Source organism: Homarus americanus, unplaced genomic scaffold (genome assembly GCF_018991925.1).
Source record: "Homarus americanus isolate GMGI-L3 unplaced genomic scaffold, GMGI_Hamer_2.0 scaffold22250, whole genome shotgun sequence".
NCBI classification, from domain to species: Eukaryota; Metazoa; Arthropoda; class Malacostraca; order Decapoda; family Nephropidae; genus Homarus; species Homarus americanus.
The window spans coordinates 11030361-11174539 of NW_024741189.1; the positions used below are offsets into that span (position 1 = coordinate 11030361).

The window sequence follows — 144179 nt, forward strand, 5'->3', positions numbered from 1 at the left end:
AGGTAGGGACAAGGAGGAGGTGAGAGGGGAGCCAGGGAGGTGAGGTGAGGTGAGGGGAGCCGGGCGAGGTGGGAGGAGGTGGAGGTAGGAGCCGGGGAGGTGGGAGAGAGGGAGCCAGGAGGGAGGTGGAGGTAGGAGCCGGGCGAGGGAGGTGGAGGTAGGGAGCCGGGCGAGGTGAGGTGAGGTAGGGAGCCGGGCGAGGCGAGGCTGATTCCTAAAATAAATGTCAAGATGTATATAAAGACCGTTAAAATGTATTGGTAAATACGGCAGCAACCATCTAATTAACCTCTGGAAAATGTTATATCTTTGGCTCGCCTGAAGATTCATCCGCCAGCTCATTTCAGCTGAAGACCAATTTAACCTTAGCCAATGTGCTGGTGAATCTTTTTTCTTTTTCAGATCAAGGAATGATTACAGATCCAACTACAGCACAAAACCCTCTGTTATTGGTGTAGTGCAGTATGTGGTCAGTGTGGTGCAGTATTTGGGGACAACAGACCACGAGTGAGAAGTGAAGCTTCTCACACTACACAACAGTATTCCTTGAGGTAAATTTTAACGTTTTGTGTGAATGTGTGGGTGGGTGTAGCCTGCTATGGTGTCGTTTAATGTTTTGTAAGGGGGGTGTGGCTTGTTGTGGGGTCATATAACGTTTTGAGAGAGGGTGGGGTGTTTATGCTGGTTGGGGGGGCTGGGGTGGTGTATGGGAGAGGGTTGCGTGTTCCCATACGAAGGAATTGTACACGATGTGGGCAGGTGGTTGTGGTGAAGTTTGTCGTTCAAACCAAGTGTCACCAAGCTGTCGAAGGGGCATGAGGAAGGGGAGGTCGAGTAAGTAAGCTGTAGTAAACCTTGTGTATAGTGCATGAAGCAGTGTAGAGATGTGTAGTACAGTATAGTGTAGAAACAGGTAGGTATCTCTGTATAATTAAAAGGCGAGATATGATGCAGTTACCTGATAATGGAGGATTAAGACACTTTAATGGCTTAGAGAAAAATATAAAAGACAATCTAATTGGCAAACTATATATATTAGAAATTTATGCTTCTTTTCTGAGGAAGAAATTTGCCAATCGTTTGTACAGTGCATTATTGTCTTCTTCATTCAGTTAATGACTACGTAGATGGGTATGGTGTTAAGGTAAAGAAGGGTGATGGTAAAATGTTGGGAAGAAACAAAGGGAAGATGTTTGTGTTAAAAAGAGTCTTTCTAGATTTTGGATTGTGTGCCGAGGAGGAATATAGAACTGTATAAGGATGGGTTATTTAGGAATGTTTTAGTGTTTAGGATGGGTACAATGACTGCATTCCCCTATTTTGTTGGTGTTTGGTTCAATCATTGAAGATATTAGTGCTGTACTGTACAGGTATTTAAGGCCGATGGTCCCAGATGTTAGGTGGGTCCTTCACAACATGAACTATTGTTCTCAGACTTGGGCATTCCACAGTCCTGATTTAGAAAGTGTCATAGGCCCCATGGATCTCTTCGCACTATCCATACCTCAGTAGGGCTTTCAGGTGCCTCATAAAACTTACTATTTTTGTCATTGGTCAACTCATAGCACTGCCCCAGGGGTAAAGTTCTCCCGCAGGTCTCATGACATATGTTTACCCAAGTGTCTACCCCATGATGACCGAATTGCTTCTGGGCATCCAGCAGAAACACTGAAACCAGAGAATATGGCCCATTTATCTGAGAGGGAACTGTTGGCCATCTTATATATGTGGTACATACACGGCTATTCTTATATTGTACAGTACAGTACTTGTAAATACTGTATACGGTAGTGGTAGCCAGGTTCTCACTTCGTTGTCGTCTAAGGATTAACATGTAAAGCCCACATTCGAAGATTTGAAAAACAGATCTATGAAACTTTTTATTTTGTTGTAGGTATATATGGCTGCCATAATTTCAAGTCAACTGGTGTTGGTTACATACCTGGAAAACCTGAACTTATGCAGGAAATTATAAGTGTTTCAGAATGATGATCAAAACAAATAGATTACAATATAAAGAACAGTGTGTGTTTTAATCACCTTTGATGATGATGTGATGTAATGTTATTTCACAGATGTTTTAAGGACTTCTCAACAGGACCTCTTCTCTTCCAACTCCATGGTGACGACTACAGCACTGGAGCCACTGACAACTCTAGCACTAACTCTTTGACGTCCCACAGCTATAGTGCTGCCCTGTTGACATAATATGACTTCCTCATCCCTCCTCCCAATACACCAAGGATTCCAGCACTGCCTTATTGAGTGTCTCATGACTCAAACAGTCCCATCAATGTCCCACAGTTCTGGGCTGCCCTGCAGATGTTCCAACTCCAGTGCTACCTTTCTGATGTGCTACTACTGGTGTAACACTACTTCAGTAACTCCAATTAAATTCTGATTGTATATACAGTACATGCATTATAACATAATTCATTATTACAATGTTATGTTTAGTTTTCGTCCTATTATTCTTGCTCAATCTTACAAGAGAGAGAGAGAGAGAGAGAGACTGGGTTATTCGTCGGTACTATAAATCCCTATAGGAGTATCCAGCTACATAAGCTCTGCTTAACACAAACCATCACTTGATTACAACTGATCCTGCCAGAACAGACCAAAGTTTGGTTATGGTTAATCTGCTAAAATTAGCATTAGTGATAGTTTAAAAACTGTTTGTTGTCATTCACCAGAACATATGGAACTAGTGGCCAACTTGCAGTTCACAAGTAGTTTCCTCTGAATTTCAAGCTTTCATAGTAATGGTACTATCTGACAAAATGTGACAATATTTTTGTTCTTTATGTGAAAAACATAATTAAAGTAACAAAATGTGACAAAAACAGCATTCAAGTTATATGGCAAATAAAAAAGTAAATAACAATTTGTAATAAATTCTGATTATTTGGTAAAATCAAATGGAGAAAATAATATACAAGGCAATTCCTGAGTTACAAACAGGTTATGTTCCTGGACCATGTTCGTATGTCAGAATAGTGTTAATTCCATAAGTTAGGTTAGGTTAAAACATACCCCTGCCCATACAAAACAATATTATCCCATACATAACAAATAATGTAAACACTGTAAATAAAGTGATGTTAAATAACCTAAAACTAATGAAAAAAATTACATTTTGATTAGGGTACAGATTTTTGTGATAAATATGAGATCCCGTGCATAAGTATGGGCGTTTGTAGTTCAGAGACTACCTGTAAATTTATTACAGTACAGTATTGCATTCTGATAAGCGAGTGAGGTGAAGCCTTCAAAGATTGTTGAAATAATCAGCCGCAACCCCCATGAAGTTCACAAGGCTTTCTCATTTGCTGACAGATCATTTGGAAATTATATTGTAAAACTTAAAAAAAAATTTAAGTTCAGGACAAGTTTAATATGAAAGAGCAGGTTTTCCTTTGACATGGACAGAATTGATGACTTGGTCTTGAAGATGTCACAGAACGTCTTATGGAACAATATCCTACAATATAGCTTTATGTTCTGCACAGATTTTTCAGATGGTAAGAGGCAGAGAAAAGGAGAAGCTCAAGAGACAAGTGTGCATCACTTCTGCCCACTTTTACAAAGCTGTCAAGGTTTTTTTTAATCTGAAGCTTCTCACTCGCATTTTGTATGATGAGGTGTCAATGCTGGTCATCACACTACTACATTGTTCTGTGAAGCATGATGTTGTGGGAGACCGTATGGGACTCAGCTTTACATGGCTGACTTTTTGGCAGCTGAGAACCATATAAATGTTAATGACATTGACCATAAAGCCAGTAAGACACAAAAGCTCTTCTCTTAAACAACAAGATCGCACAGCATTTCCATTTTTTTTACCAGAGCTGAGCTAAGACTTCAGAAATGTATCGATTTTCCTTAGTCTTTTAAAAACACCCATCTTGAGAGCTTCAGGTTTTGCACCATATATTGATTACTTGACACCATTCTTAGATTAGCTGTTGTCATTATATTGTTTCTTTGAGACAAAGTTAATTGTGCAGTTGATGAATGGAAGGCATTCAGAGTTGAGCAGTTACCAATTGAATAGAACCTGCTGACTTCTCAAGTTAAAGATAATGGCAAAGGAAGTGAATCAGATGATGACCATGAAGATCCAATCTTGCCAAACTGGAGTCAAATATACAGGTATGGATGAGCTTTGGCCTTAAAGTGTTTTCTATCAAACTGGTGAATGGTTTGCCAAAATTTGCAAGTCTCACCATCTTCAGAGAGATTTGTCTCACTTTCACACATGGACATAAAGATGTTGAGAGCTCTTTTAGTGAGAATAAGGTGAACCTAACCTCTGGAAGAACTAATATGCCTGATGAAGCTTTGAATGGTTACAGCGCCATCTTATCATTCATGTGTAAATACAACAGCAAGCATGAAAAACTTCCTATAAATGCACCAAACTTGCAAGCTGTTCAAAATGCCAGAGCCAATTACCTACAGTACTTTGAAGCAAAGAAACAAGTTGACAAAATTCATCCACTTCTGCTCAGGAAGCTGGTCCTACTTCTGATGATGAAGAGTCAAAGAGATGACAGGAACTACAGGGAGCAGAGCAAAAACTTGTTAAACCGGATGCTTAAAGAAAGGAAGTAATGCAAATGCTAAATGATGTTGAGCACCCATGTAGTGGGACATTGGTCTGGCAGGCATGGGGGGGGCAGCACCTGGAGGGGAGAAGGGTGAGATATCTCTCTCACACCAGAACATCTTGAAATGCTACAAAACATTTTTAATGACATTTTGTGAAGTACACAATTATTATAAGCCAATAATAACTGGAGGTTGTATGGGGTTACTGGGAGGTAGGTGATGGGACAGAAGAAACTTCTGCTTCGCCATCATCTTGGGTAAAGATAGAAGAGTCCACACACACTAAACTATTCGGCCATATAATCCAGGCCAGAATTTTTTAACTACGGTATCCAGCAAATTTGGTATCTTGCCAGATATTAAAATTCACTATCCAGTACATCCTTAGTATTAAGACTATTAGGGCAAAGTAAATCCTGCATTCATGTGCTCCTTCAGTCTGTGAGCAACTTCTCTATTTAATACAAAAATGCATTTTTGTAAAAAATATTTTGTCATCAATATTTAGAATAAAATTTTCATTTTTATGGATCCACAAACACTATGAAAAAAAAAACTATCCACTGCAAAATACAATGACTTATTCAGAGATTACTGACCCACCCTAAACATTCAATGCCAACCAGTGTTGTCGAGTCAGTACGTGAGTGCTAAATCCACTCATGTCACATCCAACTCACACAATACCGTACATTTGAGGAAAATAACAAGAAAAGCTCTTTTAACCTTTACTGTCTGATAAAACCAGTAGGTTACATGATAATATGTATAATTCTCTAACAATTAAATGTATTTTTAAGAGTAAAATTATAACAATGTTGAACCTAAATAAGAATATAAAATACTGTACTGTAAATACACTACAGTAAACTCCTCATAACCTGGACTCAATTAATCTGGATCCTCTTGCAAACCAGACTGGAGTCCAGCATCAGACACATGTATCCCCCAACCTGGGAGAAAACAACCAAAATCCAGATAGCATGGGGGTTAGTTCATGTAAGTGGGGGCTACCACTGTGGTCGCACAGGAGGGTAACTCAACTGCTGCCTCTTATGAGGCAGTTGAAGTGTCTAAGAAATATGATTAGTGTACAGTACATAGTCAATGAAATTAGCACTGAAAACATAACCTTCGGTGGTGTACATGAGTCGTACAATCACCTCCTGCTTCAATTACCTTATCACCTGAAGACTCGACCGACTCATGATAATTTAATCATTAAGAAGTACAATACTGTACTTTATTAATAATATGTACTATGTGCTTCTATTTTTCATCCACAAATATATTAGTGTGCAGTAGGAATGTATACCATAAGAAACCCTCTTCTACTTTGTATGATTCTCTTATCACTCCAATTATATCAGGCTGTGGCAATGAGCGAAAATATTTACAGCTAGTGAAAGTGTATAAACTTTTATCCACAGCATCTATTCTAATTGTGTTAGAAAGATGAATTTGATACCACAATGATTGACTAAATTCTCTACAAGACGTGATTTAAGAAAGACCCACAAACAAAACATTTCTACATGATATAATGATGGGTACTCAACTCTTATGAAAACGAGGCTTGACTAGAGCCGAGTGTGACAGATGCCTGAGAGCGCCAGGCAACATTAGCTGAAGGGCGACTCGCCGAGTACAACTGTATCGAGAACCACCACCAAGCTGCCAAGAGTGTATGAGTGACCAAGGAAAAATTAACTTTTTTCCACAAATGGTAAAGCCCTAAAAAACAAAAAATGTCCTCATGGTTTATAAAAACCCTGAGTGTTAAGTATAGGCAAAAAAATTACAGTAGGTTTGGTGTTCTTAGGTAGCCCGTTGGAAATCCACCATCCTCTTAAATTTTCCACCTTACAATTTAGACAATCCTGTACAGACCCTGCCCAACTCAGACAGGCTTTCCCCTCAATTTGTCCAGATTAGAGGAAGTTTACTATATTAAAAAATGCTCTAAATATAGGGACATTAATGGTTACTCTTAAGTATAGCTACATAAAATTTCTCTCCTTCAATTTGAGTTTTGAACTTTTTGCAAATTCTAGAGAAGGAAGGGTAGGATTGCTTTCCTGCGGGGGTAATTCTTGAAGTCTTTTTTATAGTTGCGGTGCTTACCCAAAGCCCACATGGTCATCTGGTAGAATCCACACAGAGCAAACATTCCAGCTGAAAGATGATACAATAGAACATTATTAGAGTTTGAAAGAGAATGGGAGAAGGAAGCAACCATCAAAATGAAGAATGGGAAAGCACCTGAAAGTTCTGGAATAGTTGTAGAAAAGATAAGAGTATGCTGATGATGGCCAAAATGACATGCAATTTTGATGATGTATACTGTGCCAGATGATGGGAAGAATGTGATTGTGAATGCATACATAGGTAAAGGTAATGCACTTGAATGCAGGAGCTACAGTGGCCTGAAATTGTTTTATAAGGTTATGAAAATTGTAGAAAGAGTGATTGAGAAATTGATAAGGGAGAGAGTAGATATAAACAAAATATAGTTTTGGTTTATGCCAGGTAGGAGGAGTACAGCGGCAATATTTGTTACCAGGCAGCTACAAGGGATATATTCAGGGAGAGAGAAAGTTGTACCACATTTTGTAAGCTTAAAGAAGGCAATCGACAAGAGACCACACAAAGTTGTAAATTAGCCATGAGAAAGCGTAGAGTTGAAGAATGTCTTGTTTGAGTGGTCATGGCAGTGTACGTGGAAAATGGCCATAAAATGATGATGATATTGATACACTGTAGTATAGTATAAAGGGGGGTCAGAAATTTTATATATAAATTTTAAAAACTTCTTTGGATAAATTGTTACTGCTGGTGAAATATGGCAACAAGGAGATTTGAAATGGGATGGAAAACATCAGCAGTATCTTATACCCATGTAGGACTCTGGCCCTAGGTATATGAGTCTATGTGTAGAGGATTGAAAGGGTTACAACTAATTTAGACATCTAAGATCTAAGATAAAATACTATAAAATATTAACTTTATTTATATCTCACCTGGCAGGCATTGTGTCATCACAGTAAAAGCCAACCATGAGCCAACCTCATAAGTATAATTTGGGCATGAGACAGCACTGAAGAGCTGTGTCAGAGGATTACTATCAGGATAAGGGATCTTGCGTTCTTTGCTTCCTGGTGGTCGTAAATTACGAAGGGCTATATGAATGCTGAAGTTTCCAAGTTCACACACCTTTTGGGGATGCAAAGTTATTAGTACTGTATAAATTTGTGATTTCAATTCAAAGTGGTAAGAAAAGATTGATATGATTGATTTAAATACCTGAAACAATAAATTTAATACAAAAGCATTAATTACTTTTTTACTAAATCAAATTCACTGTGATAGCTACAGCAATAGACTTTAAGGCCTTTGTTGTCTTTGGCAATACTACTATCTAACCATCTTCTTAAGATGGTCAGCAACACCCCCACACTTTCCTTCAAAGAAAGTCTGCAACATATTCCCATACTTCACAGTCCTATAAGGGTCTGCTACACATTCTCACACTGTATACAGTTCTTTAAAGGTCTACCATACATTTTCACCCTGCACAAGATCTTCAAGAAAGTGTGACACCTTCTCACATCCACACAACCTTTGAATGAGTCTGCCACACATTCTCACAGGCTATTAAAGGAGATCTGCAGTATTTTCTCAAACTGAACAGGATCATTCAAATGTTGCTTCTCTTCTCATTCTCTACATTTTATAAATTTCTTTTATTCCAACATCAATTTTATCCCAATATCTACATTCCTCTTAAATTAACTTGCTGAGGTAATTGTCAGACATTTTCAGCACATGCTTTGATTAATTATAGGCTATCCAAAAATCAGCAAATCTTTATAATGTGGCATGCCGGCAGGCTATCAACATTGAAAAAGTGGAAATAATGCAGTGACAAAAATTCTGCTGTAAATATGTGATACAGGCATACATGATACAGTACACAGATGATACTAACATGTTTAATTTCTAGTATATATCCATATTCTGCTTACTAAACATTAATAGAAAATGTCACCTAGCTATCTACCTAATCTGCTCTTCCAGGAAGACTCTTCCTTACTGTTTCAAAACTGTACTGTATGTACAGTATTATAAATATGAAACATCACAGTATGTATTTCAAACTGGCAATAAATGCCCAGGTATTCAATCCAAGTGTAATCACACACTATATAAGTGGCAGAGGATAAAAGTAACACTGGTGCAGGTTCAGATATTCAGGAGGCAATACTTGCCAACATTGTGTAACAGAGACATGACTCAAGGGTCTAACGAGCCGATCAGTGGCGAAAAGGATAAAAGTAAATGTAATTGCTCATATGCTTACAACAAGAAACCACATTTAAAAAATTCTGTACTGTACTTACCAAAAATATAGCAAGAGCTGAATATACTTGAAAATCAGATGGGGCTGTGAATAGGGGATGGTTGACGTGATAAGCAACATATGCAGTGAAGCCCCAATAATAAGTACAATTCTTGAACAAATTGAACACGGGCATGGTTCCATGTGAAAACCGGTGGACAAATTGAGTTTCAAGAAGTCGTTTTACATAGTGAAAAGTCCAGCAACCTGCAGCAATGCTGGAAAAAACAATGAGACTTTAATAATAAAAAGAATAAGAAAGAAATCCAAAAATAAGATTTGAAACTAGTACTGTATAGAAAAGTACTTCCGCTTGAATCAAGAATATCACTGCTCAATAAAGTAAGCTATTCATACCACAATAATTATATAAATTATCATTCAATACTGTATTCAAATAAATATTCATCTTATTTAAAGATTTTCTAAGTAAAATGTGATACAGTATTTTAAAAACACCATGCATACCAAGTATCATCAGTTTGTTTATTAGTTTTGATAATTATTGTAAAAAAACCTACTGAGTGCACAAAGACACTGGGGCTGAATCTCCTTTGTCTCCATAGAAAAGCCATGGACGCTGGTAGATCCACAGGTACAAGAGCATAGGGCCAGCATACTCAGCAAAAAACACGGTTTTCCAGCCAATTTGGGGACCAAGATCCTTTACATACAATTTATCTTCCGATTTGATGCCAAGTTTTTCCAAGGTCTCCTCCTCCTTCAACCCTGTATGGGTACACAGAATAAACTTTGATGAAACACCAGCCATGTACATTCATATAGTAGTACTGTACTGTACTTATTTACTACCAATTTATCTTTAGAGTTAGCTGAGCCTAAAGCCTTGCAGCTTGTGTGGCAAGTCATAAGACATATATACAGTACACTTACACCATATCAAATGAAGGATAAGCATTAACCAATTTATGTATACCCCAGCACAGCATATAATTCTAGTGTAAAGGAGCTCTAGGCTCTCCAAATATTGAAAGAAAAAAGGAGAATGAAAGATGTACAGTATAGCAAGATGACTAATGGCAAATAAACTGCTCATAGAGATTTGCCATTTCTGTACTTTGAAAACTTTAATTAATACACAATCAATAATACTATTTATAGTACAGTACTGTATTACTCATAAAACATTTGGTGTATGGTTAAAAGAAATCATGATAGCCTAAATGTGACATTAATCCTGATAGAACTAAATGTGACATTAATCCATCTGTTATAACTGTAAACAATATTATGAACATTACCATACAGCATTAGTAAAGCGGAATTCAAAGAAATAAAACATGCACACTTGCCAATGCAAATATTAATAAAATCAGCAAACAAACAGTTACTGTCAAATATTCAACTAAATTAATGCACTTACTGGAATTCTTTTGTAAGTGCATCAAAAGATAACTAACCTTTGCCTTTCTGCTCCAGCCTGACTTCCTGTCTCTCTGGGTGCAGCACACTCTTTTGCAGTTGAACATACTTTTTAACATCCAAAATGGTGCTTGTTGTTTTCAGCTGCATTGTCACATCAAAGAAACAATAATAATACAGTCACATAATGTACCTAAACACATACTGTACAGTCTACTGTATATGGAATTAGATACACATACATTTGCTTGTTTATGTGTAGAGTCACATGCTAGGCACTTCCCTAATACTATGCACATACTGTACATTAATGTAAGCATACTTGTCTACATGTAGAAGTTTATATAAGGAGATGTAAATGTGTTCATGAGCTCTTCAGTTTAAATGAAGAGGGAGATAAGAGAAAGATACCCATGACATTGGAAATGTACTTGAACTAAATTGTAGCCATGTTGAGTTCTTATAAAATAAAATGAAGGTCATAAAATGTGATTAACTCCATTACAGTACAATAATATTAGTACCAAGTACCACTGATTGCTTATCATTGGTCATTTTCCTTACTGTTTACTACCGTTGTATACTAGTGCCGTTTAAGTACTGTATACGGTACTACCTTCATGGTACTACTGTATATGTACACAGCATACAGTACCTGCAGTGTCTATACCCATGCTGAACTGTATGCCTGCATAGTCTACTGTATATCCTTGCCAATCCAATTGTAAACCTCTATAATGATTTTACTGAAGAAATATTAATATTAAGTGCACATTATTATTATTATTACCTACGACTTTAAAGGGGATGGCCCTGGTTCAGATAAAGAAATAAACTAATAAAGAACTTCAGTAATCTCTATGGCCTTGATACTTTATCATTTCTTCAGGTGTTTCAAGATAATGTACAGGGAGCTAAAACCAGGTTACTACTACTTTTGTCAGTTCAAAAACTACCAAATGTACAGTACAGTACTGTATATACCATTAAGTACAGTACTCCATAAAATATATTAGCATGATTACCTATGTATATATCAAAACAAATAAAATGAAGTATAAGATTAAAAAGTTGCTTCTTTAACTAAGAACAGGAAATACTGTATCCCACCCAGTGACAACACAGGTACTTTCACTTACCCCATACAATGTGGTGACAAACTTGCCACTCTTGGCATTGTAAATGTCCACCTTTTCAATCTGTGTAAAGAATAACAAACAATAGGCATTAAACACAATTACAGTACAGAATCTGCATTATTTTCTCCACATAAATAGCAAAATATTGTGATATATAATAAATACACTGTAGCAAGGGCTAAGTAGGCTACATATGAGAGAAATATGAGATTAACCTTCACATAAAAATTTTTGCATGCATTAGCTATACAGTCTTTCCTTGACTTACGACGGGGTTCCGTTCCGACGACCAGGTCATAAGTCGAAAAGGTGAAAATAATACATAGAAATCCTAAAATGGGGGTCTCTTTTTCTTCTCAGCACCACGAGAACTCTAACTTTTACGCTTGCCAGCCATTTTAAAGGGAATTACAAACGAAAAATTTGTCAGTACACAGAGTGATCACTAACGTCGGTACTAGAAAATACGTAATTTGAAAAATATTTTATACGACCACGGCAGTCATATGTCCGGGTTGTCGTAAGTCGAGTATGTCGCAAGTCGAGGAGTACCTATATTCTTAATCGTAAATGTAAAATCAATAAAATTTTCATTGCTATTTATTAGTCACTTGTTAATTTAAACTCTAGCTGACAATGAATTATACTTACAGACAACATAAGTACAGTACTGTACTATGGACTACCCAGGTTTCAACGTTGGGCCCTAATTAGTTATTTCTATTAGCGGTGTGCAGCAAACACACAAATATAACTAAAAAGGCATAATGCTGAATATATATTCAATTACTTACAGATGACGTTCTGGAAAGAGGCTGTTATGCCTGTGTATCCAGCTCTAAACTTTCAGTTGAATAAGTGGTGGTGGCGGTCGAGATAATTTTGTCGAACTGAATTTTAGCTTTGTAATCACATAGCAAATCATGATTTCTCCAAGCTTTGTCTAAATTTCTTTCAAAAGATAAGACTGACTTAGATCCAATTACATACTGGGGTAACACATTCCAATTATTCATTACTCTATTACAAAACGAGTTCTTTCTCTTGTTTAGTTTTGATCTACCCTTCAATATTTCCTTATGTCCTCTAGTTACCTGGTCCTCTCACCATATAAAAATATCCGGACACACTTCCGGGTCATGCACACCACACAGAATCTTTTATGTTTCTATCATGTCTCCTCTTGATCTTCTGTAGGTTAGCACGGGTAATCTCAGCTTCCTTAATCTTTCTTCATACTGTAGATCAGGTTCTTCAACATTGGTACCAGTTTATTTGCTTTTCGCTGCACATTTTCTATTGCTTCTATGTCCTTAATTAAATATGAACAACAGACTTAATTAGCATATTCTAGATGGGGTCTAACGAGTGCAACATATAATGATTTGAAAATTTCCTCATCTAGGGATACAAATGTATGTCTTATGAAGCCAACTATACAATTCGCTTTGTTTATTTTCTCTGCTAGATGTCTTTAGAAATTCAGCTTGTTATCAATTACTACCCCTCTGTCATTTCCTCACACATACTGTATTCGTTACTAGTTACATTAGACGTCCCAACTCTCATGTACAGTACTTACATTTCTGCTACCTTGCTTTATAGTAGTGCGATAAAACTTGCAGGAGTGAAAAGATATAGCTATGCAATGTACCATTATTAATTCAGATTTAGGCTTAATTTTTATTTATTTTTTATTAAATGATTTTAATTAGGAATGAATCCAAAATATCCGAGCGGTTCCAAAAAGTCACCCAGCAGCGGGCTTTGTATGAAATAATTTCTGATGGGGGATAGGATAGACTGATTTTAGTTAGTAAGATACTGCAGTCATAATACAGTAGTCATTCCACTTTATAGCTCAGGCTCCTGTACTGTATGTAATAGTTGATATTAGCGTCATAGAAATTGTGCAGTACCTGTACTTTATTCACCTTAGTAAAGAAAGTGGGAGACCATAGAAGACTGAGCAAGTTTTTGTATGTGGGTTTGACCAAGTTTTTATTTGCGGATAGGAGTAAGTTTTTATGGAGTTTTTTATTGGGTGTATCACATCACTGCTGTACTTCCTGCCAGCCAGTTTCCCATTTTCATTCTTACATATACTGGGTTTAAATTATAAAGTTACCAGGCTCCCACTAGAATGTATCATTAAAAATCAAACCCTCTCCTTTTGGGCGGGCAGGCCATAACACAACTTTTAGGGTCAGACTAATTACCCAAATGTACCCAAATGTAGCCGCAATGAAGTCAAATAATGGTCCTACATGAATAAATCGGACTGCCAATCACTTCTCGACTGGTATTTGGTGTCATAAAGTCACAAAAAATTGGTAAACTTAATTTAATCTGAGTTAATAGATCAAGTGCATGTACCTAACCTAACCTAACACAACACAACTCAGATTAAATTAAGTTTACCAATTTTTTGTGACTTTATGACACCAAATACCAGTCGAGAAGTGATTGGCAGTCCGATTTATTCATCTAGGACCATTATTTGACTTCATTCCGGCTATATTTGGCTACATTTGGGTAATTAGTCGGACCCCAACTTTTTATACTTAAACAAGTCCTCTGTAACTTAGGTGTTACAAATTAGTCAACGAAATATTCAAGGTGAATTACCTCTGGCCCAGAAAACATTCATTTGGATCGACTTTCGCGGCTTAATCTTATCAAACTTATTACTAATCTTCGAATTTCGAGTTTGAACCATGTAAAAAAAAAATCAGGCCAGCCACATACCTAGAAACTCTGAATTAACCTTACCTATATATAGACTCACCCCTCTTATCATATATTAATTATAACTAAATTATATCATGAAACCTTCGAGTAAAATTCAAAAGAGGAATAATTCAACACCACCTACCTCCATGTCTAGTCACTGCAACACCTGACACTGACCGAAGATGCAGACGACGAGACCACTTTCCTAGTTAAGAATATTGACAGTAATGTTACAATAAGTTCTTCCTTATTTTATTTTTATTGCTCAACCATATTTTGAAATTAATCTGGTAATTTTAATATGTATATAGATTATCACCACTAAATGTGACATGTTTTTCTTGAGAATTTTAGTTAGTTATCAACTCACCATATAAGTCACACAGGTACACAACCAAGGAAGCTGGACTAGAGACGGTCAAGATGGCTCACTCATTGCTTAATTTTCGTTCCCTGTGATGGTAACGCCACTAGCGGTCGAGAAGTATAAACTCAGTCGAGCCCCTTTCACCTTACCCGATTATATGTGATAACACCAGATTTTTCAGTGATAACAATTTATATGAAGATTATGTAACTATTGTAACTTGCCTTGTAGATATCAACTTGTAAGTTAAAGAAGTCAAATGTGTAATATCCGATTGTTCTTGGTTCAGACTATGTAATGTTCACACAAACATTATTTCCTTTTTTTTAGTTTATTATGAAAATAACACTGCACAGTATGTTGTTGTAATGGCAATTAATCAACGCTGGGCAACTGTCTTTCTATGAGAGAATATAGGAGGTTATTGTCTGAGCTCCTTTGAATGACACACTGGAGTGTCACTTACTTTTTGCTTTTATCCTCTTCACCATGATCGACTTGTTAGCCGTTTCAGCGATCGGTCACGTCTCTGTCACGCACTGGTGGCAAGTACTGGGCATGCACCGGCTCCTGAATGTACCTGAACCTGCTCCAGTGTTGGTCAAGTCTTGTCTTGAAAGAGCTCACACTCGGTGCCGTCACAACACTTTCTGGTAGATTGTTCCAAGAATTCACAACTCTCACTCCGAAAAAGTTTGCCCTCACAGTTTTCTGGACTTGCGGCTTCTTCAATCTTGAGCTGTGACCCCTTGTGGGGCGAGCGTCCGCCAGCTCCAAGTAAGGACACTCGACTGAGTATTGCCCCTTTAGATGCTTATACACCTCTATTAGGTCACCCCTTGCCCGTCTGTAGTATAAGCTAGGCAAGTTCAGGTGCTTTAATCTCTCAGGGTAGCTGAGGTGCCGAAGGGCAGGCACCAGTCTGGTGGCCCTCCTTTGAACATTTTTGTATTGTGACTGGATGCAATATGTTTTATAAGAAATAAATTAGTTAAGTCATACTTGATGTTTCACCCTTCTTCCCACTCTCGATTTGGTCAATGAAAAACCCAACCCAATGCCTAGCTTACTCTATCCGCTACCTAATGAGCTACATACTGTCCAGGGGGGTCTGGTGGAAGCGACCTTAAAATTAAGAGTAGAGTTAAGTTATCCCTTAGAATTAGTGACCCCAGAATCGGGCAGTACCCCACGAAAGGCTGAAAATCAAACTGGAAGGGTACGGAATTCGGGGAAATGTCCTAGCGTGGATAGAAGACTTTCTACATGACCTCAAGCAGTGTGTGGTGATCAATGGCACGAAATCATCATCCGTACCTGTCACAAGCGGGGTACCACAGGGCAGTGTATTGGGCCCGTTGTTGTTTGTTTGTTTCATAAATGACATGCCTGACGTTGTACACTCCTCCATACAAATGTTTGCCAATGACGCCAAGTTATTTCTGGAAATCAAGACCCAAGCGGACTGTGAAGAGCTACAGAAGGACCTCTGTGGGCTCCAAGAATGGTCGAAGAAATGGCTGCTGAGATTCAATGTCACGAAGTGTAGTGTAAGAGGATGCACCTGGGGCATACTAACGGTAAGGAGGCGTATCATATGTCCCAACGGGATGAAGAAACTGCACTATTTGAGACTGAATGTGAGAAGGACCTAGGTGTGTATGTTGACAATAAGCTGAAGTTCTTGGGCCATTGCGAGAAGAAGGTAAATCAGGCAAATAAATTATTGGGTCTTATAAAGGTCGTTTAGATATCTAGACGGTCCGTCCCTCGCAACGATCTTCAGGAGTGAAGTGCTTCCCCATCTGAAGTACTGTCACCCCGTCTGGTCCCCGAGATATGCTAGGGACTGTCAGTTGGTTGAAAATGTTCAAAGGAGGGCCACCAGACTGGTGCCTGCCCTTCGGCACCTCAGCTACCCTGAGAGATTGGAGCGCCTGAACATGTTTGTCGTTAGGCTGATTGTATCATCACCTGTAGATATATATTAAGTGATGATAATAGTAATCTACCGTTCAGAGGGAGGCATTGTCCTATGAACGTAAAATCTTGTCAGAATAAAACATGACCGGGAGTATAATATATTAATTACGATACTTTTAATTACATAGTAACTCAATTGGTGATTATCCAAAAAGTTTACAAAATACCAAATTATTTATCTCATACTAGTGGCTGCAGAGCCGATTTGAGAGAGCAGCCTCCAAACATTTCAGTCAAATGGATCAACCAAAGTTGCCTAACAACTATTGTTTATACTTACCGGCCGCGTGGGGACGCCACATGTGTGAGTGAGACCTCCTCCTATGGTAGTGCTCCTTGGACTCCTTGATACAACAACACCGTCCACACACGGCAGCATGTGAAGTGATGTTTACCTTCATGTAAACGATATACAGTACTTCTAAAAGAAGAGGATATTAACGGTGTGAGAACTTAGATGAAAATGGAGGATATTTACGACAAGTTTAAATTTCTAATAAAGAAACCCGAGGACTTTTTAAGGTGAGATGCTACACTTTGAAGTAGTTTGGTTCAAGTGATGTTAATGTTTTCGCTAATCATATCATCACAAATATATCCTTGCAATTTTGCAGGGATAGTAATATTGGTAATTATACAGGACTAACCTACGGCCGAAATTGATTGAAAACAATTATAAAAATGCCGGATTTTCACTTATATTAAAGTGGACACGGTTGTAGTTTGTGAAAATATGTTAAAAAATTGATATATTAAAAATAAACGTTATTTAACATTCGTGGGTATGAAAAACAGGGATAGGGTCATCTCGTACCCAAAAAAGTTAACTCGTACCCACGCCAACTCGTACCCAGATAACTCGTACCCAACTCATAAGTCATACTCAAGATTACTTGCACCCAATTCAAGAGATAATCCAAACCTATAAGTATATACCATGTATTTTAGCTTTATCTATGATTAAAAAGAAATATTGTAGGAAAGTGCAGTGAAATAGTGAAATGTAATGCAGCACTTTAAAATGGTTGCATTTCATTACATAACTATGTTATTCTGTCACAAACATTGCACTACAAGTATACTGAACTTGACGAGGGCTGAAACGGTACTGGAGCTATGAAACGAAGTCCGAGCTTATATTCAAAACTAAACTAACTCACATAGGATTATTGGACCTCCAAAAACGAGAGATTAGCACGGACAGTGACCCGACATCACGTCCTTCGATAGTCACAAAGCCGCCGAATAACCTGATAGTGATACATAACCATCAAAGGATGTGATGTCAGTTGTCTGCTGCATTTTGAACACTTTCACATCCTGCCAACTAGTCCATGTTGACAGATGAACTCATGGAGATTTCATCCTCCACAAACACAGATTAACTTGTGATACGTTACTGAATATGACATGATAATGACGCCTCCTCGAGGAAGAACAATAATTATATGAACATACAGTGCACATATTACCCAATGAATCAAAACCCATAGAGTACTGTAATATGGGTTTTGATTCCAACAATATTATCCTTGTCATTTATAAGTAAGGCCCATACAGTACTTACCTTCTTTCTGAAAACATCCATTGCTTAGCATGGTACATACACTCACAGTACACTTTTTTACATACCATATAAAAATAAGAATTCTTTAAAGAGAGGGTTAAATCATCTCAAGCTGCTTCTCGGCAGAACTTTGCCAATACATGTACTCTCAATACCCAGCTTAAGTATGAACTGGGTTTCCTGTTTTTCAGTGTCACATTGCACTTCCACTTCACCATTCTTATTTCATCTCACTTAGCCTTGCATATGACATCTTTAATTTACCAGGTTTCACTGCCATGCAACATCACACTTTTCATGCCAGCCACATACACCTTTCCTTTCACTCAGAGGGAAGGTCATGACCTTCAGCCACTATTTACTCTTGTAATTAAGCAGGCTCAGCATCCCGTCAGCACTGTTCATGTCACACAGGTAACGACTCCTTAGACACTGTTCAGGGACAAATCCCCAATGGACACCTGTGCATACAGAACGCTTAAACTCAGCAACATACCACAGTCTGCCGTTTACTCCACTGCACCTCTTGTGTACCCACCTTCCGCATTTGTTGGTTAATTATTATTGAATTGCTGTCAACACCTTTCTTCTTAGCAGCACATTTTTCACCTCTGTTTGTCCTCCCCTCCACATTCTGACTCATGCATTTTTTATTTTATTTTTTACCTACAGTACTTGGTCTCCTTCATTCTCTCTACATGCCTGAACTATTTCATACTATTGTACAGGTACCTCGACACAAAACCTCATCAATACTCTCGATGCCCAGCTGTTCTCTTAGGTCTGAACAGGGTTTCCTATCTCAGGCACTGATCATGTCACCCAGGTAGCAGAATTCACTGACAGTCCAGGTATACAGGATACATTAGTACTGTATATCCAAAATATTCAAACCTTTTCTAGTCAGATTTTTTTTTATCTGCTGCTAACAACCTATGTAATTTCTATACACTTTAAATATATATTTGTCTTAAATATTGTACAATGTTATATAAATTTTGTTATAGATACTGTACTGTATTTTAACCCATTTCAGGCCTAATAGTAAACTTCAGGAAGCATGGGTGGAACAGACAAAGAGAATATACAATTTTTTGAAAGCAGAAGAGAGGAAATATAATCTTCCCATCCCAGAAAATGCACTTCCTCAACTTTTCACAGATGGACTTGATGCTGAACAGGTGAGTCATGCACAAGGACTTTATGCAACATGTATCGCGTTCCTTTCATCGTATCTGGCTTTAGTACAGTGGGGTATGCTATAACGAACGGATCCTACTACGAATATTCCTATAACGAACGGTTTTGCCTATAAAATTGAGAATGCTATAACGAACGAAACTCCTACAACGAACATTATTTAATTTTTTTTTTTCTAATTTATTGTTTTTTATTACAAATATTAATGATATTCTTTATTTCAGGGGTTTAGATGCATATTTATGCACTTTTTTACAATTTTTACAATTTTATATTATATTTTTCAGTGTTAAGTGGTTGTATTTGGGGGCCTGGAACGGATTAATCCTATAACGAACAAGGTTCTAGAACCAATTAGATTCGTTATAGCATACCCCACTGTATTTAGGTGTCTTTGTTCTAGACAGACAGAAATGATTAATGTGAGAATGATTCTGAAATCCTGATGTGTAACTGAGCCTAAGGAGAATGAACTTGATAATCCTCCTCCCTCAGATATTTTGCTAGGAGTGGGAAGTAGGGTTGGCCAGGTCATAGCGTGTAGCTGAAATGAATACGAATGGATCATATACATTTTGTGGTATCTTACATACAGTATTTGCTCCCTGAAATATAACTTCTTTCTCACCACTTCTTAAGGGCTAGAGTTGCTTGTAGGTAAGAGGGCTAATCTTCGAGTTATTGCCTCAGCCATCGTTAAGTTAAACTCCAGGCACCTGGCTATGGTAGGTCTACGTACTCCTCTTAAGTGGATATATTGGGGGAGGGGGGGGGGATCTAATCTTGTAAACTGGTCATGCATGAAATAAACAGTAAAGAAATACATGTCCTTACCACAGAATGGCATCATAAGGGTAAGAAGAGTAGAGAATTCATGTGATGGTGTGTGTGTGAGTGACACAATGGGGTGAGATTGGCAGTACAAGGTGCACGGCAATGATTGTTAGGTAGTGTGAGATACAGGACACTTTGTTTTATTATCTTATAACTATTTACATTAAAGTATTTACAATTACTATTGCTGCCTCCATTAAATGATCATGAATCTGCTGAATGGCAAGTCCCCAACTACACTTTAGCTTGAGGGCTGGGGTGAGGTGCATGAAGTCGAGATTCCTACATCACAAAAGCTGAGAAGCTACTGAGAAGGGAGACTGGAAGACTCGAATGTATGAGTGAGTCTAGGGTAAATGCCTACTTGCCACATATTTAGCCAGGTTCATGTGGCAATTCAAACAGTATCATGTAATTACAGGGTGTCATATGGCGTGAACCGAAGCCCTGTAAGCTCACGTCATATGACGTAAACCAAGACTGAGGATTAAGGATTCCCTGGGTCCTAAGCTTCATGCTTTTGATAGGTATACTCACGAGTCATTGTATCCAAGCCTAGTTTTAAAGTAGGATTTCAGGATGAATCTCACCTTTGTGAAATAGTTTTAGTTATGTATACAAGATTCAATTCTCGACAGGATTTACCTGAAACTTTGTTATTGTGACATTTTAGTGCTAAGGTTGTGAAGGGTATCTCATACAGACAGATAAAAGCCTAATTTCTCATGTTTGTGTTTTATTTGTGCTACAGTATTAATACGGTAAGACTGGACCATTTTGGGGTCAAGAGTTCAAAGTTTAATATCTTGTTCTCAATCTTTGATTTGAAGACAATAGAATATTATACTACCTGAAATTTAGGGAGCAGTGGCATTGCTTAGTCCATTTATTCATCCTTCTCTTCTTTATTAATACAATGATATGTCTGTTAGCCGGTACAATTGACGCAGAGCACTTCCAGGAATGAGAGATCTCCGGTAACGGGACGACTCTCTCAAAGCCGGAAAAAAATCCCTCATCGCCAGAGTTTTCCGGGTAACGGAAAAATGTTCTCGAAAGTTCCAGAAATTGCCCACTACACCATCTCTTGAACCAGGAAAAATATCACCCATCCCCTGAATTTTCCAGGTATCGGGAAAAATTTCTCAGAATTTTCTGGAAAATGTGCCCCTCAAAAAATCGGAGAGTTCCAGGAATGAGAGATTCCGGCTAAAGGAGATATTACTGTATTTCTTTCATAATATTTTAACCATTGAAAGAATTCAAATGAAGTTTAGCTGATAATGTATTTTGTACATAATCAGTATGATAGGCAAAAAGTTAAGGGTATTTATAAGTCATTTGTTATTCACTAATTCAGTAAGAAAAGTCAGAATTGAAAGTCACAAACAAGGTTCGGTGCTCAACTGGTTCTTATTCTGGGAAGCATCATTCAGATTCACGGACGTCTTGTGAATCTGTTGTTGCTCACAATGTCTCTATTTTCAGATTTGGCAGCTGGTGGAACTACAGAACAAACCTCTTTTGGCTGTTCCAGGTGACTTTGAAGAACTTGATGACATGAACCTTTGTTTTATGGTGGCTAAACTTAGTAGTTTAGCCAAGTATAACAAACTGTCACTAGAAGAAAGTGAGAGAAGTGAAAAATATAATGGAGAACTGGATGAGGGGATTGGAGGGAGCAGTGATGAGGAAGATGATGTTAGCATGGAGGAGGAAGATGAGGAAGATTTACAGCTAGACAGGTCAAAAAACAATGAGAAATTAAAAGGTAATGATATCAGTGATAGTGACAATGAAGAGCTTTTTGAAAAGCCAGAGGATATCAATGATATAGGATTAAATTGTGAATTTGGTGATGATAGTGAGGATGAGGAGGACAATTTTGATGAGTTGATTGCACCAGAAGGACAAGATTCTGATGAAAATGAAGAGGTTGATAATGTAAAAAATGATGATAAGGGTGATGACATAGATTATGAAGATATGAAAGAAAAAAGAAGAGAAAGAGATAAGGCACCAAAATTTGGCACTACATCGGTTGACACAAAATTTTTCAAACTCCGAGAAAGTGAATGGGTAGCTGACAATGATGCCATTGGTGATAACTATGACGTAGACTCAGAAGATATAGACTTCATGGCAGACATTTCTGAAGGAAGTGATGAGGAGGTAAGCATCATTGTCATTTATATTTTATCTTGCATTCATTATTATATTGGTATCTATAAATTCTTCTCGGGACATTTCTCCACACATTACTTTTGCCATATGGTTTTACAGTCAAGGTTGTTTATTATTTTTATATTGCTTTAGAAGAATGAGAAAAACCCTCTGTAGTGTTATGATAAAGTTAGACATGAAGGTTTATAGACAGCATTATTTATTTGTTTCAACTGAACTTATGATTTTCATCTCAGATTTGAGGTGTTTTCACAAAGAGGCATTTGTCTTAAAAATTTGTACAAAGATTAATTTGTCTTGATCTCAAGGTCCTTGATCAAGATTTTCCTGTCCTTGCTTTTAGCTTTGACTTTCCATTCTTGTTCAGTTAATAAACTTTTCTCTTATGTTAAGGCTGTAAATATTTGTATTTTTTACCTTTCTGAAGGGTCATAGATTGCAATTTTTAAAAAATGTTCCACATTTATTGTTGTCTGATTACAGGATTCAACCTGGAACTTAGAGATGAAATGTTGTTACACCTAACATATAGGATAATTTTTTTTATATTCTTGTATATCTTTTTTGAACAGTGTTTGTAACTATATGATGTCATATTTTCTCAAACAGGAAGGTGCCATGTATGATAATTTTTTTGATGGTGTATCAGAAGATAGAGTTAAAACAAATAAAGCAAAGAAGCTGTCAGAACTTTTATGTGGGGATGAAATGGAAGATAATGAAGAAGATGAAGAGGACAATGATGATGATGATGGTGATAATGGAGAACATTTTGATAATGATAGAGTTGAGAAAGAAGATAGTTTAAGTGATGAAGAAGAAGGACCTCATAAGCTTTTGGGTATCCCCAAAAAAGAGGTATGGAGTACTGTACTTAACTGTTAGATATAACTACAGATATTGATTATTAAATATACAGTAATTGCCTGTATTGGGATTCAGATCTTCCAGCTTACTCGTATAGTTTTAAAGAAGATTTAAAATGAGTATCGGTATTAGAAGGTAGGGAGGGTCTGGGTATGTTCCCAAGAATGGTTGAAGGAAGCACAGTGACTTAAATATTATGAATCTGGGAAATTGCCATTCTTTCTATAAATGGAAATTATCAGTGTGTGTGTGTGTACTAGGCAGTGATAAACAATGTATACGCTGTAAATTTTGAACATATTTGCAGATGATTTGAAAAGTTGGCAGCAATTTCATAATGATACTATGAAGATAAATCGTATGTACACACAATTAAAAGTATCTTTATGGATGAGTCCGATGAGTTTCAAAATGAACACTACAATTCTTGTTTTTTTGGTAGGATTCTCAAAATTCTGTCTGTTGTGTCATATTGTCTAACACAAATTTGTAAAGATACTTTTTGTTTTTGTGATGGATTAGGGAAGGTACATTTAAGGATATTCCTTGAGAATATTACATGTTCAAGCTAGGTTTGCTTAGTACACCATGTACAGTAATTTACAAGTCAGACTTGTGGGCCTAGTAGAATGGATATATGGTTTGGATATCTGCAGGGTTGGCCGATTGAAACTAATGGTTTAAACCAAATGGTGTGAACCGTGGTTTAAACCAATTTTTTTTTTTAATAGATCTATGCCTTTTTTCTTGGTTTTAATGAGTCTTTTAAGCATGTAGGATGAGTCTGGGTGACTGATCAAAGCTTGTGTTTTTCAAATTTGGCCTTTGCACAGTGGGAGATGGTTGTATTAATGTTGCTGACTCACATCAGATAATAGCCATAGTACATGCCTCTTCAATGGCGATTTGAAATCAGGGGCAGTGGGCTGCTCTCCCAGTATAATTACTGCTTTACCACAGTAGTGTCCCTATACAGTATTGTACTGCTGAGACTTTCTAACAATACTAATGGTTATTTCTAATGTTAATTTGGAATTTTTCTTTAAGAAAACACTTAATAGAATGTGGTGTGGATGAACAAAGCCAGACGTAGGTAGTGTAAATAGGAATAGGAAAAATATAGCATCTTTTTTGCAGGTAAAGTCCACATTTGAGAAAGAGCGAGAAAAAGAACTAAAGGTTATAGAAACCCTAGAAGAAGCTAATACAAGTGAAAAGCCCTGGTACTTACGTGGAGAAGCTGTGGGTATTGACCGTCCAGAAAATTCTGCATTAGAAGAGCATATGGAGTATGACATCGTTGCTAGACAGAGTAAGTTAACTCATAAGTATATATAGCATGTAGCTATATTTTCACCTGTGGTATAACATTTCCACCAGAAAGCTTCAAATACCCATCTGATTTATCTGTGTCATTTCACATAAACTATCAAAAGTTTGTTCATTTCCATAAATCACTTGACACTTTTTACTCTGGGCATTCAGTCATATCACCGTTGTATAGATGTCCATTCCTCTCACTTATAGTGGCTTTTATTTCAACCTTCCATTGCCTTCATAATCTTCTTCCCCACTTGCATTCCACCTCTGACTTATAAATTTATTTTACCTATCTCTTTTTTTCCTGTTCTCTCCTGATATCCATTCCACATGTGCATCTCTAGATATGTTCTCTACATGACTCTTCTACCACTTCTTCATCCTATTGCTTCTGCATTTCTTCCTCTCTTCATCCTTTCCACCCAACATATTGCCCTCAAGCATGTTATTTATGTCATTTCTAGTTTGTTCCATCCTCTTGCATCTCGAGTTCATGTCTTACATCCAGAAAATAATTTTGGCTTATAATTCCCTTACTTATACATCTTTTTCCCATTTGATATGGTACTGCTCTCTCCTTACATTTCTCAGTGCAGGTAAAAATATATTTCCCTCAGCCACTCTGTAATTCATTTCATCTCTCATTATTCTAATTGCTGCTGGTAGTTCTGGAATAATTGCAGAAGTGTTGAAAGTTTCAATCAATGCTGGCATGACAATGATTGATTTGACTAATGCAATTATAATGGAATGTAATATTTTGGCTTACTGACTGAAAAGCATGATAGTGAATATTTAACTGTACCGTACTTGCCTGAGAGCTCAACACAGCAAGATTTAAACTTAAAGTGTAAATGACTTTTGATTGATATAACGATCATTGTAAGGTACACTAGGGTCGGGATATATAGCGACTTTATAAATTATTTTTTTATATCACGGCTTCCAAATTATCGACATTTTCCTATATACAGTACTGTATAGCGATAAGTTTTTTATTTCGTGAGGGAAATCAGGCAGGAAATATTTCAAATTTATCACGACTACCAAAATTATAGACATTTTCCAATATATAGCGATAAATTTATTTACAGTAGACTCAAAATCATATACAGTACAGTATTACCACGCTTTATGCGTTTTTTTTAAGCGTTTCCACGTTTACGCGGTACCCTGCCAGACCCGGAATGCTCACTTTACGCAGTGCATGTACTCTTTTACGCGGAGAGCGGTGCGGGCAGGGTGCACACAAGGTCGCCCAGTCATCAAAACATTACCGAGTTTTTCACCCGCCACCCACCACAGCCGACCCAAGTCAGTGATAGTGATTGTGAGGATATGGACTTATATGGACTTTGAGGGGTTTGACAAAGAGGCCCTGCAAACCTCTGTGGTGGATAGTGATACAATTGATCCAAGTGATACAGGTGAGGGCCAATAATCTGCCCTCTGCCTCGGAACCAACCCCCCATCCCCATGTGCCCAGCCATCTTTTCTACTAATGTAAGTGTTAAAAAACCTAATATTATTGATATTTCTCTTAATTATTAATTGTGTGTGCATACCATCATAAAATTAAGAAGTTATTTTTACTACAACGTAGGTATTGTGTCTGAAAAAGTGGAGTTTGATGGTTGGCCCGGTCTCTATTTCAATTAATCCCATATGTTATGTTGTTCACTTTACGTGGGCCTCCGTGGGTTCAATTGACTGCATAAAGCGAGGGTTCACTGTAAAGTCAGAAACACTCTTAAAAATCCCCTAAATCACCAAAAAAAATAAATAAATAAAAATACGAATTGAAAAACTGAACAGTACTTAAATGTACAGTACTGAACTCTAAGACTAAAAATTTTATCTCTTGTGCAATATATATGATGTCAATTCAAATTATTCGCTGCCTTGCAAGGATTCCAGCAATGCAATTTATATTCTGCTAACTTTAGTTTATGACATTTTATAAGATAAAAACTTTGAGCCTAAAACCACTTTCAATCTTGCCGGAATTGGAGGGGGAGTTGATGTATTATGACAGCTGGCCCAGCCGCCGGCCAAAGATACCTAATGGTATTTATTTATCTGTCATATAGGGGGAGTTTAAGTTTTTCTCTTGTAACATGTTAATGAATTGACTGAAGAGAATACAATTAACATTGCTGGAATTCTTGTAAGATTGTGATTAATTTGAATATATACTGTACATGCTATAGTTTTCACTTGACAAAAATTTTATCAATTATTTGTACAATTTAGTATAAAGGACTAAAAATTTTATCTCTTGTGCAAAATATATAATGTCTGTATTCAAATCATTCGCTGTCTTGCAAGGATTCCAGCAATGCAGTTTATATTTGCTAACTTTAGACTGTGCCATTTTATGTCAAGTTTAGTCACCTTTATTGACCTCCAGAACCAAACCCTATTTTCCCCATTGATTACATGTAATTATATATCGGGATTTAGTATATAGCAAACATCCTTGGATCCTATCTCGTGATATATCCCGACCCTACTGTACTGTATAGAGAAGTGAAAATTTAAATATCTCCCTCAGGACCAGTGATCACTGAAGATACAACATCACTAGTTGAAAAGATGATAATGAATCGCATCCGCATAAAGGCTTGGGATGATGTTGAGCGGAAAGTGAAGCCGACTCAGGATCCTTATGAATACAAAAAGAAACTTCTCCTTGATCAAGAGAAAAGCAAGAAGAGTCTGGCTGAAATTTATGAGGAGGTTGGAATTTACTTAAGAGTGAAAGAAGAATTACTGTAGTGTTTTGGATATGTGAAGAGTTGGAAGGAGGCAAAAACTTAAATTAAATTATGAGTTAGTGTGTAGTGAATGAGAATAGATACACTGTATTACCACTTATAAAATTAAAAGAGAGTGAGGAACTATATGAAAGGATGGAGTGACAGGGTTTAGTTGGAGATGAGTAGATAAGTGTACTAAGGTGAGATTCTGTATGGCTGTCTGCTGTATAGTGGAAGAAAACATAAAGACTGATATGAAATGATTGAAGGATAGTGATTTTCAAGGCATCAGGGATAGATAAATGAGCTAGTATTATTTTAATGTGAGAAGAGGTATGTTGTAGGCAAGGACTTTCATAATACAGCCCTGTATGTATGAAAGCATAAACGAAATATATTATGTGATTGGACTGGATGAATGTATAATTGCTTACAAGACAGGTGAGTATTACAATTAATTAGAATTTACTGCCTAGACCCTAGATTATGATTATAATTAATTGAAGTAAGACGAGGGTACTTGTGTTGCTGTGATTGGTTGAGATTGTGCTGTATGAATTATTGACTACTATTATAGAGAAAAAATGTATTTGTGATTGAAAAGGGGGATTAAAAATATTGGGTAGAGTACAATAAAATTCTGAATATATGCAGGCTGAGATAGTTTGGGCATGGTGAGAGAATGGAAGAGACCATTTGGGTTAAGAGGTGTATGAGCCTAAATGTGGAGGGGATGAGAACCAGGAGTAGGCCAAGAATGACATGGAAAGAGGGTGCAAGAAATGACATTAGAGTAAGGAACATGACAAGAGACCATGCAGCATGGAGAACTGCCATCAGATAATCCTGGCTAACCCTCACAAGTGTGGAAAATGGCCATAAAATTGATGTTGATGGTGGAGGGGGTGAAACTAAAATGTAGAGTAAAAATTTTAAAGAAACCTTAGAATGCGGCACTTTAGGAAAATTGCTTGGATATTATAAAATTTGTTATAAGAGGCAGCTAGTTGTGTCATACAGTACATTGTATGCAAGTAAAGTTTGGACCTTCTAATTTAAAGCATAGAAAAGTGGAAATGTTTTCATTGAATACTCTCTGGAAATAAATGTGGATAAGAAACAATTTAAGTATAAAAGGAAATCATTGGGTAATTAAGTATTTTTAGGGTGATTGATATAGAATTGGGATACTGAGAATTCACGTTACACACATAGTGTGAGGGCAAATAAAGAGTTCTCGTGAGACGATTGAGTGATAATAATAGAGGTAGACAAGAGATCACCCTGGACAGACAGATGAAAGGCAGCTGTTTATGCTGTTTTCAGATGAATCAAAGGATATCTACATTGTTGTAAGCAAATTTTGCCTGCATTTCCTGAACAATGTTCCATTGCAACCTTACAGGAGTACCAGAAACAACACAAGAAGGGTACTGAGGATGGGGAAGAGGAGCCCAAGGAACATAAGGAGATAAGTGAGAGAATGGAAAAGCTTTTCATTAAACTTGATGGCCTCTCCAACTACCACTACACACCCAGACAGGTAATCTTTAGACTTATACAGTATATGCAATATTTATACAGTTCTGTACTGTACTGTATATAGGTAGTCCCCACTTAACATGACAGATACATTTCTAAAAACTCTCTTTGCAAATTCTTGCTAAACGAATGCCCCCCCCTAAAAAAAAAATTGTATACTGTACCATGTAAAAGATGAGAGATGTGTGTTGGGGGAAAGAAAGAGCATTTAAGAATAGTATAGGACTGCAGCCCCCAAAAGATACTGTACACCAACGAATTCTGTAAAACACCATTTATTTATATTTCATAATTAATTCCCTTTTTTCATTACATTTAAATAAATTATTCCTCATCTTGAGTCTGAACAATTGCTTCTTGAACTGCAGAGTAATATGCATTTCAGACATGTGCAGAAGTGAAGATCCAGACTAACTTGCCAGCCATTAATATGGAAGAAGCCACACCTGTAACAGCAAGTGATGCTACACTTCTGGCTCCTCAAGAGATATTGGGTAAGTCGTAGCATCTTTTGTTGTGTCAAAATACTTATAACAGGAAAAGATATACACTTGAGATAAAAATTGGTTGACTAATTCATTGTCATTTGTATCATTGCTTGCTCTTCTTTACTGTCTTTACTAGCAACTTTACACATCTCTTGACACAGTCCTAGTTTCATTGGGAATCACATTTTCCACTTCCTGACAAACTCTTACACGTATTTCACTTTCCCTTTAGAAACTTTTAGACAAAATTCAACGTCTTGCTGTACATCCCATATATTTTGAATGCTTCCCACACATTATTATTTTTTGCACATTTACATATTGTTATATGATGGCAGAACCTGTACGAGGTGAACTACGGGGGAAAACAGAACGCACAAGCACAGATAAAATGCGTGAGCGAAGGACAAAGAAGGCTCACCAGAAGAAGAGAGCCAAGATGCAGGAGGCTAAGTTGAAAGCAAAGATGAAGAAGGCAGGACCAGATGGAAAGCTTGATGTTAAATCCACAATGAAGGTTATTGAAAAGGCTGTCAAGTCAGGACAAGTGAAAGTGGTAAGTGTGATGGATCTAAATATTATACTTTTGTGAAAGTAAATAGAAGATGATAGAAAGTATTCAAAAGGTTGTAGAGAAATACCTCTAATAGCAGTCTATATACTTTCCTGGAATATGGAATGCTATAAGAAATAGCTCCATAGTTTCAGTGGAGACATGTTTATGATGGCACTATTTATGACATAAGAGTGATGTATAAGGGCTTTACTGGGTGTCATGAATAGCACTAATAATAATACTCAGGAACAGATCCGGGGGGGTCCTGGAGGTCCAGACCTCCCTTTTCATCAGAAAATTCCAATACTTTTACTTTAATGCAGTAATATCCTCAGGTGTTTTGTATAGTAAAAACTAATTACTGCTGACCTTAGAATATTTACTAATATCAAGTGCTCATAGCTTCAAAATGGCCTCAAAATGCAAATGATATTGGTCAGATTTCACAAAATTCTCGGGGGGCAACAGCACCCCCTAAACCCCCCATCTGGGTGAGCTTGCTGTGCTCACAATGTTTCCCCACCCACAACTTCTTGGATCCCCCCTTTTGATAATCCTGGATCTGCCCCTGATACTGTACACTTAAACTTGGGACTACTTCTTACATGGTTCATGTAAAGAACTACTGCTCTGCTTGAACCATTTCTTATGTGAAATTCGTCGAAAAGATTCACAAAAATTAAGTTATAAATTTCGTTGATCTTTACACTTTTCGTGTCTTAATTACATGTCACCATATGTTATGAGATGCTCAGTGGATGTGGTGAGTGCAAGTTTTTTTTATTTATAACGATGTTTTACCTTTGTATTTTTCTGTGGGTTTAAATCATTATCTTTTATCTTATTTTGTGGGCTTTCATATTTTTTCTGAAGTGAACTTTTTTCCCTCAGTTTCCAGTCACTGGAAATTAAACACTGTGTTCTAGCCCCCCTAGAATTGTAGACCCTCAAAACTGGATCTCAGAAAACCAAATATATTTTTCCCTGGGTTAGATTAAATTTTCTTCCCTGACTGTCAAGTTTTGCTTCCACACACTCACAAACTCAGTTGAACATTTGTTTTACATCATAAATAACAAAATAAAGGAAACATTGTTGTATGCAGACCTTAAATGTAAATATCGTAAAATATAGTCGTTTATAAGTTAAGAGCAGAATTTTATTTATTTTTTTGCATCTTGACTCCCGAGATATTAGCAAGAAGAAGAGAGCTCATAAATAATTATTGTCAGATCGAATAATATCATTAATACCTCAACTTATAAAAGGACCATATTTATTTATTTAATTTTTTTAAGTATGCATACAACAGTTTGTATTTTGTTATGATTTTGCTAATGTCATTAATTTTGATTGCCTTTACAGTTGGAGGGGAAGCAAAACAAGGTAGTACGTTCCTCACAGACCTTCTTTAAGCAACTGCAAGAGGATGCTACTAAAAAGATGAAAGAGAAGAGGAATGAAGGTCACAGTAAGAAAAATAAAAGAACAGAAAACAAGTCTGCATCCAAATATTTACTATAGAATAGCTGCAAATTCTTTGGTATGATTTTTTTGTAATTTATTTCTATATGCTAATAAAGTGGATACTTCAAGATGCAATAAATTTTGTAAAGTAAATCTTAAACACTTTCTTTCATCGCAATGTATTGGAATGACCTTGTTCGTGTGACTGTGTTTCTGCACCATCGCCAAGAAGGAAATGAAGCACATTTAAGCCTTACCCGTGCCAAATCTACTCTATTGGCATGGTTAAACTCTGGATGGTAGACATTCTGAACTGAACTCTTTTAAAGTCAGTGAGGGCATTGTCATAAAAACTTAGAAAATTTAATTTTTCATGGTAACACAGGACGTCACAAAATATGTTTACATGAATCACAGATTAAATATGCTAAGGGAAGTAACTGTTGAGATCCTTTGGGGGTTCCACGTAATTTTTTTTTACTTTGATAGATTAAAGGTCAAGGTCACAATGGCCAAGCCAGTAAATAAAAGCCAAAGGAAAGTCTTAACACAGTCACCATCTTCATATACTCCCTGGTTCACCATAGTAATGAAGACCAGCTGGGACACCGATTCCCTAGCAATGCTCCCCACCCACTACACTCTGTGCTATCCTCCCATTACGTGCTTGCCTTTAGGACAATTACTTCTTTTACTTTTTTTTCACAATATGTATTTAGGATGGTGTGTGCATGTAACTGAGTAAAAGTAAATGAAGAAAGTTGTGTATATCTACCCGAAATTACGAGTTGAAAAACAACCAAAACACAACACAGCTTTGCCCAGAGTGAGGAGTCTAACCTGGCTACAATGCCATGATTAATCACTAATAAGCACTATTATACAGTAAGTCCCCATTGAACGAAAGGGTTAGGTTCCAATAAAATGCCTTCGTTAGGTGGATTATGTTCATTGAAACCATTTTTCCCATATAAATTAATGCAGTAAGGAGGATGTGTTCCTATACTAAGCTGTGTCAAAATAATTGCAACACATCAAAATACTGAAGATAAAAACAATAAAACATAAAGGTAACATAAACAGAGTTGACAATTGTTGTTTGTGGGAATATTAATTCATTCACTCTCGTAATATTTCTCATTATATCGTAGGAAAATGCCTGGTTTATATAATTTGTTTATCACTGAGCCCGTCACCATTTTCAAATTAGACTATATACAAGATATGTATTTCTCCCATACGTAGGCCTGGTAAGGGGAGCGAGTGACTGCTAGTTAGCGCGTCATCTGCAGCTGTAACTCTCCTCGCTCTCTGCCACATTTCACTGGATTTACTTTATTATTAGTATTTACTGATAGAATAGTGCGCAATAGTGATTAACGATGGCATTTTAGCTAATGGGCCAAGCTGTGAGGTACCTCCCAATTTGTTTCTGTTACTATGGGGAAGCAGGGAGTGTACGTAAATGGCGACATATTAAACTTTCATTTGGCTTTTATTTACTGGTTTAGCAATACAGTATTTTTTTGTACAATATTGTATCATGAATTATAGTCATAGTAGAATAAGAGAGGCAAAGTGCCGGTGAGATGCTGGGGTGGGTGAGAGGGAGGGAGGAGGTGGTGGTGGTGAGTAGATGATGTGTCAGTTGGTTTCTTTGGTAACACTGGCTGCAGCACTGCCTGACACTTGAACAGCTGATGTCTACCCACAAAATTGAGTGTTAGTACAAATGAACCTCATATTCCTTCTAAATTATGTTACATAAATTTTAAATTATGGAATGAGAATAACAAATAAACAATGTACAGTAATATCATGAATGACAGTCATAGAATGAGCGAGAGAGGCACTGTCAGTGAGAGCAGAGGGAGGGAGGTGAAATTATGATTTAGGTGGTGGTAATAGAGGTAGTGGTGGTGATGGTGGTGATCATTGAGCTGGTGGTGAGAAAGCAGAATGGTGGGGGTGACTTGCCTTTCATAATAGTAGAACATTCTTTCGTTAATTGGGAAATGGGTAGTAAAAACTTTCTTTTGTTATAGTGAGGATTCGTCCAAAGGATTAATGTTCACTGGGGACTTAATATATTTGTAAACACTAACAATAACAGTAAATCCAGTGAAATATGTTAGGGAGGGAGGAGAGTTACAAGAACAGAAGACGCTCAACTAGTTGTCATTTGACCCACTCACTCCCCTTACTTGCATCTGTTGCCAGGCGTATGATCGAAATACATATAGGAGAAATTGGAGCCACTTGTCCGCTAAATAAAAAATTTCCGCTAAATCGACCTTTCCGTTATGTTCACACAATTTACGGAACAGTATTTCACTAAATTGAGAGTGATTCCGTTAAATCCATGGGGTTTGTTTAAATCCCCTCATTCTGTGTCCTGCTGCCACTGCATGTGTTGTTCACTGCTCTTGTAACTCTCCTCCCTCCCTGCCATATTTCACTGGATTTACTGTTATTATTAGTGTTTTCTGGTACAGTATTATAGTTGATCATGTCGATCAGGAATGCACGTAGGGTGTTTAATTATTTGTTCCAGATCATTATGTAAGGAAAAAGAGATTGCCTCAGTTCCACCTGGATCATCCCTTGCAGAGCCAAGCTACTCTCTGTGATGTACATTGAAATCCCCTAGGTAAAGGATCTCCGTGTTGGGGGTGTGTGGATAGCAACGACTCATGGCAAGAAGTGAGATACTCAGAGTTCTAAATAGTTGGTAGAGTTGGGAGAACAGTATAGGAAACAAAGGAAAACAGTCATAGTTGTTAGAGATATTTTGAGCCAGATGACATCATAAAGGGAAGATTCAAGATCCGTGAGTTGAGCTATAGGTGTACGTGTGTTGCAGTCGGTGCATACAACTCCCTTAAAACGGAAAGAGGTAGAAAGGTTGTAGTTGGAGACTTGAAAAGGTTTGGGTGAAGCTGCTTTGATCAGTTGAAGTTCAGATAGTAGTAAGAGGTTAATACTGTAGGTGGTGCTCCACAGAAGGAAAATTGGATCTCAGGCCGCGAATGTTGGAAAAATGAAGTGTATAAAAAGCCGATCCTCCAGCAACTGCGGTGACATCAGTTGAGGCCCCAGTAATTTGATGATGATCAGGTCGGCCCTGGGATCCACAACCTTCCCGACGAGTGGGACCTATCCGAGAAGGACCCACTTCAATATTATTGTCGACTGACATCATAGGAGAATAGAAAGAATAGAACAGATCAAGAGTGAGTATGGTTATATATGTTGTGTTGTCAATAGTAAGAGAGACAATTGAGACCCTGCAATTGTGTGTAAATGAGGCAGAGAGACAGATCAGCAACCTGAGACTTGGTCACAATTTTTGTGATGCCATATGGCAGCAGGGTCTACCATTAGACAATACATTATGCTTCCAATATCTTCCCAGGCGGTAGTACCTCTCTGTTTGAGAATGCATAATCCAAGGGTAAATGTAAAAAGTATGTGCAGTACAAGTAACTGGTAACAGTTAGGCATGTAAAAGTGCAAATAAATACAGTACAGTGGTCCCTCGGTTAACGAACACAATTCGTTCCAGAAGATCGTTCGTTAACCGAAAATTTTGTTAACCGAATGCATTGTTTCAATGGGATATTGGGTAATTGGTTCCAGCTCACCGAAAAGTACATACAAAGTAAAAAAAAATGCATTAAAGTACACTTACTTTGAGGTGTGTATGTAGAGGGCTCCTGGTTGATGATGATGATGGGAATTAGCAGTGGGGGTGGAGGAAAATGGAGAAGAGAAGGAAGTGGGGATGGAGGAGAAATCACCTTTCAGGGGGACTCATGCTTGACCCCACATTTCACCAATAAAATTTTAAGTTCACTGGGTGTCATTCAAGAATATTTTCTTTAAATCAACACTGCACTATATATTATCAATATGTTAACTAAAGTTCAGAATGACCATTAATTTCAATGAAAAATGCAAAAATATTCAAGACACCAACAAAATAGATGCTCTCTTGACAGTAAACAAAGCCAGACTGAACCTGTACTGCATGTATTATCAATATGTTAAATTAATGTTAAAATGACTAATAATTTTAATATAAAACATTAAAAAATATTAAATATCACAACTTTATTGATATTTACTCCATTGGAAACGAATGTAAACATAGAACAGAATACTGAATTGGCTGAGTACTATACTGTACCCCCTCAGCTAATGCTCAAAACAACAACACATGATGTTAGTTCCCTGTACTGCATGTATTTTCAATATGTTAAATAAATTTTAAAATGACTAATAATTTTAATATAAAGCATTAAAAAATATTAAATAGCTTAACTTTCTTGATATTTACTCCATTGGAAACGAATGTAAACATAGAACAGATTATTGAATTGGTAGACTGGGCCATCAGCTGATGCTCACAACAAAACGTGATTTTTGTAAGGATTTCGTTAATCAATTTTTTTTTCGTTAACTGAATTGAAGATTCTTATGGAAGGTAATTCGTTAACCGAAATTTCGTTAGCCGAGGGACCACTGTACTTGTATACAGTATGTTATTTCCTTGAATGTAGATCCAAAGTTTTGGTGCCCTCCACTATATTTACAAGGATAAATGTGGCCCAGAGCCTACAAAAGGTTGGGGACCACTGGTGTAAGGAGGGCTGGGAGTGTTGCTAGGGTATTAGCGTCACAGCTGGTCTTCGTTACTATAGTGAAACAGGGAGTGTATACAATGGCGACTGTGTTAAATTTTCATTTGGGTTTTATTTACTGATTTGGCAAAACTGTACTGTATAGTATTTTTTGTTGATATTATTTGTATTTATTCCTCACATTTCCTGGTACAGTGCTGTATATATTCCCACAAACAACAATTGACAACTGGTTATGTTTCTACTTCCTTGGGCAGCTGTGTCCAGCACAACTGACTGGTTAATCAGCACCCACGAGCCTAATATGTACTTTGCTCTGTTTTGGGAATGCATCCTAGGGAGGCTTCTTAGCCCAGAAAATCCAAATTTTTGGTCTGAATCTTCCAAAATCTGGATTTACCGGGTCCGGATCTTTGAGAGTTGTTAAAGGTGCATTGAAAGAAACTTTTACAGTAAACTGTACATTTTCCTTTATTTTTGTACAGTATTTATGCCTCTGAAATTTCCTAAAATAGGATTGTCATTTCCCTATTAAAAAAAAAATAACAATGAATTTGGTCCACACCTCCTTTATTAGAATGGGATTTTACTGTACCATACATACTGTATTTCCTTTATTTTCCTTCAAGAGTTGGGTCATAATGAAAGAGCAATGGAAGGCCAAATAATTTCATTGTTTCTTCCTTTTCCATGTTGATACATTGAAAATACATCTCTTGACATAGATACAAGCTCAGCTGTTCCTATTCTTTAGCTATACCATGGTCAAAATAAACTTTGTGTACTATTACTTTCTTTATCACTCAGTCTCTGGCTGGTTTGGAAATAAAAAAGTAATTGCAGTACGTACATTACACATTGGGAGATAAATGTAGAGGATTAACAGCTAATCGTTTGGACTGAATCTTAATTTTCGTTTTTACTAATACAGGTATATAGGATTTTTAATTCGTATTTAGAATATTGTTTCTTATTTGCAAACAAGGAAAATGGCTGTATTGAATCTTGCTCAGAAGAGTTAGATTGTATATCACAGCCACTGAAAATTATGCAAAGATTTATAGGTAGACATATATCATTAACATCAATGGGTAGCTTCAAATATTTCTATTAGTTCTGCAAAACAAACTATAATCTCGTGCAAGTACTTCATATGATATAGCAAACTTATTTAAGGATACACTAGGTACAGAGACCACATGATGAAGCTTGTATCAATTATAATGTAATTCATGGCATGCTTACAACTTAACATTTTCATTATAAAAGAGGGCTGTATTTGGGTAGGACTGAAGTTAAGAGATGCTATGTGATGATGTCAGGTCATACTCAGTAATAATACTTAGGGTTGTGCTTCTGGCTTTGTACATCTGAAGTGTCTGTGTCCTACAACAGATTGCAGTACACACTCATTTGTAACTACTGCCTGGTACCTCATCCCTGCTGATGGCAAAAGCACACTTCTTGTCCTTGTGTCATTTTTGGAGATTGGTTATACTCGGACTTACATTTGTATGCAGTTACCATTCTTGTAGCATTCAGTATGGTATTATTATTATTTTATCAGCAGTAATGATCATCAGGTCTGATTGAATTCACTTCTGATTCAGATGACAATAAAGGTCCTAAAACATCTTGTAACTACCCCTATACTACAAGGAGGTGCTGAGGTCCAGTCTGAGATGCTCTAGCCAAACACAGCCCACTGTTATGCATGAAGGAGTGTGCATCCTTTCTTAGAACTCTGAGAAGCCTCCCTGATTGGCATTAGATCTGAAAAAATATATGTAAAAAGCCCTAGATATATTCTTATTTCAAAAATTCCCTTTTCTTGTGAATGTAGAAATGAAGGATAATATCGGACAAGTATTGTGAAAATACTGATATAAGAGGGTGACTAGAGGTAGCACTGAATGGGCTTTACTAGGGCCAACGAGTGAGGTTCCTCAGAGTGATACATCCACTCTTCACAGACTCTCAAATATTGTTCCTTCTTCAGTAATGGATTTAAACAACTTATCAAGTTCAGCTCTTATATATTTTATTTTCTTTACAGACTGCCTTAGCCAATTTCTAAATTTTCCTCTCAACTGGTGTTGCATGTGGACTTGTATTCCTAAAACTTATATGCAAGTACATACCTGTACTGCTTTTTTATTATAGGCCATCTTTCAAAATGAAATAATTGTAGTTAATTATTTCTTGCATTGCCATGGTGATTCACTTATATTTTGAAACATTATAGCCAGGATTAACTTTTCTTTTCTAAACTATTAACCTTTTCTGCTTTCCTTCATGTGTATGTACAGGGTATTTAGAGTTGTATTCTTAGTCTTCTCTTATTCATCTATTATTATAGTTACTTGGCATGAACACAGATGCTGCTGATTAAATGAAGAAAGAAAATTAAAATTTCATGGAGAATAGAGAAATAATTTTCCTGTATAAGATAATTTAAGAAAATCAATAGAATTATGCCAAGATTGAATTACAAGGAGGACAATGTGCATGAACCATAATACAGTACAGTATATGTGGTCTTAAGGAAATATATATAGTAACCTATCTTCCATCTTTGAACATAATTTCTGTGTATATACTGCACCTGCAAAATAATTGGATCAATTTATCTGGTTGAACAATACTAAGAGCCTGAGAAGAGTGTTAGGAGTAAAATTGTTCATGCACATAACAAAGAGGTTGTTCCTCCAAATATATACTGTATAGGTCTTGCATGTTTTTTATTTTTTATACTGTACTAACTATTTCACCACCAGACTGAGAGGGATAGATGTGGGCCTTGATTATACAGGAGGATGCAGTAGACTACAGGAGAAAAAGAGTACGTGTGAGGCAATCAACCAGTTTGAGACATAGAGAATTTAATCTTTTTTAACATAATTCTTACTGAGAATATTAATATGAAAGGTGTCAGTAGGTCATCTATGGCTCACAAAGGTAAATGAGGTCACATGAATAGATATTACTAGGTTCAAGGGACTACGGGATGGCAGCAAGATATATTATAACATAAACACCATTGGAGACATTGACAAGAAAATTTCATGGGACCACAGAGACTAGCCTAATATGTCAACATTAGCGCAGTCACAGCTACACACTCTTGTCACCCTCATTCGTTTCGTCTGAAGAGCTACCCAAGTTATTGTTTCATATTCATTACAATGGTTGTTTTGAAGTATTGCAATAATTAAGCTTGTGGATGGTAATTATTTCATAGTTAACCATTACTTTGTGATTTGCATTGAAGAAATTTTATAATCATGAGTTATAAAAAATTTCTTATAATATGCAAGTGCTGAATGTTCATGCAACTTAGTGGTAGAAGGACTTGAGTATAAAACTTGAGTGTTAATTTATTTGCTGGGAGAAAATCACAAGCATATGTCTGAACTTAAAAAATGCTCTAAAAACAAATCTTACACACACTGATGCTAGTTACAGAACCTGGTTATACTCTGAAAGTAAATATACAGTGATTTCAGAAAGAGAGCCTGTTAAACACTCCTACACTGGGAAAACAGTTGAAGATTCCTATATTTTATAATTCTAACCATTAACTTTTCTATACTATATGGGTCATTCCCTATCTGATTACCACACTAAACTGCAGTATTTGACATTAAAAATCTTAAAATTTCTTTAAACTTGGTAGATTTGTTCACTTTAATGAACAGGCCCAACAGCCCAAATTTTAGCTTCTATGAAGCTTATAAGTAGGAAGGTGAACTCTCTTGGTAGGCAAGAAAACTACCAAATTTCAAGAAAAACGGAGACTGTCATGACGGATGGGTGTGATGATTTGACAAGGAATGTCCTATATGAGAGTATGTAATTATAGGTTTTTAAAATATTACAGAATTTCAACCTCTGTTTCTATGATAGTACAATATCCTAACACTTGTTGATATATATATATATATATATAGGATCCAGAAATCTGATCCTAGGGTTTGACAGGATTAGGGTGTCTGATACACGACTTTTGAAAGAATAAAAGAAAAAAAATAGTTGGTACAGATGGCACAAATAACAATTCCCAGGCTAGTGGGGGCTCCACTGGAGTAGGGCTGGGATCTAATTCAGTGGGGCCAGACACAACTAGGGTTGCGGGGAGTTGTTACTTTCCCATTAGGAAACTCAAATCTGCTCCAACACATTTCATACCGCATGGAAATCACTGTGGTTGCATTTATTATTCATCAGGGCTGTTTTAACTGCAAGGTTTTAGATGTAATTGTACTTGCAGTTATATATATTACTTCTATCCATGTTAGAACTAGATATTGTACTACAGTGTTTTTTAATAACCAAATTTTTTTTCAACATGTTAATTGGTTCTCATTTTTAGTTTAAGTGAACCTTTGTTACCTACATCTTCTTCTTATCTTCATGAGCCTTCTTGACTATAGCCAATTTTGAGTGAGGGTCCTTGACTGGAAGATGGTCGTATGGTGCCTCTCGAGTTCCATGAAGCATGAGTGTCCACTCCTTGATCCATCCTTCATCGGGTCCCACACTGTTGATGCGAGCCTGCATATACAGAAAAGGTCAGTCATTATGATTGAACACAGTGAACAGACAATTTAGTGTTTCTGGAATTCAAGGTGACTAAATTGTTAGCGGTATGTGCATGTTCTGCCAATGCTGTCTATATTGGCTTAAAAAATTTAACATCTGCTTTAAATGATAAGGTATGACAGGTACTTATTACAGTATATTACTTAGCAATTAATTTGTCTTCTTAAGATTTTACTTAATTATTAAAACTTGTGAAAGATGTCTATAATTTTGTATGCAATTGTATTATTAAATAACCTCTTTGGTTGATGGTTGTGCTATCTAGCCATTATACAGTACTTCTAATCTCCTAGATGCATCTCAAACCCTCAGGCATTTTCATATCAGGCTTTGACACCTGTACACCCTAGCACCACTTTCCATTTATACACTCATTGTTTCTGAACCCTGAATATTTTTCCCTTATTTCTGCAACTGAAGGTTGAGTATCCTTTATCTGAAATGCTTGGGGCCTTAAGGGTCTCAAATTTGGGATATTTTCGGATTTTGGAATACCTGTATCTTGTGTACAGAACCTGTATAATAGGGTAGCTCACCCAGCAGGGATGGGGCCCAAGTCCATGTACAAAATTCATTTATATTTAATTTACAGCATATGTATACATAATATTGTACAGGTAGTTTTATGAAATATAATTTAATAATTTGGCATTGCTATAATGCCTGACTCTGAGGCACTAAGCAGCCTGTGTCTTACCTTTATTCATTACACATACATACTTACCCTTGTAAAAATTATGATATATGTCATATTCAGTGTACAATATAATTATCTATCATAAGTATAGTGAAATAGACTTTCGGATTTCAGAGCATTTCAGATTTGGGAATTTTTTTTAAGGGATACCCAACTTGTATTCCATACAGAATACAATTTTCCACATGCTTCAGTGCTCTTACTCAAAGTAAAACTACTAAAATTTCAATTCAATAAGATCTTGCATGAATTTGAAGGTACCAAATTGATATTTATTCCCCCTCAACTACTTACTTCCAACCTCCAAGTACCCCTGGGGTTTTCAGCCCAGGTATGAGTTGTCATGAATGGCCATTTTGTGAAACCATCTCGGCCATCATCATCATTTGGGCGCTTACTTAGGATCATTGATCTGAAAGAACCAAATATGAAATCAAAGTGCTGGTCATAGAGAAAATCAGTTCCTTGTATATTTACATGCACAAAAGTTGGGTTATGCTGTCTTAAATTTTGATCACATCAAGGTGCCACCAAACACCACCTCCCTCAAGCAGCCAATGAACCAGGGAGTCCTTACCACTTTTCAGGTCTATTACAGGCAGTAAGGGTACTGAAGGTGATAATAGTGTAATACTCAAACAGTTTAGAAAGGAATACAACATTTACTAAGCCATCAAGAACATTGATGCTTCCTAGTGAGGAGTCAAATCCACCACCATGAATGGCATATGGAAACCATGCTGCTCAAATTTCACCAACAACTTCAAGGGTTTTGAAGAAACTGTGGAGAATGTGGCTGACAAGTTGGTACAGACAGGTAGGCAGCTGGAGTTGGAAGCCGAGAAAAAGGATGCCCGAGAACAGTTGGAGTGCCACTTGCAGGAACTAACCGATGGGGACTTGATGGAGCTTGAATCCCACAGTGTAGGATGAGCCTGAAGAAGCAGCGGTCACTGAGGTTCTCCTGCAAGGATCTGGCTACTACTTTAGCCTTAAATGAGAGCAGTCAGGCTCCAAGGTTCACAAAAATGGTAGCAGCTGTGCAGGATGCCCTTGCCTGCTACAAGGTAATACAGTATTTGAAGAAAAGAAGACGGCCACAATTCAGATTTCTCTTGACGAATTCTTCAAAAAGTAGAAAGACCAACAGAGCCAGATCATCCAGTGCCATCATCAGCATCAAACCCAGATGATCCTCCTCCATCACCACTGCCCACTCCATCCTTCAACTAACTCCATCATTCCTGCAAGCATTACCCATCCCAGCTAACACAGTACTGTATGTATCGTTAAAAGTCTTTATGTATTACTACAATAATGTATACTGTATTCTTTAATAATTCATATTTTGCAATACAGAAAAATATGTCTGGGGTTTACAAGAGTAAACTGGGCCTACAAACAAATGGGCTTATGAACATGGTCCAGGAACATAAGTCTTTCGTAAGTAGAGGACTGACTGTAGTGTGTTTAACTTACATAAATTCATTGTAGTGTACAGTGCATATAGTACCTGTACATGTCTAGGGCAAACAATACAGGTGTCCCTCGCTATGCGAACGTTCAAAATATGAAAATTAGCTTAAAGGAATTTCCTAAATTAACACCTCTTTTTCATTTAATGAAAGCTTCCCCCATTTTTACAAATTTTTGTCCAGGCAAAAATTTAAATCGCGCATCCCCAGGAGTCGGCTGGGACAGCTACATTCCCTTAGCTCTTTCACTACCTGGCTGAGGTGTGAGCTATGTTATGGTTATTTTTCCACTCATAATTTCAGGTAAATATTCAAAATTTTCTTCATATTTTTTTATTCAGTTACATGCATGCACAATCTTATGCAGGCAGTCCCCGAGTCACGACCGTCCGACTTACGATCATCCGCACTTACGAGTGGAATCCCAAAACATTCATTGCAAAATTTGTAATTAAAATTCAATTTTTTTACATTTTCATTATTCTATATTGTTTAACATCACTTTATTTACAGTATTGTATTTACATTATTTGTTATGTATTGGATACTATTTTTGTGTTGTTGTGTATGGGCTTTAACCGAACCTAACCTAACCAATGGAATTAAAACCGTTCTGATTTACGAACAACTCGACTTATCAGGGTCCAGGAACATATCCCTGCCGTACGTCAGGGACTGCCTGTATACAAAATGTGTAAAAAGAAAATTATCGACACTGGCAGATTGTTCCACGAGTTCACAACTCTCACTCCAAAAAAGTTTGCCCTCACAGTTTTCTGGGCTTGTGGCTTCTTCAACCTTGACCTGTGACCCCTTGTGGGGCGAGCATCTGCCAGCTCCAGGTAAGGACACTTGACTGAGCAGTGCCCTTTGAGATGCTTGTACAACTCAATTAGATCCCCCCTTGCCCGTCTGTAGCATTAGCTAGGCAATTTCAGGCGCTCTAATCTCTCCGGGTAGTTGAGGTGCTGCAGTGCAGGAACCAGTCTGGTGGCCCTCCTTTGGACATTTTCAATCAACTGACAGTCCCTAGCATATCTTGGGGACCAGACAGGGTGACAGTACTCCAGACGGGGAAGCACATCACTCTTGAAGATCGTTACGAGGGACGGACTGTCTAGAAATCTGACCGACCTTCTTATAAGACCTAATAATTTAGTTGTCTGGTTTACCTTATTCTTGCAATGGCCCGAGAACTTCAGCTCATTGTCAACGTACACACCTAGGTCCTTCTCACATTCAGTCTCATTTAATGCAGTTTCTTTGTCCTGTTGGGACATATGATATGCCTCCTTACCATTGGTATGTCCCAGGTGCAGCCTCTTACACTTCATGACATTGAATCTTAGCAGCCATTTCTTCGACCATACTTGATGCTCACAGAGATCCTTTTGCAGCTCTTCACAGTCTGCTTGGTTCTTAATTTCCCGAAATAACTTGGTGTCATCCGCAGACATTTGTATGGAGGAATGTACAGCTTCAGGCATGTCATTTATAAAGCAAACAAACAACAGCAAGCCCAATACACTGCCCTGTGGTACCCCTCTTGTGACGGGTACACATGATGATTTCGTGCCATTAATTACCACTCACTGCTTGCGGTCATGGAGAAAGTCTCCAATCCACACTAGGATATTTCCTCGAATCCCTTACCCTTCCAGTTTAATTTTCAGTCTTTCATGGGGTATACTCTTGAAAGCCTTGCTAAATCTAGGTAAATATTGTCGATATTACCACCCTGTTCCAGAATTTGGGTCCAAATATCCAGTACCTTGAGTTAAGCTGGAGTGCCCCGGCATAAAACCGTGTTAGCAATCATTTATAAGGTTGTTTTGTAGTAGATGTTCCATCATGGCATCTCTTATAATGCTCTCAAGTACTTTACATACTATGCTGGTTAGGTTCACCAGTCTATAGTTATTCGTGGAGTGATGATTGCCCTTCTTGAAGATAGGACTCACATAAACCATTTTCCAATCACTGGGGACCTTTTGCTCATCCAGGCATTTACTGAACAGGATCTTCAGGGGCTCAGCTAGCTCGTTGCACAGCTCCCTTAGCACTGTGGGATGCACCATGTCTGGAACGGGACTCTTATGAACCTTTGGCTTTGATAGTTTAGTTCTTATAACCTCTTCTGTGAACACAATGTGGGTCAGTTCTGTGTCATACCGTCTGTCCTCAAACACAGGATGATTGTTCGCATCCTCTCTTGTGAACACCGAGGAGAAGAAGCTGTTCAATGCCTCAGCTTTGTCCTGGTCAGTATCTGCATAGCTACCATCTTCAAGCCTCAGGTCAAAAAAACATAAAAGGGAATAAACTTTTCTTCAAACTCCACCGAGAGTTAGCAGGCTGGGCTGGGGAGGTATACTGTATTGTGGTTATTTTTCAACTTGTAATTTTAGGTAATTAAACTTAACTTTCTTCACTTTTTTTATTCAGTTGCATACATAATTTGCAAAAATAGTAAAAGATGTAACTATCACAAGGTCAAATACATTAAGGAAATAAAAAAATTTTTGCATGTGAGAGTGGGAGGAAGGAACAGAGTGTGGGTCAGTTGAGGCATCATCCCAGCTGGGCTGCTTTGTTATGCCGAGGCTAAAGGCCACGCAGCCCATGGATGCAGGGAGGGGTGCTGTGGTTGCCGCAGCACCCCAATATTTTTGGTATAAGGTGCTATGCATTGCACCATAGACTATCTAGTAGACCAGAATTAATATTCAGCACCCCTGGTAAAATTTGGTTCCCACAGTACTGATACAGCCAGCATCCAAGCTTTTCCTTAATGGTTTTAGCTGCATATTTTCATCTTGATAGTATATTATTAATGTTTTTAATGTGTTAGGTCATAAATTATGGTAGTTGAGAACTATTTATAATATTAGTTGGGTTGGTTTTTGTTTGAGTGAGCCAATTTCATGTTCTTGGGGGTATGATATTGGGGTTTCTAGTCGTTGGGAAACCGAACCCTTTTTTTTCCCCATATGTTTTGTTATTTGAGATATGACAATTCATTGCCTTTGCTCTGTTTTTGTGACTGTGAAGTGAGCATCCATGTCTCCGAGGTGAAGCAGCACGAGACTCCCCAGAGGCTGTATGGGAGTGACATCACTCCACCTACATCACTCCACCCATGACCATAAGAATATCTTAATATTACCATTTCACAAAAATTTCTCACACATTCCTGCACAGCTAAAAACCTGGAACGTCAATGTGGCATTTAAAAACTCATGCACTGTTAAACAAATGTTAATCAAGAACTCCCCCAACAACACAATTGGTTGCATTTATAAAGTTCCTTGCAAGGAATGTAATATGTTTTACTTAGGCCAGACAGGTAAAGATCTTGCAACTAGAATTAAACAACACAAATACAGTGTTAGGACAGGCCAGGAATCCAATGCTCTGTTTGTTCATTTGAGGGATAACAAGCATTGCATTGACTGGGATAATGCCTCCTCAATATTACCATGTAATTCAATTGATAGTAGGAACATCATAGAATCTAGTCTTATTAAACATACCGAAGCATTCAACATGAATTTGAGTAACGGCATGTACAAGCTGGACAATTTTGTAATTAAGAAGATTTGTGATCAGGTGAGAAGGCCGGGTCACTTGATCATCTGACCTGACCACCAACCGTTGTGTGCTATTTAAAGATTAGTAGGGTCATTACCTAATACCTGACCATTGTGGACCTGGTCTCACCCTCCTCTGTATATATACACCTTGATTTATTACTCTCTCTAGTCTGTACTCACCCTGAAGATGTGAATTACACGCGCTTGGGAACTGTGTTTTCTTCTTTCCTTGTGGTTATCAGCATATACCTAGATCACGCACAGTGATTTACTTGCATATATATATATATATATATATATATATATATATATATATATATATATATATATATATATATATATATATATATATATATATATATATATATATATATATATATATATGTATATATATATATATATATATATATATATATATATATATATGTATATATATATATATATATATATATATATATATATATATATATATATGTATATATATATATATATATATGTATATATATATATATATATATATATATATATATATATATATATATATATATATATATATATATATATATATATATATATATATATATATATATATATATATAGACAGATTTTTGAGACTGGGAATCTTCCTAGTTGAGGACAGGTCCAATCTAGGGAGGGTGCAGTATATTTACTTGGTGAAATAATATGATTAAAATGAAACTGAATACCATTAAAGACTCACTTTGTTCCCATTGGAGACATGAGGAAGAGCTCAACATCTCCACGCCTGGTTGCATTAAGGGTGATGACTGCCTGGACATGCTCAAGGTAATTGACTTCAGTGTCTGTACCAGTACATGCATCTGTCTCTATCTCCAACACCACTGATTTGTTGACCGATATCATTCTGTTAGGATAAAATACTGTTAAGTACTGTAATTTTCTTTGAGTGACAGAATTTATATAAAAGTTACTAATACATGAGGAAGTGATGTAACAGTGAGGGAGGTCATTCTGTGGAGGTGGAAACCAAAGTGAGACGAGGTTATCCAGGAGAGAATGATAGAGAGATGTAATAATGGCATCTTGGGGAAGAAGGTTGTGTTATATAGGAGACCTTTATATATCATGGAGTTTAGTTTCAGAGAAGTTCATGAAAGCTAAAATTGCAATGCTTAAAACTTTATCTGAACAATGGAGCTAGGTTTCTGGACTCTGTATCTTGTGGATCATCATTTGATTAAGCCTGATAGCAGTGGTGGTGCTACTGTCAAGCCTTTTATAAAGCTTAAAATGGCTGCTTGCTTTGCTTTATTTAGTGCGTCCCTGTAGATCTTTTTATAGGGCACCATACTGGACTCCAACACCCTTTTAAATTTAATGCTTCACTCCATGAAAGGGTCACATTGTCAAATACTTTGTCCATATGCAGCCCCTCTGCCAGTATTTTGGATGTTTGTGCTTTTGGCACCATCACCTGTTCCAGATCTTCCTGTTAAATTCTCTTGGTAGTATAGAAAAAGTTATTCTATCTCATGCACCTGCATATCCTTAAATTCTTTCACAAATTGTTTGACTTCACCTTCCATCAAAGTGAATCCCTGAAAGTCAATCATTGTTTCACTCTATAATTTCCTCTAACACAGTTTCTAATAATATTATTAATACATTCAACAATTGCATAATCTCTCCAGCCATAAATGACTGCCAAAGAAGGTTTGCTTTCCATCAGGTCAAGAATCAACTTGCATGTGCAGATGGTGTACTGTAGATTGACTTGAACATCATATGAGACCTTGGCCCATTGGCTGGAGGAGAGGTGTGGTAAAAACATAACCTCCAAGGTTGGTTGAGTGAACAAACTGAAGGCTTTTGAAGTGGCCAGGTGCATTATCCCAAGTCATTAGAACCTAGAATGCACGAGTGTTGAGGGCTCGATAAAAATGCACTGGCTTCGTGGCAGTGAATGGGGATCGAGGACTCGGTAGAAAAACAATGACTCTATGATACAGGTTCATGTAGCACTGCCACATAGCAGAAAGGGTTTTAGTCACCTTGACTCCTAGAGCAATATTTTCTTACTTGGAAGGAATTATTTTCCAAATAAACCCAAATTAAGAGAAGGATTCACTTGGTCAAATGGTTTGGTTGTAGCAAAGAAAACACAAGGTCAGAGACAACTTTCTTCCTGACATTTTGTCACAAAGGACTTTCATGATGAAACATCAGGAATAAAGTTGTCTCTCTGATTCTGTTTTTCCTTTTCTATTACATAACCATTAGTCCTGTTTCATGGGTGTTGAAGCCTTGTTCTTGTTTATATCCTTTCTTCTTGATAGGTTTATTCAACTGTGATGGGTAATTTTCTGTGGCACAATAGACTGCCTGATAACTTTTTATTATGGAGGCTGTATCTATTCTTATTATTCTCAAACCAGGCAGGGTAGGCAGATAATCCCAGATTACCTCAGTGAGTTGCAGCCCTGCCTAGCCAGCTGTTCCCACTCTATGGGTTGGCAATAGGAAGGGCACCAGCCATAAAACTTTGTTTCAACAAACCTGATGGCAACTGGGTCACCAAAGTTATGCCCATCCCTAGGTTTCTGCTACCTTTTCTGGACTAGTGCCCTGGGTTTACAGTGGTAAGCAGATGAGGGGTGGAGGGGTCATCTTGTTTTAGTTTTACCCAACAACTGCCTTCAGGTAATCATGGCTAACCCACACAGGCATGGAAAATTACTGTAAAACAGTGATGGTGTTAAGCTTTTACTGCCTTGACATATGTCGCTAGTCATAACTTTTTCTCTTAGTACTAGTCCATTCAGTGGCACATTTTTGTGTATTGTCCTCAATCCAAACAGAGAGGGCCTTTTCATTCTTTACAATAATAGGATCATAAGACTGCAGTGTCACTTAAGGACTCTGCATAGAACTTGCAGCAACACTTGTAGATATTTATCTCACTATTATGGATGTACTGCACAGTAATGTGTTTATCCCATAATGGTGTCCCACAGAGGCCATAGTTACTCCATGAGCTGACTGGTGCAACAGCTCAATATTCTCATTCAATCTCATTACATTTCGTTGCTTTTTTGTACCAGTATCACTTTTATCTACTATCTTACATTTACTCATATTGGAGTTACAATGAAGGTATACAACACAAGTTCAGCAAGTTCCTTTCACAGTAAAGGATAGCAAGCAACTGAGCACTGTGTGGTGTCACCATTGCCTCTCGTGCACATAAGAACCTACAAGATGTTCTGGAATGAGATTAATAACATGGTGAATGGTTCAAAATTATCCCCTGCAATATCTAAAATGGTGTACAGTACAGAAAAGTTACAGGTACCGACATGTAGTCAAAACTGTGAAATATAAAACTGGGATATTTAGGGGTCTCCTGTACTGAGCTTCAGATTGTGAAAGTGTATAGCATCAGCCTTCACAAATTTTCAATTTAAATAAAGCAACAGCCAAATTACACTTGGGATCTTGTAGAAGGGGAAAATCATGACTGAATGAAAGGGAATGTGTAAGTGTATTTGGTCTTGATTCCAAATGGCCTGCATTAAGTGGGAATTAGCTTAAAGCAAAAAATTAAAAATATAATATGGACAATACAGCTAATGACTAAACTTTTTAACATGTGTAAATAATAAAAAAAATATTAAATAATGAAACAAAAGATTAATGTTTTACAAGTGTTGAAGACTAACAAGTGCGGAAAGAAATAAAAAAATATGCTGTCACATGACAGTAATCATTTCCAATGTTCACACAGTATTAGTAAAAAGAATGGTGTGTTTTTGTGTGTGGAATTCTCATCTTGAAAGAAAAATATAACACAAGATAAAGAAAAAAAACTCACTTGGATGTGTGATAGACACCGGCCTGGCAGTGGTAGCGAGGAGGGACAGTTACCCAGTCTCGGGCCAGAGCGACCATGGCACCTGCATCCAATACTCCAAACCCAAACAGATGATTATACTCCAACCCAACTCCATTCATATGCCACGAGAACCTACGCTTGGCATCGTACAGTGAGTTACGCTTACTAGTGAGGACTGTCAGGTGTTGTATGTCTCGCCAGGTTAAGCTGGGGCTTTAGGGAAGAAAAGAAAAGAGAATATATATATATATATCAGCATATACCTGGATCATGCGCAACTACAGTAATTTACTTACATATATATATATATATATATATATATATATATATATATATATATATATATATATATATATATATATATATATATATATATATATATATATATATATATATATATATATATATATATATATATTATTTATATATATATATATATATATGACATCTGAAAACTATATGGTTTTCTAATATTTATTTCATCTTGAAGGAATATATATATATATATATATATATATATATATATATATATATATATATATATATATATATATATATATATATATATATATATATATATATATATATATATATTCCTTCAAGGTGAAAATAAATATTAAAAAACCATATAGTTTTCAGATATGTCTCAAAATACTTCTCCTGATTTGTATATTGTTGTACATTATTATAAGATCTAATTTTGATTACATTGTTAATAAGTTCAACATACAGTACAAGCATCCATGTAATGTTAAATGCAGTACATATTGAGATGTAAGTTTTATAGTTCATGTACTGATTATACCCACTGAGTCCATTTTCAAATATACAAGTGGATCCTATATCCCCAAAGGTAAACTAGCAAAATAATGAAATTTTATGGGGGATAAATATGGGGTATAACTAAACACCTTAGTGTAAAACATTTATGAAACATAACACCTGAGCTAGCACCAGACAACCTAAAGGGTTCATGCAAAATACTATTGTGAAAGTCAAATGTAAACATACCAAATCCCTTATGAAAAGGATTGAGATATTTAACATGATGACCTTCTTAAGTCTAGTTCTTCAATGGACCAAACTAGCAGCACAGATTCTGGTTATGGTTGACTATCATTATGGGTGAGGTCTGCTAATGCTGTCTCAGACCAAAAAAACCAATGTCAACATACTTTACTTAATGATATACATTATTTAAGCTATTAACAGTCTTACATTAATGAAAAATCAAGCACTGTGGTACTTCCTGTCTAAAGTCCCTGATAGTGTATAAAAATTAATCTGTGGATATCTAATATTGATGATATTTGGCTAGCAAACAAAAGATTGTGTATTAGTCCTTCGGTTGACAGAGCCATATATTTTAGTCCAAGGTGTGATAACTCGGACAGATAATATATGGCTTCTTGGCCTCTTTATCTTTCAAGGATAACTCTTGCGACTGATCTTCCCCATTTGGGCCATTAGCTGTGATAAGGAAATGCCTAAGTGGGGATGATTTATTTATCCAATTGAGTTATAATATCACCCTCTGAGCTCAATACAGTAATTGGGGCCTCGGGATCATCTAAGAACAGTGAATGCAGCCTGTGTTGTGAAAAGTTGCCTAGCAGAGGTAAAAATACAGAAGGCGATATATTTTCTAAGAATCTTTAGTTTTCCAATACTGTAATTAAGAAAGACTTACTTAGCCTCCAGGGCAAGAGCAAAGACTCCTGCAGCTTCTGGTGCAGCAGCAGAGGTGCCAGAGTGAGTCTTGGTGCACTTGCCATACAGATCTGTAGTAGCCTAGGGAGAGAGTATTATATGTTTCTGATTACTACTATTCTAAGTCACACCAGACCAAATATAAAGCATCATGAAACCCTCTAATGATACATACTACTGTTGTGAAATAAAGTGAAACCATGAAAAACCAAAATATAAAGTCCTCCACTTACACTTACTCTATTTCTGTTGAAAATTTGACAAATTACAAATAGATATAGAACAATGCCCAAATTATAAATTATTAAACTACAAATTCAGGTCATTTGTAATTGTGTTTAATATGTAGGGTATAAAATCATAAAGAACAATCATATCATTAATTAGTGTTCCAATTACAGTGAGGATGAAGGATAAAGATCACTTCAAAAATAATTACATGAGTTATCTCATTCCTTATATGTATTTTACATACAGTATATGTACAGTGCATAAACCCTGAGAGAGAACACACACTCACACACACACAATGCACACATGCAAACACACACACATGCATGCACGCACGCACTTATAATAAGTTGTGAATAACTAAAATATACCTGGGAAAAGTTAGTGGGAGTTTAGAGTGGAAGACCCAAAATTGTGAAAAATTACAATTTGGGATTACAGGATTATGTAAGTAAGGTGAACCAGTGGAAAATCTGAGGCAGTGTGACAGGCAGTTTTATGAGGTGGAGGTCCTTGATGAGCCATTCTACTTTAGTACATGAAAAAATGACTGATGACAGCCCGATTGACTTTTTTTTCTTTTATTTGTAGTCTGAATAGGTTATATAGTGTACAGTACAGTATTGCCTGTACTGTAATTCATGATTCTGTTATACAGTTCCATGTGAAAAACTTCCTTTAAATTAGGGCCAGTACAGTATTGTGATGCTGTAATTCACCAACTACATTCATTTTCATCTGTTCAATCTAATGCTAACAACTGCTGGTTGACTCACCACACCAGTGCTTGGGTCTTTGGCTCCGTTACTGAAGGTGGAGGCAAGTGTAGATGAGCAGGACTCGTCATAGTGAGCATTAGAGCCGTCATTGATGGCCGAGTTGATGGAGATGGTCCACATGGAGGCTGCATATCCGTCACAGTTACAATCGTCATCCTCACCGCCATCCCCGCTGGCCCACACATAGATGTTGCCCAATCCATTGCGACCCTGTTCCGGCACAGTCATGAAAAGCATTAATACTGGAGCAACTTATGGTAGTCATGGTGAATGTGATATTTCAGGCAAATGAACATAAAAGCAAGATGTGGATGGTAGTGGCAACAGTGTCTGGAAAAGGAATAAGATAACAGGAACTAATATTTGTGGTAACTTTAATGGCAGTCACAATTGTTATAACCAGAATATGATGCTAAATATTGATGGTAATGACAACCACAGCATTACTGTATGATTACATGAACTGTATGATGTGTTGATTATATATAGATTTTTTTATTATATACTGTACAGTACTTTGATGGAAAGACCAAAACTTTTCAAGTGGGGAAATACTTTGCTTGCCTTTAGAGAAGTAAGTATTTTTTCTGTCACAGCTACGGACCAATAGAATAAAACTGAAAAGTAGGAGTCACAACTTATACTTCCCTAAAAAAAATTCTTACATAAACATATCTATAACAAATTAGCTAAAATTTACTGACAAAGGAATTTAGGGCCTGAAATGGTTTATGGTGAGTTCAAGTTGGTTGGTTCTTTGGTTTTTATTTTATTTTCAATTTGCCACTTTGATGGGAAAAGGAAGCCTGTAGTTTATTTAATATCACCTTTGTTCCTGATTGTCCTTCAAGTGTCCAGTGTTTGTATATGAGAAAACTGGAGTACCTAAAGAAAACCTGTGTTTTGTAGGGTCAAACCCTTCTCACATCTGACCCAGACCAGAAATCAAGCCCAGGACACAAACATTACCACTTTCCGTTTAACTATTCAGGTCAGTTACAGTAAATAAACTCTTCAAACATTTAAGTGAGTTTAACAATGATGCTGATGCAGCAGAAAAAACTCTGGGAAGGGAAGGTAGAATAAATACTGTATGTGAGGATGGCAATCTGTGTATTTATGACTAATTACTGTAGCTGTATATTAATTTACTTATTTAGGAAAGTGTTGAGTTCACCATTTTTCTTCACAGGAGATATAAAAGCACTGAAGATTGATAATCACCTCATGCACATATCTGTGTATACTGTACTTGTACTGTATTATGAAGAATGAATATACAATTTGAATCTAAGCTTACTGGTGCTGTATATGATTGTATATCCCCTGTACTGTACTGTACTAGTGCAGTTCCCCCCCAAAAGTATCATTATCTATGGGGCTGATGTAGTTTATGGTTTTGTGAGCAGTATACTGGTATTAGTCCACTAGTTTCAGAATGGTTGGTACAGCCAGTCATAGGTATTATCTACTACGTGGATTAAATTACATATCTGGTATTATTTTCATTGCAGATATCTGCCAGAATGAAAAAAAACTAATTAAATACAGGTATTTATTCCTGCAGATATTTTATAAATACACATGTTGTGTATATTGAACACGCATACATACCAACATATGTGGATGCACTGGAGAATACTGTACTATCAAAGCATTTTGTCCAGTGTTCTAAATTGTAAAGATGGAACAAGTAACAATACTTTTCTGGGGGGGTTACACCTTTGTATATATCCGTACGTCTATGTATCTACAAGGATTTGTATACACGGTATGCATGACTGACTTTGCATGTGCATGAATAAATGCATTTTAACAATTACAAAATTCCTATATAATCTGAACAGACAAAACCTAACCTTACGTAACTAAACCTGAAAATTTTTCACCTAATCTAATCTACAAAGACCTGATCCAGCTTAAACCCACACACCTCATTGACGCCTCTGACAATGGCCTTCATAGTGGCGTTCCTGGGCCCATCTACCGTCTTGCCGTCATCAGTGGGTCCCCATGAAGCTGAGTAGATGTGAATCAGGTTGGGTTCCCGCCCCATACTGTTGGCTTCAATTAGATCTGTCATGTAGGGCTGATCAAGCATTCGGATACCTGGGGAAATGGATGAGGATCATTAGATGTCTAACCTTCACATATGAGTCTACAATCATTGCATTTACTTAATTATACTGCTAGGAAAGAGAAGAGCCTTGAGGAGGATAGCAAATAGTGTATATATCTGACCGGTGGAAGCAAGGTTGATGTAAACATATTATGGTACTCTACATTCCTATTAAATTATGAAGAGAATCAAGTTTGTATTCAAAATAACAGCCATCATCAACAAAGAATGACATCAAATTAGACTTCGCTGAAGACTAACCTGCAACCAAGGAGTTATAGGCAACGCCAACCCCACACACACCGTTGTCCCGTGCGGCTGAGACTTCCCCAGCACACCGCGTCCCATGGCTGGTGGTCATGACCAATTTTATGTTAAAATTTAAATTTCAGGCATATATGTTACAGGGAATCTCCATAAATATGGATTTCACATAAAGTAGTCCCAAACATTTTCAGGAATTTCTAATCACTCTGACTGTTAGCTAAGTTAATCTAACCATTAACCATGTTAGGTTAGCTGGAATTTTCAGTGATACTATATACAGTATATATATAATTCTGTATGGTATTTCAATTGATTTGAACTTTGCAAAAATCTACACTAATTCATACAAAGCAAACTATTTGCGGTTAAGCATATCATGCAGGACAACTTAAAAATTAATATGTTGTCGTAAAGGAAGACAGACTGTAAGGCTCCAATTTTTCATCTTGGACTAACCGGACCATTAACAGACTGTGAAGAGCTACAGAAAGATCTCTGTCAGCTTCAAGAGTGGTCAAAGAAATGGCTTCTAAGATTCAGTGTTACCAAGTGTAAGAGGATGCACTTGAGGCATACCAACAGTAAGGAGGCATATCACATGTCCAAATGGGACAAAGAAACTGCATTAATAGAGACTGAATGTGAAAAGGACCTGAGTGTGGATGTTGACAATGAACTGAAGTTCTCAAGCCATTGTGAGAAGGTGAACCAGGAGACTAAGGTCTTATAAGGTCATTCATAGATCCATACGGTCTGTACCTCGTAATGATCTTCAAGAGTGAGGTGCATCCCTGTTTGGAGTATTGTCACCCCGTCTGGTCCCGAGATATGCTGGACACGTCAGTCGATTGAAAATGTCCAAAGGAGGGCCACCAGACTGGTGCCTGCACTATGCCAACTCAGTTACCCAAAGAAATTAGAATGCCTGCAACTACCTAGCTTATGCTACAGACGGGCAAGGGGTGACCTAATTGAAGTTTAGAAACATCTCGGAGGGCACTACTCAGTCGAGTGTCCATACCTGGAGCTGGTGGATGCTCGCCCCACAAGGGGTCACAGTTCAAGGTTGAAGAAGCCACAAGTCCAGAAAACTGTGAGAACAACTTGCCAGAGAGTTTTGTGATGGCACCGAGTGTGAGCTCTCTCAAGACCATACTTGACCAACACTGGAGCATGTTCATGTACATTCAGGAGCCAATGCATATCCAGTACTTACCAACAGTGCATAACAGAGACGTGACCGACTGCCCAAGTGGTTAACAAGTCGATTAGTGGTGAAGAGGATAAAAGTAAAAGTGTTAACAACCCTTCTCATAATCAAATTTTATAGTTGTGCATTGTAGATACTGCTTGATAATTTTTTGGAGTACACTGTCCCACTTCTGGGCAGGCCATCACCAAACCTCCTTACTGTAAACCTGCAAAACTTCGCTCACTGTTGTGTTCGAGGTTTAAAACCATAACTGTAGAGTCAATTTCAATTGCTTTTACAATAAGTTATTTAAACAAATAATTATTCTACCTTACATGTAGATAAACAAGTAATGGCCATTTATTGCATAAAATAGTGAATGGATTATACAGTACTGTATGTGATGGACAAGCAGTTTATGTCTTCTCAACTTACTTATGCCCATATCGTGGAACTTGCATATATATTATAGATGTTTCCTCACAGACTGTCGATAAATAGCATATCTACTAAACTCCTCGTGAAAGAAGCTTCTTCATTCTTCCACCAAAGGTTAAAGGGAATATAAATTTTAAACTCGTCCACGTGTGTGCATCTGTCGACCAGTCCGTAATGCATGATATTAATTTTTTTGAGTGTGGGGGCATCACAGTTCTTAACAATGAAAGCAAGCCTCTAATGACAGTCTTACCAATCTTAGGTTTGAATCGACATGATATTTGCCACTGTTTATATATCAATACAGTACTATTTGCATGTATACTAAGCCAAAGTTCATATGTATAATAATTTTTAAATGAAAAAACATAAATCAATCAATGAGAGCGAGTTGTAAGGTTATGGAGCACGACAGTGGTGTCGTTCTCCACCTCACCCCACACTCCAGGTTACCCTCATTTATCTTATCGAAATTAATTCTGATCACCAATTTCACAAAAGTAAACATTGTCTGCCAGTGATTAGTTTAAATTTTTGACTGACAACAACCAAAATATTTATTTTGAGCTACAGCAGATGAAATTTGTAAGTATATTATTATATAATCGTAATTACTGATATATATATATATATATATATATATATATATATATATATATATATATATATATATATATATATATATATACAGTACAGTACAATATATAATTTTAGAAATCCTTTTGATCAGAGAAACTATATCATTAACAGGATAATAAGATCTGTAAAGGAAGTTTTCTTGAATTATGGCTGAAACTCTTGATTTCATGAGTTTTTCTAGTCAGGGTTGTCGCTTTTAGTTATTGTACAGATCACAACACAGAAGCACATCCAAGACAATATTTGTGACATTAAATGTTCACAAATAACAGGACTGAATGCAGCCAGTCCTTTGTCACAAAGGTGAAAAATTTGCCAGGGGTTGAATGGAGGGAGGAAGGAAGTGGAGCATTTGTGAAGTGACTGTGAGGATACCTCACTTGGATGAGAGAGAGGGATGAGTGTGTGTAGGTGGGCTATGAGGGTCAACAACACAGGTGCCAAAAGTCAGTAACTTTGTAACAGGACAATTGCACCCAGTCTCAGCATGCATGTAACCAGTGGCACAGAGAAAACAGTATAACCACATAACCCAGAAACTGTATCTTGCCTGCAAGTCCAGTTACCTTTCAGAAAGTTGTAGGTAAATGACCTTATGTGAAGTAATCCTCTTATGATTAAACCCATTGATCCTAACGAGGCAAAATAACCACCAATCAGAAAATTAATTTTCCCTTCAGTGCGGCAGGAACAGTCTTTGAACAACCCTGGTACAAATACCTCACAAGTTTTAATTACCTGGATATTGTTTTCAGTAAAGATGAAAGACTGAAAACTAATGATTAAAATAAGATTTGGTAGTGAAGTGTGGAGAAGGGGGAGGGAAGGGGGCACAGGGGTAGAAGTGTTGGGTGGCAAGGAAAGGTACGAGGTTAACGCCCTTCGATAATTAGGCAGGGATAATGGGCCGATACACATAGAACAGGCAGATTAAGAAGATACGAGTATGGACAAAGCAGGAGGATGGGCAGTGGAGGACAGATTCCATGGGTGGGGCACAGAGAACAGAAGGACAGTCAACATAGTGGGGCAGGTAGTGTAGATGGCACTTAAGATGAAACAGAATACGTTCAGGCGTGGATACATGTGTCCACCACTTCCATCTCACCATCAGCTCTCCCTCTTCAATATTCTACTCATGAATTTTCACCTGCATTTTCTTTCATCTATTTTCCTTAAATATTTATTCACCCATACCTGTATATTGCACACTGCTATTACTCCACATCTTTGTTATTTCTAATTTATTTTAGTATACTTCAGTGTTTTTTGTTTTGTCATTCATCTGTTTCATTCCAATCCATCATTCTGCCTCTTGCCATCTCATTTCCCCCTTAACCTGTGTACTGGACTTGCTACCACTACCCCCTCTTCCTCCCTACCCCCTCACTTCCTATCCCCCACCCTACCCCTCACTTCCCTTCCTCCACCTTACTGCTTCATCACCTATCCTCTACCCTACCCCTCACCTCCACCCTACACCTCACCTCCCCTCTTCCACCCTACCCCCCACCTCCCATCATCCGCCTCTCGTACTTGTTAATAGTAAATTGAAAGAGAAATCCGTCAAGTGTGAGGACCCGTCCACAAGTTAAGCGGGAGAGACGTGGCCCTTTTCTTAAAGTTTGGCAAAGTTTGGAGTTGCTGTGTCGGCCGTTTTCGATAGGTTATTGCTTTTGCCAGACTCTTGTCGACTTAGGCGCGGACTGAGATGATGCCGATGACATATGCAAATCGTATAACTTTTTTATTTATTTATTTTATTTGTATATCATTGTTGGTGCAAGAATAACTACATAAAACTTTTGTATTCACGAAAGAAATTTAGTTATAGAACTATATACCGGTAGGTGAATGCATCACACACACAAAACAAAACGGCAATCTTTACTATATTTCCTTTAGACTGGTGACTAATGATGGCCTGACAAAGGAACTCCGTGATTAGAGTAAGGGAGGTATGGGACTAACCTGTTGAACCAATCATCAGTGTAGCGAGGAAATGGGAAAGGATCGTTGCTGCTGAAATCCCAACTGGCTCGAGCGTTCTGTAGGGGAGAAAAACAGTAATTCTTAGCTCAATAAAAAATATTAACTATTGTTTATAGGATAATATACACTTTTGTACATTGTTGGTAAGAGCATAACTTTCAGGCCTTTTAATAACAATAAATATTGGTGTTTTATTCACTCTAATTGCTAGAACAAAGCTAATTACAGTATTGGAAAGTTTACAATGTGTGTCAGCCCCAAAATATCAACGAACACATTTGGATGTGTATATATGGCGGACATACGGTACTATTGCCATAGGAACTTTATCACGGTATTCGTAACATATCTGATACTGTACTTTCAAATTTAAAGGATGACTCAGTTTTGTTTCATTCTTCTAAGCCTTTTCCTGTAATACTGCTGGGTGGGCAGACTCAAAGACAAACAGACTCTCCCCTCATTCGCTGTCATTCAATCAATCTCACTATACAGTACTGTCACAGATTTATTGTGTTATGGTATTCCCCCTTTCACAATAAAGTTTCAAGATATCTGGCTTATGTGTCACCTCACAAAACCCAGCATCTTTCATCAGCGTGTGGCACGTCCATTCTTCCACCTCCTTCTTGGCTTCACCTCCCTCCAACCACCCACCTCAGAGTTATACACTCTTGTTTACCAATGTTTTAATTCCCATTCTTTCAATATTTTGATACAGTATCACTTTGGTAAATCCTAGTCAGCTTTCTGTTCGACATCACTTCCTTATTTAGGTAATGTATTTCTCATTCTCGGTTTCTCATTCATCCCACACATTGATTTTTAACATGTCATGTTTCACACTTTTAATTTGCTTTTTCCTCTTTCATCCTAGTCCAAACTTCAAATACATATTATCATGTCTGTTTAATCATTTCTCCGTACATACATCCTTTGATACTATTCTCTTTATCCCTTCACTTTTGAATACTGTACATCCCTTAATATCTTTCACTCCACAACCCAGTAACTCAATTCATCACTCTTTGTTCTCTTTGCTAACACATTTTCACGAATAGATATTTGAAACACTTTACTTCCTTCTTTCTATTTCTCCTTGTGTCCCTTAGCACATTTTACTTTTGTCACATTCTCCAATAATTTTTCTTCCTACACACACACACACACACACACACACACACACACACACACACACACACACACACACACACACACACACACACACACACACACACACACACACACACACACACACACACACACACACACACACACACACACACACACACACACACACACACACACACACACACACACACACACACACACACACACACACACACACACACACACACACACACACACACACACACACACACACACACACACACACACACACACACACACACACACACACACACACACACACACACACACACACACACACACACACACACACACACACACACACACACACACACACACACACACACACACACACACACACACACACACACACACACACACACACACACACACACACACATCTAAACTTATTCACTTAATATTTTTTTTTCTTCCCAGCAGAGCATTGTCACCTGCAAACACAAGCTGACTCACCTTACAAGTGTGCCCCATTTCACTATGTACTAAACTGTGCATACTTCTCCATATTCTTGCATTCACCTATCTCACTACCCCATCCATAAAACTAGTGTAATATCCATGGAAAACCTATACTACCATCTTTGATATAATTATATTTTGGGTAAGACATTTTTTCTTATCACAACGTAACAAATAATTTATAAAAACTACACCTTAAAATAAAGACTTGATCCACATGCCCAGTTCCATTCTGAACCCACTGTACTCTTCTCCTAACACACTCTATTTTGTCACAATCTCTCAACAATGACTACCACACACTTTTCCTGGTACAGTATAATTATTCTTCTTTACTGTATCAAAAAGGTTCATTCACATCATCTTTTCCTCTCTACTTTTCATTGCTATGCATATACAGTACTGTATGCTCTTGTCATCCATTCTACCACTTCTCAGCCTTTTGCCCTCAAGGTTCAATGTGGTATTCAAGATGAAAGGAGTACTCACATAGTTATTGCGGAGGTCTGGGTGCATGTAGTCGATGCCTGCAAACAGAGAGAGAACATGAGGATGTGCAATGTGTGAGGAGAGACAGAGTTATCAGTATTATGCTGTGACTGCCACCACTCCAGCCTTTGCCCTCAAAACTCCCAATGACACAAATACTGTTATAGGGATTTAACTTATGATAATTAAACAGCTTCGAGGCCCTGTCGCTTCACACTTCTCTTGAAAAATAAAAGATGTGGAAACAAAATGTACTGAGTTCAAAAAGAGTTCCCTATAATGGTTTCTATTTATTCATATAATGTTACTGCAGTATATATTATGTGACAGACAAGGGATGTAGGTGTGTGTGTGTGTGTTCAGCCACACCTCCACCATCCATCCAGGTTAATGGTACTACCCTCTCTAATGTTAACCACTTTCAGCATCCTGGCTCCCACCTGTCCACTACTGCGGACATTGTTGAAGAGATTCAACATCGGATCAGATGTGCATCTCAAGCCTTTGGCAGACTCCATAAACATGTGTTCAGCTGTAGGGAGCTGAAATTATCTGCAAAGTTCCACGTACAGGTATATCGAGCAGTGATCCGTCCCACCTTGCTGTAAGGCAGTGAGACATAGGTCACATATAGGAGGCACCTCAAGGCACTCGAAAACTTTCATTAACGTAGTTTACGTTCCATCTTCTAAGTTCGCTGGGAAGACAAGAGAACAAATGCCAGTATTCTTGCTGACACTAACTGTAAGAGCATCGAGGCTACCATTATCCATGAACAACTATTGTATGTGTACAAGTATGGAGAAAGCAGGAGGAAGGGCAGTGGAGGACAGATTCCATGGGTGGGGCAGAGAGAACAGGGGGACAGTCAACTTAGTGGGGCTGGTAGTGTAGGTGGCACTTACGATGAAACAGAATAAGTTCAGGCCGTGTTTCCTGCATGGACAACAGAAGCCTGCCAAAGCAGCTACTTTCCATCACCTAACAAATGGTAAACGTAACGCTGATGGGCAACGGAAAAGGTATACATATAGTCTTAAGACAGACCTGAAAAGGTGTCAAATCGACCCCCTCACCTGGGAGACGATCACTCCACGCCATAACGCTTGGAGGAGCACCACATGAAAAGGTGTCAATACTTTCAAGTTAACCTGACTGTATACTGAGGCATACAAATGCGAGCACTGGAAAGATGCTGTCGCCGCCCCTCCCACACTAGATGTAGCCCTCTACACGTGCAACATCTGTGGATGGCTCTGCCGATCCCATATCGGACTCTCGAGTCACTCCAGAGCTCACTAACGAAGGTGACATCTTTAATAAATCATATCATTGTATCATAGTTGGATGATAGTCATACTCTATTCCGAGTGACAGCAAAATAGTTGAGGCAACAGTCACTGAATGCCTCATAGATCTGCAGCTCAACTAACTCAACACAGCCAGAGTAGCTACTTATGTATTAGGATAGTTAATTTTAAGGTAATAAAATGGCAGCGATGGTGTGGCTATTGAGGGAGGCTGGAGGCCATTTTTAATTGTAGTAGTAGAAGAGAGAGTGTGTGTGTAGGAGCTGGGCTGGAAGCTAAGTGGACTGGAAGGTTGGTACATCTCACAGTCATGACAGTGGCATAATATGATGCAAAAGAGAAACTTTGGTGCTCAAGAATTGACCACTGACTGTATTAACCAGCACGTGAAAGAAACATGCCTCACGCTCGAGAAAATATGAATCAGGTGAGGAATGGCGGCATCCGTGCTGACAAAAAAAAATCAATACCTGTAATAATTTGGCCAATTTAAACCGTCCCGAGACATTACGGCCAAACAGAAGCGGAGTTAAGTCAGTTATCTTGGTCACAGTGATGGTAAACCTCATTCATCGTCTCTTTGTAAGGTTATTATGGCCATGAAGAAGATAAAACACACTTCATGGAATATAAGAATCAAAGCTAACAAGAACAGCGGTGGTAGTGTTCCCTGTGAATGGTAGTGATCCCTGTTCACACGCAGAGGTCCAGGGTTTGATTTCCGACTTGTAAGGTATTGTTTATATATATATATATATATATATATATATATATATATATATATATATATATATATATATATATATAACATAGTCTAGATTGCTTTTAGTGTCCTTGTGGTTTGGGCGGTAACATTCCCTGGTCACACACAGTAGGTCAAGGGTTCGAGTCCTGGCTGGTGAGGTTGTTGATTTTATGTTCAAGTCCGTGTTATATGGACTATATATATATATATATATATATATATATATATATATATATATATATATATATATATATATATATATATATATAATATATATATATATATATAAAACTACACCAAGAAAGTCAATTTGACATATTGTTATAAAAGTAGTAGAGAGGCACACTGTACACTATCAACATCGCCACAAGATGGTGTGTAGTTACCATCGTCCATGATGGCGGTGGTGACGTTGCGGCCGGTGAAGCCCTGAGCCCAGGCAGCCTCCACATTGAGGTCCAGGCGAGGTTTCCCGCCATTCTGACCAGTGTTTTTCTGCGGGGACAAAATATCAGAGATTAGTGTTAGTGTTAACGTTGGTAATTATATAAGTAATAAGTATTGTTTGTTCTCGCCACTGGTCCTTACGTTCGTCTTATTGTTAGCTGCTAGCTATCGGCCTTGTGTCTGTGTGATAGTTGTTCAGAGCTGTGAGGCGTGAGTGAGTGTCAAGCAAGAGTCGACAGCTTAACAGCATAAGTCAGTCAGTGATATACTGTATGTGTAAGTAATCCCCCACTAGTAAAACATTTCTTATTATTATTTTTTTTAAATATTTTCTTTGACAGCTTCCATACACACCCTCAGCTGTGACCACATTACTCAACACCCGACACGGCCTAACTAGATAACACGACACCAACACCAAATAGCTTTAGCAGCAGGAAAACAAATTTAGCGTAATTTGATAGAGCCTCAGGTGGCGTCACATATACAGAATCTGTTAAGGTTGTCAAAACCATATTTATCTCTCGAGCTTCGTGGTGTTTTTCTTTTGAGTAGTGGAAGTGAGCGTGGCTCCCTTATGGCCAGTGTGGGTACAGTACACCCTTTTCGTTATATAAGAAAGATTCCCTTCACTTCATCTGTAAAGTTAAGATAGCTGTTTACAGATGTGCTGACTGTAGGTCCCGCGAATGCAAACCAGGGACTCTTAGAACAAGGGACGAGTCGTTGTATCCACTGGGTCACCACACCCCAGCTCTTAGAATAAATCAGAAGCAAATTGAGAGAAGCTGTGAATTAATAAGAGGTGGAGGGAAGAGAAAAAATGGAGGATATGCTGCCGTGTCATCACGCAAGAACATTGTGGCGAAGCCTTCTTGATTAGGTTCTTATCTTCCCTCCACCGCCATGACCCCTCCTGCACCTGTTCATGGATCTCAAACCTTCTACACGAGCTTCTCCCGCAGCTTCCCTCCCTCTTCTCAGTCCTTCCTGACCACACACTTCTCCCCTCGCTACTACTCCCTTCCTCAACACACGTTAACTCCCACACCCCGCACTTAATCCCTCTCAGTTCACCTTCCTCTTCCTCCCACACAACACACTCACTCCCTCTCGCACCACCGTCCTCCCACTCTCATACAACACACTCACTCATTCACTCTGTCCCACACCACATACCTTTTCCTTCCCAGAACACACACCCTTCCCCACCTATATCACACACCACACGACTCACCTTCTCCCATCCACACTCACTCCCTCCAACAACACACACTCACTCCCTCCAACACACACTCACTCCCTCCAACAACACACACTCACTCCCTCCAACAACACACACCCACTCCCTCCAACAACACACACTCACTCCCTCCAACAACATACACTCACTCCCTCCAACAACACACACCCACTCCCTCCAACAACACACACCCACTCCCTCCAACAACACACACCCACTCCCTCAGGTTCGCTTCGTTGGTTTCAGACTCAATTTTGAAACCAATGCCCCAATTTTCCACTATAACTAAATAACATTATAGCCCCCCCCCCCAATACTCTTAAATCCTTTGGCAATTTTCTACCATTCTCAATTTAATCTGTGGTAGCCCTGTCCACCAATTTAAATATTTAACTTAATACCAATATTTCCACCAAACTCGAATCCTGTTATAGCCTTTCAGTCGAAGCTTGTGATAAAATTGTCTAAACAAAGTATAGAGTTAAGGGGTGTAGGTCTGTAGTGGTGTGGAGTATTGTACAGATAGAAGAAACGAAGAAGTATATAGCTAAGGTTCCTAAGCCAAAAGGCAGACAAGTGGAAAAAGAGCAACACGTATGTACATTACTATGAGTTCGGCTGATGTGGCGGGGGAGAGGGGTGGTGGTAGACACTAAGCGGAGAGGAATAAGAGTGGAGAAGGTGAATGAGACAGGAAGAGGGACAGCTAACGGCGGTGTGAAAGAGGTGGGCATTGGAGTGGAGAGAGTGCATGTGGTGTAGGTGAAGAGTGGAGGAGAAAGGTGATGCCAGCTGTGACGTGAAAGAGGTGGACGCTGTAGTGGAGAGAGTGCGTGTGGTGGAGGTGAAGGAGGCAGTGAGAGGGGTGCAGCTGGAGGCGCCTGATAAGACCAGGGCGTCGTTCTCAGAATAACTCACCAACCCTGGGTAAAATTTCCCGCAGACTCTGCGCGCTTGTAAGGCCGTCAGCCGAGATATACCGCTAATATGAGCCAGCAGGGAATTGGTCTCACGTTATGAGACAGTCACCAGTCGGGTAGTAGCCCAGTGTATGTACAGTATACCAGTCATGTGATACACAGTGTGGAGTGTGAGGCCCGGAGCTCGATATACTATAAGACTCACTGGTCGACGATCTATACAGTTTTGAGGGCACAAAAATTAAAGGTGAGTTTGACAAAATTCCGTTGGAGTCCTACAATGGAGGAACACTCCCCCTAGACACACAAAACACAAAGACATTATCACAGGGAAAACTTCATCCCCTGAGAAGAATTCATATCAAACTTTACAGAATAACGTCTACTTGTTGGTGATATGCTAATAACTGAGATACGTGAGTAGACAAGATCAACAGACAGACATCGAGATTACCAATGATCCATAATGAGAATACCTGCTAAATATATCCGTTAGTTCAATAAATATATGTCTGGCTAGTTTGAAATGAATGTCTGGCTAGTTGAAGATGTATGTATGCCTGACTAGTTGAAAAGATGCTGGTCGGAAGAAACTATGAACACCCAAACGACGAAAAATCGACTGATCTCGTGGTTGGACAAAGCGGGGCACCTCATTAACCGCAGAAATACGCAGTTCATGCCGTATGGGAATGATAAACGTCACCACCACTCCAAAGAATCCCCCCCCCCCTCAAAAGCAACAACAACAACAGTGACAAAATCTAGCGCCGACACTCACAATATGGACAAATCGCAACGTGTCAATAGATACAACTGGATATGTTTTGTTTTATCGGTGACGTTTCAACATTCAGCGATATATGAATATGTATATATGCACATTCATATACTGTATATTAATAAAAAAAATGGTGTATAAAGACTCACAGACAGCCGGAACATCACAGTTCAGAGTCCTATAATGAAATACGATGAATTTGTCAGGATAATGAGCAGTACCACGAACCAATTACTTCCAGTCAACAAAGGGGGTAATATTGACGCTACGAGTGAATGATCGTCCCTTACTACCCTTCTCCCTCCCTTCTTCACTCCCGACCCTTCCCTTCCCTCCCTCCCTCATTTTCCCCCTCTTTCACTCCGTTCCTCCCCGCCCCGCCCCTCCCCCTCTCTCTCCCTCCCTATTCCTCCTCCTTTACTCCCCCCTCCCTTACTCCCAGCCCCGCCCCGCTCCTCCCCCTCCCCTCCCGTTCCCCCCTTCCCTCCCTCCCCTGATCAAATAACCAGCACCTGACCAGTTCTTGTGATGGACAGGGTGAAAGACAGGAGGTGGGGGTAGGGAGGGGCGGGGTGGCGGGCAGACAGGAAACAGACAAACAGTAGGACAGAGGCAGATTGAGTGAAACTGGGACAGATAGAAACAGCTTTATGGTGAACGGCGACACGGATCAGAGACGGTGATATGAAGACAACACTGATAGATAAATAGGCGAACATGTAGTTTTAGACAGGCAAGGGTAAACAGAAGACAGAAAAGGACGCAAAGAGACGGGGATTGAGTCGTTAACAAGGAAATAGACAAACAAACAGACTCAACACTGATGGACAGACAGAAGACACACAAGGAGAGAAAGATAATGAGATAATCTCATGGCCGAAGGACTGACGGAGAGACGGAAATTGGAGGCAAATAGTGCGTACGGTCGAGGTACTTTCTTCATATTGTCTACATGGTCGAGGTACAATAACAATAACAATAATAATAATAATTAAAATAACAATAATAATAATAATAATAATAATAATAATAATAATAATAATAATATTACCAACAACAATACTGATAAAAAATACTAGAATTTTCCTCAAGGCTATGTGGGAAAAAAACACGGTAAAAATAAGTATTGTTGTGTAAGACAAAGTGATATGCAAAACAGGTCTTTCGGGATAAATGATATCGTTTGATGGGGAGGGAGGCTCTAGGTGTGTTAACCCCGTGAGTACGATGACTTAACCCTCTGAGTACTATGTCTGGAACTTAAGGGAATAGATTACCTTACTAAAAGTGTTAAGATATCGTACTCAAGGGGTTGAAACGTTGTACTCAAGGGATTGAGAGGAAGTTAGGAATGGAGAGGAGGAAGGAAGGGGCGAAGAGGAGGAAGGAAGCGGCGAAGAGAAGGAAGGAGGGAGGGAGAGGAAGGAGGAAGGCATGGAGAAAAGGCAGGAAAGAAGGGATGCTGGAAGAGGAGGAATGGAAGGAAGGAGGGAAATAAGGAAGGAAGGAGAAAGGGGAAGAGGAAGGGAAGGGAAGGAAGTAGGGAGCGAGAGGGGGAAGGGAAGGAAGGAGTGAGGAAGAGGAGGGAGGAAAAAGAGGAAGGAAGAAGGGAGAGGAGGAAGGGAAGGAGAGAGAGAGGAGGGAGGAAAGGGAAGAATGGAAGGAAGGGAGAACGGGAAGAAGGGAAGGGGAGAGGAGGAAAGGAATGAGGGAGGAGGAGGAGGTAAGGAAAGAAGATAAAGAAGGGAGAGGAAGAGGCCTGGAGATAAGGACTCCTGCTGGTGAAACAATATATACGTCAGCAACAGAAGCGTCAATACCCGCCCTGCTGGTATAACTGTCAGCCACACACCACCTCAGTGACTTGCTTCTCTCTTCCCCTGTACTAACCTTTCCTCCTCTTCCTCCTCCTCCTCTTCCTCCCCCCGCCTCCTACACCCCCTCTTCAGTAAAATTGCCATACAAGTTTACAATTGGTACGTATATAAACTCTGCAGCATGAATATAGACAATGTATATATACAGTGCTCTATAACTATTTCTACGCTAACCTGGCCCGTAAGCCTGGTTAGGTCAGGTCAAGTCAGGTCAGGTCAGGTCAGGTCACTCTTACTGTTGTTATTTATTTTATTTTTATCGCAAGTCTGAGTTCAGGGACGTAGTACGAGACTAATTGACGCTATAAATATCTTTCTCACACACACACACACACATCAAAAGAGTGTAATAATGCCAACTTGGAAACTCTGATAAGATCCTTGATTACAGAATGAATTTAATTAGTTCAGTTGTACACCTTTCAATGGGCTAATCATACACAAATGCGGCCCTGTGGTCTATACTGTACATGCATTGACAACCATACACAGAAAATATTAAATTCAATAACTAACAATAATAATAACGAGAGAGAGAGAGAGAGAGAGAGAGAGAGAGAGAGAGAGAGAGAGAGAGAGTTGGACCTTTAGGGGAATATTTATAAAGGCCATCTCAGGTCCCCAGCACACAGGGAAGAGGGAGTGGAATGGCTCGCTTACTGGAGAGTTCTGTGAGTCTACCTACAGTAACCCTTCCTTCACCTGACTCACTGATGGTGTAGAGGCTGTAGGGTGTAAGGGGTGTAGGGTGTAGAGGCTATAGGGTGTAGAGGGTGTAGAGGGTGTAGGGTGTAGAGGGTGTAGGGTGTAGAGACTGTAGGGTTTAGAGGGTGCAGGGTATAGAGGGTGTAGGGTGTAGAGCGTGTTGGGTGTAGAGCGAGTTGGGTGTAGAGGCTCTGGGACGTGGGAGTCTTTCGTCACAGATAAGTGTTGTTGTTGGCACGAAAATTTTTGCCCTTTGGTCAAGGACTCAAGATGATGGCTTGTCGACTCACCGCATACAAGCCTCACTGATTGGTCGTTAGCCAGCCATTCAGCGCGTCGATTCACTGGGGCTATATATGGTAAGATAATTAATGGTATGGCATTTGCGTCAACGTAGAGTGAGGCACTTTCAGCTAAGCGTTATACAAGCGTCTTTGTATGGATAGCTGAATGTGCAGACAGCCTGGACGAGTGAATGTGCAGTCTTTTTCAGGTGCTTTTAGAACGATATTAAAGCCCTATAAGCCATAAGGCTGTAAAACTCGTCTCTGCACCAAGACATCGAAACGATTTTAGGTGTTTTGCTAGAAATATTGTAAAAGGTTTTTAGAAACTGTTAAACGCACACGCGGGGACACACACATACCCCCGCTCCCCAACCACCATTATGTCTTAGATCAATAATTTTCTTTTAGATTCATGTCATAACGCTGGTTACTCTACTCTAAGCAGCATCAGTTAAAAAAAATATGAAAACCACAGCCATCTACCTCTTACGTCACCACCCAGTAGGACCTTCACTCACTTGCAGAATCTAGTGACGGGCCAGCGCATAGCAGCACCGTTCTGGGTGTAGTGTACCTTGTAGGACCTTCACTCATTGTTCACTCAGTTGCACAGGATGGTGAAGAGATGAGGGCTGAGCCGGCACTGATCCAGACATTTCCCGTTACCCGGTAGGAGGGAAGCCCTACCGTTTCCCTTCTCGTCTATATTTGGTTATCTCGTAAACAAAGTTAAGGCAAATTTATTTACATTGAATAATTCTGAGCCATAGCAAAGCCTTTGTAATAAAAATAATAACTACTAAACACGGTACACTGGATCGCTTCTAACGGATGATAAACAATGGTGACACAGTTGCTCCATTCCTCGCCACACACAGATAATGAACGACCATTGCCCCACAACCTACAATAGACGTGAAACGTCTTTTTACCTATTTATTTATTCACATAATATGTGTTATATTGTAGCAGGGAAAATATATTTTCAGTGCCAGTAAGGACATGTCAGTTCGTAAGAGCATAATATTGCGAACCTTTGACCTGGTGTCGAGTACGCTTGGAGTCGTTAGTGAGGTTGAGCTGTGGAGAAACACCATAATTCGAGAAACCTTCACAGTGTTGAAATTAATGCTTCACTGAAAGTTGGTTAACCATTACGGTTTGTCAATGTTGACTCCAGGCAGTAATCTTGATGTGTAATCCTTGTGTGTTATTCTTGTTGGTGGCGCCTTGTTTTAGGAGGCTGTAATCCCTGCATCAAGCTGAGTGGTTACATGCGCTTAGCTTAACAACCGTTCACGAATAGAACAAAGCTGGAGGGTGTGTAGGTGGGTAAGAATGAAAACATACCGCTAGGGATTATCCCAGACATTTTCCCAGACAGAAGCATGACGTTACATGTACGAGGAGTTGTCAGGCCACACACACACACACACACACACACACACACACACACACACACACACACACACACGAGCTAAAATTAAAACACTAGGTGCATCCTCATCAGCAAATCTCCCCTCACCGTGCAGGCTCCAACAGTAAGGGCGGTCACCCCAAGCCAACACCAACACCAGAAATTAAAAAATAAGTGTCTACTGCACCGTAACAGAGCGCCACTACTGGCAGAAAGCAAGTGAAACTTGAGACTCCGGTGAATGCTCGTGTTGGCAATGTTTGTATGTAATGGGCCGAAAACTTGGCTACCCGTTGACTGTCAAAGACTGGTCTACCAGTTGACTGCCAAAGACTGGTCTACCAGTTGACTGCCAAAGACTGGTCTACTAGTTGACTGCCAAAGGCCGATCTACCAGCTGACTGTCAAATACTGAGCAACCAGCTGAAAAAAGGTATTTATCTTTAAATTTTAGTGGCGGATGACCAGTGTATTTACAAACGTAGACTACACGCCTAAAGACCGTAGATGTTGAGGCGCAGTAATACATTGTAACATTACCAGTTATGTGCCAATTTAGTTGATTTTCCCGTTTGGTCTCTTCAACACTCCCCCCTCCCCTTTACTTGACTTCCATTGGGATGAGATTACGAAATTACTCACAGCGGGGAGAGACCATTACTCTCAATCGCACTGACACATCCTACACCCCCCTCCCCCTCTCTTTATCTTCCCTCCTTTCTTATCCCCCTCCCCTCCCCTCTTGCTTCGGCTCCCCTTCTTCCCGCCTCTCTCCCTCTCTCCATTCCTCCTCCATTTCCTCTCTCCTAGACTAGTGACGTCATGGCTTTTTAATCAAGCCAAACCAAAAATAAACTAACTCGAGTGGATTTTTTTTGGATCCTTAAGGATGAGAAAACCTATTTATGTGTTTTCTTGGTACCCACGGGAACCAAAACTTACGGATGAGGTAAAAACATCCCGAGCCACAAGATAGGCTTCCTGAGTTAGCCCAACCGAGGAATGTGTAAATTAGCTGAGAGAGATTAAATGGGTGTCCCAACTCACTCCCTAAAAGGGTCTCCAACTCCCTAAAGACAGACAGACAGACAGACTTCTTTACCCACCCTTTCAACACCACTTAAATGCAGGGATAATCACCTCTTTGGATACACTTTCACCACCACAAGCACGACTAACACCCCCCCCCCCCAGTGTCAACAGACCTTTACCAAACCACAAGATTAAATTGTTTTCTCCTTTATTCAAATGTCTACAATATCGTCATCATCTTCTTCCTACTAGGTCATGAGAGGTGAGTTGAAGGATATAAGGACATCTGTTAGTCTAAAGGATCCCCCAAAAGGATTCATTAAGATTAGTCAGCTAAATTTATCTTCCTAATTGGCTCTCTCTTAAGGCGGTATAAAAATCGCTGACAAGATGGCGTCTAAAATGTAGTGAGACTTTTTCCTCGTGAGATCAGTTCTTTTATCCAGGGGAAATAATGTTATTTACAGTATATTGGATTTATGAGGTTAGGTTAGGTTATATTAAGTCTGATTAGGTTAAAGTTAAGTGAGGTGAGGTTAGGTTAGGTTAGGATAGGTTAGGTTATAGTCACTGAGATCTTATATTTATATTTTATTCCCTGACCGTACCTACAACACCGTACAGTATAACTCAGGTAAACTCACCGTAATTTGGTAGGTGGTTATCATCTTATGTGAGCCAGTTAGATGTATTCTCATATTTCCATTTATGAAGAACATTCCACATAATATAAACTAACCTAACATAACTTAATCTAACAAATCAAAGGTACTCAAACTATCCAACCAGGAGCGAACTCGTAACAATGGTTTTAAATTAGACAAATTTAGATTTCGGCGTGAAATAGGTAAACACTGGTTTGGAAACAGAGTAGTGGATGATTGGAACAAGTTACCAAATATCATCATTAACTCGAATACGCTGGATAGCTTCAAACATAGGTTGGATGCTTATATGAGCAATAGGGGTTGGGTATAAACGGGACTGCCCAGTATGGGTCAATAGGCCCGCTGCAGTTTCCTCCATTCTTATGTTCTTATTTAACCTAATATATCATAACTTAATCTAACATATAACTTAGCTCAACTTATCATAACCTAACCTAACCTAACCTAACCTAACCTTATGCAATGGCCTTATAAATTCATAGAAAAATTCACTCTAGTTACGGACCCAAAAGACACACACACACAAAAGACAGCGAAATTGCACCGTGGATCTACCGTAAATAAATGCGATAACTTTTACCTTCGTAGAGTAGAAATTGACGTCGAGGGGTAGGGTCACGTGGGTGGGTGGGTGGTCTTGTAGGTCAGGTCAGGTCAGGTCGGGTGTGGTCTTGTCAAAGTGTGCGTCAATCTCCCTCCTCCTGAATGCTTCACCATGGTCAATAATATTTCCGAGAGAGAGACCCAGAAAGAGACAGGAGGGAGACCAGACAACAGAGAGAGAGAGAGAGAGAGAGAGAGAGAAAAAACAGTGAGGGAGACAGATTTTATTCCACCCACCCCACTCCCACCCACCCACTACAGGCAGGATCTGGTAGCAATCATGTTACGGAGAATTAGGTCGAGCATTCTGGGGGCGGCTCTAAAGTATTAGATTTACTGGAGCTGAGGGAGTGGGGGTGGGGGTGAGGGGTGGGGGTGAGGGGTGGGGGTGGGGGGGGTGAGGGGAGTGGGGGGTGAGGGGAAGTAGGGGGTGAGGGGGAGTAGTGGTAAGGGGGGGAGTAGTGGCGAAGTTGGAGCTGTGGGGTGTAAGGGTGTAGGGGGGTGGGAGAGTAACAGTGAGTGGAAGAAGGGGGTGAAGAGGAGTAGGGGGATGAGGGAAAGCTGAAGTGAGAGGGAGAAACGGACACCAAAGCCTGTGCCAAGGTATCTCTTGACCATGATTTATATACAGTATAGTTATGCATTAGTTCAATTACGGCAGAGTAATGGATAAACACCTCAGGCGTCCTTATGACCTATGATCCCTATCAAATGATGCAAAATATAAAACTTTTGGGGGTTTTGGTCGCTAATCTTACATAATCCTTATAAATGAAGTCTGGATAAGCCTGCCTAGTTTTAAAGTAATTGTCCCTGAATTGACGGAGTGGTCACTAATTTTTCACTGCTGATAAAAAACGTTGAATAACAGCACAGCAATAATGATGGTAAGGTTTGTCCCCACCACTTACACTAATTAATGTACTCTACTCCTCCACAACATTACGTGGACATATTATGTACTAATATCTAATGCCACAACAACCTGCCCACTGAGGTTTGTAAAGAGCCATTTGTAACCTCTGTCCTGCAGTAGCCATTGCTCGCGTTGAATTTGATAAAAACTAATTCCACTAAACTTCGTGTAGAGCACTACTACTACTGTACTTACACATACTTGGTGTACGAAATAGCTAGGTGTACTAAGCAGGGCTGGGTGTAATACACAGGCCTGGGTACATGACACAAAGCTGGATACACTACACAGGTTGGTGTACTCACCAGATACCACTGGTAGTGGAAATAGGGGTCGGTGGGGTCCTGATGACTCTGAATGGTGTGGAGAGGCACCAAGTTCTCCACCTTGAGTGGCTTGTACCCGCGCTTCACCCGCTTGAACCCGGCCTGCTGGTACGCCGAGTGAACCTGCGGGAAAGACAGAACTTAATGAACCTATGGGAGTGTTAGTGAACCAAATGACAGAGTATCAGTGAGCAGCTGGAAGGAAATGTACAGTTAGTGAATGAACCTTGCGGGAAATAATGGTTTGTTAATGTGACATAAAATACGGGTCTCTCTAGCCTGTTGGGAAAGACGGATCTGTCAGCTCCGGGGTAACCTACACAATAGAAAAAAAAATGAATTTTAGCTTCAAACATCAGCTATATTGAACTCCCACTGTTGACCTTCGAAGCTTTTACATCCCTAAAAAAATAACATGCAAAATTCCAACACACACACGCACACACGTAAAATGCCAACACATATAAAATATCCCGAGTTTTACTTCCTCGTAAATTGGGTTTCATATGATCCCTAAAAATACCTTCCCATCAAGGTGAAGTAAGTACGTTTGTTTAAAGCACACAACTCATCTTTATATATGATGAAGTGTTACATAATTTACTCTCGTTTAATGGTGTACATTTCAAGTGATAGAACACATAAGGTACATTATAAAATTAAGGATTAGTGTCATACATAATTTATTGTTTGGTAAATTAATGACCAAAAAGTCTATAAAATTTCGGTAACACAGGATTTTTTTTTCGATTTCACGACTTAGAAGACAAAAGATGTAAAACAAAATATGTGGCGAGTATTTCATGTTATTCTTTATACGACAAATTCACAGCCAAGGATATATTGCGTTTCTTGTCCTCATTTATTCTGGATCAAATAGACTTCACATTATATTATTAAAAACACAAATTTCTGTAATATGAAGTCCTCTCTCAATTTCAAGTTCATGCAAAATATGTTTTTAAATCTAGTTCTTAAACACAAGGTTCTTTAGTCAGGTTCTTTAGCACCTCAGCATACACGGCGGCTGTTGCTAAGAGCGCATGTTTACCTGAATTTCAAATTCATGTTTTGTGACAATTCAAGACGCAGTCCAGACGACCACCTCCTGTTTACTGAAGAAACGCTGGGAGAAGGAAAGGAGGAGTAAAAACATTAGTAACTGAAAACAATATATATATATATATATATATATATATATATATATATATATATATATATATATATATATATATATATATATATATATATATTAATGTGGTCAGGAGGAGGAACAGATGATAATAAAGAAGGCTGGGGAGGAAGAGCAATAAGATTTTCAAAACTTTAACACAGAACTTGTACAATTTGGCGGCGGTGGATGAGGAGGAGGAAATGAGGTTCTCAAAAACTTTATCGTAAAACTCAGACAATCGTTGACGTCGTGGGAAGAGGAGTGGGACTCACGCTTCGCTACTCGTCTTAAACAAAATATGAAACACAAGGAGATAAAAATCCAATTCTTAAAAATTTAAACTATTGAAATTCCAAATGATCTTCCGTGGCGAGGTAAATTACACTCCACTTTTAGAGTGTATGAATGTCTGGAGAGATGTGGCGTGCCGCGTGAGACGGTCCCCATGACCCCAGCCTGAAGTTGTTTACATATCTGCAGAGAAACCTTAATGACTTACCTTCTTGTTCTCCTCAATATAGACTGCTTATGTTTTTGTCAAGTTTGTATGTAATTTATATTACCCGTGAATATGCTTAGAAATTTAATGTATATAGAGTTAATTTCCTTGATGAAACTCTAAGTACGGAAACGGGTACGTGTTTCTGAATCAACACACACATTACCTTGTTTTTGAAGTGAGGACATCCGTTCAATATTTTTTTACTCTCGTTTCTAGCGCTTCTTGTCTATTTTTTTCTGCTAGATTATATTATCATCCTCCACTTTCTTTTAATATACACATCAAATTTTAGTAGTTCCCTATTTCTTCTTTGGCAAAACATAACATTTAACGCTGTAACAGTCACCTCATGAATCGACTTAAGATATTTTTTCTGACGATATTCTTTAAGCAACACCAACGGACGACGCAGTAAATAAGGTCTGGGACGAGACCAGTGGCGCCCTCACTCTACAGCCTGGACCATCACAAGACAATAACAGATCCATTTAAGGGACAACATAGTGCTATACGGTATATACTTGACTGTGGGGTATCACATTTCTATACGATGCTATTTAGAGGCAAGACAGTCCTATACCGGGGGCGGGGGAGGGGGGTGGCGACACACACATGAAAGGTCAGCCATGTAGTGTCCTTAATGATGGTTATTTAACACTTAGTATGGACAGCGCGGAGTATACGAGAGAGAGAGAGAGAGAGAGAGAGAGAGAGAGAGAGAGAGAGAGAGAGAGAGACTCCACCATTTTCCACGGCTCGGCATTATACACATCTTTAATTAATTTAAGCATTTCAGCTTCCGGGTGCATGAGCTGCAAGTTTTCCGGGTACGAAGGAGCTCTGCACAGCCTCTCTACTGCAGCCATGAAGACATAATCCCAGCCATTGTTAACTAACTTAAGCTAATGTAACGTGCCTGAATGTAACCGAGTCTTAACACCGCCAAGATAAATGTAATGAAATGTAATCCAGTGTTAAATTAGTATAACCTAACAGAACTTTACCTAATTTAACGTAATCTAATGTAACCTAACCTACCATTATCTAATATGACGAGCTAACCTTACGTTACCTAATTATTACTTAACCTAACCTAAGGTACACTATACTGTTACCTAACTTCGTGTAACTTAATCTACTGTTACGTAACTTCAAGTAACGTTTCCTCATGTTCTTTGACACAGTGTAACGAAGCCTAACTTTACCTAACAGGGTAATCAAGATCAAGGGATTTAACCTGGTGGTATTTCGTCTATCTTGTTACTGACTGATGCAATGTTATTCAGTGAGGAAGTCTACCTAAGTGTTCCCTGAGACCACACGAGAGAAAGAGAAACTTCTCACAATATTCAACAAGCTTCACACACACACACACACACTTCAAGTGGTAGTGGTGATGGCTGGCTGTGATCTGCTCTACCTTAGCTGAGTCAAGCGTAGTTACAATCGCTTGTCATTTGCATAATTACACTTGCACAATTTGCATAGTTGTAACCGCATCATTTAATTAACCCAAGCTGAGAAATAGCTGTTTAACTCACGTAATAATAACCGAGCAATTTACATAGTAACCGCCGTTATTCACACAGTAACATCTTTGAATTACAGTATCATCTGTATAAGTTACAGTGAGATTTTAATCTATATGATAACATGTGTTATTTATATAGTAACTTTCGCCATATGTATATTAACATACGAGTCATTGGTATTACAGCAGCTTCATCTGAAAAAATCAGTTAAAGTACCAAAACAACAAATCACTGGTGAACGAAACTCCATTTATGTTTATAAAAGTTTTGTTTACGCAGAGGTATGCAGCAGCTACACTATCACAGTAGCGAGTGGTCACTGTGTGTCTTGATGACGTGGCAACACCTGCGTCAGTCTTCACCTTCCTCCCCATTCTGGATTATGTAAATTAGGGAGTAAGAATGAGGTTAATGTAGGTATCGGGAGGGGGTTCCCTCCCCCCTGCGCCCTGAACACGGCCCCTCCATTACCACCAGTGGGAGGAGGAGGAAGGTGGGTAGGCGGGTGTGTGGAGGGAGGGATGGGGGAAGAAGTGGGCGGTGGGGGTGGTTGGGTATGGGAAGGAGTGAATGAGGGAGTGGAGAGACTGGTTGGGTGGAATGAAGGAGTAAGAGTAGAGAGGGTGGGTGGGTGGGTGGGGTGGGGAGGGGGGTTGGTTGGAGGTATTGAGGGGATTGGGCAACGACGGGAATTAAGAGCGAGAATCTGAGAGAAGGTCCTATCGCCCCCCTCCCCCCCAAGTGGACGTTAAAACACTTAGAAATAGAGCAGTAGAGGGAACCAAAACCCATATAACCTGTTGGTAAAGATCATGACAGTAATAGTGGCCAGGGACTACAGGGAAACAGGTCTTGGGGGGGGGGGGATAAAAGTTAAGATGGGACGTGGCTGGGGTAGAGTATAGGCTACGAGACATTAAGATTTGGCCTCGGGAGTCAGGGTGTAGGAGGAGCTGGGGGACACAGAGATTGGAGATGTCAAACGATAGGAAGACTTCAACAGTTACTAGCCTTAGGGGCAGGTGATAGGAGAATAGAAGACTATGGGGCTAGGAGGAATAGGAGAACTGGACAATGTGTTGACAGAAGAACTTAGAAGAGCTATAACTTGTGCGGCAGGAGGTGAGTGCTGGGGAAGTAAGAGTTTATATTAACCAGGAGGTCGCTATGAGGGGGGTCTTTTGTTCGTTCTTAAAGCTACCTCACTCACTCGCGCGTCCACCACCCGGGCCTAAGGCGGGCTTTTTTTTCCCCTAGGTTGAAAAAACGTGTCAGCCCCCTCACCAGCCAGGGGTGAGATTCACAATGGTTGTTACGTTGAATATTCCTCGTAAGCGATGTCGTAAACATTCACTTCACTCATTGACGTTAAGTAGGACACTAACATTACATTTGAATTAAACATTAAAATTATACCGGGATTTTTTCTTAACTAGACACGTTCCCTCAGCACCAGTTAAGGGATATAATTAAGATAGTATATATCAGGTAGTCTTTCATTATAATTTTTACGCCATTTTTGTTTTGTTTTAGCGCAAGTCAGCAGTTGGACGGACGGGTTCTTACATCTCCATATACCATTTGAACGTTTGTGAATCCGTCCCCAGATCTTGTGAATCCGTCCCCAGATCTTGTGAATCCGTCCCCAGATCTTGTGAACCCGTCCCCAGATCTCACATGTTAGTTATGACATTTATACAAACATTATCAACACTAACTTGGTGCAGTCAGTTTGTACGGTGTTCTTGGTCACTGTATGCATTATTAGGAAGATGCCATTAAATCAGTAATATATGAAAATAGGGGGACGAGATACTTAAGTGGCTGAAAAGGTAGAATTTTTTATATATAGTGAAAAATTCTATTCACATTTCGTCAAAATTATTTCTAAAGATTATTTAATACAGGTTTTGTCTCCAATAAACACACATCTGCCTCGACCAGTGTGCCTCATGTGTTCCTCGACCAGAGTACCTCGTGTGTTCATCATGTGTTCCACGACCAGTGTACCTCATGTGTTCCTCGAAATAATGAATTTTGTACAGTCGCAATTTCTGTGATTTAACTGATGAAAAAGAGCACCATGAGTATCTCTTTAATATTTTAATAATAATATAAGTCACGGTAGTAGGCAGCTGCCAAACAGGGAGGTACTGCCGCCTGGGAAGATATTGGAAGCATAATGTGTTGTCTAATGGTAGACCCTGCTGCCATATGGCATCACGAAAATTGTGACCAAGTCCCAGGTTGCTGCGCTGACTTTCTGCCTCATTTACACACAATTGCAGGGTCTCAATTGTTTCTCTTCCTTGGACAATACAACATACATAATGTATATCGTTTCTCACTCTTGATTTATATTTTCGTTTTTGTATTTATTTATGGTTTTTATTAGTAGTAGTAGTATTAGTATTAATTTTATTAATTGTTGTAATGATAATAATAATATTATTAATGTTAGTCAATATTATTATTATTATTTTTTTTTTTAGATTGCCCCTGAGGGGGGGCTAGTTTATTGGGTGCCCCCTTACATTTTTTGTAAGGTGAAGCGCAGAAGCGTTTACAGTGCCCATCTGGGAAGCATGCTTAGTTCTTGCTTGCCTTTATGATTATATTTTCGTCCCCCCAGGCCCTGATGTGGGTCAGTGACCTGTGCCCGGGTGGGCTAGTCCCCGTAAAAAAAAAAGTCAAGAGTTACTAAAGTAAAATTGGCTTTTGATCATCTTTCATCAGAAAATTTACTACAGGTATGAGACTCTAAATTCACTTTACCTAAGTCAGTTCGGTTAACTTACTGAAAGGTAAACCTTGAAATACTCTCCCACGGCGGTGGCTGTGCAATGCTCTGTTTATCCTGGGTAAAGAAATAATGGGGTCGTGACGCCTCAGGACGGGGAGGGGGAGGGGGCGTCTGTAGCGCCCCAGAAGTGTCTTTTCGTGTTGCATTTAAGAAGTCCATCTTGACTTTATAAAACTGTAGCAAACACGAAATAAAATAATTGTTCTTGAATATCCAACACGATTTTAGAGTCAAGCGGCACCGTTTTCAATTTATGGCGATTGTGTTTTAAATTTAGTTGGGCATACCTAAGTCGTTATTTCGATCCTGTTTTAATTTTTGGTGAGCGTTGTGTGTTTACGTTTTCAATTCTGGCGGATGTATGGAAAAATTACACTGGCGGCTGACAATAGTACCAACACCACGTTTACCACTACCGGAGACCTACACAGCAGCGCCAAAATCACGTTACTAGAGTCTTACAGTGATGCCAACACCAGATTTTATCCTCTTTAACCATAAATTATTACCAAAGGAACACTCCTGGAGCCTGACAGTGATACCAATTCGGGTTTGTGGGGCTGGAAGGCTCTATAAGAGTCTCCGTGGGGCACTGGTGGTAGTGTGTGTGTGTGTGTGTACGCGCGTTCATTGTGAAATAACCTTAAATCAACAGCAGAGAAGGGAGGAGGAGAAAAAGGTGGAAGATATTAGAGAGGGTGTGGGGAGGAGGGACGGGGGAGACAGAGAGGTAGCTGGGAGGAGGGTTATTGTCCTTTCAGGTCCACCTAACTCACTATGACACATTACCTTCTCCAGGATGAACAGAAACCTGGCCGTTGTCAAGGGGCCTTAGCTCAATGTGATACTTTCCCCCCCCCCTCCCCCCCCCAGGATGAACGGGCACATAATCCCTCTCAACCCTCTACAAGGACTGAAGCGAGCAAGTAAAGATCATCTCGGCATAAAGGAGTTTTAGAGGCGGAGTGAAACCTTTTTATTTATTTTTTTTTTCCTTGGGTAACATTAAGTATTAAATCTCTTACTCATCCTCATAGCCCGGTTTGACTGTGGGTGCCCTGGAAGTGAACCAGCGACTCTTAGAACAGAATGAGAGTGCTGTATCTACTGAGCCCACTGCATCCTATGAAACACCTTATCTTGCCCTTTAAGGTGAATACATTCCCCCTTGTCTAACTTTATAAAAGCCTCAACCGACGTCACTTACATATTTTCGGTTCAAGGATTCTTTGAATGTTTCACTAATTGCTCCTCTTGGGAAGTGAACCCCGCACGGGGCCAGCTGCAGATGGCTGGCCTTCCTGATGGTGAGGGCAGCTGGTGACGTAAGAGCCGCCTTCACAGACCCCACCACACTGAACACTCCTCACGACACGATTTTTTTTAATAAATCCAGGAGCGTTTTTTTTTTTTTTTTAATAAATGATGTTTGTTGGTGGTAAACTCCATCTTGGTTAGTGGTCAATGACTGAGTGAAGACGCTGTTGTAAATATACAATAATGCAGAGAAGACAGAAATGGTGACTGTGGGTACTGGTCAGCTCGGTCTTTGTTTACATCCTCACTGCCGCCGACCACAGTGAGCGGAAAAAGACTGATTTAGCAGCTGCTCTGGCGGGCCTCACTACCCCACCACAGCCCTGCACATCCTCCGGGTTGTCCTCATATGCAGAGGTGTCCGAATTTTCATCTTAATTTCAGCGGTGTCTGTCGATCCTGCCACATCAGTTTTTCCTTCAACAGGTCTTAAAATATGGGACAATTCATGAACTTTAGTCCTTTCACCATTAGGGCTTATGAACGATAGCATTTCGAAATCAGTGTCAATAAACGCTAAGAAAAGGGAGGTGGGGGGGCTCCACACCATTTCATCTATCGTCTACTTTTTTCTCACTTCCTTTGGTTGGAGAGCTGGGGTGACGAGTTGGCTGTCTGTGGCTTTACCCCATCATGGTAAACAATAATACCGCGGTACATACTTCTTCTCATAACTGATATATTGGATTTCCAGCTGTGACCTTGACCTTTGATGCTGAAGCTTTTATTTGATCTTGTCCACTTCGTCTGAGGATGACATAAGGTGTGAATTCTCAGTACAAAATATACACACCCAGACAAAACTTATTCCCCCGACAATGAAAAGTTGACAGCAGCAACCAGACAGCACAGGTTTACCACATTACGTCCGTATTCACAACACACACATGGAAGGGAGAGAACAACAGAGTAAAAAAAAAAAACAAAAAAAATGGTTACATCGTTAAGTCCAGGTCAAAAATACTGATCACCTACGTTCCATAAACATCAAAAGAACCATGTCAATTATAATTATGTGTTTCGAGTAATGACCCCCCCCCCAAACACAACTAATTTCCGAAAAAAAACAATTAAGAGAAAAAGATATAAATGAATTATTTTTTTTCATCCAACAAAACAGATATGTATAGTTAACATATATGAATAAAAAGACGACCCCTATCTTTTATACCACCACATGAATATTTGGCAGACGGCTCCATCACCGTCTGTTTGTCCACCTGGTGAGTGAGAGACGGTGGGTGGAGGAGGGTTGTTGGTGGAAGTGGGTAGGAAAGTGGACGGGATCTCGGAGGGAGGGAGGGAGGGAGGGAGGGAAGAGGGATGGGATGCGGGAAGTGGCATCATGAGAGTATGGGAATGGTAAGAGGGAAGGGAAGGGATCTACTCGTCTATGTTGTAAGTATAAGACAATGACAAGTCAACTGGGTGACATGAGACCAGGAGACAACAATAATGGGAGATCACGAGCGTAGATTAGGAGACCAGGAGACCACAATGCCTGGGAGGGTAACAACTTTTACCCGAGAGATCAAGATTTCGCCGTGGAGGAAGATAATCAGCACATCCTAGGAGACTACCTACGTGAGTCACCAGTGTATCCTAGGAGATCAGAGTAATACCAACCCTCAAGCCCGGCAACCATCCCGCCTACCATCTCCTGGAAATTGGTACCACATGCCTGGGCGGTCGGTGGCGGGCGGGTCCTGGAAAACGTAGGGTTGCAGACAGTAATGAGAGCAGTAAATTGCCATAATCGTGTAGCCAGACCCACCACAACACACAGATACCGGAGAGAGAGAGTACAAGCACCCATTTAGGGAACAAGTTAAGTAAGTGCTTAATGCAGCGGTAAAGAGCCGACCATTAACTCACAATGCAATTAAAATTCTCACGGATATTTTATACAGTGAGCGAGGTGGAGGGAGGGAGGGAGGGAAGGAGGGAGGATTGGAGTGACGGGAGGTGATAAGGTATTGTGGAGGGGCTAGGTTATGGGAAGGGTAGGAAGGAGCAATAGGAGGGAGGGAAGAAGGGTACGGTTAGGTGAAGGGAGGGAAGAAGGGAGGTATACGGTTATGTGGAAGGAGGGAAAAAAAGGAGGTAGGGCGGAGTGAGGTTATATAGATGGAGGGGAATGAGAGATCGGGTTGTGTGAGGGAGGCAATGAGGGAGAGAGGGAGACGGGGAATGGTGGAGGGGAGGAGGCGTGGTGACGTGAGTGATCGAGGCTACTATCCTTTCTCTATGTTCATCAAGTTACTGTATTGCCTCAACACCCACACATTCCTGGCCTGGTGGGGGTGGGGGGAGTGAAGGCATTGTGATGATGATAGTGGAGGGTGAGTTAGGGTGTGATGATGATAGGGCGCTGAACCTCTCCAGCATCTCACCCTTGAACCTCTCCAGCATGTCACCCTTGAACCTCACCAGCATCTCACCCTTGAACCTCACCAGCATCTCACCCTTGAACCTCACCAGCATCTCACCCTTGAACCTCACCCTCACCCCTTGAACCTTACCTGCCTCACCCTTGAACCTCTCCGACTGTCACCCTTGAACCTCTCCAGCTCTCACCCTTGAACCTCTCCAGCTCTCACCCTTGAACTCTCCAGCCTCACCTCTCCCCTTGAACCTCCAGCTCTCACCTTGAACCTCTCCAGCTCTCACCCCTTAGACCTCTCCAGCCTCACCCTTGAACCCTCTCCAGCTCTCACCCTTGAACCTCCAGCTCTCACCCTTGAACCTCTCCAGCTCTCACCCTTGAACCTCTCCAGCTCTCACCCTTGAACCCTCCAGCTCTCACCCTTGAACCTCTCCAGCTCTCACCCTTGAACCTCTCCAGCTCTCACCCTTGAACCTCCAGCTCTCACCCTTGAACCTCCAGCTCTCACCCTTGAACCTCTCAGCTCTCACCTTGAACCTCTCCAGCTCTCACCCCTTGGAGCCTCCAGCTCTCACCCTTGAACCTCCAGCTCTCACCCTTGAACCTCTCCAGCTCTCACCCTTGAACCTCTCCAGCTCTCACCCTTGAACCTCTCCAGCTCTCACCCTTGAACCTCTCTCCAGCCTCACCCTTGACCCCTAGGGCCTCTCCAGCTCTCACCCTTGACCTCTCCCTCACCCTCCACCTCCTCCTCCTTGAACCTCTCCAGCTCTCACCCTTGAACCTCCAGCTCTCACCTTGAACCTCCAGCTCTCACCCCTTGAACCTCTCCAGCTCTCTGTGAACTCTCCAGCTCACCCTTGAACCTCTCCAGCTCTCACCCTTGAACCTCTCCAGCTCTCACCCTTGAACCTCTCCAGCTCTCACCCTTGAACCTCTCAGCTCTCACCTTAGCCTCTCCAGCTCTCACCCTTGAACCTCTCCAGCTCTCACCCTTGAACCTCCAGCATCTCACACTTGAACCTCACCAGCTCTCACCCTTGAACCTCTCCAGCTCTCTCCAGCTCACCCTTGAACCTCTCCAGCTCTATTATCACATTTCTCTGCTATCACATTTCTTATTTTCACCGGTGAAATAATGGTACAAAATCATATCTTGTCTCGAGGTAAAAAGAGGGGAGGCGAGCCGAGGAGGAGGGGGAGGAGGAGGGGGAGGGCGAGGAGGAGGAGGAGGAGGGAGAGGAGGAGGAGGAGGAGGAGGAAGGAGGAGGAGGGGGAGTGAGGAGGAGGAGAGGAGGACGAGGGCGAGGAGGAGGGGGGGAGTGAGGGAGGACGGGGAGGGGGGAGGGAGGGGGTGAGGGAGAAAAGGAGATGGAGAGGAGGGAGGAAAATTAAAAGAAATTTCTGTTGATAGATAGATATAGAGATACAGAGAGAGAGAGAGAGAGAGAGAGAGAGTACAATCCTCTCTCACTCACACGGTTCAATATGAATGTCACTAAAATGGTAACCAATAAACTGTACCATCCCCCCAAAATAGCCCAAGATACCCATTAAAACTTAGAAGTATTGAGGCCCTTGATAAAATATAAATAAATAAATAAATAAATAAATAAATAAATAAATAAATTGTGAGAAAAATCTAAAGAAAAAAATATTTATGAAGGAAGGTGATGCATTTTTAGGTGTGGGTGTGAGTGTGGGTGTGTGGGTAGGTGGGTGAGGGTGGGTGAGTGTGGGTGTAGGCGTGAGTGAGGGTGTAGGGGTGGGTGAGGGTGTAGGGGTGAGTGAGGGTGTAGGCGTGAGTGTGGGCATGAGTGGGCGTAGGAGGTGGGCGGGGAGGGGGGGAGACAACAAACCCACGACATTATAACGCACGCAGTGAACGACACTCCTGGGGCTGCTCTCCACAATATGGCTGACACCAGCCTGTAGTAAACATCTACCACCCTGCCAAATAACCTACCCATTCACCTTTATGGGGGGACTTAAATACATTCTTCCTTCTCCCTTTCCTTAGGCTATTTTACTCTGTGGGGGTAGGGGGAGGTGGGAAGAGTTATTGTGTTATGTATTCGTAACAGTAATTTTATCAGTGTTTAGTCTGTCGTTATTAATCGGGTTCTTTTAAATGGATGGTCTTTCGTGTTTTTGTTCATGTGATTTATTTATTTACTGTATATTACTTCCGTGTTTTTTTCTTCAAGAATAGTGACTATCATAATCATCATAAGTTTTATCACCACCACCACCATCATCATCACCACTACCACCATCATCACCCACTACCACCATCACCAGTACAAAACCACCACCACCACCACCACCACCACCACCATCATCACCACTACCACCATCACCAATACAAACCACCCACCACCACCACCACCACCACCACCACCACCACCATCATCACCACACTACCAATACAAACCAGCACCACCACCACCACCACCACCATCACCACCACTCACCACCAATTACTCACCAGTTCACCACCACCTTACCACACCACCACCACTACCACCACCAGTACAAACCACCACCACCACCACCACCACCACCACCACCACCACCATCAACAGTCACCACTACCACCATCACCAATACAAACCACCACCACCACCACACCATCACCACCACTATCACCACCACCATCACCACCACCCTACCATCATCACCACTTTACCACCACCACCATCACCACCACCATCATCGTTTTAAGAGGGCATCTGTGAGGGTCCATGACTTTTCTTCCCAATCCCTTCAACAGAATCTTTTCCCACCAAAACTCATTTACACGCCGCACTAGCACTCTGCGGGGCTACCTGCCACAAAGTGCATTTCCTATGCCATATATAACTTCCATCAATTCAGATCATCCTGCTTCAAAGATATCCAGTCTGACAAGAAGCCTTGGTAAATGGATCTGACAATGAAACTTGCTTGATCTCTCCCTGCCCTTTGGTTTCATATATTTATATATTATAAACGGTACTTATGTTTAACTACATAACAATATATCACTATCTATCATTTATCTGTTACATATATGAACAGGTGTTCTTTATTTGTTTAGTCAACCCGTATTTGCATGGCTCAGGACGGAGGCCATTTTCAACACCTTCTATGGAACCGAGAGTGTGTAAGTCACTTCCCCTTTCTCTTTGAGTGTTGATGTGATCAGTCTACCGTATATCATGTTGCTGCTTCCCGAAAAGATGATTTTAGTGCTTAATGATGATGAAAACTATTTTATACACGAAACCCCACAAGTCATTTTACAGGACCACGTCAGTCCACACCACATACCAGACCTCACCACATACCAGACTCACCACATACCAGTTCACACCACATACCAGTCCAAAGGTCCCGGGGCTCTCACCTGCCCACTAATGATGACCCACAACACGCACCTGTCCACCCGCAGGAGCTCCTATCGATTATCGGGTGACCTCTGGGTACCGAGCTCCAGGGTCCTATGTCCCTCTCCCCCGCCCCAAGAACACGACACGACACACAGGTGTATAACAAGCAGACTGGTTTATCCACCCAGCGCTTCGGAGGAGAGACTGGAGTAACTGGATAATGACCAACAAAGGGAAACTGGTGGGCTTAGACGCAACGATTTACTGACCTAATTGGTAGATGATGTAGTTAAGTCTGGCTTAATGGATTAGAGGCAATCTAGAACGGTTTAATTGGTTAACGATGCAAGTAAGGTAAGGTGGGTGTAACTGGTGAGAGGCCAGGTAAAGGTGGATGTAACTGGTGAGAGGCCAGGTAAAGGTGGATGTAACTGGTGAGAGGCCAGGTAAAGGTGGATGTAACTGGTGAGAGGCCAGGTAAAGGTGGATGTAACTGGTGACCCGTGAAGACCACTAAGCAGCCACCATATCAATCGACCTAGTGAGGGGACACGAGACGGTAAACAGTATCATTAGCTTCTGGTCTAGGATACATGGCAGAGAAGAATGAATGGACGGAACTGCGAGGTAGATGATTCAGGACAGCGAGAGACATAGGAGGAAGCTGGGGATGTTTTTCTTCATTATAAACGGAGATGAAAACAACCGTCTGGTATCGTAGTTTAATACACACCAAGAGACGGAACTAGGTACAGCATGGCTACACAGGTAATGAGAGACGTACGCAGGTAGAGTTAAGAGGCACTCGACAATATGGAGAGTAGATCAATTTCAACCTCGTAAAGAACAAAAACATATAGATTTTAATGTTTATGGGATCAAATATGAGACAAAAGACGAAATGTACTCACAACTGACGAGAGATAGAGGGCGGAGGGGGGGGGGACCAGAGCTCTTGTACGTGGTGAAACTAATCAATGCATGTTACTGGTTAGGCGACATAAAATATATTACATTCACTTGTTCAGTATGCCAAGTCTTACAGAGGTGTAGTGTAGATTATTCAAGCTGACGAGACGCAATAATGAACACGAGGCTTTTATTACTATACAATGTGACGCAACATCTGCCTCCACTATGCTACACGACGCAACATCTGCCGTCACTATGCTCCATGACGCAACATCTGCCTTCACTATGCTCCACGACGCAACATCTGCCTTCACTATGCTCCACGACGCAACATCTGCCTCCACTATGCTACACGACGCAACATCTGCCTTCACTATGCTCCACGACGCAACATCTGCCTCCACTATGCTACACGACGCAACATCTGCCTCAACTATGCTCCACGACGCAACATCTGCCTTCACTATGCTCCACGACGCAACATCTGCCTCAACTATGCTACACGACGCAACATCTGCCTTCACTATACTACACGACGCAAAACATCTGTCTGATTACGGACACAAAATACCTTGGGGTTTGTCTAATCAAGTATACACATTTGATTAGCCTAAGTAGACTCTGAGGCCATGTAGATTACCGGGTGTGACGAGAGGGCCGGGGCAGAGCAGGCCCTTCTTCATTGTGCATGGTGACAGCCTCCCGCCGTCACCAGGTCGAGGCCCTCGTGATGCTCAACGTCCTCGACACTTTAATGAAGTTGAAGAGACAGAGGTAATTAAGTGAGGTAATGAAGGAGGGGTTCATTGTTCTTCTTCCTGTCGGTGCAGTACTGGCTTCCTCACCACTCGCACCTGGTCATCACTCGCACTCCTACTCACCGTCTAACCATTACTTCACTCACTTACACTCATCTTATTGGTCAACACTCAGTATACTTCAAGACGGGTGAAGTGGTTAAGGTGGTTGGCACAAACAGATCAAGTGGAGAAGTGAAGGTTTCAAGTGACAAGTCTTAACACTCACAATAATAGTCACACGCCTCTTGCCCACTCGTCACGTTAGCTCTTACTCTCACTATGTTCACAAGGTAAATGTAATCATAAGATCCAGGTACGGCTAATGCTCCGAGAAAACGTAATAACAGAGAAGCCAACGTTAATTTCATTACGAAGTTGGCCCTTAGCGACAAATTTCATTAAACCAGATGCACTAAGGCTTACAACACGGGCTACTGTATATTGCGTAGAGATAAATGAATTTATAGATTATTTATTTCAAAGTAAATTTATGTTAAATAATTACGCGTGACTATAACACACAGGGAAAATTTTTTACATCAGTTATAATTTATGGCGTGTCAGGCTAACCCATTATCACCCGGACTAAGCTCACAACACAGGCTACTGCATTTTGCATGAAGATAAATGAGTTTTAATACTTTTTTCAGAGCATTTTACTGTAAATAATGAGGCAGAAATATATAAAACCTGGGGGGGTGGAGGGGTGAAGAGGAGGGGGAGACATTTTTACGAGGGCTAAAATTTGTGATGTCAAGTCAACCCATTATCACCCGGGTCTTGGATTTTCAAAGGTGCAACATTTATTTTTTTCCCCCAACGGGATATACGAGAACGTGTGTATTTGACTGACTCACTCACTCCGACAAGAACGACACCGAGCAATGACGGCACACGATAGTACACCGAGACTACCTACTGTAACTAAACACACATCTTATCCCGTGATGGAACCTAAAAAAAAAAAAAAAACTTGTGCACCTTCCAGAATCCGGTCCTAAGCCCCGAGAGTCACTAACCAACGCAACACTTACGAGAAAAAAAGTCTTGGATAGATGGAAATCTTTTAAGAGTAATGATGATAATGAAAACTCTCCCGCAAGAGATACTGTACACAGAAGATGTGATGTATGAACAAACACTTTGCCAGATATGAACAAACAATAACACCAACTGAGTCACACACACACAATAGAGAGAGGAGCCTCCACTACTGCTCCCCCCACCCCAAGCGAGTAGTGTCCTGCCACCCTCCCCCCTCTCAACCTCACAAACCTCTGAGTATCGACGTGGTGACGCACTTTCGTCCTGGTGATGGGTTTTCCGTTTCATTGTCACTGCTCTCGCTAACAAACACACACACACACACACACACACATGCACACACACGCACACACACACACGCACATGCACACACACGCACACACCAGTGGGAATGTTAGAGGAAAAAGTAAGACAGAGACTCACCATTTAAAACTGCCAGCTGAGGTCGTTAAGAGGCGGCCAAAACGTTCACAGTTAATTGTTTCCACAACTGCTGCCAACCCACACCCAGCTACCCACAATTCATCACCCTCGAGGAATGTTTTCATGTTTTCTCCCATTCTCTTTGTTTTCCTATTTCTCACTTGCCCTTTGTTTCCTGGCAAGAGATACGTTTTCCTTCTTTTTTTTTCTTTGGACGAAAAGTACATCTTTTTTTTCATCTCAAAGGATAAAAGTATATTTTCCTCCCACCTCGGTAGAAAAAGTGTATTTTCCTTCTCTCCAGTGAGGAAATAAATATTTTCCTCTCAGCAGTTGTGGTTCTCTCCAGGTCCAGCGTTACCCTCAGGGCTACACAAATATTAAATAATTTCCCGTGGCCAATGGGATGAGTTTCATAATATTTTTCTCTGAAACGTCATAAATCCTTCCATATTTTTACCTAGATATTGTTCTGGGGGTAATATATATATCACACAGCATCACAAGAAGATTATCCCCAACTTATTACAACGGATAATTGAACACCTTAATGCTACTTATGGGGGTTGGGTTAGGTTAGGTAATCTGCATTTGATCCCTTGCATTTCCTGGCGACAGAGTACAGAATTTCTATTGGGAGCTTCTTTTCTTCTTTTTTTAATTCACATCCCTCTTTTACGCACATCTCCCCACACACCACCACTTCTTTCCCACTCACCAAAGTCCCAACACAATCCAGGTTGTAGATTCCGCCGTACTCCTCGGGGTCACCGCAGAGATAACATATTAAGGTGGAAAGTTCAGTATACTCCAGCACAACCGTCACATCTTCCAGTCCTCTGCCGCACCCTCACGTCCCCTGGAACTCCTGTGTTTGTTTATACTTCCTACTCACCTTCGCCTTCCCCGATTGGACTTCTTTCTTAGTTGCTTCAGAAAAAAGTTCTCCTAGAGGTACTGAAGAAGATTGCATGCAAGACTAACATCGACCCCTCTTACACCACACACCAAGAGGCGATGAATACACTGAACAGTCTCGGATCATCATCGTGACCTCACCTGACAGTTTGGGACAAAGCTGCTGCTCCATCTTCACCACGACCGCATTCAGCCCATACGAGCTCATACTGATAGCTACAAAAACAACTCCATTGCGACCACTGTCAAAATCATCAATAATTTGTAGATGACAGTGTGTTGACTCTTTGTCGATTGTTCATTTTCACTATATCAACACTAAGAGTCCTTGTTAAACGACCTTCCCCCCCTCCCCACGTCACCTACCACTTACGTCTTTTGTATAGTTTCAGCTAATGGTTGCTTTATTTCAACAAACTTTTAATTATTATTATCATTACTATCATCATTATTATTATTACCACTAATATTATTACATATCCAAAGGCTTGTATGTTATTAATGCTGTAAAGTGTTTCCAAATTACAGGCTTTATATAATGCGTGACAACAACACCTGATGAAAAAGATCCAATTACAATTTGTTGCTGTAAGCTGAACCAAGACCACTCACTGACGGCGTCACAAGGGAGAACCTCTGAATGGCCAGAAGCATATAATAGCCAAGGACAGGAAGTAGGTACAACGAAAGGCTTTGGAACTTGATGTTTCCACGAAAATTATATTTCTCCAGTTGTTAATAAAAAAAAAGGCCGAAAACTGACTTGTAACGTCAGTAAAACCTTAGATGATAAGTACGTGCTGGGAGACGAGTTGAGAAAGTCATTATAAGACTTTAATGATAATCTGGGATATTAGCACTCAGCCAAGAGTCTGGCAGGACGTGTGGTGGTATATGAAAACTGTTACTGAGACGTGTACAGTACGTGAGAGAGGAATCATAAGAGAAGGTAAAGAATATTGTGGTCGGACAGTTAATGGGACCCATAACAGAAACGACTTTTCTAACAAGAGCGAGTCAATCAAGCTGATGTAACTGTAATCCCATTAGAAACATAAGGCATACCGGTTAGGAGCAAAATGTGGAATAAAAAAAAAATAAAAGTTGCCCCCCACCGCATCTACATAGTCAATAGTCCATAACAACATATTAAGTGTATCGGATTTTCCAATCATGTGAAGTGTTTGCAAATCGGTCCCGCGTGAAAACACATGTGCTGGAGAGAGTCAGTGATCAGTGTTGGTATGGTTGACGGGTCACACGTCCTTGTAAGTGAATGTGTGTCCCAGGCACCGGACGACTGGCGCGTGTTGTTATTGCTCACTGAGACCATTCATCTCCACTGTAAATCCCACTGGTCATAGCTGGAGATTGGACATTGAGAAGCTGACACACACACACACACACACACACACACACACACACACACACACACATTGCAGGACGTACATGGAACACAACTCATCAAGTGCCTAAAGACTGGATGTCAGATTCAAAGTTTATTTTCAAGATTAAAGTGTAACCTTACCTGCACTCCACATACAGTAGCACCCCCTCCGGCCCTCCACCCTAGCTTCACTCCACATAGCAACCCTCCACATAGCACACACACACACACAGCACCCCCTTCCCCGATCAACACACTAAACCTCTCAAACTCCTCCACATGGCAAATCCCTTCAACACACCTGACTTCTTCACACTGTAAATTCCTCCACTGACAAATCCTCTCAGTGGAGGAGCCTCACTTCCGCACCCTCACGCGGGTCCTCACCAAGCTGCTGCACCGGGCCGTCTCCTCAGCCCTCGTATACGCCCCACTTAGCAACGTTTCTACGGTAGTCGTTACCATCCTCATTGATCCCCAGGAACACTATCATCACCATCACCATCATCATCGTCATCATCAACCGATCTATTAACATGGTAGGCTGTATTGTCCGCCCCGCAGCAGTATAATAAGCCTACAACATCGACTGTGTACGCCAACATCAAACTGTTTATGTAACGACTGTATTCAGTCCCGGAACCGAGTGCTTCCTCGTCCAGGACGTGACACGGTAGCACATTGTGTATTTTTCTTCAGCTGGAGCTTCATAAATCTCAGCCAAGAGTAACAGAGGGAGAGAACTTGTTTCAGACTCAGTATATTGTGGAGCCTCGAATTCTGACCAGCATTTGTCTCCTTTGTATCTGAACAATGATTCAGTGTTGCCCGAGGCTCATGTCACTCAATTTAAGCTTAAATCATTTTACAAATTCCTCCACGTCTACAGTAGTCTGATTGATTGTGGAGTACGAATGGTTTAAGCGTTTTTCGGTCAAGTTCTATTATCGACAATAAATCTTAATGTTACGGGCACTAAGGACATACACTGTGCTTGTACTGTAAGCAACAAATAATTTTATATAGAGGTTGTGTAGTCGTGACTGAGGGAGGGATCACGTCGGGTGAGTGACGGGCGTCATTAACAAGGATCCCAGCGGCTCCCACCGCGTCGGTAGTCACCCTCCGTGCACCAGGGTGTGATCATGACTCTCACTACACAAATGTCATAATAATCAGTCTGATTTCCACAAAGGATATTCAGGGTTGATCTAAGCTAAGGTTACTTCTAAGCCAAAATGAATCCTACAATACTATTTACTCAGTTATCAAGTACAGTGTGTCCAGCCAAATCCTTTCCCCTCACTAAATTTTATCTCGCACTCAGCTGCATATTCAACAGTGCAGTACCAGTATAACCCCCACAATGTAGGAGGGAAGCCATAACGGTGAGCCAGGTGCCGCCGCCAGCCCCGGACACTCTGATAACCAGACTTTATGAGTTATTATCCCAGATTATAAAGTGACATCTTGGTAATTGAACACGTTGTGATGTATTTATTGCAGCACAGAACCAACTAGTCTTTTATCCGGTTTAAATCACTTTTCATCGTGAATATTACTGACTATTGGGGACAATATCATGAGGGCTTCTGGATAAGCTACCGATTTCATCCAGTGAATACATTTAACTCCTTGCACTGACACACCTGCTGGTAGTGGCAACCTGCTCCTCCACACACCACGCTGCCCCTCCACCACAACTACAATGAGCTGTATTGCCTCTGCCCCCCCCCCCCCCACACACACACGACCCTGTTTACACATCAGTGAAATGTCTCCTGTAAAACACAAAATCCATGACTTAATGATTTACAGGTAACGATAGACGTATTTACGCTCCATAGTATTCACGCTTTAACAGATTATATGAATAGGTGGAGAAGAGACATCCACAGGCCAGAGGGACAGTGAATAACAGGTTTAAGTACAGCAGTATGTTGTCTTAATACTGCCGGGTGGTTAGTGCGGCCCCTCACGTCCAGACATGTGCAGGATAATGGGACGAATTCTGTCGGAACAGTGGCCGTGAAATTGGCGGGGTAATAAGGAGAGAGATTACTGGATGGAGAGCGTCAGTGGCTAAGGGCATGAGGTGGAGGGTAAGGGGTGAAGGGGGAGGTAAGGTAGAGGGGAGGGTAAGGTGAAGGGTGAAGGGAAGGGCTGGAGGTGAGGGGAGGTGGAGGGGAGGGCAGGTGGAGGGGGAGGGCAGGGGTGAAGGGTGACGGGAAGGGCTGAGGCGGAGGATATGTGGAGGGTAAGAGAGAGAGAGAGAGAGAGAGAGAGAGAGAGAGAGAGAGAGATATCACGCACTTTGGTGATGACGTCGTGGCTCTACTCCATGGCTCGGTCGCTTCCCTTTAACTCATCTATTGGATTATTGCCGCAATTGTCTACCACACCCACAACATCACCACGCCCACAGCATCACCACGCCCACAAACTCCACCACGCCCACAGCCCTCACCACGCTCACACCATCACCACGCCCACAACCCCACCACACCCACACCATCACCACGCCCACACCATCACCACACGCCACCCACACCATCACACACAGGACTCACCACGCCCACAGCCCCACCACACGCCCACACAGACCACTGCACCCACACCATCACCACGGCCACAACCTCACCACACCCACAGCCTTACCAGCCTGCCATCACCACACCCACACCATCACCACGCCCAAAGTCTCACAACGCCCACACCTCTATCGCGTCCACCCCGCCTGAATTACACCCACCAATACCTCTCTCCACCCACCAACACCTCTCTCCACCCACCAACACCTCTTCCACCCACCAAACACCCCCTCTCCACCCACCAACACCCCTCTCCACCCACCAACACCCCTCTCCACCCACCAACACCCCTCTCCACCCACCAACACCCCTCTCCACCCACCAACACCCTTCTCCACCCACCAACTCCCTTCTTATACAAACGTCTCTGACAGAAATCTTTCATATTCACATCTTGAGGGGACACTGAGAGAATGGGGAGAAGGAGACGGGCGTCGTTCACATCAGTAGCTGCCGTTAGCCATTCATACCACTGCGATTTGTAAGAGAGGAGTTTTTAATACCAGGATGATATCTTCCAGCCTTTATCCGTCCCCCGGCAGCAAGGGACAGGACACACCGGAATGGCTGATATATATTCCAGGATGAACATTCTGCAAAGCCCAGATTAATTTGATGTTCTCATTTCCTCCTCTTCCCTTTTCTCTCTACTCGGGAGAGGATGCGTAAAAGACAAAACCTAGTGACCTGGCAATAAAACTGTGGGTGTTTTACCGTGGTTACCATGCTGTGTGTGTGTGTGTCGGCAGCTATTGTCTGAGGTTTAATCGAATGGATATCGCTGCTTCTGTCTCCCCATGGGTGTGTCAGAATGTCTGGCTGCCTCGGACGTCTACTGATGTAGGGGCTCGTCTCTAACGTTTGTGATTGAGGCGCTACATATCTCGATCAGTAGGACGTAGTGCGATTTAGACTTGCTCGGCTGTCGTCAGCTACGCCTTCAGCATAATGTAAGTAATAGTAGAAATGGTCGTAATAATAGCAGTAGTAACAACAGTAGTAAATATAAAAGTAGCAGTAACATCAGGTGATAAATAGTAATTGTAATAACAGTAGCATTATACAACAGTCATAATAATAAATAAGTCTTAATGAGCTTTAGGAAATTAATAAGTCTCCCTAATACTCCTTCCGTCTCTCACTGCAGTATAAAGGTGATTGGAAACTGAGAGACGAGGAATTTTATAAAAAAAAAAAAAAGATGACTGATACTGTACACTAATGATGGAAGAACAGACAGATTAACGCTATAAAAGAGAACGAACACCAAAACAAACAACCAAACAGAGAACAAACACAACACGCACGTCAATCCAACAATTGATCCGGCACCTATCTATAACAATGTAATATATTTTCTTTTTGCAGGAGGGAGGAACCGGTGAAAAAGTAGGAGGAGGAAGAAGATGAGAAGGAGGAGGAGGAGGAGGAGGAAGAGGAAGAAGATGAGGAGGAGGAGGAGGAGGAGGAGGAGGAGGAAGAAGAGGAGGAGGAGGAGGAAACCCGAGACGCAAGAATAAGTCAGGAAAAAGTAATAGTGTGGGATTTTCTCTCTCAGTGACACTACCGAGGCTAACTCAACACACACACACACACACACACACACACAACACACACACACACACACAATTGCCCAATACAATACACAAATTCCATCTCCCATACACCTTCAACAAGCGTTTCATATCATACACCACACTCCCTCCACACTTCCCATACACCACACTCCCTCCACACCTTCCATACAGCCATACAACAACACCCCCTAATTCTCCACACATCCCAACACGCCACATCCCCTCCACATCGACACACCCTGCACCCCCCCACTCATCACGTTCAAGGCTGGCAGCACCAAGAAAAAGATTCACCACGTAAGGCTTCCTTCCTCCACACACCTTCATAAAATAACCCAGGCTGGGCCGCACAGGGTAATATATCAACAAGATGCCACTGATGGGCTCCAGCCTCACCGCCGTTTTCCTCGTAGTTAATCAGACTGGAGAGTTTTCTGAGTGTGTGTGCTCCAGATTTGGGCCAAAGCAACCTGATTTATATGCTGAATTTGGGCGAGGTAATAAGGCCATCTGCTCCATCCGCTGTCAAAGTTAGGATCATATTGCTCTGTGGATAACCACTTGCATATCTCCCCTGCTGGGCCAATATGTAAATACGTGTAAGAGTGAAGTGACTATCCCGGCAAATTATATGGTATAAGGTTGAAGTTCAAATAGTGAAAGAATACCCAGAAGGTTGTTGTTTAAGCACAATGGATAATATCAATTACGAGTCTAAAGAATCAGAGAAGACTATCATTACAATAAACTCATTAAAACTTGTATCTCTGTTTAGCAGGTTATTATAGTACACTGTTCATTGACTACTGCTACTATTGTTATCGTTCTTACCAGGCAACACAGAGCACCTCCACCAGCTGTGTTACCTATACCTAGTTCTGATGTCAGGTGAACCAGCCCTCACCTCCCTCCCCCACTCTATAACGAACCAGCCCTCACCTCCCCCCCTATACTATGATGGACCAGCCCTCACCTCCCTCCCCCACTCTACTAACATGGACCAGCCCTCACCTCCCTCCCCCACTCTACTAACATGAACCAGCCCTCACCTCCCTCCCCCACTCTACTAACATGGACCAGCCTCACCTCCTCCCACTCTACTAACATGGACCAGCAACATGGACCAGCCTCCCCCTCCCACTCCTACTAACATGGACCAGCCCTCACCTCCCTCCCCCACTCTACTAACATGGACCAGCCCTCACCTCCCTCCCCACTCTACTAACATGGACCAGCCCTCACCTCCTCCCCCACTACTAACATGGACTAGCCTCACCTCCCTCCCCCACTCTACTAACATGGACCAGCCTTATTGTTAACTGTTCACCGGAATATTAATAACGACTTCATTCATGGGAAGTGAAAGAGAACCAAGATAATAACCCAAAACAATAAAAAAAAAAAAAATAACAAAGGAAAACATTCTTATCTGGATGATGGCGGAAGAGAGTAATGAATAGTGTTATTATTAGAGACCAATAATAATAAAGAAGGTTGGTGACACAATAGAGGGTTGGTAATAAAGGCTAACATAAAACAACACTGAGGGAGACAATAGAGAAACATTATGATTCTTTACTATTTATGTTACAGGCACTTTTACAGGGTCATAATCTGGGGCTTAAGGAAGTTGGCAAGAGACTGGGTTTTTTTTAACGGGTGTAATAATAATAATAATAATAATTAACGGTTTATTGAAAGAGCTTGGCAGCCAGAAGGCTGAAAATATACAGTTACATATTTGGGGAATGGGTTACGAATTACAAATAATATACAAGTGACATAAGTGACACAAATAAGACATATAGTAACTTAGATGGGGATCAGCTCAAAATACAGTTCATTTCAACATAGTGACAGTGTAGGGAGCAGTGTTTACTGGGAGTGAATACACTGATTTATTACATGTTATTGATAATTTTACAATGGTTGGGACTGGGCTGTTCTTATAGCGATCAGTTCGTGCACGTATGGGCTGGATGCGGTTGTGGTGTCGAACAGCAATTCTCGGACAGGGGATCTCAGGTAGTAGGGTCAGTCGATGTAGAAGCTTACCAAATTTGCAGATGAGGCCGTGGTGATGGTCAGTGAGAGTCGAAAGGGTCAGTGTGTTGAGCGCTTCTTGATATGTGGAGTAGGAAGGGGAGAGAATAATCTTGCATGCCCTCTTTTGCACTTTTTCTAGGTGTTTACGTTGTGTGGCATTTAGGGAGGAAGACCAGGTGGGGGAGGCATAGGTGAGCTTGGGAAGTATGAATGTTGTGTATACACTGAGGAGCTCGTGTGCAGGAACTCCGAGGGACTTGAGTCGGCGGAGGAGGTGGAGACGGAAACTGGAGGATTTGACAACTTCACTGACGTGTGGTTTCCAATTTAGTTTGTTGTCTATGGTGACGCCGAGGAGCTTCGTGGAATCTACAACCTGGAGTGTGTTCGGACCTAGGGTAATGGAAGGAGGTGGGACAATGTCGGAGGAGAGGTTGATGTGCATAACCATGGTCTTGGTATGGTTGATGGTGACATGGTTGTTGGTGGCCCAGTTTTGGAGACTGGTCAATAAATCCTGAAGGGCGGTATAGTTGGGAGCAGAATTGTTGACGTGTGTGTGTGTGTCATCATGCCTATGGACCTAAAAAATTTCCTGTCAACTTTACACCTACTGGAGATTGTGAATAAAGGCCGAAATAAAAATCCCCCTTGACGACGCCACGTAATGAAGCGAACGGCAACAAAAATCCCCACGGCGTGTAAAAAGATCCAGTGGGGGGAAAACCCGCAAAAAAAAAAAAGTCAAACCCTTACTTAAACCCTTCCTCGTGGGTACAAAGGTTCTTTTTTTTTATAAATTAGGTTGCCATCTTGTTCAATAGTTCAAGAGTTCATTGACAAATATGCCGAATGCTGGAGGTGTTATAGTTCGGACCTGCCACAGAGTCAAGAGTCGACACTGTTTATTGCATTTCGTGTTTTTTCTTCTTCAGTACTGCATAGACGAGTAATTAAGAAAGTTAGTTATTTATTTTTACTTTTTGCAACCCAAGAGATCGTTAACACTGTTCTCTCAACCAGAAGACCTCCTGCTCCGGTAATTAACATCCCTCCTCCTCCTCCTACCCTTCCCCCATCCCTGTTCGGCCACTCTCAAATCTCCAGCCTCGACCCGAATCGTCTCTCTCTCGTCCCTTCGACCACACAACTACCACACACCCCTCTGGGCAACACCATCTCCACCACACATAACATCGGCTACACCAGCACCACACCCCCCCAGGACACGCTACCATCACCACACCCTTCTAGGTCACACCACCACCACACCCCTCGGCCACACCACCACCCCGACTCCCCCTCGGCCAGTATCGAGACTCAGCTTTAAAGGTGTAACGTAGGTCATTACCGCCCACCCCACCTTCAGGGACCGCATCCGCCAGGCTAGGTAGGCTTTCTGGGTGGGGTAGGTCGGGGAGGAGCAAAATGGGCTTTTGGGGGGCAGGCAGAGCATGATGGACTTCCTGGGTAGAGCTAGGCATGATGGATAGGTGAGGCAAGCTGGGGCGTAGTAGGGCAGGATTGAGTAGTGCAGGTTTAAGGCGGAGTAAGGCAGGTTTGGGGTGGGGTAAGGCAGGTTTGGGGCGGAGTAGGGCAGAACAGAGGTGGGGTAAGGCAGGTTTGGGGCGGGGTAGGGCAGAACAGAGGTGGGGTAGGGCAGGTTTGGAGTGGGGTAAGGTAGGATGGAGCAGGAAGAAGAGCATCTCAATTAACTGACCTCCTATCTGGCGTAAATAATAAACATGGGCTCGCACTCTGTCAGTCTCACCACCACACTGATAACTTTAAACTTCATGTTCTTATGTAACATAATATCATCATGTCCATCACCAAAGGCACAAAACAATTATATAATACCAATATAAGGCAATGTTCTGAACGCGATGCAAACTCCTGTACACATTGAGTTCGACGATTTCCTAAATGAAGAAAGACTGAAAAGCTTAGGCTTACATTCATTAGAGAGGCGTAGAGTTAGGGGAGATATGATAGAGGTGTACAAGTGGGTAAGTGGGATTAACAAGGGTAAAATGGAAGATGTTCTGAAGCTCAGTATAACGAAATAACTAGAACAAATGGCTTTAAATTAGATAAATTCCGATTCAGAAAGGATATAGGCAAGCACTGGTTTGGTAATAGAGTTGTGGATATGTGGAATAGGCTACCGAGTGCTATAGTAGGATCGGGGACGCTAGGGAGCTTCAAGACGAAGTTGGATAGGCACATGGAAGTGCTGGGATGGGTGTCAAAGGGATCTGCCCTGTATGGGCCAGTCGGCCTCCTGCAGTATCCCACTTTCTTATGTTCTTATGTTCTAATACACCCGTACCACAACGTAACCACCACTATGAGCCACGCTACACATTGTTCATATAATAATGATACTTTAATATGGTTAAAACACTAAGAGGGATGTATGGCAATTTGCAATATCCATCGCCTGTTGTCTGATTGTTTCGGCCGTAAATGTACCCAGATACTTTTTGGATCGTGTGTACGTGTGATGATCAAGGTGCAAGGTCAGTCAGTTAGGAGGGCGTAACGTAAGTGTGTACATATGCACAGTCATGAGAGCTAAATTCACTTTACACGCCCGAGACTCCGAACTGTTAAACTGTTCGTCTACTCATATAATGCGCTACAGTGTGCCACCAGGGTAATGGCACAGTTCAGAAGAGGAGAATAAAGGCATTTATGTATGTGATGATAACTACACGGGTACTCATGTGGATTATGAATTAATAGATGGTACTCAGGTAAAGTCGAGTCACCGGGTGGGTACTCAAACTGAAGCTCAGTACTCGGGCAGATACTAAAAGGGTCGGTCTGTACTTTAAGCAGATCACATTATGATAGCTCGGTACTCAGAGAACATAACAAAGACAGAATTCAGAACCTAATCAATAGGCCAGAACTCTTAACAAATCATAAATTAATTGGCCAGTATCAACTTACCGACACAGCGGTAGGTTGATAATGTGGTAGATAACTAGTAGAAACCCACCCAAGCTGACAGTGAGTCACTAGGGCGAGTAACCAGGTGAAGAGGAGGGTATGGGTACTCACGCGTGAATCTGCCTTGAGCTGGCGGGTGTGAGGCACACTGCGCTTGGTGCGGGCGTGGGGCAGGGCATTGTGTACGAAGTGGTACTCGCCAGGAGACCCCGCCACCTGTAGGACAAAAGAGACATTAGTGATGCAATCTGAGGAACCAAACACAACGGGAAGATATATCTGCAATACTGTCCTAACACGTAGTAAAACAGCCTTAGGGTTACGGGCCACAACAGAGGTTCAAGAGTTACCATAAAACTACCTTAGGAACCTGTATGTGTGTGATAAGACGACGTGGATACTGTCTGTGGGTCTAAAATTCGGTGTCATACCATCTTAAAACAAGTAAACAAATGTAGGTGTATAAAGGATATAAATATCTCGCAAATTCGCCCAAATATTTAAAACACATGACACTTACTTTTAGCCCCAAAACAGAAAAAAAAGGTTCCGAAAAACATTATTATACCAGCTTTAAGCCTCTGCTACGACCACTTAAGAATAGGATATTAAGAATCCCACCCACAAAAGTCTGTTGGAAAAGTACTACACACACTGCCACTGGACTTGTGTTGGACCTTCATTATACAGTAAGTGAGTGAGATATGCAGACGCCTCGTGTTAGCTGCCGCCTTTATTGACAGGGGGTGAGGATCTGGGTCAAGGGTTTGTTTAGCACATGCCAGACTTAATTCTCCCTAGATATGACATAAACAAGTTCCTGGTAATGTTGCTGTATGGCCCTACCACCTCCATAACGTGAAGTGAGAGATGGTGAGGGGACGGAGACGAGGAGTGCTGAAGGTAGAGAGGGCGAGGGGAAGAAAGGGCGAGGGGAGGAGAGGGCGAGGGGAGGAGAGGGCGAGGGGAGGAGAGAGGGCGACGGGTGGTGAAGGGAGAGAGGGCGAGGGGAAGAGCGCGTGCGGTGGTGAGAGGAGGGAATGGTACCTAAATGTGAGGGAGGAATGGTGAGGAGAGGAGCTGGTAAGAGACGGTAGTTGTAGGTAGGGGATGGTGAGTAGGGAGAGAATGGTGAGGGGGAGAGAGGGGATAGTAAGGAGGAGGAGGAATGGGAATGTGAGGAGGAAGAGGATGGTGAGGTAGAGGGAGGGGATGGTGAGGTAGAGGGAGGGGATGGTGAGGTAGAGGGGAGGGATGGTGGGTAGAGGGAGGGGAGGGGAGGTGGATGGGAGGTGGGGAGGGAGGTGGAGGTAGAGGGAGGGGAGGAGGTAGAGGGAGGATAGGAGGGAGGGGATGTAGGGGAGGGATGAGGTAGAGGAGGGGATGGTGAGGTAGAGGGAGGGGGATGGTGAGGTAGAGGAGGGGATGGTGAGGGGGAGGGAGGAGATGGTGAGGTAGAGGGAGGGGATGGTGAGGTAGAGGGAGGGGATGGTGAGGGAGAGGGAAGGGCTGGTGAGGCGGAGGGAGGGTGTGTGTGTGTGTGGCTGGAGGCAGACTTGGTCGGAGAAGTAATTGTCTTCATATTTCTCTCCAGCACTCCAATATTACGCCATATTGTTTTGTCTCCCGCCCAGCCCAGCTCTCACACACAATAACCCCCCGCCGCCTGTATTGTTCCACCACACTGCTCCTTCGTATTGTTCCTTTCTGTTACCGTTCTCTATGCCTGTGTTCCGTAATCTTGACATGTTCCTCAGTATTGTCATTCTTAGTAACTGTGTTTCGTTGATCTGCTGTTTTTAGTGTTTCTGCTCCTTTGTGTTGCCATGTTCTTTGTGTTCCATAAACTTACGACATTATCGTGTTTTTCCTCCTTTGTGTTGCTCAACATTGCCCTTCTCAGTAACTGTTTTCTGCAATGTTGTCATTCTGTAGTGTTTCGCGATTCACGGTGTTTCCAATCTGTACACCTAGTGTTTACGTTGCTGTTTAATGCCATTTTGTAATATTATTGCTCTACAGTAAATTCTATAGTGTTCCTTAGTAATGGTGATGTATATTGTTGCTGTACCTTCACTGTCTATGGTACAGATATTTCCTAAGACTTTCGCTGGCACTTAAGTACAGCTGACTGGACATTGCTCTTGGCCACTACGCGAGCTCTTCTTCAGCGCCTTGAGCCGGGCTTGATGGGTCCCAGCATTAATCATAGGAGGTGTCAGGAAGACCCACTTCCCGCGACCCACCACTCAGGTGATCAAGTCACCTGATCCACCACCTGACGCCCACACACCCTCGCCCAGTCCTGAATTTACCCGTGGAGAAAATGAGGCCTTGATTTGAATTAAAAAAGAAAGAAAAAACAATAATTTGTCCTTTTATTATTTATGAACTCAACGTTGGGAACATTATAATAATAATTAGTTGGTGTTATATAAGACTTCCCGCCCACATAACCTGGCTTTTATTTTATCCAACTAACCGCTACTTTTCTTTTTATTTAGTCCTGGCCCGCTGAAAAAGACCATTAGTCTTATACACACACCCAGGTCCAAAAGGTTAGAGGTAAGGTGTGAGAGACAGCAGGAGCCTCGTATCAGGTGCCAATTACAAGGCAGGCAATGGGGACTGTGGTGCCATTATAGCCACCATCACTCCACAATACCATGGGGTTCCGAGAGGGTCTTAGGGGATCTTTGGAAGGATAAATAGTGGTGTAGCAAGAAAGGAGGCGGTCTTACTGCGACGCCTGGGCAGTGACGGGGCGGTCCGGTGAGTGTATGGGGATGACAAGGACGCTGTGAGGGTTCTAGTCGTATCATGGGGTAATTTATGGGGGTTCAAGAGACAGGATGCCTCTCTCTCCCATGCAAAGATGCCGTTTACAGCGTGTCTCTATGGCTTAAAAATCAGAGTGGTGTCAACTATGATCTTCTAACAGCTATATCACGCACGCACGCACACAAGGGAAATTACTGGACGCTTTTTACAGAGATGACTTCTCCATATCAGGGTGTAGGGGTGGAGGCAGCGGAGGCTAGGTGGAAATGAACAGAGTATTATCAGTTACAGCTTTATGTCCCGCTATGAGTCTGGTTGGAGAAGGATATTGAGGTGTAAGTGTGGTGGGTATGACTCACCCTCCCTTAGGTCATTCCTGGTCCAGGTCGTTGGCACTGGTTAAAGGTTCTCACTGGCCAAAGTCGTTGCTGAACAAGGTTATCGCTGGTTAAGGAAGGAGGGAGGAGAGATGTGTGCAGTGGAGCGAGGTGGGGCAGGAAATAGCCGGGCGAAGTATATTGGAGGAGGTTCTCTGTCCCGGGGCTTGCTAGGAGAAGGAGGGATGGGGGGGATCAGTGGCCGGCGGAACGGGGCTGGTCAGCGGGTGGCAAGAAAGACAAGCGTGGCGGAAAATACGGTGTGAAACGAGATAAAAATTAGAACATGGGTGACAAAGGCAGACGATAAAGAAATCTGAAGCCAGTGAATGGAGGTGGACGGAGGAAACAAAAAGAGAACGACAATGAAGAAGAACCAAAGAGAGAGAGAGAGAGAGAGAGAGAGAGGGAGAGAGAGAGAGAGAGAGAGAGAGAGAGAGAGAGAGAACTAAGAGCAACACAAGAGAACCGAGACGCATACTGAACAAGGTCGTGGGGGAATGGGAAGGGTCGTGGTGGGAGATAGGAAGGGTCGTAGAAGAGGCTAGGGGCAGGTCGTGTTGAAAGAAGGAACGGGTCGTTATAGGTGAAAGATCTTGAGTATGTGGAAGGCGTCACAAGTTGTAAAATACATTCATCTAATTTTCCTTTACAATTTTCATTTACAACATCTACCACACACGTCCTCCACCAACATCTACCACACACGTCCTCCACCAACATCTACCACACACGTCCTCCACCAACATCTACCACACACGTCCTCCACCAACATCTACCACAAACGTCCTCCACCAACATCTACCACACACGTCCTCCACCAACATCTACCACACACGTCCTCCACCAACATCTACACCAAAATCTGACCCAGAAATCGTAATCTGAATAAGCTTAATCGTCCACGAAAATCGAGCTGTAGTTTGTCCCCCGGTAATCCCACTCTGACAACACCATCGTGCCGTAGAAGCTGCCAAAACCAAACAACTCTAAGGAGGGGGGTCGTGTGTGTGTGTGTGTGTGTGTGTGTGTGTGTGTGTGTGTGTGCCTAAAATCAGTGACTTGTCCCTTGGTATAACACCTCGCACACTAATAATCTCGTAAACATCGTCCTTTTTTATCCGGAAATCGTCCCTCATTTCGTTTCTCAGAAAATTCCACAGCGACAATATTGTAAAAAAAAAATAAATAAATAAAAATTGAATTAAAAAAAGCGCGCTGTCATAAGGAGGGTGTCGAGGGCGGGAGAGCGGTGGCAGGTCTCCTCCGGGAGGTGGTGTGGGCGGACAGTAAGCACCAACGATGTCTTCGCTACACTACCAAACATTTTATAAGTTGGGATCCAAAATGTCATGAGAATGGAACACGTTAACCCTCAAGAGGTTAAGGAATTCTTACCAGCGTTAACCTTTAATATCCCAAACGCTTCTATTTCTCTCTCCATGACAATAATCTTGAAATACTACGATTTTCTCTAGCTATTATTTTAATTTTATTACCCAGATACCGCGACCTCCCCGCTATCACACGTATTGCACTTTTTTTTACACACCCAAACGTCCACAATACACCACTGACACTGTACCCTTGAGACACCCGAGGCGCCGTTACTATCGTTATCATGTACCGGGAAGTCGTCTCACTCTTCCCAAAGTTATATCTGTGGGCCTGGGGGGTTCCTGGCCACAGTTGTCACCCGAACATTTCACACACATTGCAGGAAGCGTTGGTGCCTGGGTGGTGGTGGTGCATGATATTGGCCAAAGGGGCGCCACCACGCTTATTGTGTTATCTACGTAAATTGTCAGAGACTCATATACTTCTGTTTCTCTCAGTGCACAATATTTCTGAGACGAGTACATGGAGGGAACCGGACTTGTGTGAGATAACTGAGGCAAGGCAAAACAAACATTGGATGTTACGGAAAGACTTCACTGAATATGTTTGTGTATATAAGCACAGTATGGATGGCATTCTATAAAGCGCCACTGCCACCCGAGACTATAAATGACACAATGAAAACAACTATGGCTGTTCATTGTATTTCTAACACCATCACACTCTGAAAATGCCAGAGAGAGAACAACTATGGCACGTTTCTAGTCTGGCATTCTCTTTTGTATAAATGAAAAAGATACGAATACAAATTTTTACAATAATACGAATTAAGTAGTAGGTAGTAGGCAGCTACCAAACAGGGAGGTACTACCGCCTGGGAAGATATTGGAAGCATAATGTGTTGTCTAATGGTGGACCCTGCTGCCATATGGCATCACGAAAATTGTGACCAAGTCCCAAGTTGCTGATCTGATTTTCTGCCTCATTTACATACAATTGCAGGGTCTCAATTGTTTCTCTTACTTTAACAACACAACATACATATATTGTTTCTCACTCTTGATCGTTTTTTTTTCATTTTTGCATTTCTTTATTATTATTATTATTATTATTATTATTATTATTATTATTATTATTATTATTATTATTATTATTATTATTATCATCATCATCACATTTTCGCCCCCCAGGCCCCGATGTGGGTCAGTGACTTGTGCCCGAGTGGGCTAATCCACGTTATCAAAAAAAAAAAAATGTGGTCAGTGTAACGACAAACACGTATATACTGGTATAGCTAAATGAAATTGTATTCGTTTGAGACAATTTTTTTTTTAGTCTGAGTTTGTCGAGTAAATTTTCGTCAAGCTTTGCCTAAGATCGTAGAAAGTTGGTTAGGCAATTTGTAGTAGAATCTTTCAGTGATATTTTTTCTCTGAGTGAGTAGCTAAGCCACGTATGGAGCTGATGATGAACTTAAAAACCATTAAATATACAGGAGTTTCCGTCTATAAGCTTTTAGACAGCAGCCGTAACAGATAATTATACAAGACATATCATCAAAAACTCCTGCTAGACAACCCTGTACTCACCATCTTTCCCATCACCGCAGTTAAGGTTCATTATAGCCTCGCGTTTATATATTGTTGACGGAATCGCTACCACGAAATTAAGGTGAAATTCAGCCTAAGAAACATCACCGTCCTGTAAACTAACTCCAATGAAGAGCTACACCATAAATCATTTACATTATTTACACACTGCATGACACTAACCAACTACACCTGACAACCGGAAAATAAACTCATATGACAACACTGTGTAATCATAGTCCTCAGAACACAACTAGGTACCAAAGACTGAGCTGTACATAAGAACATAAGAATGGAGGAAACTGCAGCGGGCCTATTGACCCATACTGGGCAGTCCCGTTTACACCCAACCCCTATTGCTCATTTGAGCATCCAACCTATGTTTGAAGCTATTCAGCGTATTCGAGTTAATGATGATATTTGGTAACTTGTTCCATTCATCCACTACTCTGTTTCCAAACCAGTGTTTACCTATTTCACGCCTAAATCTAAATTTGTCTAATTTAAAACCATTGTTACGAGTTCGCTCCTGGTTGGATAGTTTGAGTACCTTTGTAATGTTCCCTTTGTTTAGCCCTGCCTTCCACTTATACACCTCTATCAGGTCGCCCCTCGCTCTACGTCTCTCAAGGGAGTGCAAATTAAGATGCTTTAACCTGTCTCTATACTCAAGGTTCCTAATGCCCGGGATTAGTCTTGTCATTCTCCTCTGAATTCTTTCCAAGGATTCTATATCCATTCTGTAATACGGTGACCAGAACTGAACTGCGTAATCCAGGTGTGGTCTCACAAGAGCAAGATACAGTTTTAGGATGACCTCGCTAGTCTTGTAACTAACACTCCTGTAGTAGTAGTGGTGGTAGTAGTATCGTTGAACCACTCACGGACAGCTGTAGGGGTGACTGTACAGTAATACATAATTTCTAGCAATTAAAACCATTTGGGGGAAATTACAGACTTGCTTCCTTTGCGTTAAATTGGAAACTCAAATTATTAATCTTAATTATTTGTTTTATTCGACAAAAGGACAAGATCTACCTATTTTACAAGAATTTAAATGTACGATAATAAATTTCTAGAAAGGACGAAAGAAAACTCACAGAAAATGTGTGAAGTTGTACCTCGCCCACAGCTGCAAGCGCGTGTGTTGTGGAAGAGAAAAAAAATCACTGAACTATGATTAGAATTGGGAGGAACCACTCACTGGGCAAAGCCGAAAAACAAAAATCAGAAACTATTAATGCTTAACAGTTCGTTCCTGGCAAGATCAGTCAGAGTTTGGTGAAAGTTTGTTTACATCCACTGCTGCTCCTGCAACACTCACTCTTATCTTTTATACGAATCTCTATGACTGCAAATCACATCTTTTATCGAAAGTAAAGTGCAATTTGAAAGGATAAAATGGCAGCCATAAACTAGAAAATCACACTTCTTGCTTCCCATGGTAATATGACGTGGAATAAACTCATACAATTGAAGTTGGATCCAGAAAATATGTAAGTGGGTAAGCGGATCAATGATCTCCCTCCGCCAATCACAGACCTCACGTAAACATACAGGTTGGCCAATAGAGATATTTTAATACCTGTGAAGGATATGATACTACAGTACTTTTACAACTTATAATGTTCCGTTCATTTTCATCTTCCCTAAAAAATTATATGAAAAGAACCGACGATCTATCTTAGAATTGTCTGACTACTGCTGTCATTTTCAGGTACAGTACCAGATACTGCTACATTCTATAATTTATTGATCATAAACCAAATTGACCAACCAAACATAACAGAAACTAAAGTACTAGTTATCAGAAGGTCGTGTTTGGCGTCTTCTTCCGTACATTTCAGACGGAAATAATATTGCTTACTGTTAGTTTCACGAGGCAAGAAAGCTTTATTTCCTGAAGTTGGTACTTAGGGCGCGTTAAGGTCGTCAAGTGTTACCGACATCTGACCTTATAGGTTGAGTATAATCTCGTTAAATATGTAAGGGAGATAAAAGCGTCTGACCAGTGTTGACAACCGCTGATGTGAGAGTCGTTTATAGCATTAAATAATTTAGGAACGATGACGCGAAAAAAACACCCTAACCTATTGACCTCTAAGCATTTATTAATTACGGTAAGTTAGGTTAGTTTGTTTCGTTTCAGAAATTATCTAAAACTGTAGTCTCACGCGTTGACCATTGTAAACAAAGGTCGGCTGCTCTTACGCAAGGCTCAACGTGATTCTAAGTTAGCTGTAAATTCAATCATCATCTCAGCAACCAGACTAAGATGGCAAAAATCAATAATCCAGGAATATTTCAGGTCGACTTCCAACTACTGAGGCTTGAATCCCTTTCCCTCACCCACAGATACTTTCAATTAATCAAGAAGTAAAACTGAATAAAAAAAATCACCGCTGATAAAAATTAATAACCAAAAATAATTCCCGAGACGAGTGTCAACAAACATTCACCCTGGTCTAGTCTGGTCTGTATACACCTCGGCAAGACGCTGGTAAACACACCACTCCACACGTGAATATTACAGACAGATCAACACTTACCAGTACAGTTGGAGAATAGTTGGGGACAAAGTTTCACCGTTTGTTATACTCAGCTTGTATTTATAGGACAATAATGACTCGAGCAGCAAACAGGAGGAGAAGCACTGTGTGTGAACTGTTAACTACTACAGGCGAAGTGAGAGACGACTCGATGATGATCACACGTGCAGGAGAGGCGGTACTTAGGTGTTAGATTATGGGCAGATTCACGGGGATTCCAGTCGTATTTTAGTTCTTCCAATAGACGATGCATTACAAAATAACAACCATTGTGTGTGTGTGCGCGTGCATATTGACTCACTTTACCTTAAGAAACAGTCTTATATTTCAACCTAACTTGATTACTCAAATTAATACCTTCCAGTTAAGCTCATTGTTGATATATATATTCTGGGCAGAGGATAACGTGACAGTATCGGCAAACTCACGACCAGGGAGATACCCACCTCACCCACAATAACTTAGATCACCTGGACGATAACGCTCCCTCTCCGATATCGAAACTTTAACCCAGTTCGTTCTTTCTAATCTGATCAAAGTCTCCCGGAGAAATAATGGTGAAGTAAATGTTGTGGAGGTTAGGTTAGGTGAAGTGAGGTGAGGTTATTTTTCAGTTAGCTGGGAGTGGGTTCAGGTTCTGTACGGTTAAGTTAGGCTCGACTAGGTTAGGTTGTTAACTTAGTTTGGACCTCTCTTCTATCCCCTAACCCGCAGGCAACGTAATATTCCTCCTCTCGTTCACCTGCAGGCAACTCACACCTCGTCTCCTCGTTACTATTGATAAAACTTTCCTGGTATTTTATCCGGTGAGAAACTGGTAAAGTTCACGCCATAACGGGGAGCCATTAACGGGTTCCGATAATACTGCCAAGAAAAAAATAAATAAAATCCCTCAGGTGTGTTTTTAGTATTAGATAAGATGGTGCGGCACTTTTGAACAGGATTTTAACGACAGATAAAGGCGTTGGATAATTACCCGTACATTAATTTAGGTTGTAGGAGTGGATAAGGGTTTTTTGGGGGGTTTATACTTCCCTTAAATAATTTTTTGGGTCAGGAGGGTGGTTTTAATGCGTATCTTAATGTGGTTTTCAGGGGTGAATTTATCCAACCCCGAGCGCCCCCCTGATGTAAGTACAATACCTTTACCCCCCTTATCCAGCCCTAAGAACCCCTTATCCATATGCATATTCGCCCTCATCGTTGTCCTGACACCCCTTATTCTGTACCTTAATATGAACATGATTCCTATTATTTTGTTTTATTTTAATTTGTATTTTTATTTGTATTTTTTTTTTGCAGAATGAGTTTTAAATTTCCTGATTAAATTTTGGCAATATCCGTCTTTTATTTCGTCAGATTTTTATTTTTCATTAATTTCAATAGAAAGTTAGCTCAAATTGTGGTGGAGATAACATTGTTTTTGTTTTCTCGTGTTACAGCGCTCGACAAACACTCACATTTCCCTCAGTACTTATCTCAGCACTCAAACTCACTGCACCTTTTCAACGCCAATAGAAATATCTCTCAGCGCTCAAAAACGTATTCAACTTCTCTCATCTCCTAATGGAACCTGTCAGCGCACAGCAAACGCTCAGCACTTATCTCAAACATAGTTTTCGTTTTAATTTTCTCTCAGCAGTCAACAACTGTTCAATATTCACTCCCTGAGCTCACAAAACTACACCTCTCAGCGCTCAGAACTTCTCTCATGCACTCTACGAACACTAAGCACTTCCCTCAGCGCCCAGGAAACACTCAGCACCACTCTCAGCGCTCAGCAAACATACGGCACCACTCTCAGCACCAGCAAACATCCAGCGCCCAACAAACACCCAGCACCACTCCCAGCGTCCAGCAAACACCAGGCACCACTCTCATCGTCCAACAAACACCCAGTAGACACCCAGTACCACTCCCAGCAAAAACCCAGTACCACTCCCAGAGTCCATCAAACACCCAGCTCCCATTAAACACCCAGCACCACTCCCAGCAAACACCCAGCACCACTCCCAGCGCCCATCAAACACCCAGCACCACTCCCAACTCCCAGGAAACACCCAGCACCCATCAAACACCCAGCACCACTCCCAACTCCCAGCAAACACCCAGCACCACTCCCAGCGCTCGCCGAAAAAGGCAACCGTGTCATGTCTTCGGGCAGATTAGAACTGAGGGCTGGCTAATTATTAATTCAGAGGACCATTAGCGCGAGGGATTAGAAATGATGCAGCAGGTGTGACGGGAGAGTTGGAAGCAGGTGTGGAAGGTAATGTAGGTGTGGTAAGTGTGACAGGTGTGGTTAGTGACAGGTGTGGTAAGTACGAGAAGTGTGGTGAGTGTGACAGATCGGGTTAGGTGTGATAGATGGGGTTAGGTGTGACAAGTGTGGTAAGTATGACAGGTGTGGTTAAGTGTGACAGGTGTGGAAGTGTGACAGGTGTGGAAGTGTGACAGGTGTGGTAAGTGTGACAGATGGGGAAGTGTGTTCTATGTGGTGGGTATGATAGTAGGTAGTAGGCAGCTACCAAACAGGGAGGTACTACCGCCTGGGAAGATATTGGAAGCATAATGTATTGTCTAATGGTAGACCCTGCTGCCATATGTGACCAAGTCCCAGGTTGCTGATCTGAATTTCTGCCTCATTTGCATACAATTGCAGGGTCTCAATTGCTTCTCTTACTCTAACAACACAACACACTGTACATATATTGTATTTATTTATTTAAGGTCCTTTATTATTATTATTATTATTATTATTATTATTATTATTATTATTATTATTATATTTCGCCCCCAGGCCCTGACGTGGATCACTGACCTGTGCTCTGGTGGGCTAATCCCGTAAAAAAAAAAGTGGGGTAATTTTGTGTTATGTGTAGCGAATGTAGCAGGAGCGTTGGGTGTTGTGGTAGTTGTAGCAGGTGTGTTGGGTGTTGTGGTAGTTGTAGCAGGTGTGTTGGGTGTTGTGGTAGTTGAAGCAGGTGTGTTGGGTGTTGTGGTAGTTGTAGCAGGTGTGTTGGGTGTTGTAGTAGTTGTATCAGGTGTGTTGGGTGTTGTGGTAGTTGAAGCAGGTGCGTTGGGTGTTGTGGTAGTTGTAGCAGGTGCGTTGGGTGTTGTGGTAGTTGTATCAGGTGTGTTGGGTGTTGTGGTTAGCTAGCAGGTGTGTTGGGTGTTGTGGTAGTTTGTGTGTTGGGTGTTGTAGTAGTTGTATCAGGTGCGTTGGGTGTTGTGGTAGTTGAAGCAGGTGTGTTGTGTTGTGGTAGTTGGCAGGTGTGTTGGGTGTTGTAGTAGTTGTATCAGGTGTGTTGGGTGTTGTGTGGTTGAAGCAGGTGTGTTGGGTGTTGTGGTAGTTGTAGCAGGTGCGTTGGGTGTTGTGGTAGTTGTAGCAGGTGTGTTGGTGTTGTAGTAGTTGTATCAGGTGCGTTGGGTGTTGTGGTAGTTGGAAGCTGCGTTGGTGTTGTAGTAGTTGTAGCAGGTGCGTTGGGTGTTGCAGTAGTTGTAGCAGGTGTGTTGGGTGTTGTGTAGTTGTAGCAGGTGCGTTGGGTGTTGTAGTAGTTGGGTGTTGTAGTAGTTGTAGCAGGTGCGTTGGGTGTTGTGGTAGTTGTAGCAGGAGCGTTGGGTGTTGTGGTAGTTGTAGCAGGTGCGTTGGGTGTTGTGGTAGTTGTAGCAGGTGCGTTGGGTGTTGTAGTAGTTGTATCAGGTGTGTTGGGTGTTGTAGTAGTTGTATCAGGTGTGTCTACTTCTCAATCCTTCCCAATTTACATTTCCGGAACACAAATTGGAATCTCTTGAAAAAAAAAAAATTAAATAAAATCTTCACAACTTTCCACCCCTAGTTTCATTCTTTTAACAATTACCGTTGAAAGTTTCCATAAAACATATGCAAACTTAGACAGCAAAATTGTGACAGAGTTTGGGCGTAAAAACTCATCAGGAAAAGTAAGCACTCGGAAGCCTCCCAAGCCCCTGGTGTTATCCGTGACCTCAGCCCAGGGGAGCCCCAACAAATTACCTTGACGTCAGAAGGCAGGTAAGGCTGCTTTAGTATGGTGCATGATAATTGCTTTTTGGTTTCAATAATAAATACAATGTAAGTCTATAAACAACCACCATCGCCGCGTCCGTAAACAACCACCATCGCTGCGTCCAGAAACAACCACCAGCGTATAAACAACCACCATCGCCGCGTCCATCATCGCTGCATCCATAAACAACCACCATCGCTGCATCCATAAACAACCACCATCGCCACGTCCGTAAACAACCACCATCGCCGCGTCCAGAAACAACCACCATCGCTGCATCCATAAACAACCACCATCGCTGCGTCCATAAACAACCACCAACGCCACGTCCATAAACAACCACCATCGCCGCGTCCGTAAACAACCACCATCGCCGCGTCCATAAACAACCACCATCGCCGTGTCTGGATCCATCACGAAGATAGGCTATTTACATGTCTGAACAAAAGGTTTAAACAGTGATCAGCGGACAGTAGTCAACATTATCCCCCCCACAAGTAATGGTCCGCGTCTCTGGCTAGATGTACTGCCAATAACGATCCGACACACCACCGTAGCATATCTTTACCCTCGGGCTGGAGACGGAGGGCGTTCAGGGGTATATCTGGTGAACTCGACGATCCAACAGACAACAGATTGGATAGACAGACAGAAATACACACAAATGGATAGATCAGACAGACAGACACACAAATGGATAGATCAGACAGACAGACAGACACACAAATGAATAGACAGACAGACAGACACACAAATGGATAGATCAGACAGACAGACAGACACACAAATGGATAGATCAGACAGACAGACAGACACACAAATGGATGATCGACAGACAGACACACAAATGGGTACACACTGGAAGATATGAATAGACAGACAGACAGACAGACAGACAGACAGACACACAAATGGATAGATAGACAGACAGACAGAAGATCAGACAGACAGACACACAAATGGATATGGATAGACAGACAGACAGACACACAAATGGATAGATCAGACAGACAGACAGACACACAAATGAATCAGACAGACAGACAGACAGACAGACACACAAATGGATAGATCAAATGGATAGACAGACAGACAGACAGACATTATTTTAGGGAAATACTAGATAGCTTGGCCTTAGCACAGGTGATGGGCAAGTATATTGTTCTTTTTTACGGGTGATAAGACTGATCTTACTTGACCTGACCTTATACTTCATTTGACCTCATGCTTGACTTGCCCTCATGGCTGAACTGACCTTATACTTGACCAGACCTCATACTTCATTTGACCTCATGCTTGACTTGCCCTCATGGCTGAATTGACCTTATACTTGACCTGATCTCATACCTGACCTGACCTCATACTTGACCTAGCAACTTTATACTGTATTCTCCATGAGTTATGTACTGTCTAATCCCAGTTAGGATCACATGACTATTAGCCATCCAGCTCATTTCACCGGATAATTAAACACCATAATGCTACCTGGGGATGGCGTTGTTAGTATGGTTAGGGTGGTTAATTAGATAGAGTGGTTAATTTAGGTTAGGGTGGTTAATTAAAGTTAGAGTGGTTTATTAGATATGATGGTTAATTTAAGTTAGGATGGTTAACTTAGGTTAGGGTGGTTAATGTTAAGGTGGAATTAACCTGGGAGGTAGACTCCGTGTGATCCCAGAGTTATTTTAATGAAGCTGATTTACAACACTGTGAGATGACCATTAACCAAGGCGAAGAAAAATACGTACAGAGAACATATGAAAGTGTGTGTGTGTGTGTGTGTGTGTGTGTGTGTGTGTGTGTGTGTGTGTGACTCTAGGAAGCACCTGATCCAATATTCTGACTCTGATTCACAGTGACGAACATTACCACATCTAAAGTGACATCCCAGTCCGGTTGTCAAAGGAGAGATGGAATATATTTGGATTTCTTTCACATCCATCAAACGATAAAAAAAATGAGAATAAATTACACGAGTTTGGTCTTAATCGGTTAAAAAAGCTGAAAACTAAAGCAGCTTCTGGGACAATTTTCTGTCGAGCTTTTTTTTTTTTGGTTCCCCCTTTCAAGAGCAGTCAAGCGCACTGGTCCGCTACTCCACCATTACTCGGCCTGATTAAAACCCACCCCCTCCCCCCTCAACACTACCCACCAATCAGCTCCCGATATTCTCCTCACAACTACCAATGAGTGTACGGCAATCAATCCTCTCACCCAGCAGTCATCTGAGAGCATTAATTTACCGTCGTTCAGTGGTTGTGAGAGTCAGGTGATCATGAGTCGGGTGGGTGTGAGTCAGGTGGTTATGAGACCCCCATTATATTCTATCCCATTTTGTCTTTTATATTGAATGTTGGTTGGTAGATGTTGACAATAACTAAGTAATGATAACATCCAAAATAAGTAAACTCAACAAGTAGGCCCACCGGATACGTGAACTCCAGTAGAGCGCGTCTACCCTGCCAGTCTTCGGAATGGGTGTGACGCGTGGCTTAGTGTGGATGAAGTCATTGTGTTCGACCATAAAATTCCCCTTCAACAAAGCACTATGAGCTTTAAAATCCTTTTGTGCAATTTTTATTTAACAAAACATGTTCCTGGTGTTATAATACATTAAGTTGGATAAGTTTAGGTTTAGGAGGGAGATAGGAAGGAACTGGTTCACAAATAGGGTGGTGGACGAGTGGAACAAGCTTAACAACTTTGTAGTAAGTGCTGGAACGCTGGAGAGTTTAAAGGGAGGCTAGATAGATTCATGGATGATGGAGAGTGATAGTAACTCTCGACAGGAGCTGCCATGCACAGGCCAACCGGCCTATTGCAGACTCCTTATTTTCTTATGTTCTTATGTTAATTAATGGAGTTGTAACAGCTTAAAAGTTTGGTGATATAAATTGCCATCTGGGGGAGGTTAGATTTGCAGATGCTAGGTTAGGAAGTTATGGCAAGGTAGGTTAGGTTAGGTTAGAACCCATAAAAGTAGGTTATGGTATAGAGCATGATCTTCATGTTTCTACTAAAACAAAGCAAAATTTGTCAGTCTTCAGCGGGCAAGGCTCCCCTCAGCTGAATAAAATTTTCTGGCGTTAGCCGGAATAAAATACCCAAGGGATACTTTGCCGGTAATGGTGTAGGAGACGGTTAGTACCAGAAAGACTAAATGGAAATGCATCAAATATTCAGAAGTTGTTTGGATGATACGTTAAAGGTGAAGGAGGTTAGATTAGATCAGATCATATCAGGTCAGGTCAGGTTTTAATAGCTTCTGTGCATTGTCGTTTCGTTTTTCTTTCTTAGTATCGTCCAAACATCTGAAAATTTGGTACAATTCCTTAAAGTACTTCTGGTGCGAACCGTTTCCTCCACTATTACCAAGATATCTTATACAGTACTACACCAACCTTTACTGTTGAGAAGCTTCCTCTAAGCACTGTGCATCAGCATAAAGAATCTTTGAGCCATTATTAATTGGTATATTTACTCGTATATCAGGCGTGGAATCTGGTTTCAAATCACGGTAATTTATGGCCAGATTACAACCTATTACCATTCATATTTGCAATTTTGAGCTTTATGATCATTACTAAAATGTTCTTTACATATCACTGCATTATTCACATTACTCGAGTCTGCGTTACGACAAAGTTGCACCAAAATATCCTTATTTTTTCACTTTGAAAATGAGCAAAAAAAAAAATTAATGGAGTCTCTCCCTGGAGTACACCCAAACACGGCACACACTCTTGCTCGCCCCATCTGTAACGCGCATAACTCTCACCAAATGTCAAGGGTTCTAGCCTCGGCTCGTTGTGACCCTACCAAACACCACAGGTTTCCCGGTCCCCGGTTTACTCCTGTACTAACACTGGATAAAGCGCCCAAACGGTTAGAGTGGCGTATAAGATACAAAAACAATAATAATAAGAACAGAGGAATTGCAGCGGGCCTATTGTCCCATACTGAACAGCCCCGTTTACACTCAACTCCCATCAAATACATTTTTAGTTTTCTTGGTGCAATTCCAAGTGCTACTTTCAGTTATACTCACCCGATTATAGGAAATATCTAGATCTGCACCAAAATACACTGTTTTTCACTGCTTCAAACCCGACGTTTATGCACCAGTACCACTGTTTACATGTAACTGCAGTGGGAATAGGTATACGCGTCGTCGTGAGAGTGACGTCATGTTCCAATACGCGACAGTGCGTTTTCTTGTGTTTGTACGATGGTAATATCAGCAAATTTTCTTACATAAATTAAAGCAAAAATTGACAGAAGACATTTGAAAAAATTATTCTGCAATTTACGCAAAATGGTCAACGCCAGTGTTTTGTTATATTGTAGCCTCTTGACTATGGAACTACGACATTAAAACTACATGTATTTATAAAAAAATAACCTACCTAACCAAAAGTAACCTAGGATCGTTAGGTTTGGTTAACTCCGTTACGCTGAATTGATTGAAAGCCGTAGTTTCAGACTCACAGCCACCATTTGTCGACTGTATGCTGCCCATCGTAGGAAAACATAAAGCACAATTCTAAATGAAATTAAGTCGTGTTTATTAATTTATACAACATGATTCTACAATATTTTTTTTAATTATTCTGCCACGTTTAGGTTAGGTTAGGTGGACAGTCGTCTATTTTGGGACTGTCTGCGCATAAGTGGAATGTAATGGGGTGAATACAGAGTTGTGTTGACACTATACACCTCAGAGGACACTACCAATGACACAGGGAGCATTCAAGACGAGTTTTAGCAAGGTAAGGTCAAGAGTCCCAAAGGTGTTGGTGGATACACAGACCTTAAATTAGCAGGTAGTGTCAAGAGATCCATTTACCTTTGAGCTGAGTATTGTTATATGGAAAATTATATGTTTTTATCCCCTTACTTATTTATTTATTTATTTATTTACTTGAGAGAGAGAGAGAGAGAGAGAGAGAGAGAGAGAGAGAGAGAGAGAGAGAGACTCACTGAAACTCACAAATAATCCAAAAACTGAAAAACACAACGGAAATATAAGAGCACAACACACCAATAACTCCCACAGAGTGACACACCACCACGCGGAGGCAGAAAGAGAAACTGTCCATCACAAAACACGACAATATGGTCCGTGTAAAACGGCACCGAGGGAACACAATGGGTCGAGGAGGAACTAAGAGGAAGGAGGCAGGGTGTGGGAGAGCCAACAACACATTGTAGTGGTCGAAACATTCATGCCAGCTGTCAGCCTCAACCTTCACTAGCGAGCAATATAGCCTTCTGAGAGTGGCTAGCATCTTGTAAGCCACCGAGATGACATATGAGAGAGAGGGGGAAGGGGGGGCGGCTTTCCCTTCTGATTACCCGGGATAGGTTTGTTCCGTCGTCGACAAGTTTTCTGATTTTATTACTGAGTGTGGAAAGCGGGAACAGTGGCAGCAGGCAGCAGTAATAGCAGCATTGGTGGTAACATCCGTACTGAGTAGAGGAGACATGACAACATCGTCAGTGGCAAAAGCTGCCTTATGAACACCAGTAATAGCTGTAGTAGGAAGAACAAAACAGCAGCAACAACAGCAGTAGCAATCAGCGTCGTCCCTGCGCGGGGACCACAGGACGTCGCCACAAATTCGGCTCCTGATACCCTCATGATTTCATTTACGGTGGGATGGAGGGAGGGACGAGGGAGGTTGGGGAGAAGGGAATCAATTAGTCGAAACATGCGTAGGTACTCGTGAAGGATATGATGTCTACACTACATGACTTATGCGGTTTTTTTAGAGAGACCTTAAGGTACACTGAGGCATAACCGGAGCAACACAACTGATAGGGGAGATCAATATACACGTGTCCTTCGGTATATCGCCAGTATGACAATTATTAAGATTTCAAACGTATATTTCTTTTTTGTGCTGACATAATTCTATACTGTTCTAGGCAGCAAGGTTGATGGGGACGTGGATGTGACAGTGTGGCAGACTGGCAGCGAGGGCGGTTGATACTAGTGCCAAGTCATAGCTGCCAACCTTAGTAGACTGTGGTTAGGCTGATATAACACACACACACACACACACACACACACACACACACATGTTCAACGCCTCACTGAAAACAAACTATCTGTAAGCGGACTGCCACCACGGGTCCTGCTTGTCTACCTCTCTCCTGTTAATTAATGTTAAACACAGGTAAAACGAACCCAATTAAAACTTCTGACTCTCATCAAATTCCCGATATTGAATAATCTATTATTAGGTGTGAGGTTGTATGTCAGTGGAGATGTTAAACCACACTATAGCACAGTATGGGAGCCGAGGCGCTGTACATAATGGTGCCTCATTCAGATAGATATGGTGTTAAAATATTATAGTAATAGGTTGCCTCTACTAGACCTCCTCCCCTACCTGACAAGGGATACCTACAGATATGTTCCGTAACGCAGCAACACCATCCTCCAAGGAAACAATAAAGCCTTGAATGTGGTTGCTGCTTGGATGAATGAGCGCCTGCAGTGAAGAAGACCACCCTGGCCAGGCAACTGTCTCCCACCACCAATGAAATCTCCTCCAGCATTGCGTTCACAGGGATTAAACAAAAATTTTAAGGACACTTTTTATCTGAGCGAGAAGTGTATTATAGATTACAACTATTGACATTTATTAAGAACGAATTATCTCAAGCAAACAATAAAATTAATAATAACGAGATTGAATAGTTGTTAACGAGGTGTGGAGAGGGGGGTGGGGGGTGGGGGGGGTGGGGTGGGGTGGGGTGTAAGTTGTTATAGTAATGTTTAAAGGAATACTGAGGATGAAGGGCAGCTACAGTGGTTGAGGTGATTGGTAGGAGCCACAGCCTGAAGCACTCACCCAGCAGCACCACACAGCCTGCAGCACTTACCCAGCAGCACCACACAGCCAGCACTCACCCAGCAGCACCACACAGCCTGCAGCACTTACCCAGCAGCACCACACAGCCTGCAGCACTTCAGCCCAGCAGCACCACACAGCCTGCAGCACTTACCCAGCAGCACCACACAGCCTGAAGCACTCACCCAGCAGCACCACACAGCCTGCAGCACTTACCCAGCAGCACCACACAGCCTGCAGCACTTACCAAGCAGCACCACACAGCCTGCAGCACTCACCCAACAGCATCACCCAGCAGTACTACACAGCCTGCAGTACTACAGTACAGTATATAGCCCTCAGCATTACAAGGCCTGTAATATCACTCATCCTACAAAATCACTTAACCTACATCCCCATACAGGTCGGGCCAGCCTACATCCCAATAAAGGTCGACCCCATCCATTTGCCGCCTCGCCTCTATAATTCATGTAGCGAGGCTGACTGATGGTTCCTATAATCATTGAGACAGTTATTGTCTCTCCCTCTATAACTCTTTTGTCTATATTGAAAATGGTATTATGGACCTTTTCAGAGTTTGGTGCGTGTGTGTGTGTGTGTGTGTGTGTGTGTGTGTGTGTGTGTGTGTGTGTGTGTGTGTGTGTGTGTGTGTGTGTGTCCATTAAACACATACATTGCAACCTTAAACACACGTATAAAATAATTTACTTTTGAGACGCTCATTTCTGTACAGTATTATTCCTTGTGTGTCTTACTTTCTTCTTTTCGTTCGTAATTAAAGGAGTGACAGGGAGAGGCGGCGGAGGCCACACTGGCGGAGGGCACAAAGGGTGGGAGGTAATGAGGAGCAGGAGGCCGCCCTCCGCCTCATACAATTCAGACTTGTAGGAGTTTGGGAAGAGGCTGCTGGAAGCCAATGTTGACTATGGTATTCGCGCGTGCAGAGAGAGAGAGAGAGAGAGAGAGAGAGAGAGAGAGAGTTGATCAGACCACAACAGTATCATCTCCCTCGTCACGACTTTCCCTTGAAGCCCTCATCAGCCTCCCTAAGCCCGGCGTCTCTGACAGTGTCTCCACGATAACCATTCCACGAATAAGAAAGTTAATTAGTTTATTATTAATAGCACATTACAGGAATGATCCACACGCGATACTCATTGTTTTATGTTCGTATAATATTTGTTGTTAATATAATGCCGCTATGGGGCGTCGCGAGTGGGTGGCTTTAGCTATCGCCTTTGACTCATTAGTTGCCTATTCAAGACCTGTAGTTGGTGAGTGAGCCGGGTGTCCTTAGGCGAGACAACTGCACAATGGGTTACCTAACTTTATAGCTTGGGAAGTGAACTGTGGTGGGTGTGTCTCCCTGTGTACCGATGGTTTAGTTTTCAGGGTGAAGTATCCACAGTGACCCTACAGGGCTGTCAGACTACGGGATGTAAGTACAATATTGTTGATTTTACCGAGTTTCATTGAGTACGCCTTGTGTCATGATAACCTCTTATAACAGAGAATAGAGTAATCAACATCCCTAATTATTTCCCAGGTTGACTAAGGAAATTTTAAGACAACCTGATGAATACTCTTTAACTATCTCAGGCTGGGTGTCAGTAACATCACCGTCGTTTCCCATGTTATAAAAAAAATTATACAATCATTCAACAATCAATATAATTTCTTATAATGTGCCCTCCCCTTCCCTCCCCAGACAATCCATCCAACGCCCGTAAGTCAGCCACGTCTCAGGAGTGCCCTTACTCTGTTCTTACTTATCCAGGGAAAAGTAAATGGGGTGACTGAGGAGGTCGTACAAAATAATGAGATGGTAATGGCAACCCTGGGGTGATGGTGGCTGGCCTGGTGGGTCGTACAAGGTGCAGGCAGCGCAGGAGACCCATAATAGACCATAAATTTTTATTCTTGATGCAAAGATCTTAAAGCATGGTGTTACTATGGCCGGAGCACCTCAACACATAATGCCACTCTCTCATCAATAATAACTTCACCAATATAACTGACACCTGTACACACGACCAAAATAGTTACTGTTCCAATATTTTTACTTGATTACAAATAAAAAGTATTATGTTATAACACAAAACACAATACCATCAAAGCTGTACTGAGACTACCTTAATTAGATACATTCACTTGACACCATTTGGGAACTAGGAAAGGTTTTTATTGTTTTGTTTTTAAATCCATATGTTATGACGCCACTTTAGAGTTAGGTATACGGTACTGTATCTTGAAGTCGATATCAATACTGAGTCCAAGGTTAGGTTAGATTAGGTTAGGTTAGGCTAGGTTAGGTTTTATTAATTGAAGTGCCTGTACATTGTTCTGTTTGAGGAGCTATGTGACTCATAAACATTACATTTGTCATGCCTATTTGTTGGAAAATTTGGCCTTTTTCCCCCCACCAGAAATATCTATCTTCGCTACTGGATTGCTGGCGTCTATCACGGTGATGGAGAAGTTGTTTGGTTACGATAGGCTTTATGGCTTTTGAGTCGACGGAGGGAAAGGTCTTGGGGGAGAAACAACCAGACTTTTAGAGGTCTTTTTGTGTCTCAGCAAGTTTACAACAGCCTCGAAAACTAGTGGAGGAGGAACAAAGTCTGAAAAAGTCTAGAGAGGGATTCAGGGTAAGTTTGAGGGGGAACTATTTTCTTGACGAGTCGTGGAGGAACACCATCTGGTACACAAGTTTGGTTGGGATTTAGGTATGTGAGGACAGGAGAGACACAATCGATATAACATAGAATGATGCTGTTATCGTGGGGAAGATGGCATTCCTCTGGAGCGATTGAGGTTTTTTTCTTCACAAACATGTAAGAAACTAAGGGGAAGAATCTTCAGGTCTGGCACACATAAGCTCGGCCCGAGGGTGGTCAACTTAGGTGTTCGGGTATCTGCTGTACAGGGTCACCCTTCAACAACTGCAGCCTCGCGAGTAATTCATAATTCTCTCGTTATCTTAATTGTTGTATTGCGTTCTATCTTAATTAAACAGTTAACGTGTGTTGTCGCCTTCATAGAGGTACATGACAGTTCAGCCATGCGGTAAGGGGAGGGGGGGGGGGATTCAAAACTGGCACCAGCTTGGATCTCCACCAGCCTTCATCTCCACCAGTATCTCCACCAGCCTTCATCTCCACCAGCCTATATCTCCACCAGCCTTCATCTCCACCAGCCTGTATCTCCACCAACCTTCATCTCCACCAGCCTGTATCTCCACCAACCTGTATCTCCACCAACCTTCATCTCCACCAGCCTGTATCTCCACCAACCTTCATCTCCACCAGCCTTCATCCCCACCAGCCTGAATCTCCACCAGCCTTCATCTCCACCAGCCTATATCTCCACCAGCCTTCATCTCCACCAGCCTATATCTCCACCAGCCTTCATCTCCACCAGCCTGTATCTCCATTAACAACAACACAAGGAAATTATGAGCTAGTTCAACCAGACATAATTTATTGATTTTTCAGCCCAGACTGGGGAGTTGAGCCAAGTTTTGCCCTTAAGTTTAGCAGAGTAGTTTATCCGCTTGAGAGAGAGAGAGAGAGAGAGAGAGAGAGAGAGAGAGAGAGAGAGAGAGAGAGAGAGAGAGAGAGAGAGAGAGAGAGTAGATAGATAGATAGATAGATAGATAGATAGATAGATAGATAGAGAGATAGGCTCATCTTTTCGTCAGTCATTCATATCGTGGCGACAAAATGATCCCTGACAAACTTCTTCTACCTTCCTCCTCTATACCTCTTGACCCATGCCTCTTCCGCCCTCCTTCTCCTTGCCTCACAACCTGTCTTTCTTCCTTCATCCTTCCCCTCCTCACGTCAATAACCCCCCCCATCTCTCTTCCTTCCACTTACCTGTCTCAAGTAACCTTCAGGTGGGCGTCAAGGACCGTCACTGACGAGTTACTTCATTATTATCTGCCGTCCTCTCTCTCTCTCTCTCTCTCAACGCTTTTCCCCGTTGCCTTTTCCCTCTTTTTCCCCTTCCTCTAATTCCCCTTTCTTTTCCATGCCTCCTCTCTCTTCCCTTTCTTTATCTTGCATCCTCCCTTTATCCCTCTTCTTTCCTTCTCTCTTCCTTAGTCGTGTTTCCTTCACTACTATATAATGTTCATTAGGTTAGTTAAGGTAATATTAGGTTAGATTAGGTTAGGTTAGGTTAGGTTACGAGGCTTAATCTTCAGGTGAAATAAGGTGGGGTGACTAATCTTCAGGTGATCCTACATAAGCCAATTAGGGTGGTATTCTGGAAGGTGAGGAACGGAAATGAGTGAGTTTGGATGACTCGGCTGCAGTGATGCGTCAAGATGGATGATGGATGATGACATGAGAGAACGATGAGTGAGTGGGAGTGACAGGTGTATTTGACAGCCACGTATGATAGGTGTGTCAGACAGGTGTGTTTGGCGCGTGTGTACGATAGGTATGTCAGGCAGGTATGTTAAACAGGTATGGAAAGCAAGTGTAAATGAAAGGTGTGTACAACAGGTGTATGAGACAGGTGTATGACAAACAAGTGTACAGACAGGTGTATATGAGAGACACTGGAATCCCACACAAATCATAATATTAGTTCCCATGACTTTTCTATAACCAGGTAGCTTTACAGGCTTCTATGTGAACTTGCTAGTGCAACCAAAAAAATGTCATGTCTAATTGAAGTTCTACAGTTGCCAGTAACGGTAATACACTTCAGCTTTCTCTCCCCTAATCAACCTTAGGACTGTTGGGGGTAATGTACGGCGGTGTATCACTCTTAATGTGATTATAACTGTAGCGTAAATGTAAATTCCTAAAGTAAATACTGTTAAAAGAACTGTATTATATATTACATACGGTTAGAAATAAAACGGATAGCAATTAAGTCACTCAGAATACTGACACTAAATTCCATCAACCAAAATGGTAAGGTTCTCCAAGGTTCTTACTCTCATACATATAATATGAACTCTAAGAACCCTGGAGGGACATTTGTGAAAGGCAATATATGCATAATATGGCTTTTTATATAAAAAAAATCATTGTCATCATAAGTGTTGGAAAGTTCCCTTAATTTTTGCTTTCTAATTTTCCAGGACTTTTCCAAAATTCTCCCTGACATTTCCAGTGTTTTTCAGTGACTGTGGGAACCGTACAGACAGGTGCACAAGGTAGGTTTGTATGACGCTTGTGTGAGACTGATATATATATATATATATATATATATATATATATATATATATATATATATATATATATATATATATATATATATATATATATATATATATATATGACAGGACTATCAGACAGGTGTAAATTATAGACACGACGGACAGATATATGCATTACAGGTGTATCAGAAAGATGATTACTACAGGTGTGTATAACAACTGTGGCAAACAAGTGTGTAAAACCGGTGTGAGATTAGGGGTATGTCGAGCAGGTGTTTGGCCAGCTATAATTTAAGTCAGTCATGTGTCCCATCACAGGTGTCTACATATGACACTGCCACGAGTCTCATCACAATTACGAATGCGATATTTTTTTTCTCCCAAACTTTGCTGCGGGTAATATCTACCACAGTAATAATTCAATCTATTGGCTATACTGCATTAACCAATTCTGTAATCGACAATGACCGTGTGTGTTTGTGCGTTAAATTGTGCTTCCAAATAATTAATTCCGTGCCAAAAAAAAGATTAAATAATTATTGCCACGTGTGCTATAATATGTGACCATTTAAATAATTGAATTCAGTAATGCTCGGCCATATTGTCCCTTTAATATGTGAACAAAAGCGTCGGTAATAACACATGAGTGAACAGGTTGGCTCCTGCTGACGGCTGACCTCTCCACAGCTCGGTTAGGTTAGGTTAGGTTAGGTTACATAAGACCCTAAGAATGGAGGAAACTGCAGCGGGCATAATGGCCCATACTGGGCGGTCCCGTTTACACCCAACCCCTATCGCTCATATATCCATCCAACCTATGTTTGAAGCCTTCCAGCGTATTCTAGTTAATGATGAAGTTTGGTAACTTGTTCCAATCATCCACTACTCTATTTCCAAATCTAAATTTATCTAATTTAAAACCATTGCTATGAGTTCGCTCCTGGTTGGATAGTTTGAGTAGCTTTGTTATATCACCTTTGTTTAGCCCTGACTTCCATTTATACACCTCGATCATATCGCCCCTCACTCTACGTCTCTCGAGGAGTGCAAATTAAGATGCTCTGTACTCAAGGTTCCTAATGCCCGGGATTAGTCTCGCCATTCTCCTCTGAATTCTATCTACATATCCATTCTGTAGTAAAGTGGCCAGAACTGAACTGCGTAATCCAAGTGAGGTCTCACACGCTCAAGATATAGTTTTAGGATGACCTCTCTAGTTTTGTAACCAACACTCCTTTGTAAAAACCCAAGTACTCTGTTAGCCTTGTTTCGAGCAAATACACATTGCTGACTTGGTTTAAGATTCCAATTTATCATTACTTCTAAATCTTTCTTGCAGTCGGATTTCTCTATAACAACGTTGTTCATCTGATATCTAGTTTCGCTGTTTACATCTCCTAGACTAAGTACGTTACATTTGTCCACATTAAATTTCATCTGCCATTTTTCAGACCATAGGAATTTTTTTAGATCTTCCAGTAGTTTTGCGGAGTCCTCGTCAGATTTAATTACACGCCCTATTTTAGTGTCATCATCAATTTACTTATGTTGCTGTCTACGCCTATATCTACGTCGTTTATATATAATAAATAGTAATGGTCCTATTAATGAGCCTTGGGGTAATGAACTAGTGACGTTACCCCAAACAAATTTAGGCTAGGTTAGGTTAGACAAGGTCGATGAAAATTAGTTTAGTTTAGGCTAGGTTTGGTAAGGTTAGCTTAGATTAAGTTAGGTTAGGTTTGGTAAAGTTAGCTTTGTTTAATTTAGGTTAGGTTAGGTTAGGTTAGGTTAGGTTAGGTTTGGTTAGGTTAGGTTAGGTTAGGTTAGGTTAGGTTTGGTTAGGTTAGGTTAGGTTAGGTTAAAGAAGATCAGTCTAAGTTAAGATATCCCCTTAACACCGTCAATCACATATACTAGGCATCTTCACCCCATCACCCCAGTACTTCTCACCCCTGATCCACAACACTCTACTCAGCTCCCCATCGCTCCTCCCTCCCCCACACGCTCTACAGAAGGATCATATTTCCCCTCACCACCTCACCCTCTGTAAGACATATTTAATTCAACCTGCCAATGAAAATAAAATAATAATAGTAACTCCGCTATATATCTTAGTTTTATTATTATCAATCATACGTAAAAGACTCCGTTTTTTTCTGTTAATTCATGTAAATAATAAAATAAAAATTCAAAATCTTATTGTAAGGGGAAACAATATATAATGTATTGTACGAATTAATTGTCGTAAACCGAATGGCATAAGGACATGAAATTTCAAGATGAGATAAAGTGTTTCTGACAACCTTACCGGAGAGATGAACACTACTAACTACTACTACTTATGCTACTACTACTACTACTACTACTACTACTAATAGTAATAATAATAATAATAATAATAATAATAATAATAATAATAGTAATAATAATAATAATAATAATAATAATAATAATAATAATAATAATAATAATCTATTCTCGTCTCTACTCATTTTTCTTTCTATTATCTCCAACATTCATTTCCTTCCAATTATTTTTCTGTCTGCTTCACGACAACTTTCAGGAAATTATATTTTCGTTGTCTTGAGGTGTCTTCACGTTCACCTTCTTCTCGTCCATTTTCTTTACGTCCAGATTCTGCACGTACACTTTCACGTACACCACCTACACGTACGTACCTCTTTACATACCATCTTGCTGTACACCTTCCTCGAGTGCAGCACCTCACTAAGTTTACATTTACGTAGTGTACAACCTCTTCACGTTCACCGCTGTCATGTACAACTTCTTTGCATACTTCATCTTCACGCCCACCACCCTCATTTCCATCTTCACGACCACCACAAGACTACCATTACCCTCTCCCCACGTCACTCACAAATCAAATTATCACCCATCTCCTCAGTAGCTCCCACTTTCACACACACCTCACCCCTCCATGTTTCTCCCCCCCCCCCTTCCCATGCACCCCTATCTGCCTTGTTATTCATCCCATCTTTATCTTTCTCTTCCCTATACCCCATCAACATCTTGCTAGTTTTCGTCACGCTTATACCTCACAACAAGACCCAGATGACCTGCCACATCGACTTAGAAGATTCCCAAATAGACGATTGGCTATTTAATATAATTTAACTTAATTTAACCTAATCAAACCTAACTTAATTTAACTTAACCTTATCGTCTGAGTGGGATAGCAAAATCCGCATAAAACAGACGATCGTCCAAATGGGGATTACACAGGGCAGGGGAAGTCTCACGCCTACCACACTCCTTCCTCATACCCATCCATCTATCCATTCTCCACCCACCCATCCATCCATCTCATTTCCCGACCTAACCATCTGATGACCCCTACTAAATCACGCCCTATTCCACCGCCGTCCCTATCCCTTCCATCGCTCCATCCCCCCAACCGACCAAACAATCTCCTCCAATCTATCTCAATTCCCCTCTATCCCTCCGCCCCCTACCTACCCACAACGAGACTGGCAGGTTCCCGGGCGTACATCATAGGCTAGTGGTTGCTGAAATTCAATTACGTGTCCGTCTGGTCGACCTGACGGATGTGTCGGTTCATTTGTGTCAAGCCCCCCCCTCCCCCTCTCCCTCCCCCTCCCCCTCCCCCATCTCTCCCTTTTATATCCTCCCTCAACCCCTCCCGTCACTTTGGCCACACCCGCTGATGGGAGGAGAGGGGGTGAGAGATTCAAGGAAGTAGGAGAAAGGTTAAGGAAGGGAAGAGGAAAGGTGGAGGAGGAAGGGGGAAGGAAGGAAGGGAGAAGGACAGCTGGAGGTGGTAGGGGTTAAAGATGGGAGGAAAGGAAGAGAGAGGGAGAGAGGAGGAGGAGGAGGAGGAGGAGGAGGAGGAGGAGGAGGAGGAGGAGGAGGAGGTAGGGAGGAACGAAAGGGGAGAGGTGGAGGAGGAAGGAAGAAGGAAGGAAGGAAGGAAGGGAGGTAAAGTGTCTGATCCCTCACCTTCCACCTCCATAGCTATCAATCTCTCGTACTCCTCTGCCTCCCATTTACCTCCCGAAATTGTATCTCTTTCTCTCTTCCTCTTACTTCTTCCTTCACTTCTTCTCCGTCTCGTTCACTCTCTTACCCGCCTTCTTCTCTTCTTGTTCCTCCTCTCTTCCCTTTATTCCCTCTCTGTGTTCGCCCGCCCTTCCTCTCTCTCTCTTCCTCCTTGGAGAGAAACGCGGGCATCGTGCATTATGTATGTCCTGTGCTGGCTCACTCCCGACCCTTGTGTGCCCCTCCCTCGCCACGCTCTCACCTCTCCTCCTCGTCCCAACATTGCCTTACCTCTTCCTCCTCCTCCTCCTCGCCTTACCCTCTCACCCCGCCTAACCTCCTCCTCCTCCTCCTCCCAGTGGTCTTACCGACTCCTCCTTGCTTCGCCTTACCTGCTCACCCAGCCCCGCCACCCCCTTCTCAGCTTCGCCCCTCTCCCTTTTCCTCCCTGCCTCGCCTCACCTCCTTTTTTTTTCAGCCTCGCCTCCTACTCAAGTTCCGTCTCATCTCCTCTCCTTGCCTCGCCTCCTCCTCCTCCTCCTCCTCCTTCATCACCTGTCCTCTTCTTTAAGCCCAACCGACCTCAGCGCCTCGCCCTCTGTCACTCACCACATAACTCAGCAAGATTCATTTTGTTAACTCTCCTTTCTAATATCAGTAAACCAGTTTTATCTATCTTCACCTTGCACTGGTTTACGTGACCCGGATAAAAGGAGAATAAAGCAAAAGAGAAGGGAAATAAAATAAAAATTTTCAGCACCCACGAGGGTTTTCCAATGGCACTCTTCATTATCGTGACAGCGGTTGACTTAAGTGTATTCCGTGCATGGTAAAAAAAAAGGGCAAATATATTGATAATATGCACACTTCCTATACGTTTTTTTTCTTAGTTTTTTTTCTCTATTCTCTTTTCGTTCTTGTCAGTCAAAAAATTTTACCCTGGTTTGCATATCATTATTTTTAATGAGGTGAACACTTGGGGAGGCAGCGGCTGGTTCACTCCTCCTCCGCCTGACTGACACACACCGCCCCCTGAGGTGACGACCCTGAAGGTAGGGTTTATCTGACCCCTGTGTTCGTGTAGCTCACCCCTTTTCGGAACTTTCCACCTTTCACTTTACTCCGCCCCACCTCCACCCACACTTCGCCCCGCCTCCACCCACACTTCGCCTCATCTCCACCCACACTTCGCCCCACCTCCACCCACACTTCGCCCCACCTCCACCCACACTTCGCCCCACCTCCACCCACACTTCGCCTCATCGCCACCCACACCTTCACCCCACTTCCACTAAAATTCGTCCTACTTACACCCACCTCCACCCAAACTGCGCCACACATTCCATCTCACCTCTACTCAACTCCGCCTAACCTAACCTAACCTTTACCGTCTCAACTTAAACGGGAAAGCCACCAGCAAGATATACCCTGTTGACTTAGGGTCTGGCCGCCACCACATCTAGACAAGAGCCAGATAGCAGACACTAGAACCAGTAAGTGAGACAACCAGCTACCACAGCCAGATAGCCAACCTCCACAGCCATAGCTACCCATCTCTGCAAGTCCACAGCAGCCACACGACCATCATATCAAAATTCTATCTGCAGCAAAGAACACACGAAAGATGATCCAACGTTCACAGCATCGCAGCCAGCCAACAAGAACAACCCGGAGAAAAATCACTGATCCGTAATGAATAATCAGAGCCATCCTCACCTTTATGGTACCGTAAGGAATAATCACAGCAGACAATTGGGCGAACAATAACAGCAAACACTGCAAACAATCACATCAAACCAATTCAGTTGGCAATCACAGCAAATAAACACAACTAACAATCACAGCAAATCAACGCAGCGAACACTCAGGGGAGCCCAGCGAATCATCAGAGGCGAACATTCAAGCCGTGTGTGGTGCGATCAAAGCCCTTGACAATGTCGATCAGTGAAGGTTTGTTAGACAAGGAGCTTGGGGGGGGGGGGAGCTCTGCCTGGCTCTCATACACACACACACACACACACACACACATATAGCCAAAACTTTACCGTAGACCTACATATGAGCTCATCAGCTGGGCTCCTTTATGGCTTCATATCATTAATGGATTTCAATTAGTTGTATCCGACCCTAATTGAACCACTCAACCTACCGGATACACACATATACACACATATACACACACACACACACACACACACACATATATATATATATATATATATATATATATATATATATATATATATATATATATATATATATATATATATATATATATATATATAAAGAAATCCCTATAAAATCACACAGTAAAAGGGAAACACTGGAGTACCTTAGTTTTCGTCTTTATTCAAGACGTCTTCAGAGTGTGTGGTTTTATCGAGATTTATCTTGTCCACGTTTCCATTGTGGATCTACATGAAATATATAAAGAAAGAGTATTTTAATTATTCACATTTGCTTCTTTGTGGTACACTTTAAACACTGTAGCTTTTGTTCAACTTTTGTACTAAGTTTGAACAGTTACTTGTTGACGAAACTCCTTCTACTGTGTCACTGATTATTGTACACTATAAGTACGAGTTGGAAATATTAGTTGTCGTGATGATCAAGAGGAAAAAGAAAAGTTCCTGAGAGATTAGAAAGATTTTTTGCTAATGAGATGTAAACGGTTCCCCTTAAATGAGTTCATCAGTATTTGGAACCGATATTTTCTGTGACATTCACGAAACTTTAATATAATGCGAGTTTCCAGATGTTTCATGTTAAGTGTGTGAGTGTGTGTGTGTGTGTGTGTGTGTGTGTGTGTGTGTGTGTGTGTGTGTGTGTGTGTGTGTGTGTGTGTGTGTGTGTGTGTGTGTGTGTGTGTGTGTGTGTGTGCACGAAGACGCTTATAATGCTTTTTCTTTAAACACACACACACACCTCTTTTTTTTCTATCTGTCTCTTTGTTTATCCGTCCGCCTTTACTTTGCATTCTGAAATACCTTTTAATACCTGAAGCACATCACGGTAATGGACTGAGCCATAAATAATGCCTGTAAGTTCTCAGATTACCGACCTGAAAAACACTTTAGCTAGTTTTAACGCTTCGTTTATACACGAGGACACACACACACACACACACACACACACACACACACACACACACACACACACACACACACACACACTACAGAGAGAGAAGAGAAGAAGAGAAGAGAAGAGAAGAGCAGAGAGAGAGAGAAGAGAAGAGAAGAGGGTAGATGTGAAGTGAACCTTTTTACCTCTGAGTTCTGGCCTCCCAAGAGTCAAACCTGGACACCGTTTTATGACACTGTGTTCCCCATTACCAGATTAACACACACACACACACACACACACACACACACACACACACACAGCTTCAGGACGACACGAGGATTCAATAACACTGCGGCGGCGTGTTGATGGACCAACGCCCGCCCTCTCAGGACCTACTCCCAGATCAGGTAAAAGTCGCAGCATCACCTCAGCTCCCTACATGTCCTCTGGGAGTCAGGTGAAGAGAGCAAGATTCCCCTGATAGAGGAGGAGGAGGAATAGGAGGAGGAGGGAGGAAGGAAGGGAGGAAGGGAGGGAGGGAGGGAGGGAGGGAGGAGTGTGTGAGGGGGTCATGCCTTATGCCCTCTGTTGTTGTTTTCAAGGAATGTGAATCGTTATGTGGCAGTATGAATCTTTACCCTTTGTCTTAGTAAGTGTCTCACTGGGTATATCTTATTATGTATTTTGCATCTCACTGTACCTCACTCGCATCTCCCTTTCATAATCTTATATAATAAAAAACTCCTTCCCCCTACTCTTCTCCTCTTATTTCTCATTCCATTTCTAATTATTATGTTCTATTATTCTCTCCTATTTGACTTCTCATTAATATTTTTTCTTTCTTACCTTCCTCTTCCCCTGAGCTGACAGCATCACATTAACTACATAATTCCCTTCCTTGTCTCTCCTCTCCGCCACGTCCCCACCAGCAGCCTCACCCACACAGCGAGAAGCTCTTTGTCCTTAGCCACTCTTTTTCTCCGTCTTCCCAACACCATCACCACAGCAACAACGAAATTTAATTTTTTTCGCTTTTCTCACCCAACTGCATCACCGGTACAGCTAACAGCAGCATTATCAGCGGTAAGATCTTTCTCTTCAACACAGCACCACCACCACAAACACATTAAGAATAAAACAAGAAACTATTATTATTAATTCATTCGCGCCAGTGAGTCGCGTCCCAATGCTTAGTCGACTAGAGATAAAAAATATTATCCATCCCGCCTACACGTTGCCAGCAAGTCTCTCGCCCACATCTTGGATTTCCTGAGGCTGACTCACCATAGATCGTGGTCCTTAGGAAGTCACAAATCAGGGCCCTGGTAAGCTGCACTTTATGACCCTTGCGAGCCACAAATCATGGATTTAATGGCTCACAGGTCATAACTCTAGGTCAGCACGCCCCATGGCTCTGTCAGGTCACACTTCATGACACTGATAATGCAGCTCTTCAGGACCTTAAATCATGGCACGGATGAGCCACTGACAATATAGCCCACAGGAGTAGATCCTGCTTCTGACAAACCATAGATTACGATCCTGACAAGATACAGACCATAAGAGTACCAGACAAGTTCACGTTCTCACCCACCCACCCACCCACCTACCCAAAACCCCAAAACCACCCGCCCACAAGCCCCCAAAAAAATGCACAGTCTCCAAAATTTTAAACCATCGACACATCCACCTATAAAACAAAAAATATATACCTACCCAACCAAAACCAACAAAAGCCGTTCCACACACCAAACATCCACACCCCCAGCCCACACACCCACCCACCCCCAGCCCACACACCCACCCACCCCCAGCCCACACACCCAATAAGAGACACCTCACAAAACACATCACAAATCATATTATTCGTCCCTGGAAGTTTTACAACATCAAGGTCGGGAGAAACACCACAAACACGTCACTTCTGCACATCATAAGGAGAAGACCAAGGTGTTGTCAGGGGCTAGTATATTCGCTATAATACCGGGAGCGTTAAGTGAGACCCAGTAAATAATGCGAAATGGATTATTATTATTATTTTTATGGACATTCAAATATCCTTAAATGACAAAGTTACGGACATCTTTATTGTGTTACCAAACGAAACACTGGACAACCTGACATCCTCTACTAACAATCATCATATATTTACAGCTGACGACTCAGTTCAAGAGAATATTCCACCCTGTTCCCGTGGAGGTCTGCTATATTAAAATGGCTTATTCTAGGGAAGGGTTGAAATATTAAACTACGCCCCAAGGCGCTGCTGAGCTCTGTGAGACTCGCATATTTTCATCTATATTTTAGACTCGCATATTTTCATCTATATTTTACACCCGAATCTCGAGGTATTTTTATTATATTATAATATTTTACATTATATTATATTAAATTATATTATATTATACAATGTGGTGTGGCAGGGGAATAGAGTGCGGTATGGCAGGTGGATAGTGTGTGTGGTGTGGCGGGACTGTGTGTGTGGTTGGTGGACCCTCAGTAGCGCCACACAGTATAGTTCGGTCCTGTCAACTCTGGTTTAAGCTGACACATGGAGACCCACGAACACAATCCCACCACAGGAAAAAACCAAACCAGACTTTTTGAACACAAGTCAAAACCGAACTACTAAATCATGTGGAAAAATATAACTTGGTTTTAGATATTCTTTAATCCCAAATCATGTTAGGTTGGTTAAGTTAGGTTAGATTAAGCTAGTTTAGTTTAGGATGAGCTATCTTAGGTTAAGCTGTGTTAGGTTAGCTTGGTTAGGTTAGGTTAAGGTAAGGTCGGTTAGGTTTCGTTAGATTAGCTTAAGCTGAGTTAGATTAAGTAGAAATAGGTGAATTTAAGTGAGGTAAGGCTAAATTAGAATAATTTAAGTAAATGTTAAGTTAGGTGAGATGAGCATCGGAATAATTTAGCAATAGATTTTTTTCCCGATAAAATTCGTCTCTGGGGGGTGGAGGCTGCACGGTAGGATTTCAGTCTACTGGGATTTATATCCAATGAAATTTCAGGTCCACGAGATTTTGTTCGGTGCACTAGATTTCTGTACGTGCACCAGATTTCTGTACGTGCACCAGATTTCTGTACGTGCACCAGATTTACACATACCCTGGGGGTGTGTGAGAGGCTTCCTATGTGTCTGACTTTTATTTAATTATTTTTTTTCATATGATATTGTCGGATCGAGGAACGTAGGGATAGTAGAAGAAGGGAGGGAGAGAGAGAAGGGAAGGAGGGAGGGATGGATGGAGGGAGAGTAGAGGAAGGGAGGGATGGAGGGAGAAAGGGGGTGAAGGAAGGAGGGATGGAGGGAAGGAGAGTTTACCCGTCAGCAAATGTCAAGTGTTGGAAGGAACGGAGAGGCAGGAGGGGAAGAGGATGGGGAGGGGAGAGGGTAATTCTGGAGTTCGCTACGCTTCATTGTTTCAAGTCCAGTGTGTGAGAGAGAGAGAGAGAGAGAGAGAGAGAGAGAGAGAGAGAGAGAGAGAGAGAGAGAGAGAGAGAGAGAGAGAGAGAGAGAGAGAGAGAGGATTTGTATTCTAATCTTAGTAGCGACAGCCATATTTGATGTCGGATTGGCACAACTCCGGTACAGACTGGAGAGGGATTTCACGAGTGGAGTTTGAGTGAAATCTGTTGAAAGTGTTTGGGAAGAAGTAATGTTGTTTGGAGAAACTTTTTTGGGCCGAAGAAGGCGACGCACGGAACGTAATCACAGTGGCGAGTGAATTAAGGATGAGAAAGTAAGTCCAAAAAGAAGAAAAAGGGGGAGATGGAAAGAAAGAGAAATGGAGACATGGAGACTGAGAAAAAAAAAGATAGGATAATAAGAAGAACTGAAAATAAGGATAGAATTTAGTCTTATAAGAGAGAGACGATGGAAAGAAAGTCAAATAAGGAGAGAGAGAGAGAGAGAGAGAGAGAGGGGGGGGAGCAGCTATTGGGTTCTGGCGCCTGACCCAGCAAGAAGGTGGTGGATGATCCTCTATGTACCCAACATTTATGTGTAACGGTGCCCGAGGAGCCACCCATGATACCAGCCACAGCCGCCCTTACTAACAAGCACAACATGAGATCAACAGAAAGAAAAATAATATATATAAAAATAAGAACAAGGCGACGAAGAAAAAGATAATGGAAGGAGAAAGGAAATAAACGTATAGAGGGAAGGGGAGATGAAGTAAAACAATAACAAGGGAACGGAATGAAGACAGAGAAAGGAAGAAGAAAGCGAAGATAAGGCAGGAAAGAGAGAGAAAGTGGAAAGAAAAATGCAGAAGAAGAAGAAGAAGAAGAAGCAAACACAAAGAGGGTGGAGAAGATGTGAAGATGATAAAGAAGGAAGAGAACTAAGGACAAAGAAGGAGGGGAAGAGGAAGTGAAGATAAGGAGGAGATAGAGAAAGTACAGATAAGAAAAAAAGAAAAGGAAATGTAGACAAAGTAGGAGGGTGGAGAGAGAGTGAAAGTAAGAAAGAGAAATTGAAAGTAGAAGAAAGGTTTATAAGGAGATGGAGAGGGAGAGATAATAAGTATGAAGGGGGAGAGGAAATAAGAATAAGGAAGTAAAGGAGACGGGAAGAGAAAATGAGAAAGACTGAACAACAAAGACAACAATAATTGGAGGAACTACAAAACTGTCAGACAAAACATGAGTCCTGAATAAAACAAACAAAAAACAAAGTCATTACCCGGAGCAAAGACAGCAAAAACACCGGCCAGGACAAGCAACAGCAAGGACAGAATATCCATCTAGCAACAACAACAAAAACACGAGCACAATTAGTCGCAAAATAAAAACAGTTCTAAACACAATAACAATAGTAAACAAGAGAAACAACGACATTAACAGCAGAAATAACGACATTGATAACACCTGCAATAACAAAAAACAACAGTAAGAGACACTGCAGATGCAACTTCAACACCACCACCGGCATTATCACCAACAACAGCACTAACAATAACAACGACAGGACCACCAGCAGCAGCAGCAGCAGGAGGAGGAGAAGGAGGAGGGCTGGCAGGAGGCAGGACCACTACGTGCACTATCGATCTACAGCTCGCGACTTTCACACAAAACTTGTGTATTTCTGGGCGACGGGAGTGGAGGAGGTCGCTGTAGAGGGCGCTGCTCCTCTCCTCTCTAGAGTATAAGGTCGTCACGTGGAGGGAGAGGTCGTCAACACCACTTCTGTGAGAGACCTGCTTGAGGAAGTCCTTAACCTTGAAAGGGTGGCACTTGGGGGGTGAGTAGGATCTAGGAGAAGCTTAATGAATGAATCTTTAACAAGGCGAACTGAAGTGGAGGCACGAGATAATTGATGGAGAGGTGGTGGAGAAGTGGTGGTGATGGTGGTGATGGTGGTGGAGAAGTGGCGGTGGCAGTAGTGGAGAAGTGGTGGTGATGGTGGTGGTAGCGGCGGCGGCGGTGATGGTGGTGATGATGAGGAGGAGACAGGTGACTAGGTGAGGTACTGTAGGTTATTAAGGGAGGCGTTAAAGGGTGGCAGGTAGCTTCTTCTGGGGGGTCACACACACACACACACACACACACACACACAGGATGCGAGGTGTCTGGTGGCAGTCAGGGTAGAGAATCATCCATCAATGCCGACCCAACCATGACACGTGCGGTGGTCAGCCTTTCGGGGAGGTAGAGAGGCGGATAGAAGAGAAGGAAGAGAGAAGAGGACAAAGAAGGAGGAGAAGAAAGGGCCACAGTCTTCTTACTTACAACAGATATTTGATAATGATGGAACGACTATGACGTCACTCTCAATATAAACATGAGTCCCAGAAATACTGTCGGCAAGAGCAAAACATTACTTATAAATATGTAAACACCACAATTGTTGATTTTTTCTCATAATTGCTTTACAAAATTTACTTTCAATTGCTCAGTAAGAAATGAGGGAAGTTTATTCGAATAATTAAAACATCAAAGTAGTGTTGAGTTGTGTTATGATTTTTTGTCGAGTCTGATCACTTTGCACTTTGGTTTAATTAAATCAGATTCGTAAACAATAAGATGAAACTACCCGAAATAAACGTAAAAAATACTTAGTTGTCAACACACACAAGTTCTCTGTACCTCCCGTCTTACATAATGTTGCTACGTGTGTACAGTATAGTGTGATAACAAGTTGATGTTTCTCACCTAATTCTATGTTAGCAGTTGATGTGTAGTGTGTGAGCTGAGTACATAGGCGAAGACTTCACATGTTGTGTTGCTGTAGTACAATAAAACAACTTTATATGATAACAAGATAAAAACGTTTTAAAAGTACATCAGCGTTTGTTTTCCCCGTCTCTGCGTCGAGTTCCTTGTGTTTAAGGTAATGTTTTTGTTTTTGCCTTTTTTATGCGTAAGCCAAGGCCTTGACGCCAGGTACATGTGAAGATTAAAGTCCGTATAAAAACTGTGTAGAGCTGTGCAGTGAACACTAGGAAGACACTGAGATCATCCCCAAGATGTTCAACACTTTTGCTCTCTTACTTCCTGCGCTATCATTATTACGGTACTGGCTTTATTATTCTTGTTATCAATGTTTTTAAGATCGTCATATTTTCCTAACTTTTATTATAAATACTGCAACATTTATTACTATAAGTATATATATATATATATATATATATATATATATATATATATATATATATATATATATATATATATATATATATATATATATATATATATATATATATATTGATATTGATATTGATAAAATCACATAGGAAAAAGGGAAACAATGGAGAACCTTAGCTTTCGTCTTTAGTCAAGACATCTTCAGAGGCAACTGAATTACAAAGACTGAGAGAGAGCTTATGTACGCAGGGTGACCTTACAAAACATGAGGTCAGGTCAAAAACATGACATCCACTAATCCACACACCAACCACCACAGCAAACATAAGAAGAGCTTATAAGAACGGGCGACATAACTAGTCATGCCAAGTCAGGTAAAAAATATGAGACCCACTAATCATCTATTTGTCAGTGGCCCAAGGTTAAAAATGCTTTGAAAGCATTTGAGGTAGATATAGGATAGATGATTCACCCGTACTATTTCTAATGTTAGCTCTGTATTGTTTATGTTGCTGCCTCGTTATCTTCCCAGTCCTAGTCACAGCACAGCTTATGGCAAGGAAGGAGGGCAGGTGTCTCCGTGAGGGTTCACATTCCCCTCTCGCTGCCTCGACACACTCGTCAATAAATAATCAGTGAGTTAATTACAGAGCGAGTTGTTAACACTGTTCCCGTCTCGTGTGATAACGGCTATCTGTGCGTTATATATATATATATATATATATATATATATATATATATATATATATATATATATATATATATATATATATATATATATATATATATATATAATTTGTGTGTGTGTAAGGAAGAGTATCACCAAAAAGTGAAGAAACATCATCTTCAACAGCAGTAGTGACTAACACCAGTAAGTCACACAACACAACAGAACACAAAACAACACAACACAATACAACACGAAACAATAAAAAACATGTACAAAAGTGATCCTAATGATAAGTGTTGCATAATGAGGCAGTCATAACAAAAACAATCAAACCTTAAAAATGAGGCACAAAAAATTTTTAGTAATTAGCTAAAATCATTAATAATGTTTAAAAACATTCCTGAGTGAAGAATGCACCTGAAAAATATTTAGTCATCACAACAGGTAAATATTTTCCATGAATTTTACTTTATCCCTTTGTCTCTGTGTTGAATCACTGCAGGGGCGTCTTTTGTTCTCTGTTACGGCTCAGTTATCACACAATATTTACTGTTACCTTTCATCATTGTAATTACTCTCTCATACACCCAGCACTTTTCTCCCTTTGGGTTTTAGATCCTGTTGAAGGTGAGAGGATAAACCGTGATGTTAGTCGCTGAGGTGATGTTTATCCTGGCCTTTGTAAGACTGTTTGGTGCACTCCTAAAGGTATAGCTGCCATACAGATAAACATCCTCACACACACACGTGGTGTGTGTATATATATATATATATATATATATATATATATATATATATATATATATATATATATATATATATATATATATATATATATATATATATATATATATATATATATATATATATATATGTGTGTGTGTGTGTGTTTTCAACTACAGTTTACAATTTACATATTTGAATTTCTGGGAATCGTTAAAACTAGAATTTTTTACGGAAACACTGATATATAAATTATAACCCTCCCCCTCGAGGGGGCTACTTTATTGGGCACTCCCTTACATCCTGTGCAAGGTGTAGCGCAAAAAGCGTTTTCAGCGTCCAACAGGGAAGCACGCAGAGTTCATGCTTGCCTAGTCGACTCATGCATTTAAGGGCGTAAGTGCATGAAGGGCCATGGCCTTCATCGGCAAGTTACATATAGTAACAGGATGAGTGTGTGAGGGAGAATTCCCGATACAATACATCTGTTTATGGTAAGGCGTGGCAAGTCCCTAATAAGTCAAATGCCAGGCCTGTCTGCACTGATGAGGCGCGGCTTGCCGGGGTCAACAAGCTTTGTCCGCCCTCCTCCTTCCTCCGACTCCTCAAGTAAGCCACCAGAGAGTTGGTCATCAATACTAATCGTGTAGTGTTGTGCAGCACAGTGGTAGCGCCCTCAGGTGATACCTGAGCTTATTATGTATGTCGCGCACGGCATTGTGTGTCTCCCTCTGTTATAGTGCGCTGATGACTCCGCGGTAATGCCCTCATCAAGCTACAGCGCCTACCTCTACCACACTTTACGCCAGCTGTGCATCACCACACTTTACATTTTTAAAGTGTTGCCTCGCTTTACACCGCACAGATACTACAAGGATTTTACATCAACTGAATAATAGTGTATTGAGTCTTACCCCAGTTAAACGTGGTGCACGAACTGTTCTGAGTCTTACACGACCAAGTGTAACCTGATTTTGCTTTCAAAGAAAACAATGCCACCACTCACCTGAAAAACATCCGGGGTACCTCACTCCCACTACCAACAGTCTCCTGTACAACACCTGAGGCACACCTCCCTCACTACCAGCGGCCACAACTCACCTGTACAACACCTGAGGCAAACCTCCCTCAATACCAGTGGTCACAACTCACCTGTACAACACCCGAGGCACACCTCCCTCACTACCAGCGGCTACAACTCACCTGCAAAGAGAAAACACACATTAGAATTGACCTGGGTGAATATTTATGATGACAGAACTACAATTACAAGGTTTTACTGGAATGAATGTTGCACACGGTAACGTCACATTTCTGGCCGATTGATTAAATGCGTGCAGGTTGACGACTATATATCTATAAATGATTTTTAACAAGAATTCTATTTTAAAATGATATTACTAAATTCACCAGACGTTTATTGTCCGGTCAGTGTTTCCTGATGTAGGCCAAAGTTGATTGAGGTGAAGGTTACAAACAATGCGGCTAGGACTGTCAGAGAGCACATGTGATGCAATGTTAAAGCTACACTTACACTCCAGGCGTCCCCTACCCTGGTACCCCCACCCCCCGCACACTGGCACCTCTCCTAAACTACACAACATCTCGTCCTCACCATC

General features: G+C 41.0%; 3 protein-coding genes across 4 annotated transcripts; 1 reads left to right on the plus strand and 2 right to left on the minus strand.

The window, feature by feature from the left end:
- Positions 1-5327: 5327 nt before the first annotated feature.
- LOC121875625 (probable very-long-chain enoyl-CoA reductase art-1) lies at positions 5328-14713 on the minus strand. The gene is made up of 8 exons (XM_042380221.1): positions 14636-14713; positions 14408-14470; positions 11533-11592; positions 10432-10537; positions 9532-9739; positions 9012-9228; positions 7632-7824; positions 5328-6786 (listed from the first exon to the last, which is right to left on the minus strand). The coding sequence occupies exons 2-8, from the start codon at positions 14411-14413 to the stop codon at positions 6662-6664; spliced, it is 915 nt and encodes a 304-aa protein (XP_042236155.1). The 5' UTR covers positions 14414-14470; positions 14636-14713; the 3' UTR covers positions 5328-6661.
- A 2235-nt stretch (positions 14714-16948) lies between these two features.
- Positions 16949-31552, plus strand: LOC121875642 (U3 small nucleolar ribonucleoprotein protein MPP10-like). 2 transcript variants are annotated; one of them, XM_042380259.1, is made up of 11 exons: positions 16949-17137; positions 19219-19363; positions 20638-20743; positions 21705-22388; positions 23010-23258; positions 24405-24579; positions 27142-27326; positions 28752-28889; positions 29274-29382; positions 29715-29932; positions 31298-31552. In XM_042380259.1, exons 4-11 carry the CDS (start codon positions 21777-21779, stop codon positions 31454-31456), a joined length of 1845 nt encoding a protein of 614 aa, XP_042236193.1. In that variant the 5' UTR covers positions 16949-17137; positions 19219-19363; positions 20638-20743; positions 21705-21776; the 3' UTR covers positions 31457-31552. The 2 variants fall into 2 exon arrangements, with proteins under 2 accessions (XP_042236193.1, XP_042236192.1); XM_042380258.1 differs by lacking the exon at positions 20638-20743.
- A 5143-nt stretch (positions 31553-36695) lies between these two features.
- On the minus strand, positions 36696-104534 carry LOC121875763 (neuroendocrine convertase 2-like). The gene is made up of 14 exons (XM_042380448.1): positions 104433-104534; positions 102898-103002; positions 75025-75168; positions 64210-64318; positions 61769-61806; positions 59630-59706; positions 55384-55472; positions 54937-55112; positions 53001-53213; positions 51974-52074; positions 50263-50496; positions 47131-47295; positions 41636-41753; positions 36696-40596 (listed from the first exon to the last, which is right to left on the minus strand). The coding sequence occupies exons 1-14, from the start codon at positions 104532-104534 to the stop codon at positions 40435-40437; spliced, it is 1833 nt and encodes a 610-aa protein (XP_042236382.1). The 3' UTR covers positions 36696-40434.
- Between the last annotated feature and the right edge of the window lie 39645 nt (positions 104535-144179).

What these genes read in the sequence shown, in the direction of transcription:
- LOC121875625 (XM_042380221.1), bottom strand. An exon ending in CCAGTGTCTTTGTGCACTCA is followed by an intron (nt 9,229 to 9,531) that starts GTAGGTTTTTTT and finishes TGTTTTTTCCAG; the next exon opens with CATTGCTGCAGGTTGCTGGA. An exon ending in CAGCTCTTGCTATATTTTTG is followed by an intron (nt 7,825 to 9,011) that starts GTAAGTACAGTA and finishes CATCCCCAAAAG; the next exon opens with GTGTGTGAACTTGGAAACTT.
- LOC121875642 (XM_042380258.1), top strand. Translation starts at nt 17,073, where the DNA reads ATGAAAATGGAGGATATTTACGACAAGTTTAAATTTCTAATAAAGAAA. An exon ending in ATGGACTTGATGCTGAACAG is followed by an intron (nt 19,364 to 21,704) that starts GTGAGTCATGCA and finishes CTCTATTTTCAG; the next exon opens with ATTTGGCAGCTGGTGGAACT. An exon ending in TGACATCGTTGCTAGACAGA is followed by an intron (nt 24,580 to 27,141) that starts GTAAGTTAACTC and finishes TATCTCCCTCAG; the next exon opens with GACCAGTGATCACTGAAGAT.
- LOC121875763 (XM_042380448.1), bottom strand. Translation starts at nt 104,534, where the DNA reads ATGTCAAGATTACGGAACACAGGCATAGAGAACGGTAACAGAAAGGAA. An exon ending in CACCGCCATCATGGACGATG is followed by an intron (nt 61,807 to 64,209) that starts GTAACTACACAC and finishes CTCTGTTTGCAG; the next exon opens with GCATCGACTACATGCACCCA. An exon ending in ATGTCTCCAATGGGAACAAA is followed by an intron (nt 41,754 to 47,130) that starts GTGAGTCTTTAA and finishes TGGTTCTTTCAG; the next exon opens with ATCAATGATCCTAAGTAAGC.